The following is a 106,949-nucleotide window of genomic DNA, read 5'->3' as shown; positions in this document are numbered from 1 at the left end:
TTTTAATTTTAACTTTTATATCTTAGAATTAAAATTCTTGAATACTCATCAAAACCATCTTTGCATTTCTTAGGTAATAATATTATCATATACATTAATCGTTATAAAAGGATCATACATGAACTAATCATCCATTTTATAGTTAATATTAAAGTTTTTATTTTTTACTTAATCATTACTTGTTTTTTAGAGCATTCTCATCCTACCCCTATCTCCAAACAAAAAATTACACTAAAACTTACTTTATTTTCTCTCTTTATTTCAATTAAATAATACTTTTTATACCTTTTATCTACCTTTTATCTTTTCTTCACTCACAACCACTTTCAAAATATATTAAAAAATTATAGATGATGAACAGTAACTTTTCAAATATATAAAAAAATCACTACTTTTTATAAAATATAAAAACTCTTCACCCACAACACCCTGAATCACTCTCTAAATTATAAAATCACCCCTCACATAATATGAAGGGTTGGATGAGAATGTTCTTACACCGCATATTTTTCACTCAAGCCATATATTGCTCCCTGGGAATTTTTTCTGGGCTCAATTTCATCATCTTATTAGTTATTGGGCCCATTTTTGTTACTTGTATAGGGTATGGTATTCAAAATCTCATAAACAAGCCATGAGGTCAAGGGAGGACCGGAGGAGCATGGCGGACGAGTTCACAAATTATAAGATATAGCTTTGCTTTTTAAGTTTTAACTAAAATAAGTTTAACCTGCTTGTATAACCCAAAGTCCAAACATATTGCACACATGTCTACTATTAAAAGAAAATGAATGTGAACATTTTGCAATTAAAAAAAAAACAGAGAATATTTTGTTTACGGAAACATGAAAGTACTTTGCTTTCCGAACTTAACTCGTTTGTGATGACATAAACTTAATTCAATTACATGTCTTGCAACTATATGACAACATAAATATATTAAACAATGAACAACGATATATATTTTGCATCATTGAATGATGCTATAATTGGAACTCAAGAATGTTGATGTTGATTCCCCGTCAGTTAGCGTAGATAGTTCCTCCCCATACACCACAGAGGTATTCGTTTGAACCTATGTAGCCCGGGAACGGGTACGGGACCGGGATACGGGGACGTTACGGGTATGGGAAATGGCAAAAATCATAAATCCAAGATACGAGTACAGCAAACAAAAAAATATAAAAAATTACAAATATATTAAAAAAAAGTCCAAAGGTGGTTCATCTACCGAAACAGTAGTAGATGGTGTTCCTTGTGTTGTGTTTTGAGAAGCCATAAATTAATAATCGATTATGATGTTTGAAGAATGAAGGTTGAAGAATAATATTATATTATTATAAACACACTGTGAGTGAATGACTTGTAACGTGAACACTGAAGAATAAAGATGATATAATTATAATATTCTTTAGGAAGCCAAAGGGTTTTAACTTTTAAGTTTTCTGCCGTGAGTGCCGTCAAACTATAATACATATAATATTATCTATGGAAGTTCAACAGTTTAATAAAAAAAACCCAGATCTAATAACGAAACGTTTCGGAAACTCTGAACATGCCGTCCCCAAATCCCGGAATCGTATCACCTCCCGTCCCCTTTTTACGGAAACGGCCGGGAAACGTTTCGGCGGCGTTTCCGTCCCCGGCGTGTCCTCGGGACGGGGACTCAACTTCCATCGGCGTTTCCGTGCATCGGAGGTTTGAACTATAGAGGGAATGTGCGACCTTCGTATGGTTTCCAACTCTATAGCAACTTCTTTCATTGTTGGTCTATACCTTCCGTTCATATTTAAGCACCGCATTGCTAGGTTAGCTACAATCATAAGCTCATCCCTAGTACCCTCTTTAATCACTGTTGCAACAAAAATTGACATAGCACGCCCTTCTTCCATAGTCGACATAAAGTGTGTAGCCAAACTTCTAGTCTCACCAAATCTAGTTAGAGAAATCGGCCTTTCTCCAGTTAGGAGTTCTACTAAAACAACTCCAAAACTATAAACATCGCTCTTTTCAGTAAATTGGCTTGACTGAAAATACTCAGAATCAAAGTAGCCAAATGTACCTTTAACTAAGGTAGTCAAATGAGTTTGATCTATGGAGACGAGCCTTGAAGTTCCAAAGTCAAAAACTTTGGCCCTATATCTGTCGTCCAAAAGTATGTTGGTGGTTTTAATATCTCTATGGTATATTGGAATAGAAGTTGCTGAATGTAGGTAAGCAGGTGCTCCTGCAACCTCCGTAGCTATTTGTAATCGCATGTCTAAAGAAATTGGGAGCTCACTGGTCTCATTGTGAAGCTGATCATACAAAGTGCCATTTGGAATAAACTCATAAACAAGAAGAGGGACCTCGGTCTCTAAGCAACATCCCAATAATTTAACCACATTCCTGTGATTGATTTGGGAAAGAATGACCACCTCTCATTAATAAATTGTTCTAACTGGCTTTCATCAATTATTTTTGATTTCTTGACTGCCACAATCCTTCCATCCACCAACATTCCTTTATAGACTGTACCTTGACCTCCTCTACCAAGAATTCTGTTTTCATTGAAGTTATCAGTGGCCTTCTGCAACTCACTTGACATGAAATGTATGGTTTTATCAACTAAAGATGGGTCAGTTTCTTCCTGTTGTTTAAGAAGTAATCCACCGTTACGTTTAAAGAACCTCTTTCTTCGCCTCCTTTCTTTTGTTCTTTTAATCACCTTGTACAAAAAGTAACCAATTGCAACAATAAAAAGTACACCCGTGCTTATGCTAACACCTGCATGAAGGTTGATACAAAGTCAGTAGTAAGTAGATTAAACTGTCCCTCCCTAATTATGTCTTAAATCTGTTTGGAAGTTTAAAGAGAGTGCAATTTTGTTACAAGTAACCATAATTAAAGTAGTCACCGACTGGTTTCACATTCTTCTTGTGTTAACAATTTAATCTACTAATAAATTTATTAAGTTCAAAATTTTATGTTGCCAACAGACGCAATTGGTTACAGCTTATGTATAAATCTCAAATCAAATTGCCATTTTCAATTGTTTTAGTGATCTAATGGTTTAAATGTCAAGCACGGGGTTCCACGTTTGTAGCCAAAACCAAATCAATATTGTATTTTGATTTTTTGAGAACACAAATTCACATTCACTCGATCGTTTGTTAATATTGGATTGGTAACTTGAATTATCTAAGAGTCGTATATCAGAATCACAGGATGTTGATAAAAATTTAAACAAAAATGTGTATTCAGATTAACTGCCGGCTATGAGGCAAGGCTGGGTGGTCAACTGAACCCGGCCCAATACCCCGATATGCTCGATTTTTTTAAATCATATATATATTTTTTTTGAAAAAAAAATATGTATTCTTAATTTTTAAACTCAATTACTCAACTCATTAAGACACAAATTTTTCTTTTCGCCTTCAGGTAAAATTTTTTTAACGATTTTCAGAAACAGCCTTGTTCAGATTTAAAATATATAAACACACCAAACTAGCAAAAGTTATTAGAGAAAAATCTGACTAAATGCTAAATAAATATTATTAAGAAATAAAATATAAAATCACAAAGGTGTCACGCACTGTTTTGTGTATGGAGAGATTAATCCGTACTTGACCCGAGAAAACCCGTACCCGAACTAACCCAACCTGACAAACCCGAACTCGAGAAAAGACCAACATGAACCTGAACATATATAAGTAATTTGGGTTAGTTCTTGGGTCCGAATTCTGGGTTTCGGGTCAACCAGAATCAACTTTTAGTTTTAAAACCAAATATATTTTTAAGTATAATATGCTAAACCTTAGTCACTAAGGTTATCAGAATTTGGTTTACATCGATTATTTTGTTCCTATTCCACCTCTCTTGATAGATTGTTTATTGTTTATTAATGTTTTCAATTTATGACTAAAAACAACTATAATCAAACACCTTAATCATGACAAATTGAAGACGATTTATGCTGGTTTATGGTTGGATCGAACTTGTTATATTTTTGCTCTTTTTTGGATTGTTTTATGGTTGCTGCGTTACAAGTGAAAAAGAACATGTTAGCAATAATTTTAGCGTTGTAGCTTTTCATTTTTGTTTGTTTTCAAGTATACTTGAAAGTTGATTAACCCAACCCCAAAAACCAGAACCTGAAAAAACCGTGTGAGATTTGGGTTGGGTTTCAGGTCTACATTTAAAACTTTAAAACCCGAAAAACACGACTCGAAAACCCAAAACCCGAATAGCACCCTGATCACAATCCAAGAATGGTTTATGGTGTGATGGCTTGTGTGCCTCACAAGCCATCACACCATGACCGACCCACAATGCCACATGAGATGTGTAGTATATGCCGAGGGAATGGAACCAAGGAAGTTCAAATATGTAACTTGAAAATAATTTCATATAAGTTTCAAGTAATTTATTGAATAATTTATAAAGTTTAATATTTAATTACCTAAAATAAAAATCTCACAGATGACACCAATTTGAAAACGTCATACTTGTATTTTATAAAGCTCTACAAATATCGTGTTGTAAGTTAAATTACTATTTTTTGAAATTTCTATATCATGAGTTCATGATAATATCAAAGGTTTATTTAAAAATGCCTGTTTTTTTTATTAAAATGAGAGAGAGAGAGAGATTTTCAAAATTAGCAATGGGCTTGGCTAGGAAAATAATTAGTCAGCAAGTCTAGGATAATATAAAACAAATAGTCGAGCCACTGACATTTATTTTTATCTATTGGGAGCAGTATGTTAGGTGAAGGTTCTTTTTAAGAGAAGTTTGATGTAAAAATTGTTGATTGAATAATCAAATGAACAACTCAAATGCTTTAATAGTCAGAATCGAGGGTTACAGTACTGAATCAATCAAAAAACAAAATAGAGTACAATGAATCTAGTTATCACAGATTGAAAAAAAGGAAGAGTAACACAAAAGTGATTCTGGAAACAAAGTCTCAATTGAATTGAAAACTGAAGAAAATAGTGTTGTTGTTGACTGCCTCTCCTTTCGGTGGGTGAAATATATTAAAGTTAAGGGAATATTGTCCAGCTCATGTTTAGCATCCTAATTCCCAAAGAAAATGCAACGGCCCAAAAGATTCCATATGCAGTCAAAGTTTCCATGTAAAGGCAATAATAATTCAACCTTCTTTATTTGAAGAATTACCTCATACAAAACAAATAATAATATTAATAATATTAATAATAATAACAATAATAATAATAATAAAAAAAAGGAATTGAAAATGACATGTATAATTTTAACATTTGATATAAAAGGTCTTTTGAAAGAAGTTTGTTTAGAAAATATTTTTGCAAAGTTAGAAAAATTGATTTTTTTTTCTCTTTATTATTTCAAAATTTTGGGAAGCCATATGCCAACTTCTCTTTTGAATATCGGCTCACCAGTTTCATGTTATGTCTGAACTTTTAGGCTTGAATATATACAACCATTGGAGTAAAAAATAATCGCCAATCGTTAAGAAAGATTAGGGTTGAAGAAACACTAAGTGACCCGGTACAGATTATAGATAATCTGGGGGTTAAGTAATGTTTCCCACGGATGAGATCTAGCTGAGAAGGCTGTTCTTCAGGAGACCTGCAAAACAAACACCGTAAGCTCGTCACTGAGAAGGGGGGGGGGGGTTCCTCCTTGTGACCACCCTCCGGCGTGAGAATCAGACTAGGTTGCTCTGAATATAAGTGTATATTAAGAGATTGCTAGATAACTGGATAGCAGATGATCTTACCATTCCGAGATGTTGGAGTATTTATAGCCGAAGGTAGGTTTCCTAGAAGGTACAGCCGGCTGAATAGTATTCCTGTTCTACTAACAGTGGACTATGCACAGGCCATACTGGTTGGTGGGTAGGTTACGGCCAACAGTAACAAAGTCGGCTGCACTATTCCACCAACTGTAGACTATGCACGTCCCACCTACTGTGGATTGTACGCAGGCCATGCTGGTTGGTGAATAGGTTACGGCCAACAGTAACACTATTCCACCAACTGTAGGCTGCGCATGCCCCACAGTAAGGGTTGGTGAGTAGGCAGCGGCTAATAGTGACAAACAGTACTAGAGGGTGCTCCTCCTCGCACTGTTGTCGGTGAGCTGTCACCCTGTGATTGGCTCATGGGCTGTTCTGGTCAGATCGTCTGTCCTATCCATACCTTGGTAGGTATAGTACAAAAGATCTTTCAGAATCATAGACTGGCTCATTTAGGCGGGATTGTTCCCTCCTTGCTCATTCCTTCATGTGACTACTGAAGTATCTAGTGTCTTGTGCGTGTAGCCCTGCTGTCTGCGGGTAGCCTTCCCTGATGGCTTGTATCCGCAACTGCGGGAACAGGCGGGGTACTTTACCATTGGGAGGCTTTCCCTGCGTGTACAGCTTGCGTACTGCGCGTAAGGTTCTCTGAGCATGGTGGGTCCTGCGGGAGCAGATGGCCTTTGCGCAGACGTCCCTGTTCAAGGTTAGTCTTGCGGGACCAACTGGGCTCTGCTGGGACCTACCTCTTCAAGTCCCCCCAGTCCAATGTTCTTCTCATGAATGTTCAATAAAGTGAGGTGAACTTTTGGACTTTAAGCAAGGGGTTTTGAAAAGGTTTTTAGTTTAAAGGTTCTCCGTGGGGATTCTTCCCGCGGATTTCCTAATGTCACTTGCAAAAATTCCCGATTTTTTTGCTTGATCTTTGGGTATGATGCGGGTAGGTATGTAACCTTCTCGCAAGTCAGGAGCGTTGAGTCTCACTTGTGTGGATTCTCCTTGAGGTTTTAGTGGTTTTGAACATAGTGATCAATTATGTTTAAACCACCAATTCCATCCTGGAGCCTCAAACAATGTAGTTCTCGACGTTCCCGCTATGCGGGGATGTTATTTCCGTTTCCACAAGCATTGCCCAAAAGATCCTTCTTGGTTTCAATTCCCTGCGGAGCGCTAAGTATGTGAAGGGTTTTGCCTTAACACTGTACCCGCGCTCGTCTTATGGTTACTTTACTTTCAAGGTACCCCTGGCGTCAATTCCCTGCGGGTGCTAGGTATGTGAAGGGTTTTGCGTTAACACTGTACCCGCACCCGCCTTATAGTTACTTTGTTGCCGGGGTTTTCTTGGCTTCAATTCCCTGCGGGTGCTAGGTATGTGAAGGGTTTTGCCTTAACACTGTACCCGCATCCGTCTTATGGTTACTTGGTTGCCAAGGTAAGGGGTATTTTCCCGCTTACTTTTGAATCTTTTTGAATTTTGAATTTTGAAATTCGAAAGGTTGGTAAGGATAAGAACAGTCCAAACATCTGAAACGTCGTGCGACGGTTTCTTCTGACTGTGTCAGGACGTGCAGGAAGTTATGGTGACGTGACAGTACATGGTCATTCCAGACGCTTTTTCAGGCGCGTGGGCTCGATTTTTCGGGCGCGTGGCCGCGAAATTACTGGCACGCGTCATTTTGACAGCTGTTGCCAGGTTGCTTTTTGCCACGCGTCATAGTTTCATTGCACCTTCAATTTCTCTCTCCTCCGCATTAAATTCACCGCATTAATTGCGATTAGTATATAAAGGGGGTGGAGGATCCTTTCCAATTCATACTTTCACATTTTCTCTTCATCTTTACAGCGATTTCCGGTGAATACTCTAATTAGTCGAGCATTCCCCTGAAATCGTTTTCTTCTTCCTTTTGCAAGATGTCTTCACATGATTTCGAGCCTACGACCGATGATAGGAGTACTGCTGGCGAGTGCCAGTGTGCTCTGCCCGGCGATCAGTACCGGTATGTTGTTAGGAAGTTCATGCTCGATCCTCTCGAGCCTGAGTTTCCTGAATCCCACCAGACCGTGTACGATGCCCCCAGAGACAAGATCGGGGTTTATGCAGCATTCTTTGTCTATGGGAATCTTAGGTTCCCATTGACAAAGTTTGTTTACCGTGTCCTTGAGAGGCACGGTGTTCATTTGACCGAGCTGCACCCTATGACGGTCGCCAAGATTCGCCACTTCGAGTGGGTGTGCCGGATTCTGGGCATCGAGCCCCATGTGGACCGCCTGATGACCTTCTATACTTGGAGGTGCATCCAGGGGTGGTACACCCTGACAACCCGTATCAAGGGTTTAAAGATTTGTGCGACCGAGCGCAGTCTCCGATCGTGGAAGTGGGAGTTCTTCTACATATCCGCCCGCGCCGTCCCCCTTGCCATGAAGTTTAAAAATGGCCAAGCAATTCCGAGCCTTCACGCCCCCAACTACCAGGAGGCGGAATGGTTCTCGAAGATATCCCTGGTCCAATCTCCGGTTTACCGGTTTGCGGAGTCCGGGATGGTGATGCTGGGGATGAGCCGGGTGTGGAAGGAGGCGTCTCAGGTTCCCATCCTTCTCGAATACGGTTTGAACTCTACTCCTTATGGTATGTCCTGTCTTTCTTGCTGATATGAGTTTGTCTTCTAACTGTTTCTTTTCTTTCAGAGGGGAACAATTTGGAGTCTCTCCTTTACCCGCGGGAAGCTGACGATCCTGTGCGGATGGGTACTCGTGCTCTTGATGAGAACGAGTTGCCCATCCTGGAGCAAACAGCGGATCGGTTTGTGGAGGTTTATCCGCTGGGCCACGAGATCCTGAGCCACCGGCGGCCAGGTAAGGCGTTATTCTCTCCTCCACCCCTCAGTGCTGTACCCGCTGCTGGAATTCCTTACACCCTGTCTTCTTCTGAGGAATCCGCAGATGGTCCTTCGTTAGTGCGGAAGAAGCGGGCTGCCGGCGGGAAAGGGAAGGAGAAGGCGGCCTCCACAGCCGATCCAGTGCTCCTATCCGACACTGAGTCAGATAGTGAAGGGGCGGGGGGGAAGCCTGATGGTGAGAAGACCACTGTTCCGGAGGCTACGACTGTTACCTCTGGAGAACCAATGACGACGACGGTGACCGGCATCAAGAGACCGGCTCCATCGGGTTCGTCCCCGCCCGTCCGTACGTTCAAGCTGAAGAAACCCTGTAAGTACAACTCTCTTAGCTTTTATCTTCGTAGTTTGATCTTCAAGTCTTTTTAACACTTTCTTCTTTACGCAGGTGTGGATGTTGGCGCATTCCAGGGTGAGGGGCCGAGTACTACCTCTCCGCCAATGACGGTAGGCTTGGTCAGCCTACCTGAGGCGTCGACCCAGGCGCCTGCGCCTGCTTCCGCTGGTTCAGTTGCTCATTCTGAGCCGACTGTTCCAGCCGAGATAACGTCACCGCCGGCTGTGAGTGCGATTTTTACAGCATCCTTCACACAGCCGGCGGTTACTTTTGCCGCGGATTCTGCGGCAGCGACCGCGGCGGCGATTACGGCGGCTGCTACCATGCCCCCGTCATCGGCAACGACGGCCGGTCCTTCAGGTACGCGTGGGGCTTCTCGCATCTTTCCGCCACCTTCCCATCTGCCTGACCTCTTGGATGGATTTCCATTGGGTTCAGGTGATGGGTTTGGCGGCTATCGGCCTGTAATTGACCCTACAGGTGCGTAGGGTTCCTTTGGCCCTTTTTTACTTATATATTTTATCATCTTTTCCTAACTGCTTTTTGTTTTCTGCAGTTTCGGATTCCAATGAAGTGTATGTTCCTCGATGGAACATACGCCGAGGAACAACCCTTCGTACCCCTGTGGAGTGCGTGGAATGGGCTCGCCACGCTGCTCCCCATGGTGCGTTGGGGGAAGCCATGGCTAGCTACCAGGAGGGTAGGCTAACCAACGAGCTTCGAGTTCTCCAGGCCCGGATGCAGCCGCGCGTCGAGCTGCTTTGTCGTGAAAATGACAAGTTGAAAGCAGCTCATGCCAAAGAAGTATCCCAAGCGCGGGCTCTTCGGGAGGAGAACCAAAAGCTGTCCGCAGCTGCTGCGGAGAAGGAGAAGGCCTTCAAGGCCCTCGAGGTTGAGGTTCAAGCGCGACTCGAGGCCCGCTCCAAGGCTGCCCAAGCTGTTAACGAACAGCTTCGGCTAGCTAAGGAGACTGCGAGGAACGCGACCGAGAGGGCCACCAAGGCTGAAGCCGTTGCTGAGCCTTTACGCGTGGAGAACGAGGAGCTCAAGGCCAAATCAGAGGCTCTCCAACGCGCTCATGATGCCTTGGCAATGGAAGATGCCAAGAAGCTCCAGGAGATCCTGGACCAGAGGGGCGTGCTTGACCATACAGAGCGGAAGCTTAAGGGCGTCGAAGAGGCTGCCGCAAAGGAAGTGCTACTTGCCAACCTTAACAAAAGCGAAGCCGAACGCGCCTGTACCCAAGCTCAAGCCGCCCTTAAAGAAGCTCTGGTTGCCAAGGAATGGCTTCTTCGAGAAGCGTTGTCTCAGGTAAGTCTATCTTCATGTCTTCACGCTTTTCTTTGTAGATAGGGTGTTGACACTTGTATATTTTCTTATGCAGGTTGTGCATCGGGTCTTTTCAGAGACATCTTACGACGATGCAATGAGCGCAGCCCTCAACGCTTCTCACGAGGATGGGGAACGGGTCGGCTTCCTGCTTGGTCTAGGGTTTGTTGAGAAAGGCGTCCCGCCATCCAACTTCCCTTTGTACAATGTAAATACTGAAGCCATATATGACCAAGCAGTAAATCAATACGCCGCATTCCCGCATCCGGTGGTGGAGAAGGTGAATGAAATTGCTGCTGCTGATGACGGGCTACCTATCCTTAAGGCTTATCTTGAACAGCCACGCTCTACTGACGGCGCTGGTCCAAGTGGAAGTGGCCCTGAAGCCTGATCCTGAAGATCCCTTCCCGCTACTAGGATAGATTTAGTTTGTATAGATTTACTTTCTTGTAGGCGGGTAGTTACCCGGCCATTCTTGTAACGAATATTTATGAAATGTAAATCTTTGCGCGGCTAAGACCGCTTGATTCATTGGATTCCTTGCTTTATAAACGTTATATGATTTACATACTTAAGTTTAAATTAGCAATTTTCCAAGTGTTTAGAATAAGTTAACCTTTGAACGTGGTAGATATAGGTGTGAAGTTTTGCTTCCTCTTCCGTGATTGTGCGGGTAGGACCGTCACTTGCACGTAGTAGGATGGCTAAACTTTACCATTTGACCTGCGTGTAGGTTTACCTTATTTGAGGATAAGTTAACCTTTGAACGTGGTAGATAATAGGTGTGAAGTTTTGCTTCCTCTTTCGTGATTGTGCGGGTATGACCGTCACTTGCACTTAGTAGGATGGCTAAACTTTACCCATATCTGACCTGCGTGTAAGTTTTCCTTATCCCTTTTTTTTTTTTTTTTTTTTAGGATAACCTTTGAACGTGGTAGATGATAGGTTGAAGTTTTGCTTCTTTGTTCGTGATTGTGCGGGTAGGACCGTCACTTGCACTTACAAGGATGGCTAAACTTTACTTACATCATACCTGCGTGTAGGTTTCCCTTATTAACGCTGTGTTTACGCGGGTTTTCTCCGCCTTCCACACGTAATGACTTACTTCTTCCCGTTTATGCGGTGAATACCGGTATCAGTGGGAAGTTCATAAGTATAAAGGTAAACACATTATGAAAGGAGAATCATTTCCATTAGAAGTGGCTCTAGGCCTTTTCTTTACAAGTCTTGGAATTGATCTACATATAACATTTGCGTAATTGAGCTCCATTCCATGTTCTTGGTATGGGAGTGCCATCGAGCCTTTCGTGCCGGTATGCGCCCTTTCCCAGGACTTCTTTGATAATGTATGGCCCTTCCCAAACCGGGGCCAGCTTTCCCGGGCGCTCTTGGTTTGAAGCCTCGTTGTTACGCAGTATGTAGTCTCCTTCCTTGAAGTTGCAGAGTTTTACCCGCGTGTTGTAGTACTTTTGCATTTGTCGTTTGTAATTCTCTTCACGCACTGCGGCTAAGTCTCTGCGTTCCTCGGCTAGCATAAGGTCTAACCGTCTTTCCGCATCATTGTCTTCTGGCTGGATTAAGACCCTTGGTGAGGGTAAACCAATTTCGACTGGGACCATGGCTTCAGTGCCATAAGTGAGACTGAACGGGGTTTCTCCCGTACTGGCCTTCTTCAGCGTTCTGTTTGCCCAAAGGACGTGCGGAAGCTCGTCCACCCAGCCGGATCTGTGTTTCAAGAGTCTTTTCTTTATGCCATCGACGATGCTCTTGTTTGCTCTTTCCACCTCACCATTACCTTGCGGGTGTGCCACTGAGGTAAAGGTGTGGGTGATTTGAAGTTCTTTTAGCCACTGTTGTAGCTTCTTGTCAGCAAAGTTGGTGCCGTTATCGCTCACCAAATTCTGTGGAAGTCCAAAACGACAAATAATAAATTCCCAAATAAATTTTTTGATATGTTTTGCGGTTGTTTGGGCTAAAGGTTTTGCTTCTATCCACTTGGTGAAGTAGTCGATGGCTACCACTAGGAACTGAACATTTCCTGCTGCCGTGGGAAATGGGCCTGTCACATCGATGGCCCATTTCTGAAATGGCCATGAAGAAGTGACTGGAACAAGTTCATTCTTCGGGCGGTGTGTGTTGGGTGCGTAAAGCTGGCAAGACCTGCATTTTCTGATGTATGCCAGTGCATCCGTATGCATCCCCGGCCAAAAGTATCCCGCGTTGTTTAGCTTGGCTACAACAGCGCGGGGACCTGCGTGTACCCCACAGATGCCTTCGTGTACTTCCCTTAGGAGGTAATCAGCATCTTGGTTGTCCACGCATCTTAAGAGTGGGCCAAGAAAGTTACGTCTGTAAAGGATGTCATTGATAAGTTGATAATTTAGTGCTTTACAGCATAGTTTTCTTGCCTGTGTTTTTGACTCTGGTAGTGTTCCTGCTGCAAGGTAATTTATTATCGGTGTCATCCACGTTTCTGTACCGGTTTGGATGACACAAATTTCCTTGTGCGGGACTGATGGTGCTTCGAGGAGTTCAATGCGGATGTCCTTTCCCAAATGGGTGAAGGCTAGTGACGCAAGCTTGCTTAACGCATCCGCAGATTTGTTTTCGCTGCGCTTGACGTGTATGACTTTACAATCATTAAAATCACGCATGAGGGTTTTTGCCTGGGCGAGGTACAGGGCCATTGTGTCGTTCACAGCCGTGTACGTCCCATTTATTTGGTTGGCCACCAGCATGGAATCCACGTGGGCTTCCAAGTTTTTCACTCCCATCTTACGCGCAATTCTCAAACCGGCCAAGAATGCTTCGTATTCGGCTTCGTTATTCGTACTTGGAAAATCCAACCGAATAGCGTAAGTATATTCTTGGCCTGCTGGGTTGGTTAATTTTAACCCTGCGCCTGAACCCTCGTTACTGGCTGCTCCATCAGTGTAGAGTCGCCAGACATCATTGATGTCCTGTGCTGGGGAGGGTTGAGCCTCCTCCTGGCACTCTTTCTCCCGCGAAGCGGGGACTTCTGCAATAAAATCGGCCAGGACCTGGCCTTTTATGGCTGGTCTTGGCTTGTACTTAATTGCATATTCTCCCAATTCAATTGCCCATTTGGCTAGACGTCCCGATAATTCGGGTTTGCCTAGAACGTTTGAGAGTTTGAAGTTGGTGAGAATGGTAATTGGGTGACCCTGGAAATATCGTCTTAACCTGCGTGAAGCGTGTATAAGTGCTAAGACTAATTTTTCGAGGGTAGAGTACCGGGTTTCTACGTCTGTTAGTACACGGCTAACATAATAGATTGGCATCTGGATGCCCTTTCGTTCTACCAGCAGGACTGCCCCGGTTGCTCTATCTGTTGCGGAAAGGTATAGGATTAACTCCTCTCCTGCTTGTGGTGCTGTAAGTGTTGGAAGTTCGATCAAGCGTGACCGAATCTCCTGAAAAGCTGCTTCCGCTTCTGGTGTCCAGCGGAAGTGCGTTTTCTTCAAGCAGTTTCTCAATGTTGACACGAAAGGAAACGACTTATCCGCATGGTTTGCCAAGTAGCGATTGAGTGCGACTAGTCGCCCATTCAGTGTCTGAGCCTGTTTGATGGTGGTAGGTGATTCCATTTTAACAATGGCTTCGACCTTTTCAGGGTTCGCTCTGAAGCCATCTTTAGTAACAATGACTCCCAAGAACTTCCCTTCTTCCATCCCAAATGAACACTTGCTCGGGTTGAGCTTCATGTTTATTTTTCGGAGCGTGTTGAAAGTTTCTTCAATGTCTTTCAACATCGCTTCTGGCTCGAGGCTTTTGATGACCAAATCATCCATATAGACTTCCAAGTTTCTCCCGATTTGGGCATGAAACTCTTTGTCCATTAGTCGTTGGTACGTGGACCCTGCATTCTTAAGTCCGAATGGCATCATTTTATAACAAAATGTACCATCGGGCGTTCGAAATGCGGTTTTGTCCTGGTCATCTATGGCCATGTGGATTTGGTGGTACCCCTTATACGCATCCAAGAAGCATTTAAGGCGAAATGGTGCCAACGAATCCACCTTGAGATCAATTTCTGGTAACGGATAACAATCTTTGGGGCATGCTTTGTTCAAATCTTTGAAATCTATGCACATGCGCCATTGTTTGTCATTCTTCGGTACCATTACGGGATTTGCAACCCATGTTTGATATCTACTAACGCGTACGATGCCTGCGTCAAGGAGTTCCTTGACTTGGGTTCTATACGCGTTAGTTTGTTCAGGCCCCATTACTCTGCGCTTTTGTACGACTGGCGTAACAGCCGGATCGCACTTGAGCTTATGCTCCGCCTTACTTCGGGGTACACCAGTCATGTCAGCTGGTGCCCACGCAAAGATGTCAGCGTTTTTCTGCAGTAAGCGTTTGAGTAATGTGCGGGTGGGATCAACGATTGTTGGTCCAATGGTAACGGCCTGGTCGGGGTATTTGCCATTGAAGGCCCATTTTTCCGGTTCAGTGATGGTTGGTTTAGCCTTTTTCGGTTTGGGTTTAGATGAGACAGATGCAATGCATACCTGGGGAATGCCAGAGATCATCGCTACACCCTCAGCTGTTGGCCATCCCATCATGCCGTGGACTGAAGATACCACGGCATTGAATCTTGCCATCCCGTCTCTTCCGAATAGGATGTCGTACGTGTGGTGCGGCTTTTTCATCACGACAAAATCCACGTCTTCTGTGCGTGAATGATTCCCATCAGTAAGAGTAACGGGGAAAGATAGGATACCCAGGGGGGTTTCGGTACTGCCGTCAAACCCTTCCAATGAAGCGTAGACCGTTTCCAAGCGTTCTTTATCTTCATCATCTAGCTTATCAAAGAACTGCCTGTACATCACTGTCGACGAAGCGCCGTTGTCAGCAAGAGTGCGGGAAGTGATGTAATGCCCCAGCTGGCTTCTGATGACGATGGGGCCTTCCTTGCTGGGGCCTCCTGGCACTCGCGGGAAGCGCACCTCAGCTTCCTTCCACTCGCATGGTTCTGTCACTCGCCTTTTTCTTCCTCTGACCTTAACATGAACCATGTTGATGCTGATGTCGACGGGCTTCCGTCCGTTACCTCTGTACCGGTTGTCATTCCTTCCCCCCTTCCTGATTGATGCCACGAGATGTGCAAGTCTTCCATCCTTGACAAATGTCTCAATAATATCCTTCAAGGATGTGCACTCTTCAGTACCATGACCCTTTGTCCCGTGGAAATCACAGGATTTGCTTTGATCCGCATTAGGTTTCTGCCGGATCAATGGGGCTTTTGGCCATGGCAATTTTTCCGTGGCAAATATCTCTGTGACGCTCTTCGTGAGTGGCGTCCACCGGTGTTTTCGGCTTGAAGGGTGTGTGTTATCCCTTCCGCCAACAAGAGGGCGAGAGCTGGATGAGGTGTCAAAGTTTACCCTTGACTGCCAAATACCTAGCCTCCTCTTTTTGTTCTGCCGCGCGATCCGGACATTGTTCTCTCTTGTCCTCTGCGTGTAGAGGTGTGTACTCTGGGGAAGATCCCTTCCCAGTTGCTTTTCCGTCTCGGCAAAGCGCTTTGCCGCCGTCATGATGGCATCCCAAGTTGATGGCATGCCATCCTTACCCGTCAATGTGCGGATAAGTTCTGGGTATTCGGCGCCTTGGATGAAGGCGGCGCGAACCAGATCCTCACTTATGTTGCCGAGACTAAGCTTTTTGGAGTTGAAGCGAGTGATGAAGTCCAGTAAAGATTCATCATCCTCTCTCACGCAGTTGAGGATCGTCCACTGCTCTTCAGTGTACTTCCTCTGTTGGCTGAAGTGCTGGCTGAACTTGTTCTGAAAGTCCGCCCAGTCATATATGTGGTGGATCGGTAAACGATCGAACCATGCCCTGGCCGCTCCGACCAGAGTCATTTGGAACATGTAGCACCACGTGGGTTCCGTCCAGTTGCTGACGGTAGCCCCCGCAATGAACCTGTTCAAATGGTCGTCTGGGTCGGATAGACCATCATAGGTGCCAATGTTGGACATTTGTTTGGCACTTCTCGGGGCGATTGCTTCCGCAATGTCCCTTGAGAATTTTGACTTTCCTGCATTTGTAGCAGTTGGTCTAAAGGTCTTGGAGAAGTCACGCGGGTTTCTCTCCGCGATTGGTTTAAAAGCTTCCCCAAAATTCCTTTTTGGTTGGACGTCCGTTTCCTTACGCTTCCCTTTCGCCTTATGGCGAGGGTTCGCGTCGGTATCGGACTCCAACTCGTCGTCTGAGTACTCGCAGTCACTGCTCATATTGAGGTGTTGGCGAGTACTGCCGAATTCGTCGGCCTGTTGAGCTGAACGCAAGCGTTCATCCAATTCGGCTTGGAATTCTCTTTGCCTTGCTTCGGCCCACGCCTTCACTTGATCTAGTGTTTGGCGAGGGACCCTCGTTCGTTTTTCCAGCTGGGTATCGGTGAACCCCAGTGGAATATTTACTGCACTTGCCCCGGCTTGGGTAGTCGGGGTAGTGTTCGTAAGGATTGTATAACCGCCGGTGTTCCCCCCAGTTGCTGGGGTTGTTATCGGGGTTTCTTGGTCGGTTACAGGCCTTTGGACCGGAGTAACGTTAACCATTTCTTCAGAAATTGTGAAAAAACTAAAATAGTTCTAGCTTTTATGCACGGATGGCGCCAATGAAGAAACACTAAGTGACCCGGTACAGATTATAGATAATCTGGGGGTTAAGTAATGTTTCCCACGGATGAGATCTAGCTGAGAAGGCTGTTCTTCAGGAGACCTGCAAAACAAACACCGTAAGCTCGTCACTGAGAAGGGGGGGTTCCTCCTTGTGACCACCCTCCGGCGTGAGAATCAGACTAGGTTGCTCTGAATATAAGTGTATATTAAGAGATTGCTAGATAACTGGATAGCAGATGATCTTACCATTCCAAGATGTTGGAGTATTTATAGCCGAAGGTAGGTTTCCTAGAAGGTACAGCCGGCTGAATAGTATTCCTGTTCTACCAACAGTGGACTATGCACAGGCCATACTGGTTGGTGGGTAGGTTACGGCCAACAGTAACAAAGTCGGCTGCACTATTCCACCAACTGTAGACTATGCACGTCCCACCTACTGTGGATTGTACGCAGGCCATGCTGGTTGGTGAATAGGTTACGGCCAACAGTAACACTATTCCACCAACTGTAGGCTGCGCATGCCCCACAGTAAGGGTTGGTGAGTAGGCAGCGGCTAATAGTGATAAACAGTACTAGAGGGTGCTCCTCCTCGCACTGTTGTCGGTGAGCTGTCACCCTGTGATTGGCTCATGGGCTGTTCTGGTCAGATCGTCTGTCCTATCCATACCTTGGTAGGTATAGTACAAAAGATATTTCAGAATCATAGACTGGCTCATTTAAGCGGGATTGTTCCCTCCTTGCTCATTCCTTCATGTGACTACTGAAGTATCTAGTGTCTTGTGCGTGTAGCCCTGCTGTCTGCGGGTAGCCTTCCCTGATGGCTTGTATCCGCAACTGCGGGAACAGGCGGGGTACTTTACCATTGGGAGGCTTTCCCTGCGTGTACAGCTTGCGTACTGCGCGTAAGGTTCTCTGAGCATGGTGGGTCCTGCGGGAGCAGATGGCCTTTGCGCAGACGTCCCTGTTCAAGGTTAGTCTTGCGGGACCAACTGGGCTCTGCTGGGACCTACCTCTTCAAGGGTCAATGTATACATGAAAAGAAAAGAAAAAAACTACTCGTGCCAGTTGACCCTGACGGTTAAAAGCATGAAGAAAAGACATTACCTAAAATTACACCCAGGGAAGCTCTTTTATCACCATAACAAGTGAATTTCTCATCGACTACTCTATCATCAACGTCAAATATTTGTTGCATTCCACAGAAGCCTCCCCTGGCTTCACACCTTCCACACTCTCCTTCTCCGTCTATAAAAGGAAGTTCCATGTCAGGAAAAAAAAACAAATAAAGACGAAATATAAAATTACATACCATTGCCTTGCTTGCATCCATCCCTTAAATAAGGGTTTCCTGTTCCACCTGAATACATATTGTAGCATTCCCAAATATCCACTGTAGTACCATCAAATATATACATGGGGTATTTCGACATGTGTGCGCCAAAACAGCAAGTTACTTGATCAAGGTCTGCTAGAGTCCACATAAGCGATACGGGAATAAAAGAGGTGTTCCTAAAACTAAGTGGATCATATGATGATCCATCCACCAAGAAGGCAGACCCACAAGCTACATCTTTATCTTCCAAGAGGAGTAAATGGGATGCTGGAAACATTTATTGTATTAAAAAACTATCTCATAAATTAATTACAATAATGAAACCCTTCGCGGTTCATATAAACATTAAACCAAACACAAACACGTTTGTATCTAACTACGAGTTATAAACAATAGGTAAATTAATTAAAATAATTAAATAAACCTAGCATTCTAAACCAAAATGTATTAGGTCAAGTCCCAGATCGATAATCAAACACCAAGTAAACGAATAACTCTCGTTTATATTAATCAAAAAATATAACTCAAAAAACTGATTACTAACCTCTCAAACCCTAACTCAGTTTGACTCTTGATGAACCCTAACTCGGTTGCACCAACTTCTTATTCTAATGTCTAACCATAACTCGGCTTATATAGACTAACCAAACTTGCTAGCCAAGACATTACCAAATATATAAAACTCTAATAACTTTTGGGCCAAACAACAATTGAGCCAACATTAGGAAGTATTTGCATATTTATCTTCTTTTAATTTGTGTGTTGCATGCCTAGTTAACTTGCCTTGTACTCCAAGGCATTTCATTCGAAATTGCCAACAAACCTATGTTTACACTTGTGTGGGAAAGATTTGATAAACAAGAACAAGAAATCTAACACATAAATTTTAGAGACAAATATTGTGTGATTCTTTATGTTAAACTTCAACTCAACAAACAAACTCAATTACCTAGCCCTATAGTTATACAGAACATACAGTGATCCTAACCCAGCTCAAACTCAAATAAATAAACCTAAACAAGTTCAAATAATAAACTAACACAATTTAATCTAATCTATATCTAATCTCTTCATCTTAATCGTTTCTTTTTTACTTATCAATTTATCCTTTTCTACTTTGCTCCTGTTCAAATTATTCAAAACAATTGTGTTAAGCATAAATAAAAAGAGCTTTTAATGTGCGAGGTATGAGAAACATTAAAGTAATAATGTTAACAATAAAGTAATTATTATGTTGTTTCAACACTGTTGGGTAATAACAATAATTACTTTATTTGATTTAAAATACGTATTATTACATATGTATTTGATTTATTATTCAAATTCATAAATCTTTAACAAGAAAGATGAGAAAAAAATACTATATTTTGAAGTACATACCATTGGGCGTGCATCCATCCGTTAAATAAGGGCTGCTTTCTACTGACGGTGTATAGCCGACGCATTTCAACGTATCCATTGGAGTATCACTAAACGTATCAATTACTCGTCTTCGTGGGGGTTCCTTATCGCAACAAGTTACTTGATCAGAGTCGGTTAGCGTCCACACAAGTGATATTGGAATAACAGATGCATTCATGAAAATAAACGGGTCAGAAAGCCTTTGTTTGTCATATGAACTTTCATCCACGAAGAAGGCAGAACCACAACCTCCATCCTCTCCTTGCCCTTCCAAGGTGGCGAGGTTAATGCTATATGACTTGAGATGATGAGGAATTATAGTTTGGCAACAACCGTTTCCGAAACAGTTGTTTCTATCACTAAGTGTAACATTGAGACAAGTAGTTGAACACCCTGTGACCACACTTTCGTTGTATATCATAGAAGCAATACCGCACCCCTCAAAAACAAACTTATTGTGTGACTTGGAAAACAAGAAAGGGCTCTTGTCAAGATCCACACTCATCGTCTGATTGCAGTATGAGATAGTTGGTGTATTAACAGTGACTATATGATCTTCGAAGTCTACACCCAAGATTTCCAGGTGGTTGAGTGCAGATAGATATGGCGTGGAGTCGTTGCAAATTAACGATGTACCATTGATTGATAGAGCATTCCAAACCGATTCCAAAAGGGTATGGAATTGTCACGTTCCCGCACTTATCACTACAACCAGTTTTGGCGTACTTTGCAATTGCGGATGGTGTTGCTGTTAATAAAAAGAAAATGAGTAAATTACAAGCTTGAAAAAACTTCATATTTGTAAAGAAGAATATGATTTTAGGAGAAAATGCAAAGGGGTGCTTGTGTTTATGTAGGCGAGTATGTATGATTGGTGGGAAATAAACTAAATCATTAGTCAACGCCTCGTAGAAAAAACCGAAACTTGTAAATAATTGTTGGTGCTAGAAGCCTAGAACTACTTATTTTGTTCATTTTATAAAATAAAGTTAAATAGGTTATAACTGTATATTCTAAGTAACGTTCATTTATTGTTTAACTTATAAATTAGAACTATGATTATCTCAATAATAATCAACTTTTTATTCTAAGTTTATAACTGCAAAATGTGACTCGCTTTAACATTTAAACTATTTAATTATTTTCGTTATTGTTATTCGTTGTGTAACCTTAAATGATCAACTTTCACTAGTAGTTGTGAGTCACAACGACCGTAGAGTGTAGACAACAGATTTTTTATTTATAAGGTCATCCTCTTTGAAGCGGGCAACAAAGCTCCTTTCGAGGTAGCCCCTTTATAGTTTGCCCGGAGGGGCTTTAAGTTCTTTTTTTATAATAAAATTAAAGAACATACAATACTTAAACTAAAATAAAGATAAAAAGCATACAACCCAATTAAAAACAAAATAACCTACTTAATTAGCTAAAATTAAAACTAATACTCGTCGCCGTTCTCGTCCTTGTCATCTTCTTCGTCCTCGTTCTCATCCTCGACACATTGTCTAATAAAAGGTTAATATTAGTTGCCAAATAAATAAAATATGTAACATATATAAATATCTTTTTTATAATTTACCTTCACTCGAGTCTTCAGACGAGTAAATCCACGCACACGCCAACGCAGTCTCCTCATCCGTTTGCCGCTTCATTCGATCGCCTTTAGCCTTGGTTGTTTCACCTTGAGGTTTTTTTTATGACGTCATTTTGCTTATGACGTGGTAGGAGCTTCAGGTACTTGCGAAGACATATATAGCATTACCGGTCGTAATAACATATCGGAGAACGTTTGCGGGGTTGCATTATGGGTCGATAAAGACCTTGCTGGTTGGCAAATAAAGGGCTAGTAGGGTTGTTTTTGTTTGCAAGCAAACTACTCCACCAGATTTGAGTCAGATCCCATAGGTTCGGGTTTGGGATCGGGTTTGTATTGGGGTTCATTATTGTAAGATGTTAAGAAATTTTTGGAAGAGAAGGTTTGTTTTGGATGAGAAAATGTGTGATGAAGATGGTGGATTTTTGGGGTTAAATAGATTGATTTAATTTATTTTTTTCTTTAATTTAACGGTCATATGTCCGTTGTCAAACTCAGCATGGCCCACATCCCCATCCAAATCACCCGGTATTCCGCGGACCACCCACCTAAATTACCCCTCGGCGGTGTTCCCAACCCACATCACCCCTAAATTGCCCCAATGTGCTCCATAGAGGATGTTCTAAGGAATGCCCCACCGAGATATAATTAACGTGTGTTTATACTTAATGATTGTTGATAAGAAGATAAAATCCAGTTTCACAATTAAACGTGTTTAGATAGAAGTAACACCCCTCAATAACTTTGAATTTTTTTCTCTTCAATTTATATCTTTACTTTTTTTTATCCTCTCCCAACATGGATGTGGTACTTTTGTAGTCTTTTTTTCATTGAAATTTCAGTCAAACGACTATTTGATTAAAAAAAAAGTAGTTAGAAAGTCTTTTTCTTGAAAATTTCAAAAACCCATATCAATATCAATACGCATTAATAAATTAGGAGATCTCGTTAAACTTTCTTGTTTCAAAATAAATAAATAATAGTAAGGCTGTGTTACCTGGTCTTTGAATTCAACCAGGATCCAAAGATTATGTAGTAATAGAAATTTTATTAAAAAAAATAAAAGGTTTTATTATAAACCAGAGAGAAACCATTCATTCATTATAGATTATAATAAATGTGTCATATACATAACATATATATACAATACAAAAGCCCATAAAATGTTGGGTCGGGTCATAAATGTATGTGTATATAACACTCCCCCTCATACATTTATATTATACACTATTAACATTATACTACTGGATAATGTTGGCTCGGTTCTTGTGGACCGATATTAACTAATACTGCTGGATTAGTTATCTTGCATCGTTAAAACCTTACTAAGAAAAATCCAGGTGGACAAAACTTAGTCAAGGAAAAAGAGTACAGCGTGTGTGTTTCTATCCCTCAACTGAACAGAGCATCTAACTCTTTAGAAGCCAATCTTCTACCGTTGTTGCTTGACTTGATTTTGATGTGGTCGTCTCCAATCGGAATTATGCATTTTATATTGTCTTCATATATAGTCTTTGGGTTCTTCATGATTTGGTCTAAACCACATGCCTCTTATAAGTGTTGGATCATTGACCTTTATAAGTGAAAGCGTATTGGAATTATAGCCGAGCTCAGTGCAAGTCTGATGGATATCCTTCATAAACATAACATGGGACTCTGTATTTTCTTTATGGAAACAAATCCATGTCTCGAGTCCTTCAAGGATATTAACTTATCATTTAATAAGCTTAATGATGTTGTCTCGCTAAAAACCTTGCTAGGAAAACCCAGTGGAACAAAACCGTAGCTAAGGAAAAAAAATTGTGCATCGCGTATTTTATATAATAAACAGCATGCTTTATGATGATGTTAAATCGGTACTTCAGGACCTATAAGATAAACTGATGCTACTGGATCAATTATGTTGCCTTATTAAAAACTTTATTAAGAAAACCTCTTAGGACAAAACTTAGTGAAGGGAAAAAGAGTGCAACGTGGTATAATAGAATCAAATTTCACTAGCACATATATTAATAATGTAATATTCAATCTCGTATTATTTACAAGATAGATTGAGGCATTGATCTTGAAGAGGTATGTACCCGCCTCAACACCGAGCAAGGCGGGTCAACCCACAAGATATAGACAAGAGGCTTGAAATCAAGACATTATGAAGGCACAAAGCCAAAACCTACGCACATGGCGCATATCACATATGCTCACGCATATCACATATGCTCATGCATCACATGCTCAGGCATCATATGCCCAGGCACCACACATGCTCAGGCATCATATGCCCAGGCACCACAGATGCCCAGGCATCACATATGCTCACGCATCACATATGCTCACGCATATCACATATGCGCGTGGCGCATCAGCGCGCGGCGCATATCACATGCTCGTGCATATCACATCTGCGCATGAAACATCTGCGCGTGAGAATAAAGAGAAGACCTCGCGCATCCTCAGGATTGGCGCATATCACACATGCACATAATCAACCTCGTCCTTATCCAAATCAGGATTAGGGCAACCTTGATTGTGCACGTCAGACAACCTTCTAGAAGGTATCTTTTTAAGGAATAAGAATATGCTGATGTTGACAGCCACCAATGAAAGGTGGACAACTCAGCAAAACCTATGTGCCACCACGTGGTTATAACCAATGAAAAAGCACCAGGTGTCCCAAAGGACACGTGGCGCAAAGCTACTGGAAGAGGCCAACAAAGCCCTAATTGGGTCTGAGCCCAATCATTGGAAACCCTAGCACTATAAATACAGCATCAACTCCACAAGGAGAGGGGACAGGATATCACATCCAACATCATATCACATCCAATATCATCTGATAACATACAATCACAGAGTATTCAGCTATTAAGCAATACACTCCAAATTCCTTACTCTCATATATTATTATCTTCTCCGACAAATACTTATTCTCACACCGGAGGGTTACCCCAAAGAGGACCCCTCTGTCCCTTTCTGAGGGGTAAGTTTACGGTTCTGTTCATTTTGTAGGTGGAAGAACACAGATCCATCAGATCCAAGAGAAACCATCGGTGAAATAGCATAATCACACCCGAGGAAAGTAGATCGTCTACCAGTGAGTCGATCCACGTTTCTTCATTGGCGGCAACAAGATCTCATCAGATCTCTAAACAAAAAACCAAATTTTCACCATGGTTTCTGGCGTTCGTAACGTTGATCAAGTTCTGGAGGATATTGAACGTGACGATGTTAATGAGGGACAACAGTTTCTGAGGGCGCCGCGTGATTCTACGCGCGCCACCAGTAACCGTCCTTTCATCACAACTCCTCATGGCCAGACTGAAACTCCTCCAGACGATCTTACGTTACAAAGTCTTGCCGGCGCGAAACAAAAAGGACCAATGGGTCCAGAAGATGAAACTAATGACCCCAAAGAATGGCTCATAAACGAGCAACGGCGCCTAATGGACAAGTACAATGAGCTGGTCAAACACAAAGCACAAAAGCAAGCGTTTGATAAGCAAACTGTTCATGGAACAAAAAGGGCGCGCGCGCCGGAAGAAGGACATTCTGTTCACACTGCACACACTGAGTTCAGTGATGAAGAAGTGCACAGCATGAGGAAGACGCGAGATACTCATGCAGGAGGCTCACAGCTCCGCGCGCACGTGAACATGGCGCCTGGAGCCAGAGCCGATCTGGATCTGCAAATACCGTACAGCCCACCAGTTAGAGGGCAAGTGGACGTAACCACACCGTACAGACCAGCCATCTTGGTGAAACATTCAAAGTTCACTGAGCGCATCGCGAAGGCTCCCATCCAGCACAAAACCAAGATGCCAAGTGGTTTGGGCAAATATGACGGCACAACAGATCCAGACGATTTCTTGCAAGGTTTTTACAACACGGGAAACCTAGAGAGCTGGACGATGCCAACATGGTGTCACATGTTTGCTCGCTGCCTCACGGGCGCGGCGCGTGTCTGGTTCGAGAGCTTGCCGACTGGGCAAATCGATGGGTTCGAGGAACTATTGGAAAAGTTCCAAGCCCACTTCGTACAGCAGCGCAGACACACGCGCGACCCTGATGACATCATGCACTGCGTGCGCAGGAATGATGAAACGATTGAAGACTACATCACACGTTTCAATCAGGAGTCCCTGGCAATCGGAGGTATAACTGAGCAACTCCTGCGCGTGGCCTTTATACAAGGCGCGCGCAGTGATCAACTCCGCCGAGCTCTCGTAAGCAGAGATGGCATGCCCACCACTTGGGCCAAACTAATGGAAGCATCGCGAGTCTTCGCGAGAAATGAAAAACAAATTGCCCAGGATAGGGCAAGAGAAAGAGCGCATCAAGCTGAGTCACCGCGCAGCAACGAAAAAAGGGGCAAACAGAACTCTGTATGGTCCAGGTTGCAATCAACCAGTTTTTCTTCCGCAGAAAAGCAGGCGCAACCAAGCTCACCCCAGCCCCAAAAAGACGTTCGTAATCGCGGGGAGGGTGACAAGAGGGAGGGCGGCAGAGATCCTAGCAGACCTCTGCCAAGAATATGGACTCCCCTCACTAAAACGCCTTCACAGGTGTTAAGCACTGAGAATGTCCAATTCAAAAGCCCCAAGCCACTACACTACAAGGGACCATCAGACAGTGGCAAGTACTGTGAATTTCACAAGTCCACAGGGCACAACACTGATGCATGCCACCACTTGAAGGATGCAATTGAAAAGGACGTGAAATCAGGCAAGCTGGCTCACCTGGTAAAAAACTCAAGACCAGAAAATGAGCAATCAGGAGCCTCAGCCAGCAAAAAGTATAAAAGAATCTGTGTAGCCGAGGGAAGAAGGCAAGGGCAAACATCAAGAAAGAGAAGCGCGCAAATCCAAGGAGATTGGCGCGAACAACAAGTCATCTTCCCAAGAATCAGGGGAGGCCCTTCCATCAGCAGCCCTCTTGTCATCACTACACACATTGCTCATTATGAAGTGTCAAAAGTCCTGGTGGACACTGGCAGCGAATCAGACATCATGTATGAGCAATGTTTCAGGAAACTGGATCCGGCAGACCAAGCAAGGCTTGAGATTGTGAATGCACCGATCTCTGGTGTCTCGAATGAAATCATTCATCCCCTAGGTCAAATACAATTCGAACTAACCATGGGGGATGAAAAACACAAGCGAGCCGAAGTTGTCAACTTCTTGGTCTTGCCCACCACTTCATGCCACAATATGATCTTGGGTAGGGAAACGATTGCCCAATTCAACGCCATACCGTCGCCAGCGCACGGCGCATTGGGGTTCCCAACACCAACAGGTGTAACTTTTGTATATCGAGATCATTTGTGCGCAGTGACAAGTACTCCGCGGGAAGGGAGGATGAAACTTCCAATGGCAGACAACGCGCCAGAGGAATGGATTCTCAACCCAAAATTCCCGGAGCAGACAATCACAATTGGCGCTACGATATCAGACGGCGCGAGGTTGAGAATGAAAAGATTGCTCACAGCATATATGTCGGTCTTCGCGTGGCAACACTCTGATATGACTGGGGTTCCGCTAGACCTGGCGCAACATTCTCTCAACACCTTCAAGTCTGTAGAGCCAATTGCTCAAAAGAAGAGAGTCATGGGGGATGAGAAGGCGAGGGCCATGAATGAGCAGGTTGAGGATCTATTGCGCGCAAACATCATCCGCCCGATACGATACCAGACATGGGTAGCCAATCCTGTGATGGTAAAGAAAAGTAACGGGTCATGGAGGATGTGCATTGACTTCAAGGACCTCAACAAAGCGTGCCCAAAAGATTGTTACCCCCTACCAAACATCGACGCAAAGGTGGACTCCGTGGCGCCATTCAAGCTCAAATGTTTTCTGGATGCCTACAAGGGCTATCACCAGATTCAAATGGCACCACAAGACGAGGACAAGACCGCCTTCAGAACCGACAAGGGTGTTTTTTGTTACACAAAAATGCCCTTTGGTTTGAAGAATGCGGGAGCCACCTACCAAAGACTTATGGATGCTGTTTTCAGCGAGCAGATTGGAAGAAACCTAGAAGTCTATGTAGATGATTTGGTGATCAAAAGTAGGGAGGAAAAGCAAATGCTCAAAGACATCGAAGAAACCCTTGGGCGCCTAAAGGAAGTTAACATGAAGCTCAATCCGAGCAAATGCACTTTCGGCGTACTAGAGGGAAAATTTCTAGGTGTAATGGTCACCAAGGATGGTTTCAAGGTGAACCCTGAGAAGGTGGAGGCCATCCTTGACATGCCCTCGCCATCCACCATGAAAGAAGTCCAGAAGCTGAATGGTAGATTGGTCTCAATCAACAGGTTCCTAGCGAACCATGCAAGCAAATCTACCCCATTTGTCAACACATTGAGGAACTGCTTAAAGAAAAGCCAGTTCAAATGGACTCCTGAGGCCGAGCAAGCTTTCAGTGAGATAAAAGAATGTTTGATAAATTTGCCCGCGCTCACAGCTCCACTTCCTGGTGAAACTTTGACATTGTACCTATCAGCAGGAGAGCGCGCCATCGGCGCAGTATTATTGGTGGATCGCAAGGGAATCCAAACGCCAATATACTATGTGAGTCGGGTGCTGACAGATCCTGAGACGCGCTACTCCATCATGGAAAAGTTAGTTTTGTCACTAACACACGCGTCGCGCAAGCTTCATAGATATTTCAATGGTCATCCCATTGAAGTTCTGACTGGTTACAACATCCAGCAAGTCTTGCGGCGCCCCGCGCTCTCGGGAAGGCTGACAAAGTGGGCGCTGGAATTAGGTGAGCACACGATCACCTATAAGCCCCGTCCAGCAATCAAGGGACAAGTCTTGGCTGATTTCATTGCAGAAGTCCCTGAAGAAAAAATTGAAGAGGCTCAGCGCGAGGTAGACCCTCCGCGAGCCAATGATGAAGAAAATGTTTGGAGTTTGTTCACTGACGGAGCTTCAAACAACGAAGGGTCTGGCGCAGGCCTCAAGCTGGTGGATCCAGAGAATCATGAATATACTTACGCCATCAGGTTGGACTTCAAGAGCACCAACAATGAAGCTGAGTATGAAGCCTTGCTGGCTGGCCTCCGCATCGCGCACAAATTCGGAGTGAAAAAGCTAGAGGCACATGTTGATTCATACTTGGTAGCAGCACAGGTCAATGGCCTTTATGATGCCAAGGAGAACACCATGCCTCTGTATCTAGAGCAGGCGAAAAAGCTCATCGAGCAATTTGACTGCTTCAGAATCATTCATATTCCGCGCAGTGAAAACAAATCTGCTGACGCGCTGAGCAAGATGGCATCAACCAGCTTCGATCACTTTGGCAAAGATGTCAGGGTGGAAGTATTGAGCAACCCGTCGGTGGGAGCGAAGTCTGTCCTTGTAACTCATACAACCCCTTCATCATGGATAACTCCAGTAATGGATTTCTTGAAGGAGGGAAAAGTACCAGACGATCGCGCCCAGGCGAGGAAGATAAGACACAAGTCGCAGAACTATGAACTGCTTGATGGTACATTATATCGACGCTCTTATCTGGGACCGCTCATGAAATGCCTAGATGCTGAGGAAGCAAGCTATGTGATCAGAGAGATACACGAGGGAATCTGTGGAATACATGCTGGCCCGCGCATGGTGGTTACCAAGGCAATGAGCGCAGGTTACTATTGGCCAGGCATGTACTTGGACGCTTTAAAAGAGATCCAAAAATGCAAAGCATGTCAGAGCTATGCGCCAAACACCATGCGGCCAAAGAACAACTTGATTCCGGTGACCTCCGCATGGCCTTTCCACAAATGGGCAATCGATATTGTGGGTCCACTACCGCAAGCGCAAGGGCGAGTAAAATTTTTGGTAGTGGCAGTAGACTATTTTACAAAATGGGTTGAAGCCAAGCCACTAGCAAAAATCACAGCCGAAGCGATGAAGCAGTTTATTTGGAGCCACATCATATGCCGTTTTGGCTTGCCCATGGAAATTGTGAGCGATAATGGCAAACAATTCACTGACAAGAAGTTATCAAACTGGCTCAAGGAATTGCGCATCAACCAAATCTTCACTTCGGTATACCACCCTCAGGGGAATGGCCAAGTGGAGCGCGCGAATCAAAGCTTGTTAAATGGGCTGAAGAAAAGGTTGGAGGGAGAATCCCATTCTTGGGTCGAAGAGCTACCTAATGTCCTGTGGGCACACAGGACATTAAGCAAAACCAGCAATGGCGAATCCCCGTTCAGCCTAACCTATGGAACGGAGGCAATGATTCCAGCAGAAATTGGATGCCCATCCCATAGAGTGCTCATGATGAGCAAAATTGATAACGAGCGCGAAAGAAGGTTGGATCTCAACTTACTTGAAGGGCGCAGAGAGGCGGCTATCATCAGTGAAGCCAAGTACAAGAAAAAACTGGAAAAATATTACAACCAGCGTGTGAAAGAATGCCACTTCAAGAAAAATGATTTTGTCCTTCGAAACAATGAAGCTAGCCGCGCGATAGCCCCGGGAAAAATGTCCCCCAATTGGGAGGGACCTTATCAAGTCTCGGAAGAATTGGGAAAAGGCGCATACGCTTTAAAAGATTTGAATGGAAAGAAGATCCCGCGCGCATGGAACGCGGCACAGCTTAGAAAATGTTTCATGTAAAAATGTCAAGTTTGTAATCAAGGCTTTTTAAGCCATTATGAATAATGATACGCGCTATCTTCTCTTAATGTGGATTCTATTACCTTTTGCATACATGTTTCACACTTCCCTTTATTAGTTTTGAGCAATATGACAACATTGTATTGACATCAAAATGAAATAAAACGAAGTAAAACATACATGCGCGAGCTTCAAGCTCAAACGCGTTAACGAGTCTTAACTCTAAAACGTCAGGGCCTTAGCCCAATAATGTGAGCCTTAGCTCAAATCACTCACAACATCCATCCTACATACTGCGCACCCTGACCATAAAAATACCTAAACACAACTAAGGCAAAGCAAATGCCAAAACATAGTTGTTAAGGTCTCAGGTCGAGGTCGCGCATGAAACTGTAATGGATATCTGAGTAACACATATTGACACGTAAAGGCTAAAAAACTCATAATTCCATGCGCGATAACGTCGCGCAAAAGATGAATAATGAAAACGCAAAGGCGCGTGTCAACATAATCAAGATATGGAAAAATCACTTACAATATGACAAGGATTAAGTATAATAATTTCCTTACAACCTTGTTCTTATTTCAACGTGCAAGCATATCTTATATTAAACAAGCAAACATGCAATATAAAGAGATGAATGGAGAATGCGCAAGATGCGAAGAAGGGAAAAACAAAATTTCATTCAAAGGCATTGAAATTTACAAGTTTACAAGATGATGAAATACAAACTACAAATAAAAATACAAAAAACATGAAGGGCTTCTCAAGTCTCCACGTCGACGTCAGCCTCTTCATAGTCATCATCACCGCCCTCAGCATCTGGCGCAGCCTGCTCCTCGTCATCTCCAAACTGACCATAGTCAAGTTCTTCGTCCTGAATGGAGTGTTCTATCACGACAGTGTCAGGAGCAGATCCTTTGGCCACGCCAGAGCCGCTAGCAACGCCAGCATTCCCCGCGCTATCATCGCCGCCGCCAGCCCCCTCGCACTCGTCAAGTAATTTCTTTAGCGCGGCGAGATCGGGCTGGTCAGCAAGCGCGGATATCTGCAAATCATAAGGAAAAATATGAGTATAAAAGGACTTGGAAAATAAGTCAAGGTTATTTCATTAAAGTTAAAATACCTGTGCAAGGATGGGAATGGGAGTATTCAAATACTTCTCCCCCATCGCGGCCATGTCCGCGCAGGCAGCGTCGCTCTGATAAGGGTACTCGGATGGGTTCTTCTTCAACATGCCATATTCATAGCCATCCGTAAACCCTTCAGCTCGACCAACCAACCGCGCGGCAGCGTTGCAATCCATCACAAGGGCCTGAAACTCGTCTGAGTATTTCATCGCGTAAGCGCAACGAGTCATGCCCTGTGAGATTAGCCATTGGCGATCCTGCGCAAGGCCAGCAACAGACGTCTCGAGGGCAGGAACCTGAGAGTTTAATAACTCAACAGTTTCCTTAGTCTTTTTCAGCTCCTCTTTGTCGGACGCTGCTGCCGCCAAGGTTTCTTCTTTTTCCGCCCGCGCAGAATCAAATGCTTCCTGGCTAGACGCTGCCATCGCCAAGGCTTCATCCTTCTCGGCCTGCGCGGCCGCCAGCTCCTTCTTCAGGCGCGCAACCTCACTCTCCAGTGATGATTTTTCAGTTATAGACTGGACAAGAGCTTGGTCACGCGCCTCCGCCTCCAGCTCCAAGTCGCGCGCTCTGCGCGCGTACTTGGCCGCCTCCGCCTCCGCCGCTTGTAGCTTCTCCCGCGCAGCCTGAAGCTCATGCCCGCGCTTCACGAAGGCGCTGTTGGCACTTGCTCTGTTCTCACTGAGCTCTGCTTGGAGCTTCTCAGCTCTCTCTCGAGCATCAGAAAGATGCCAAGCAGACACCTTAGCCTCTTGCTTGGCTTCCGCAAGAGCATCACGTACTTTTACGTAATCATAGCGAAGCTCTTGGGAGGCAGCAAAGAAGGCTGACCCAGCAAACATATGATCGTTGAGCTAGTCGTCGCGAGCGCGGTCCTCCTGGAACCTCCTTTCAGATGGAGGCACAGCATGAGCCCAGAATTCCGCACACACACCCATGGACTGAAATGTGCTGTCTTCAGTAATATTCCATCTCGGGCGGTAAATGTGATCGGCTTCCTGCAAAAACAAAGTAATTATCTAAGTCATCAAAACATTAAGATGGAAGTCCGCGTAGCGGAGCAAAAAATAACATATACCTGCGGGGATGAAGCAGAAAAGTCAGCGCCAGCCCCACGAGAAGGCTCAGCCGCGAAGCCTCGTGGCGCTGCAGGACTGGCGCGACCGCGGTCGGAGTCTTCAACTTCAAACTCCTCTTCCTCCTCGGAAACAGGCCTTTTCTCCTGCGACCTAGAGCCAAAATCGGTCTCGCGAGGAAGGCTGTGCGCAGGAGGAGGTGAGGGAGGTCTCGACGCCGCCAGGTCGGCGCGCAAAACGGCCTCTTGCTCCTTAGAGCCAACGGCGCTGGCACCGGCGCCAGGAGTGCCGCCAGCAGCTTGTACGCCAGCTACGGCTTCTATGAAAAAATCAACAACAAGAAATGGTTCATGACTTGATCTAAAAGAAAGTCAGAAAAAAAGAGAGCGCAATACGTACCTTGGCGCAACTCCGTTCGCGAAGCAAACATCGCCATGAAGTCCATTCTACCCTTCTTTGAGGGTAAAACAGGGGACTTCGAAGCGACCTCCGGCGCAGCCTCGGCATCTTGTTGCGCTGTCGCCGGCTCTACAAACATTTGAGTGAGCAAAGATTCATTAGTAATTCTATCATAATCGCGCTCATAGAACCATAAAAGATAAGCAAAGGATAAGCAAAGTATACCTGTCGAAGGCGCAACACCGCTTCCCTTTTCCGCCACGCGAAGGAAGGAGGTAGTGGCACCATACCTCAGGTGGACAGGAGGTCTGCCCACTTTTTGAGGCAGGGAAGACAAGGAAACCTTGGTGGTAAACTCCTGGGTTTTCCCAAATCCCCCCGCCTGAGTAGGAGGATCCTGAACAACAGGGGCAACATCTTTCTTCTGTTTCTTACTGGCCCCCGCGCCAGTTTTCCCCTTAGCTTTACGCTTTAGTTGGGGCGCCTCCTCCTCCTCCTCCTCTTCCGCGAGCTCCAGCTCGTAGTTTTCGAGCGCATCTACAATACACGCAACAGAAGTGTTAGCAAAATTTGATATTATAAAGGAAAATGCATAAGTACAAAGGCTTACCAGGCGCATCGCTGTCGAAGACAAATCCCAGATCAACAGGGATGAACATATCATCGAAGCGATCGGGGAAACCAACCTCCCCAGCGCCGAGCGCGACGGAGCCACCCTCCATATGCTCATCATATGCGGCGTGGATATACTCCTTGGTGACTGCACAAAACAAGTCAAATGATATCAGCAAAAAGAATTATATTCGCGCTGAAGTAAAGCAATGAGATAAACTTACACAAGCCGTCGACTTGGATAACGGGCTCAGTCGCGCTGTCAGCCCACCTACTGCTCATACCCACCCCCACCAGCGCCTCCTCACAAATTTTCTTGGCGGGGGATGGTTCAGCAGTCAACTTTTTCACCCAGGCGCCAGTTGGGTTCTTGACGACACCCACATCCGCAGGCGCAGAAGAGATCGCGCGCATGGTCATACGGATGGGGATCACACCAGCCCTGATGTAAAAAAACCTCTCAGACCAGTCATGAAGGCTCTTGAATGAAACAGTGGAGCACTTCACCTTCTGACTGCGAGGAATAAAAGAGAACCAAGAGTCTTGGATCTTGGGCTTGTAAAAAAACTGAAAGCGCCGAGGGGTGGGCTCCTCGCGCTGAGATTTGCACATGAACTCAAAGTGAGTCATGCGCACGAGTCCAAACGGATGGACTTGGGATATATGAATCCCATAAAACTTAAGCAGCGCACCCACAAACCTTGTCATCGGGAGACGAAGGTTGCAGTGGCTGAAAAAACAGCAGTAAAGGGATATATAGCCGGTAGGCGGGTCCGCCGCCGTTTGCCCGGCCCCAGGCAACATGCAGCCAAACAGAGGGGGAAAACCATGAGAGGCGATGAGGCTGTCAAGATCGGCCTGCCTCAATTTGCAGGGGATTTCATTCCACCTCTTCACGGCCTTGGTCCTCCCTACCTCCTCCGATGAGACCTCAGCAGCCTTCTTCCCCTTGCCGGTCTTCTTCAATGTAGACATCACTAACGATTTCACACGGCAATGGATAGGGGAGGTTGTGTTGTCTGAGCTATCAGACATACAACTGTAAAACGGACAAAGGATGATCTGAAGAACAGAGACCTGGAAGCAGAAGACACGTAATCGGAATAGAAAGAAAGAAAGAAAATAACTCAGAAGAATAAACAAGAAGATGAAGGATAAAAAAACTCTAAGGGCTGGCTTTTATAGGCCCAGGAGAGAGAAAAATTGGTGCTGATCGGACTTCACGCGCCCCCACTCGCAACTGTAAGCCAACGCGAGCGCGACACGTGTCCCTGACACTGTGTGAGGGGACACGATAATAAACTTTACAGCTGCTGCCAGAGTTCACGCGCCACCACTCGCAGGAACGGGCCAACGCGAGCGCGACACGTGTCCCTGACAGCATGTGAGGGGACACGAAAGGCAACTGTAGCACCTCGAGCACACGAAAGGTCTGACACGTCTCCATCACTGACCCACGTCAGCAACAACCAACCACGTACAGAGACGATTCGTTTGCAACAAAAAGGATAGAATTTCGCGCAACGATGAATAATATGAAGAAAAAGACAAACCCCTACTAAAAGAGCAAACTGTTAAGTCTAATATCTATCTTGCCTCGCTCGCGCGAGACAAGACACACATTAGACTGGGGGGGCTTGAAGAGGTATGTACCCGCCTCAACACCGAGCAAGGCGGGTCAACCCACAAGATATAGACAAGAGGCTTGAAATCAAGACAATATGAAGGCACAAAGCCAAAACCTACGCGCATGGCGCATATCACATATGCTCACGCATATCACATATGCTCATGCATCACATGCTCAGGCATCATATGCCCAGGCACCACACATGCTCAGGCATCATATGCCCAGGCACCACAGATGCCCAGGCATCACATATGCTCACGCATCACATATGCTCACGCATATCACATATGCGCGTGGCGCATCAGCGCGCGGCGCATATCACATGCTCGTGCATATCACATCTGCGCATGAAACATCTGCGCGTGAGAATAAAGAGAAGACCTCGCGCATCCTCAGGATTGGCGCATATCACACATGCACATAATCAACCTCGTCCTTATCCAAATCAGGATTAGGGCAACCTTGATTGTGCACGTCAGACAACCTTCCAGAAGGTATCTTTTTAAGGAATAAGAATATGCTGATGTTGACAGCCACCAATGAAAGGTGGACAACTCAGCAAAACCTATGTGCCACCACGTGGTTATAACCAATGAAAAAGCACCAGGTGTCCCAAAGGACACGTGGCGCAAAGCTACTGGAAGAGGCCAACAAAGCCCTAATTGGGTCTGAGCCCAATCATTGGAAACTCTAGCACTATAAATACAGCATCAACTCCACAAGGAGAGGGGACAGGATATCACATCCAACATCATATCACATCCAATATCATCTGATAACATACAATCACAGAGTATTCAGCTATTAAGCAATACACTCCAAATTCCTTACTCTCATATATTATTATCTTCTCCGACAAATACTTATTCTCACACCGGAGGGTTACCCCAAAGAGGACCCCTCTGTCCCTTTCTGAGGGGTAAGTTTACGGTGCTGTTCATTTTGTAGGTGGAAGAACACAGATCCATCAGATCCAAGAGAAACCATCGGTGAAATAGCATAATCACACCCGAGGAAAGTAGATCGTCTACCAGTGAGTCGATCCACGTTTCTTCAATCTCATTTAACTATGGTACTTCTGGACCAAGTACATCTTCGCCCTCTTCTTGGGGACAGTAAATATTTATATGTTCATCTAGAGATCAAACAATCTTAAGTGTGCTTAGTGAACCAACTTTATCCGTTATTAAAATATGTTAACATCTTTTGGATGTAATTTGATTTACAAATAAATATGCAATTACGCATATACTTGAGCTACAGGTCGATGATTAATTTAGGTTGTGTCAAGTTATTCTGCATCAAATTTTTCTCTTAAATAGTTCAATAGAGTCACTCGATGATATAGGAAATCGCCACTGTAAACTGCGATTATATGAACTTTTAAGAGCGAAATTCTGATAAATGCATATGACTCATTTGACCAAACTCATACCCTTTATTAAGATGTCTATAGAGTCGTTTGCATCACATACGATTAGTTTTATCGAGACCATATAAAAATCTTAGATTCATATCTCGGGGTATTGTTTTTAATGCTTCATGCATTTTTATCCATACATGGATATTCATGTATATGTAATGTTCAATTGCCATGCACAAATATACAGTGATAATATACATAACTTTTATCTGAAGTCCTTCTAAAATTGCGGGGCTAATTAAAACATCTAATGGTTATCGCATCCACTACAAGGGAATACGTTTCCTCATAATCAACTACCGGGATTTGGGAAAACAACCATTGTGTTACAACTCGTGCCATACATTGCAAATCTCATTCTTTTCGTTCCTTTTTATTTTAAGGACATTCATTTATAACCTACTGGTTTGACGTCTATTGATGTTCGAACTACAGGTTCGAAAACGTTTTGCTTGTTATACAATTCTTGTTTAGCCTTAAGGGGATTTTGCCATTTTGGCAGTCATCTCTGTGTATACTCTTACATAGTTTTAGATTCGTAATCTTTCTCGTCGATTACATCTGTTGCTATAGCATATGCAAATATTTCATTAGTGCGCATTACATGTGTAAGGCCCCGTTCCCGATAACCCTACTCTGGTGTTGGATTTACTCATAAACACAGTTATAAGATCAGAGTTAATTAAATTTTTTGCGGAATAATTAAAACTTCATGCATTACATTACAAAACATCGAATCTTATCTTAACAAAAGTTAACTTGTCTTAAAACATAATATAAATATCACGTAAATCTTATTTCTTCGATGCCAATCTTCACTTCATTGCCACGTGCCTCCCCTCAAGCAATCTGCCGCATTTTATTTACCTGCGTGCATACTAAAAGTTAGCTATGCTGAGTGAGTTCTAGTTTAACAATTACAGGATTATTCTTACACAGCATACAATTTATTCTTACATTCTTGCACATATATTATAAGGGTCTGCCACCCGAATTCTTGCACAGATATTATAAGGGTCTGCCACCCGAATTCTTGCACAGATATTATAAGGGTCTGCCACCCTACTTCTTGCACCGATATCATAGAGTCGGCCACCCTATTCTTGCCCAGGTATTAGAAGGGCCTGCCACCCTGTCTGTTACATTATATTCATATTTGATTCTTACAATCATATTTAGTTATTAAACTAATACATACAAATTCTTACCACATTCTTTCATTCATGCCTTAGGTATTCGCCTTCATCATATATGTATATATAAGTGTGTGTGTGTGTGTGTATATATATATATATATATTTCTAGTCTTATCAGTATGCACACAGCCTCGAAATCATTTCAAAGAGAAATGGGGCTAGAACTCACATGAAGACGATTCCTCTCCGAGTTTATCGTAATTCCTTTCTTTAACTAAGCCGGCTAACTGTGTAACAAGTTACGAATATCAATTTTCTGTCACTACTACTTCTTACATTTAAGTTAATGATACCCTCAACTAACGGGGGTCCGGGGGCAGCGCCTCTGGTAACGGGGGTCTAGGGGCAGAGGCCCTGGCTGGGGTTGAGCTGCCAGGTCAGCCTGGAAAAATTTTATTTTCATTAATAGGTCCTTTATAAAAAATGCATCAGAAAATGAATCGGGTCACGTTTTACAACAATTTGAAAGAATTCGCATGGCCATTCGCTTTGCCTGAGAATTCGCTTCGCATGGCTGTGCGATGCGAATTCTTTTCTTTTCTTCTTTTTTACCATTTCAAAGCTATTTTCCTCCATGACTCTTCCTTATGACCCGATTTTAACCTTTTTATGGGTTTTGGGTTGTACCAACTTTGTATACCCGTGTTTTCCATGGTCCGAACACCACCTTTTGTCCTATAACACCCCCGTGAGGTTATAACTCACCAAGTTTATGTTTTCCTTACGTTCTACAACCCGATCTATCGTTCTATCGGTTTGCATGTTGAAACCAACCATAAAAACATAGCCTAGTTCGTCCTTCCTTTGGCTCTGATTTGGATCCGTGTTTAGAGAGAGAAAGGGTGTGTGTGTTCTTGAGTGTGTGTTTAGAAAGAAAGAGAGAGAGTGTGTGTGTGTGTGTGTGAAAAAATGATGTTAGTGGTCAAGGTTGGGTTTTAAATACCCCACCCTATGGGCTTTGGGCCCGCAAGCATTCTCTCAAGCCCAATCATAAGTCCCCCGCCCAACGCTCAGTCTCTTATACTTAACGAAATTAAATAACGACACATACAATACGTAAGTAAATTCTCTTCTATTTATCGATCTAAAAAATACGGATGTTACAACATGTAGGTTCCATATTGTACCTTTGTACATAATTTGCAGAGATCTCGTAGCGATTTAATACTGATGTTTCTTCTGAAACTGTATAGATTATATTAGTCTCTTTTAGGACATTTACCTCTTCCAAGGTTTTATTATTTTCTTCTAGAAATATATTAGTCTCTTATGAGACATTTACCCTAACATGGTATTATATCAATAACCACTTACATGGTTTTACAAGTTTCCTCTTCTAGGGTTGCACCAACTGCATTATTTTGCTCATTTGATTTTCGTGGGTTTTATCTTTGGAACCAATTTGTCTTCCACGTGATCTTTGTATGGAAATCTTATTTTGATTACTTTAATTCGAGAAAATGAATTTGATATTGGTATACGTGACATTGTCACTCTATATGTGTTTTATGAATGCATCTAGTAACTCTTTAGTTACTCTTTATAAATGTATGACATATTTGACTTTAGATTTATATTGATCTCTTCCGGAATCTACATTTAATATTTGTGATGTATTTCATATTATTTCATGTATTACCAAACTTTTCATTCTTATCTTATCTCCCCCTAAGACTAAGAATACTGCCATATATAACTAACATCCACAATACTTCAAAATTCTTCCATAGCGTGTCTAGATCTTAAACACATAAACATGCACGTCGGTTTTGGGCATACTCATTTGAATGCTTTTGGTTTCGACTATACTTGTCGGGCTAGGTTTTTTCTTCCTTACAATATATAAGCTCATGCAACATTTTATTTACAAAATCTAAAAGTTAACAAAAGGTAGTAACTACTAACCAGTAACCCCAAGTAGGCAAGTATCCAACCATCCCTTGAAAATAAAGACAGTATAGAAAAGAGAAGGGGCGTTATATGTAATTTGACGATGATAACGAAGGAAAGAGGTGGAAACCAGTGACTTTGTTTGGAGTCAGTAGTAGCAGGCAGCCACTGAGACTCACTGGCCGACACCGTGTTTCCTCCACGGAATCACACCGCTAACTAACTACCTTCCACTACCACCGCACAAACCCTAACCACCACCACCACCTCCGGTACCAGCCGCGGCACCGGAGAACAACGAACTGAGCTCCGGCTAATAATGAGATACTGTGCGATTCACTCATCCACGTCATCCGCATTCAAACAGTATGGGTAATTGCGGCACTCGCCAAGAATCCTCCGTCGTTTTAGACGCTCATCAAGGTTTCATCTCACCTTTTTACTTTATTATTTACTTTCAGCTTAACTTCCAGATCTAGCTCACCTTTTGTATTAATATGCTGTTACGAACGATTATCCAACAGTGAATCAGCTGCAATCGGTGTCTGGTAAAAATCAGGGTTTGGAGAAGAAGCACAGTCGGTCAATTTCGGATCTGAGTGATCCGTCAACACCGCGTAATAATTTAAACGTTATTGAGGATTTGAGGAATAACTCGTTGTTGTATACTCATGTGATTGCCTTCACTTTGTTTGAGCTTGAAACTATTACAAAGAGCTTTAGGTCTGATTATATTCTAGGGGAAGGGGGTTTTGGGACTGTTTATAAAGGCTATATTGATGAGAATGTTAGGGTTGGTCTCAAATCGCTGCCGGTTGCGGTTAAGGTTCTCAATAAGGAGGGTCTTCAAGGCCACAGAGAATGGCTTGTAAGTTCCTCCATCTTTGGTTCTGTATATCCAAGAATATATACGTGCAGTTTTAATTAATACGGGTAATGATGTTTTGTGTGCAGACCGAAGTTAATTTCCTTGGTCAGCTAAGGCATCCTAATTTGGTGAAGTTGATTGGATATTGCTGTGAAGATGATCACAGATTGCTTGTTTACGAGTTTATGTTTCGTGGAAGCCTTGAAAACCACCTCTTTCGAAGTATGAATCTTCCTTTTATGAACTATAGTTTACTTGCTATTGTATGCTAGCGGTAGTTTACTACTATCATTATTAGTACTTTTGTATAGTTGTTACTCTGATTCTCTTAGCTGCTACATATTATGTTATATGGAATACTATGATGTACACGCTGAAAAAAGGTTTTCTGGAGTTGAGGGTTTCAGTGGTAGCACCCTCTGTATCCATTAGGACAGATGAAAGGTTTTTCCCCTACCAACGGTCCCCGGATCTCACCAATAGCTTTTGTTATGAATGGGATTTCTACTGGGTATTCTTGTTATACTGGATAACATTGTTTCTTTTTTCCTTTTAGCTTTGGTATTGCATGTTTAGTATTTAGCATCATTAGCCATGCTAGTTGTTACCTTGGGTTCGGGCTCAAGCTCGTTCAAGCTCACCTGCATTCAACCTTTTAGTGAGCCGATCTCTAGTATCTCACGAGTGGCTTGACCAGTTTACTCCCCTAGCTTTAATGTATGTCTTCTAGACTATGATTTTGTCATTTATGTAGTCCATCCGCAATTAGGCCGCAATAGCCTTGATTTTTGCTTAGTTGAAAGCTTTGTTTTTATAGAATTAAGGCTCTTGATGGTTTGGTGAGTGGGGATAGTGTGTACTTTGTAGATATACAAAGAATATTAGTAAAGGCATCAAAGAACCACATTATGAATTCCATTCAAACTTCAAACGCTTTAAATGTTGTTTCTTGCGTAGATTTTGTGTTTTCTTAACTTAATTGGAGTGCTTTATTGAGGTACTCAGAAACAAGTGCACCGCTATCATGGTCAACAAGAATGATGATTGCTTTAGGGGCAGCAAAAGGCCTTGCCTTTCTTCACAATGCTGAACGACCTGTAATATATAGGGACTTCAAGACTTCCAACATTTTGTTGGACTTGGTAAGTGGTTTTACTCTTTCTTCTGTATTTTAATTGTTCGGAATAGTTGGTTGATAACGGGAACTATGTATTTGCAGGATTATACAGCTAAGCTATCTGATTTTGGTCTTGCAAAAGCGGGCCCACAGGGGGACGAGACCCATGTATCGACAAGAGTTATGGGCACCTATGGTTATGCTGCTCCGGAATATGTTATGACTGGTATAAATTTCTATATTTTCTGATAGCTTCAGCTCATCAGTTAACTAAAAGTTGTTTTTATGTCAATAGAAAAGTTAACTAAATACATACATTAAAAGCAGATTTATAATAAAACTCTAGCAACTGGTGTAGATATATCTTGAATATGAATGTTATAATTGTGCATTTGATAACATTCAGTCATTCACTTCAGACCTTCAATTCATTTATTTTGCATATAGATATAAGTTTATCTAAATTCCATATTTTATATATAATTATTTTTTTGGTAGCTGGTAACTTGTAAGTTTAAATATTAGTTACTCTGGTGACGATATATTTAAAAAGTTACTTAGTAATCTACACCATAAAAAAATTTAGCATCCAAATGCCATCGGGGTTCAATCCTTGTTTTAATAGATAACTTAGTCTTTGGTTTTAAAATAATTAAAAACCTCGGTTAAATGTTTATGGTCTCTGGTTGTGTTTTATAAACTTTTATGGGTCAAATGTAGAAAATCAGTTAAGCATGATATCGGTAGAAAGAAAATGGTTCGAGCCGGTTAATTTGTTTAAATACCACGTATGATGCATTCAAATGCTTATAGTGTCCTGAATCATGTTTATTAAATTTATGCAGTTTTTTAATCATATTACTAATATTTAATACAATGCAGGGCATCTTACTGCGAGGAGTGACGTATACAGCTTTGGAGTCGTTCTTCTAGAATTATTAACAGGAAAGAAATCTGTAGACAAAACAAGGCCCAACAAAGAACAAAGCTTGGTGGACTGGGCCCGACCCAAACTAAACGACAAAAGAAAACTACTCCAAATCATTGATCCAAGACTAGAAAACGAGTATTCGGTCCGAGGAGCCCAAAAAGCCTGCAGCTTAGCATATTATTGTTTAAGCCAGAACCCAAAAGCGAGACCGCTAATGAGTGATGTGGTGGAGACATTAGAGCCGTTACAAAGCAGCACCAGTTGTTCAAATGAAGTGTCATTAGCCTCGTCTTTAATTGGTGTGGGCCGGCCCATGACTATGGGTAATCACCTGGCTTATCAGATGCATCATAAGTTTGTTCAGACTGTTGGGGCGGGGGCTGGTTGTAGGTCCACTAACCCGAGTTGTTCTCCTGGACCGGCTGCTGCTTGTCGGGTCAGATGAGGAAATATGTGAAGTGTTATAACGTGTTAGTTTGTAAATTTTTGTTTTAAGTGTGTGTTTGTTTGTTTGGTTACTGATTGGGACTTGAAGTGATGATTGTACATGTTGATGTAGGTTGTGTTTTGAGATCTGTTGTTTTAAATGGCTTTCTGGTTGTTGTGTGAAAGTGTGAAACTGTCACTTGTTTTTATTGCTTTAGTGCATCTTTTGTCAAATTTATTTGGAGGAAGGTAAAATTACCAAAATAAACATTTTGACACAAAATTTACCAAAATGAACATAGACCAAGTTAATTATCTTTTTAAACATTTGACATGAAACAATATGTTGACGGCTCTTTCTCTCCACGACGACTATGAGTGGCCTCGGGTTGAAGTGAGGCGTGTTGGTAGTTGTGTGTAAGGGGGGAGTGTGCCTTGAATCTAAATCCTAAATTCAGTTTATGGTTTTAATATAAATTAACTAAAAATGTTTTTATAGTTAGAATTCAAATCAATATCTTTAAAAAAGATAATGAGTTGGTGGCCAGTAGACAAAGTAAAACCTTTAAACACCTTGGTTTAGAGGGATTGGGAGGTCCAGATTCAAGTCCCATACGACAAAAGTTAAAAAGATATCATTAAACTAGGTTATAAATCGAGCTTACAAAAATAATATTTATAAATATGCTAAATTTGTTTCTTTTCAAAGAATTATTTAAATAACATTTTCCACGTATATTACATTTAAGTAACTATCAACATCCATATATAATCTCGTAATAGAATTGATTGACTATAACATATATATTAGACTGAGAACCGAAGCACCAAACTGATTTCATGTATTTCGTGTTTTACCTGGTCGGGTCATTATTTTGTCTTGGTTTCCTAGCTTCTTGATAGATGCTCACATATTTATATTAAAGCATTTCGATCCATTTCTCTTTTTACTATTGCTATTTGCGAGATTTACTTGGGTATGATTGTTGTTATTAGGGCTGAGCACGGTTCGGTTCAGTTATTAGGCGGAATCCAAACCGAAACTGAAGCAATCGGTTATTTGAATATGCAAACCGTTCGGTTTTCGATTTTCCGGTTTTTGGTTTTTCAGTTTCGGTTAGGTTATTTTCGATTTTTTTTCAATTATGTGTTGACATTGCAAAAAAAAAAAAAAAAAAAATGAAAAATGCATATTTTTAGCTTGTATAAAAACGGGTTAGAGTACCATAGTCCACATATATATTGAATTTAAAAAACAAAAATATGCACATGTTACGGGGAACTATACGAATACAAAGTTGCTAAATAGAGTTTAAAAATTAAAAAGTATTAAAAGTTTAGTCCCGATCTTCATTCATCATTTTATTTATTTATCTTAAAAGTTTAGTCAATCATCATCTTGATAATCTTTATCACCATCAATCGTTGGGTTTTTTTTTTTTTTTTGGTTTTTTAAAAATGGATAACCGAATCGAAACCGAAATTTTGGTTTTTCATAAAACAAAAAATTAACCGTCACCAAATGCTTCGGTTCGGTTTTTTTGGTTAATTCGGTTTTCTACTCACCGCTAGTTGTTATTTCTCTTTTACTGTTTTAGAAACACATTAATGGAAAGTGTTGTCGGTTAGAAAAAATTAATTACTAATGGTCGCAATTAATTATATATTTAACGACCTCATAAATTAAAAAAAAAAACTGAAAATTAATATTTAACAAAATTAACGTAAAATCTAATTTAGGTTATATTGAGTCATTTAGTGCCATCTTCCAAAGAATTTGTATATATTAATTCATCGCCTCTCTTAATTAATTGTGATAATTTTTAGCATGGCAGCCATGAAATACATTTCAACCAAAAATCTCTTTTTGCTGTTGCTCATCCTTAACATCATCAAACTAAGTTCAGGCAAGTCATCTTTGTTAATCTTGCTTTTTACACTTTAGTTATATCGTATGGAATTATTTTAGGTTGAAATGGATTATCAAAGTGTATCTAGGTGGAGTGGTTTGCATAGCTTTCTAGGTACTTCGCTGGTTGAGGAAGTGAACTATTAAAATCTGGTTTTATGTTTTTTCAAAACGATTAAGAAACACATACCATAATTTTACTTCGAAATCTACACTAATTTTCGGGACTTGAACCCTTAACCTCAAGAGTCTAAGGGAGAGACACCATTTTACACACTTTAAAACCGCCAAGCAAACTTAATGGTATTAATTTACAATTTAATTTCTTTGCTAACAATTCAATTGTCATATATTTTAATTTTTTTTACTGGCAACCTTTAATTTCATATTTTATAAATCTAAATACATATAGTTTTTTTTTAAATATTTTGAAATAAATTAACAACCGAGCCTTTTGAATTATTTTTTACATATTTACAAGATGAAAAATACGTTATCATTTTTTAGAAAAATCGTTTTTAACACATTCACATCGGAATCAAAGTACGTGCATCTTTGATTTAAAAAGATAGTTATTTAAATCTTAAAAGATTTTAGAGAAAAAATCAAATGGGGGCTGACTTCTTTATTTTTAATCACAAATGGTGCATTCTCACTAATTATTGACGATTAAGTTTAAATTATAGGTGTGTAATAGATATGTAAAGGTATGCAAGAGTATTTTGTTGGTGAAAACCCTTAATCTCATGTAGTGGTTAATAAGATTGAGTTGGATTGAGCTCCCTGTAGTTTTTGCATTTGCTATAAGTTATTAACTTATACCTCATTTTCCTGTCTTATTCGCAACAACCAAACGAGGTTTAACATCTAGGGGCATGCCAGTGATAGTGAGGTTAATTTATGTTAATTGCCAGTAGAAATTAAGTGCGAAAAAATACATGGTCACACGAGCCCATCCAACCCACATTTATTCGCACTTAGGAGGATTAAGGATTTTCACTCACAAGTATAGTTTAAACTTAGTCGCTGTTAGCAAGTGTTGCTGTATTTATAATTTAGAAAAAAAAAAGAAAAGAAAAACAGCTCCCCGATGTGATTCAAGACCTAAAGAATGCAATACCTTTAAAATAAATTTCAATTATATGTCAAAACAATTATTGTAAAACAAGCAGACTTTGAGAACACTTCATCAACTAGCAAAGTACCTAGAAACACCTCCTCCATAATGCTAAACCACCATAACACCAAACAATCTTCATGCACAATTTAAGGTGTATTTCTAAATTCTAACCTGTTCAACATACATGAAATCCATAGAAGAAAGCACGGCTGAAGATGCAGCGCCATTGCCCGTGCCTGTGCCAGTGGGGGGGATCGAATACAGGACGTTGGCAGGTAATGGGTGGCTGGAAACGAAGTATAGTCCATTCAAGACATGCTCTCAATGCAGGTGCTGTCTCAACGCTTCCGATCCAAAAACCTGTTCAAATATGCCTTGCTGTTATTCCATAAACTGCGCGCTTCCGAACAAACCCATTGGCACTTGTGCTTTTGTCCCCACGGCTTGCAATTGTAACAACTGTGCTTGACACTGCTTAGATTCAGTTTAGATAATAAGATGTGCATGTGACAGATACAATATATATGCTCAAGTTTGTCATTTGAAGTTTTGAATAAATATTATTTGTTGACTGGATATTTGCAAAACTGTCTTTATTTAATTTTTTGGATTTATGCTATGTGGCGGTATAATTGTTTATTGATATTTTACTGCATAGATATATTTAACAAAAAATATTTATAATAAAACTCTAAATTTACTGCTTGGTTGTTTCTTCTCATTAACCCTCTATAAATATACATATTACAATATCCTATTATATCATATGGATTTTTATTAGGGTTAGCAAAGTGGAGTTTTGGTTTGCATAGCTTTCTAGATACTCCGTTGGTTGGAGGAAGTTAACTCAAAATTTGGTTTATATTTTTTTTAAATGGTTAACAAACATTATAATCTTACTTCTGAATCTATACTATTTATCATTACGGGATTCGAATTCTCAATCTTAGGGGCTAGACACTTTGTTATAAACCAAAGCTTTTTCGATTTTATACACATGCACACAAAATTTCCGCAAGTTTTTTTTTTTAATTTACAAAAACGTTTCTTTTGATTTAGAAAATGGTTAAATGTTAGAATTAGAGAAATCATATGGAGGCTGGTTTCTCTTAATCACAAATGGGGAGAATTGGTGATTATAATCAATTATTAAGTTTAAATTATAGGCGTTTAAGAGACGCGTAAGGAATGTAACTTAGTTGTAAGTGAAAATCCTTATCTCATCTATTGGCAAATAAGGGTGAGTTGGATTACGCTCTTGCGACCATGTCGTTTTAGCGCTCACTACTTGCGATGAACCTAAACCTCACTCTCCCTAGCCTGCCATCTAGTTGCGTATCCGGGATAAACAGGTTTGGTAAGTGGCATATAAGAGAGGATGGGATTCTCTCTTTTATAGCTCTATCGATCTACCTAGAATACTTTATTAAAGAAATAACCTAAATCATTAGCTCTTATTTGCCACTACCAATCAAGGTTTGAAAGCTAGGTGAGAGACCAGCTAGGGAGAGTGAGGTTTGGGTTGATCGCCTATAGCAAGTGCGAAAACAACAAGGCATGCACACCCAATCCAACTCACTCTTATTCGTCATCAGTAGATGAGATTGATTATTTTTTCTAAAAGTAGTCTTATAACTCCCTTACACACCTATAATTTAAACTTAATCACCAATAGTATCCTAAAAACGCACTACTTCTAAAAAAAATCAATTACATGTTAACGAAATTATTATAAAAAAAAAAAAAGAAGAAGCAGACATTGAGCCCACTTCATCTACCGCAAAGTACCTAAAAACTTACACAAATCCAAAAATCACCTAGAAACAACTTCTCCATATAATGCTAAACCTTAACAAATTCTATATAATATTATATTAATATCCTCATGCACTAATTAAGTTCTATATTCTAACCCGTTCAACATGCATGCATGCACCTCCCACAAAAGAAAACACGACTGAAGGTGCAGTGCCGTTGCCGTTGCCCATCCCGTGCCAACTGGGAGGACCGAGTAGGTGACTTTCGCGAGTACTCCATTCAAGATATGCAATGAGAGCACGTGTTGTCATGTGCATTCCGATCCAAAAATTGCTCAAACATGCCTTGTTATATCATAGAATGCACGCTCCTGAACAGACCCTTCGGCAAATGTTCTTTCGTCCCCGTGACCTGCAATTATGACAACTGTGGTTCTTCCTAACATTGTTAAGATTTAGTTTAGAAAATAAGATATATTATTGTGTGCATGCATGTGACAGGTATCATATGCTCAAGTTTCCTAGAGTTGCCATATGAACAATTGAACAAATATTATATGTTGACTATGGATATTTAGAAAATTTAGCTTTATTAATTTAATTTTTGGATTTTCTGCTATGTAACGGTTGTCATCTGACGTATTTGTTTATTGATATTTTACTGTATAAATACGAATGTGCTGCTAAATGGAAAATAATCTTAATTTTTAAGAAAAATATCAAAAACTCCAAAGGATGGAAATTTAGTTCCATTTTGATTTTCTTGGAATAAGCTAATATTTTATTTGAGTTTTCTAGAGAGGGGTATGACAAGAAGTAAGGAACTAAGGTATGTTAAAATGTATGCAAACTTTATAATTATGACATTTAATTAATTTTTATTAAAAAAGTTAAATAAAAGAGAGAAAGTAACATTGAAAGTTGAAATAAAACTATAAAAGAGAGTTATTGATTTTGAAAGTTAAAAGAAAAGAGGTAATTTTTTTTTGAAAGGTGGCATTTTATTAAACAAAACGAACTAGCAAGATGTTAGGACAACCAAAAAATCAAGGCCGGACAAGGCGATTACAATAAATCAAAATTACACCAAACGAGTTCATCAAATTATTCGAGTTTCGCTCGACTCTTGATCAAAAGAAATCCCAGCGTCTTTATCTCTTGTAGGACACAAGAGAGCTAAAACTTCTAATCCATAAAGTAAACTTTCAAAACAAGTCTAAATTGTGAAAGAAAAGAAAGTCATAAAGATAATTTCTCTCTTTAAAGAAACTAGACGTCATAATTAAAAATTACTTCTCACGCTAATAGTATAAACTAACGACGGTATTGCAAAAAAACTAAAGGGATCACGTGAGGTCCTTGCAAACATACATAAATACTCATCGAAATTGTCTGGATAGTCACAGGTAGCGAGTTGTTTAACGACCAAAGTGCATTTTTGTAAGGACATAAAACTCTTTTTGTTCCTCGCGCCCATACTCTCTTGAAACTATTCGGATTTTTCTTCTACATCGACCACAATTTTTGAAAATAAACGTTTCGACATACGAAACCTATCTCGAAACATTTCTTCGGAGACTTTTTCGCAATCACGATCCACGTATCATCTTCTAGATATGCCGGCGTCTTCTTCTTCGGCTTGTTGGGCAAGATCATATAGAAATGGGATACTACTATCGTTGGAGGATTATTCGACATCAAGTGGAAGATTTACAGGAAGAAAATTCAAAATCATTTTTATGGTTGAAGTAGTGTGGTTATGAATTTTACAAGAGTGGGCATAAAATTGGTTGGAGTAGAGTGAGTATAAGATTGGTTATTTTTAAATAATAAATAAATAAATAAATATAGACGATGTTAATGGTTAGTCAAGCTAGCCGTTGGCTTGTCAACGCGAGTTTCATAAAAAAATACCCAGATAAAACGACCCCTCAAAATCTACCACGACAAGAATCAGGGATGTGATGACAACTATCGGTGAGTCACTATCCGACCATGACTCCCTCCGCCCTAATTATAATAAACTTTTATAAAATAATAAAACTAGCTTCCTTCCAACAATAATGGAAAAAAGCAGAAGACTAAAGGATAAAAGTAAATCTATATATATATATATATATATATATATATAATACATAAGTAAAAGGCAAATTAAAATTTGTTTTAAAGGATTTACAAATTCCAATACACAAGGTATATGTGTATAGAGGGACAAAATGATTTTTTAAACACAATCCACCTACCCTTATTTGATTTCAACAAATATAATTACAATTACGGTACCTCAACTTTACTCAAATTTTGTTAATTTAATAAATAGTTACAACTTTGATCCTTCATGTTTACCCACTTTTAACTCAACTTTTATCCTTTTTCATCTTAATCTTATATGTTTTACAAAAATATGATTAAAAAAAATCCAAGCATACCCATTTAAAACGGACTTATTTTTGTCTGCGTTTCGATATAAATTTTTTTCAAATCAGATGGACGGTTTGAAATATACAAGTTATTACTGCATGAATGTACAAGTTTTTTAAATGATAAATGTTCACAATTTGATGTTCCCATTAGTTACATATCTAACCCCTTATCTATTTGATAAAAAAACATACATAAATTTGTTACAATTAAAAAAGTTTATACGATGTCATATAATTACATACTTATTATACTATTTAATGTAAAACTTTGAGCCCTGGTGTATATCCAAATATCACTCAGCTTTATTCGTTTTTTTTTTCATTTTATATGTTTTACAAAATATGATTAATAGTATTCAAATTATATAAATATCAAAATAATCAAGAAGAAGCTTTAATTTGGAGCTGAGCTAAGTCGGCTTGGTGTAAAGTTCGAGTCGAGCTAGCCTTGGCTCGCTAAAAACCTTAAGATGTTATCACCCGCTACATCGTGCCGGCACTCGACTAGTAAATAAATATAAATATAAATATAAATAAATAAAGTGTTAGTTAACTAAAATTTGAAGCAACCAATAACTGGATGGATATGGCTGATGTTAACGGTATTAACTTCTCGTTCCCCCAGCACCTCCAGTCCAGCAACCCGAATCTTCTTCTTCTTCGAAAATCAGCATATTCTCTTCCTTTGATTACTTTATTATTTATAACCCACACACGTACTATCAATCAACTGAATGCTCGGGTCTCCAAGTCCGGTATGGTTCCAATAACCAGAGCCTTCCATTGTTGTTATTATGATAAACACCCTTTTCCACCGATTTCAGACGACGTCTCTCGCCTTACCCAACAACTCCGCCAATTGTCTGCTGGTCTGCAAAACACTACTCGTCCGCTCCCTGAAGGTTCGCTACTTTAGTTATCAACTTAACTTAACTACTTATCATCAATTTCAGTAGCGTGTGTGTTGGTGGGTGGTGTTAGTAACTTAGTATGGTTTGGCGCCAATCTATCGCTATTTGGTCAAAATTAGGTAGTTAAAATTGAAATTATGTATAGATAAATGATTCAATACAATAATCCTTTCTCGTACATTACGTACGCGACACTTCTGACCGTTGATTTTCAGAAACCCAAAGTCACAATTACACTAATCTGTCCGTCCCTCTCCCTCAATCCGTCTCCACCACCCCTCACCGACATCAGCACACCTTCTTCACCTCCGCTCACCGGCACCATCAACACTCTTCGTCACCATCATCGCCGACGACAACGAACTCATCGGAAAAACGCAAAACTCGTCACAGGTTTGTTTAGTTGAATTGAAATTGAAATTGAAACCAATTGATTGGTTAATCTTTGAAATCGATTCAATTAATCATCAATTTGAAGCTTGATCAATTTTGAGTTCTGAATGATGGGTTTTGACATTGAACGTTTAAGATTTGGCTTGAACGTATAAAGTTTTTGCCTGAATGTTTAAGGTTTGAACGTTTTAGCCGAACGTTTTAGTTGAACGTTTAAGTTTTTGCTTGAACTTTTAAAGGTTTGAAAGTTTTAGCTGAATGTATTAGCTGAATGCATTAGCTTAATGTATTTAGCTGAATGTATTAGCTGAACGTTTTAGTTGAACGTTTTAGTTTTTGCTTGAACTTTTAAAGGTTTGAACGTTTTAGCTAAACGTATGTCGCGTACGTAATGTACGTTGAGCGATTATTGTACGTTAATCTTCCCCATTATATATATATATATATATACATGTATATTTGGAAAGTTACTTATAAATTCCAATATGGTTAATCGCTACTTCACTAGTCCCTACCCCATTGCCCAAATAGCATCTATCGAGTTCTACAACACTGAGACTTGTATTTTTGGATCAATTAGACAAAAGAAAGTGGCCTAAGAAAGTAGAGATGCTCAAAACCGGATCAGATCGAGTCAAGCTAGCCAAAACCGGTTTGTAAAAGAAAATAATCAATTGGTTGGGCTCAACTTAAAAACTTTTGCTCTGTTTTGAGTTACGGGGCTCATAGTCAGTGTGCCCAACTCAGGGGGTTGAGATTTCATATGGAGCTCCGATTTTGAATTTAAGATTTTCCCACAAAGTTTTGTGATTTGATTTGATTTGGTTTCCTATGATTGTAAAAACACGTGAATCATGGGTCTCATGAAGTTACATTATTTGGTTATTTGATTACGAGTTCAGTATTCCATATGTTGACATTTTATAAGTTTCAGGAGAACGATATTTGGTACAAGAAGTGGATTCGCAGCCACCACGTATAATCGATGAGAATATATGGAAAAACCGAGAGCAGATTGAAGAAATTATTTTTTTGCTAGAAACCTCTCATTGGCCACAACTGGTAAGAAGCAAAGGCATCTAAATTATAATTAGCATTAGGCTTTCAAGATGTTTATTGTTTATAAATGTTAGTATTCATCATTTATTATATTATTTAACTGTGAGCAGCTTCAACAACAATCTACACCTGAAGACATTGAACTCGCTCGCCTTCTTAAACAACTACGGGAAAAATGTGGACTCATATTGAATATTGTGGTGTCATTTCAGTCCAAGAATTCAGAAAATGTGTTTAACACAGGTTTTTTATGATCACTAATAAGAAGAAATGATTCTTGATGGTTTTTGTTTTTATAAAAAAACGATGATAACTGTGATCGATGCATATGCAGTTATGACCTATATGCCTCAAGACTTTAGAGGTGCATTGATTAGAAAGCAAAGAGAACGGTCGGAGAAGAGTAAGAAGGCTCAGGTGGATGCTTTAATAAAATCTGGTGGAAGTATACGTGATCGTTATGCTCTGTTATGGCAACAACAAATGGAACGGTAAGACACTTGGGTTGAATATGGAACATATGTTAGACGAATATTTTACGGGCCTGTAACTCCAAACGGATCAACAGTTATGCATGTCAATTCTTGTATTAAGTAGCTATGTAAAAGGTGTTTTTTTCTAATTAAATGTATAATGTATGTTCCCAGGAGACGACAGTTAGCTCAGTTGGGTTCGGCTGGAGGTGTCTATAAGACTGTTGTGAAATACTTAGTAGGTGTCCCGCAGGCTCTATTGGATTTTGTTCGCCAAATAAATGATGATGAAGGGTATTTTTTTCTCTTCAAAAAATGCATACACAAATCCAATTTGGATGAGTTGGTACTCTTATTTTGAAGCCGAAATACTTTATATATATTTAGGCCGATGGAGGAACAAAGGTATCGCTACGGACCATCTATGTATGCTCGTACAAAATTGGTGCTTAATATTCACCTTTTTGTCTCTTTGTCATGGTGGCGCTTTGAAGATGTTAAATTGTGAGTAAAATGTTTGTATACGTCAGTCTGTCTAACAATTTACGTTCGTATATATACATACAATTGTTAAATACTTACATTTCCATATTTACTCACTATATAACGATTTTTTGTTGGGTAAATATGATATCTTAGCATGTTTTGAGGGGATATATGAAAATGATCCAATATTTAGAAGTCATAAGAGTGATCTAACTTTATTTCTATTTTGTGGTTGGTTTTGATGGCTTCAACTAAGCAGGCAGAAGCATCAGTTGTCTATCTTAGAAGAAGCGGTTAATGTCTACATATCTGAATTGGAAAGGTTCCTCAAATTCACTGGGTACTGATTCCAATTCCCACAACTAATGGTTATATTTTTGGCATAATAACTGTTGTTAAAATTTAACATTACTCATATATATGAAATTTGTGTCATCTGAATGACATCTAGCATATTGGTAGATGATGAAACTGTTTTATATTTGATTGATGGGGAAGTGTTTGCAAATTCTCCTTTCTTTGTGACAGCAGAGGAAGCCGGTGCAATAGAAGCAAAGTAAGTGCATAACTTCACTCACAAATAGAGGTGCACAAGCTAACCGGTTAACCAATTTCTAACCAGAAACCTAACCGGTTAGTAATTGGTCCACCACTAACCGGTTTATACCTAGTTCTAACCGCCGGTTAAAACCAGTTTATATTATTGATCTCTGAAACCGGTTACAAATTCTCACGGCTTCCGATCCAAAAACCTTCTCAAACATGCCTTGCTGTTATAACATAGACCGTGCGCTTCCGAACAAACCCTTTGGCATTTGTTCTTTCGTCCCCATGGGCTGCAATTGTGTCAACTGTGCTTCTTAACACTATTTATATTCAGTTTATGAGATGTGCTCATGTGCATGTGACGGATACAATATGCTCAAGTTCGTCATTTGAACAAATATTATATGTTGACTGGATATTTGCAAAGCTGTCTTTATTAAATTTTTGGGATTATGTGGCGGCGTAATTGTTTATTGATATTTTACTTGATATTTTACTCCATAATAAATTAATATTTAACAAAAAATGTTTATCATTCAAAAGATTGTTTCTTCTCATCAACCCTTTATAAATATACATATTACAATCTCCTATTATGAGATAAAAATATTAAGAATCAATGCTAGATACATACATGGAAAGCAATATGATCCAAATATAAGTCGATCTATTATAGAATTACCAATCCAAACTAACATAGTTTTACTTTCCCACAACAAAGTAGGGTCTAGAATGGGTTGAGAAGAAAGCCAAGTCTCTCCTCTATCCCGTAAGATAAAAAGACTGCTCCAACGAAACATTGTTAAAAATATATAATTTTATCTTTCCATTTGATAATCCTATACTTATATGTTTATTTCTTGGACTTGTGTTTTGTATATGGGCTACTGGACATCTTTTGGGCCTCTCCGAGTCTTGGCCCACCTCTCCTTGCTTCCTTAAATTCAGAAGCATTGCTGGCACAAATCTGGCATCATTCGTGCATCAATCGCTTATCTTCTATGGAAGCTCCGTAGTCTCTTTTGGAAAGTCCGACAGGTACAACGGCTGCCCCGTTTCCCCCTCGGCTATTTATTCACTCCAAGATATACAAGAAAGCAAAATCAGTTATCAACACAATGTAGTCTCAAAATTTTCTTCGTTGATATAGGGTTCATCCATGTAAATTTTATCTTCTTCGAATATTTTGTAAGAGCCATTCAGTTCTAAATCTGTTGTTCAATAATGATCTTACCATTCAATTTCTGACAAACATTCAGCTTCAAATATCTCATATATGATTAAATTTATAGAATATAAGACATGTTAAATTAAGGACTTGGGTTTTATCGGTCGTGTCATAATTTTATCTTGTTTTTTGGGCTTGAACCGAAAGATATGCTCACAGATTTATATTAAAGCATTTACTTTTCATTTAGGAAACTAAACTATTAATCTTTTAACAAAATTCAGGTACTATATATATTTCTTCGTCTCTCTTTACCTGTGACGATTTTAGCATGCATGGCAGCCATGTAACACCTTTCAACCGAACATCCCTTTTTGCTGTTGCTTATCCTTAACATCACCAAACTAAGTTCAGGCAAGTCATCTTAACTTGTTGATCTTGCTTTTTACACTTTAATTATATGATATGGATTTTTTTAGGTTTAGCAAATTGGAGTTTGGGTTTGCATAGCTTTCTAGGTACTCCGCTGGTTGAGGAAGTTAACTCAAAATCCGTTTTTATGTTTTTTTAAACGGTTAACAATTTTCAATTTTTTTAATTTAAAAAATTGTGTTTTTTTAACACATGCACACAAAATGTCCACAATTGTTTTTAACAAAAACGTTTCTTTCGATTTAGGAAATAGTTAAATGCTACAAGAATTAGAGAAAATCACACGGAGGCTGGTTTCTTTTAAACATAAATGGGGCTTTCCCACCTATAATTGGTGATTAAGTTTAAACTATAGGCATGCAAGAGATGTATAAGGGAATGTAAGAGTACTAGTTGTAAGTGAAACTCCTTTATCTCATCTCTTAGGGGCAAATAAAGGTGAGTCGATTAGGCTCTTGTGGCCATGTTGTTTTAGCACTCGCTACCTGTGATTAACCTAAACTTCCCTCTTGCCTGCCATGCATCTAGCTATTAAACCCTGTTTGGCAGTGACGAATTCGGGATAAAAAACATGTTTAGTAGTGGCAATTAAGAGAGGATGAGAGCCTCTCTTTTGTAGCTCCATCGATCTACCAAGAATACTTTATTAAAGAAATTGCCTTGCATTGTTATAAATTAAGGATGGATCATTCTCTCTTATTCGCCACTACCAAACAAGGTATAAAACCTAGGAGGCAGACTACGTAGAGAGAGTGAGGTTTGGGTTAATCGCCTATAGCAAGTGCGAAAACGACATGGCACGTGCGCCCTATCCAACTACTCAAATTCGCCACTAGAAGATGAGATTAGTTACGTTCACTAACTAGGAGTTTTATTCCCCTACACACCTATAATTTATACTTAATCACCAATGGTAACCTAAATATACTACCTCTAAAAAAATCAATTACATGTTAACAGAATTATTAAAAAACAAAAGGACATTGATCCACTTCATCAACCATCAAAGTAAAATATTGCCTAGAAACAACTTCTCCATATATAATACTAAACCTCAAACAAATTCTATATAATATTCTAACCCGTTCAGCATGCATGCACATCCCACAGAAGAAAACACGACTGAAGGTGCGGTGTCAGTGCAGTTGCCCGACCCTGTGCCAATGGGGAGGATCGAATGCATGACTTTGGCGAATACCCCATTCAAGATATGCAATGAGTGCAGGTGTTGTCACGTGCCTTCCGATCCAAAAACCTGCTCAAACATGCCTTGCTGTTACAACATAGACTGCATGCTCCCGAACATATTCTTCTGCAAATGTTCTTTCATCCCCATAACCTGCAATTGTGACAACTGTGCTTCTTCCTAACATTTCAGTTTAATAAATAAGATATATTATTGTGTGCATGTTACAGGTAACGTACCATATGCACAAGTTTCCTAGAGTTGTCATATGAACAAATATTATATGTTGATTGGATATTTAAAAAATTTATCTTTATTTAATTTTTGGATTTTATGCTTTGTGACAGTTGATATATATCTGACGATCTTGACCTGAAATTTCTAGTAGTGCTATGACCACCATCATTTAACATTAATATACAAAGTCATTAAATGAATACTTTTCATATGATGCGGGTATTTGTTTATTGATATTTTACTGGATACTTACGAATGTGTTGCTAAACGGAAAATATCTTAATTTTTAAGAAAAATAACAAAAACTTTTAATGGATGGAAATTTTGTTCCATTTTGATATTCTTGGAATCTTATCTTACTCTTCTAATAAACAAAAATAATAATGCTTAGGTATCCTAACCATATTTAATCCTAGCCTAAATTTCTTTCCTAATTTTCTAATCTCTAACCTCATTCATCCGATCTATCCATAGATCATGTGTAAAACCATTTACCAAAAGGGTTATAACTTAGAGAATTAGGAGAAAAATTAGGCTATGAATGTAAACCCAAATAAATTTATTTTATCATTTGTTTATTTCATCTAGCTCTAGAACTTGTGTCTTACACGAGATTTGTCAATGTTTAAATTAATAAAATTAATTATTTGAAACAAACAAAAAAAAGATACAAAGAAAAAACATAAACTAAAAAATGTTGATTATGTTTATAGTCCTAATGATTTTCTCTGATTTGTAAAATTAAGATTCTAGACTTCTTATTGTTTGTACTATATATTTCATTATTTTTTTTCATTTAATTTTGTGTCTTTATTTCAAATAACGAACTTTATTAATTTTTATCATTTGACAAATCTCGTGTAATACACGGGTTCAAAAGCTAGTATGCTAATATTTTATAACAACGATATGGAATCTAGCCTAACCCGAATTAAAATGCATGTAATTTTTATAATTATGATATTTAATTAATTTTAAAAAAAATAGAAAGTAACATTGGAAGTTGAAATAAAAGAGGGTTGTTGATTTTGAAACTTTAAAAAAGATAGTAATTTTTTTGAAAGAAAACATTTTATTAAATAAAACAAGCTAGCAAGATGTTAGACAACCAAACAAAATCAAGGCCGGACAAGGCCATTACAATAAATCAAAATTACACCAAACTAGTTCATCAATATATTCGAGTTTCGCTCGACTCTTGATAAAAAAAGCGTCTTTTATCTCTTGTAGGATACAAGAGAGGTAAAACTTCTAATCCATAAAGATAACTTACAAAACAAGTCTAAATTGTGAAAGAAAATATTAACAGATAACTAAGATGTGTTCATATATTAAAAAACAAAAATTTCCAGTTTTATTAATTTTTTTTTTGGCAAAATTTGAAATTTTGGTTTGCAGCTTTTTAAAATTCGTTTAAATTTTTTATATTAATTTTTTTTTTCCTTTTTGCTTTTATATTTTGCAAGTTCATATTAATAAAGAAACAAACTAAATAAAATAACATATAGAATGGATGACCTATTGTTCAGGTAAAAAACCTATGATTGAAACATAAAATAAAACTTAGTGACCTAAATAGAACAAACAATTACACCAATGACCTAGTTAGGACACTTCCAAAAGTTGGTTACTATTCTATGAAATAACCCCATTTATAAATTAATAACTTACGACTTTGTAACCTATTAATTTATCGTATCACAATAACATACAATACCAAACACTTTTTAACTTTTTTAAAAGTTAATAAATTATAAGTTGCTTAAAATAAATAATCCCAAACACCCACACCCTATAAAGATTGATCAAATACAATACGCGTCAAAAACATGTACAAATTGTGCGAACAAGTAATAACATGATGGCAAATTTGAAATTAATCGGTCTTGTTGGCGTGCTTCTTTTAGCTAACCTAATCAATCAAATCGCATGAACTGATATTTTTGATTAAAGAACTACAACCTGCAAATCATATTCGATTATTCAATTGACCTGGGCAAATCGGATTTAACAATAAATTTGTAGTTACGAAGTGACTTTTGAAGAAGAATATTACAAGCCTAATCATTATTTAGACTAACTGAAGCTTGCAAATTGAACTAATGGATCAATTGAAGCTAGTGATTTAAGCTAATCGATTGATAGATGTAACATTCATTACTTTTCAAACCCGACCCGTTTCGAATTTTCGGAATTTTGTTTTTCAAGTATCTATATATACATGTATATATAGAATGAATTATTATATTCCCAAGATTCATTTGACGTTCGTCAATGTTTTTCTGACTCGGTTTATCGTTCGTTCGTTTTTCTATTCGTTTTATTCAATTAACGAAACTACGAGATTTAAAGTGTTTATTAAAACGAGTTGCAAATTGTTCGAATATAATATGATAAAGATTCTTGAATTATAACTTTTGTTTCATTCTTAATGCATCTCAAAGTACAAGGTTTATTTAGTAATTATACTTTAGTTTATGTTTTAATATTATAAGAAACATGAGGGGCCATAAGTGTAAAATCTATTTAAATTATATTATTATATTAAAATCCAAGCCACCAGCCCCTCTAATACCCCGTTTTCCCGACCACCGGAAACGCGGCTCCGGCCGTCCAACAAACCCGTAAAACGCACGATTTAATTCAATTAAATACTCAGTATCAATTATAGCCCTTAATGGAATCCCATAATCAACCATAATAACACGTGATAACGTCCAAAATTATGTATTTTGATTCCATAACCGTCGGATAATCGGCCAAGTCATTTAACACCAAATAACGATTTCGCTCCAATTGACATTATAAATAGGACCTAACACACCAACTAAACTGATCCCAATCTTCTTTTTCATCTAAAATACTCTTTATATCTTATAATCAATCCGTCCAAGTTCGTTACTCCAGCAACCGTGGTTCACTGGCAAATCTTAACATGTACAGTTCTTGAAGTTCGGTTGCTTCGGTTTCGTATTGTGCTTTCGAATTTTATTACAAGTTGTCTTCGATTTCGAGGTGAGTTTCTCACAACCCCTTTTTAAACGTTTTCATATTTTAGGGTAGCATATGTATCTTACAAAACTTCAAGTATTTACATGAAGATTTAAATGAAATAATGTTATTATGGTCACCTAATAGTGTCACGTGTGTTTGAGCAATCTGTACGTCACACTCAGGCGTTTCCGCTTTAGTCGGGGTGTTACAGATTGGTATCAGAGTCGTGGCTATACGATAGGACATTAGACGTAGTGTTCTAGGTAGCTATAGCTTATTTGTTTATTTGTTAGGGTTGCATGATAGAATTATGTGAGCCTTTACTTGATTGTTTAAACGCGCTTACTATTACTGGATTACGCTACTGCTGATTTCATTAACGCCTCATGAACACAAGTACACACACACACACAAGTCCAAGGCTTAGGCCTAAAACAAGTTTTTTCAAAATCAATTTCAAGCAATTTTCAAATTCGGTGTTCCGATATTTCATCTTCTTAAAGACCATGTCCCCTTTGTGATAAGCATATGGTTGTACTCCCTAGGATGTCACACAAGTCATAGTGGTTCATGCGACGTGTGACTCCGACTCTCAATGTTTACAATGTGTTTTTAACTAAAAGTCTGACAAGTCGTGGTGATACACGAATACCCAGCTTTTGGTTCAATTTGATTTCGCATTTTGATTTATGTGTTTTAACTAAAAGTCTGACAAGTCGTGGTGATACATGAATAACCAGCTTTTGGTTCAATTTGATTAAGTATATTTTTACAAGATATGATAATTCATACTCAATTGTATATATTGCGGTTTCAAAAAGTCAATGGGTTATGTGAATAGTCGAGTATTAAAGTCGTTTTTCTATGTTTATGTATTCATAGAAATTTCTAAAATTTGTGCTATTACACGAATTGTTAAGTTTTAACTTGTTTTCTTTATTTATAAATTCTGTTATTATAATTTAAAAATTCGAAAGGTCATGGTGATACACGAATAGTCGATTTTCAATTTGTTTTTTTTAAATAATTCGTTTATTATCAAGGTTTTAATTGAAAATTCTAAAACTTAAGAACACCCGATTTTCAATTTGATTTCACTACATATATCATGTTTACGTTAAATTCATATTTTATTTCAAAAGCTGACATATTTTACATATGTTATTAAAAAAAAGAATATTGGCCTCATATAATCCCAACTATGGCCCATTGGCAAATATAAGGACCAACTATCGAAATGGCAAAATATAATCCCAACTACGCATGTGGGTGGAAAATTAACAAGAAGTTAACCTCCCGTTAATTTTTGTGACATCGCGGCTGAGTTGTCTCATAACCTGCTGACGGGGCTATTAATTAAAAAAAATTTCTTAAAACACCTAGATAATGACATGGACTTTGAAGATTAAAACATGTTGAACTTATAATGGTTAATTAGTTTCTATTAATTAACATTTCAACTTATTAACTCATTACCAAACCCTAGGTCCACCTTACATGAAATTCACCAGACACCTTCGACTACATCATCATCGGCGGCGGCACCGCTGGTTGTCCCTTAGTCGCCACCTTATCCTCATTCTCCCGCCAAATCTTTCACCTCCGACGAAAACATCCCCAGCGCCGGTCTCGGCAAATGGTGCCGTGGTGTTGGGCCGCCAGGAATTTGAAGTCACATGTCGCTTGTCTCGGATCTCCGTTCAATGGCACTTAAACCCAAATCTAGTTGCCCTAACATTGAACCACCACCTCCATACAACCCTAGATCTTGGAACAGAACATCGGGGGTGTTCGATTCGATAACTATGGTGGTTATTTGGTCACTGGAAACCTGCAACTCCGGTGCTCTTTGACACACATAGCTCAAAGTTGCTATATATATTGGCCTCGTATAATCCCAACTATGGCCTATTGGCAAATATAAGGACCAACTATCGAAATGGCAAATTATAATCCCAACTACGCATGTGGGTGGAAAATTAACGGGAAGTTAACTTTCCGTTAGTTTTTGTGACGTGGCGGCTGAGTTTTCTCATAACCTGCTGACGGGGCTGCTGGCGGGGATGCTGACGAGGCTATTAATTAAAAAAAAATCAAATCAACCATCCCTCACACCCTTTCCAGTACACACTCCAAAACCAAATCTTTATCTTCTCATTTGATAACTTTCCCCAAATTACAAAACCCTATGAACACAACACCAATAATCAATCAATCAATTACTGAAATTAACAACTTTGAGCTATGTGTGTCAAAGAGCACCGGAGTTGCAGGTTTCCGGTGACAAAATAACCACCATAGTTATCGAATCGAACACCCCCGATGTTCTGTTCCAAGATCTAGGGTTGTATGGAGGTGGTGGTTCAATGCTGGGGCAACTAGATTTGGGTTTAAGTGCCATTGAACGGAGATCCGAGACCGGCGACAGGCAACTTCAAATTCCCGGCGGCCCAACACCACGGCACCATTTGCCGAGACCGGCGCTAGTGACGTTTTCGTCGGAGGTGAAAGATTTGGCGGGAGAATGAGGATAAGGTGGCGACTAAGGGACAGCCGGCAGTGCCGCCGCTGATGATGATGTAGTCGAGGGTGTCTGGTGAATTTCATGTAAGGTGGACCTAGGGTTTGGTAATGAGTTAATAAGTTGAAATGTTAATTAATAGAAACTAATTAACCATTATAAGTTCAACATGTTTTAATCTTCAAAGTCCATGTCATTATCTAGGTGTTTTAAGAAATTTTTTTTAATTAATAGCCCCGTCAGCAGGTTATGAGACAACTCAGCCGCCATGTCACAAAAATTAACGGAAGGTTAACTTCCCGTTAATTTTCCACCCACATGCGTAGTTGGGATTATATTTTGCCATTTCGATAGTTGGTCCTTATATTTGCCAATGGGCCATAGTTGGGATTATATGAGGACAATATTCCTTAAAAAAATTACGAGATTATTATTGAAACACGAAAACTCATGCTAGCTCATGAGCATTTCAATTTCGATTTCGAATGTTGTTTCTTGTGATTACTTCTTTATTTATTTTCATAACTTATATAGATGGCCGATTTTAGGAATCTTTCATGAAATACTTCTTTTGGATTATTAAACAAATTTCATATTTATGACTCATGTCATATGAAACCTTCACGCTTCGCGACATGTCTTCTCGTTTTCTCGAAACTCAACTCCCAAAACGACAACCCAAATCATCAAGCAATTAGCCGCCGTAATTCTGACCATGATCATCAGTAACCACAACAATGCATTCAAACCCCAAACCATGCCTAAGTCAATCCAAACCCAACATAACATTTGGATACTCAAACCTAACCCAACGAAAATACTTACACTGGAACCCACCCTATTGTGTACGCAAAATTTCATCATTCCGCTACCGTGATGTCGAAATGCTTCAAATTGTGATAATTTCGACCACCTCATCAACTTTTGACACGAAATTATACATACTCAACACTACACGTTTATTCTCACGATCTGTTACCCAACCATTCATACAAAACCTTCTACCTCAAGCCTACTACTAATGTAGAAACTCGAACACACCCGCAAGACGCTGAATAAAAAAAAACCGAACCCGTTTCCGTTATGCGATACCTCACCCTGCGTACCTCGTCCTGTTAAAAGCTTGTTCGTTTTTCAGCATCAACGCTTAATCTTTTCAAAGTCATCAACCATGCTAATTTTTTTTAATAAATAATTTTCCATGCATATTCGTTTTTCGGCCACAATACTTAGCCTTTTTCAAACATGTCTATATATTGCATACTTTCCACACTTATTTCATTTATAAACACCTTTTACTCGAAATTTCAAATCCATATTGTTTTAAAATAGCCACTGAATAAATATATATTCATATAATCACAAAATATTTTGTTATACGAAGTATAATCAAGTTGATTTTCGTCAAAAGAATTTTACAACAATCCAAATGATTCATTTTTTTATCACTACTATTATTACTAATATTATTATTACTATCAATACATTATTATTATTATTATTATTATTATTATTATTATTATTATTACTACTATTATTATTATTACCATTAATATTAGTATTATTAGTACCATTATTACTACTACTATCATTATTATTACTATTAGTATTATTAATACCATTATTATTATTCCAATAAAACTATTCAAATAAAATAACATATTTCGCTTTAAACAATTCGGGAGGATATTATATTACCGTTAACGAGTTATTTTATCCAATGGCTTCCATCTTCTTAAAACGTCACCCAACCGGGAAATCCTCTACATCGAAAGTTTTTCAAAGTTTTCTAACTAGCTAAGTATATATATGCAAAATTATTATCATAATTTCCCTTTGAGTTTTAATCATCGCGTCCCTACAAAAGACCTTCACAAACAATGTCATCAATCATTTCTTTTCACTTCTTTGTCAATACCAACAAGTTTCGGATTTGTAAACCATACCACCGCACCATAATAACCTTCATACCGCAAAACCCATTTTCGAGAAGACGAGCATCGCAAGTTACTTTTTTTATTTTCCTTTCTTTCATATGTTATAGATATTTTTTCTGTTTTGCGCATTTTCACGAAGTTCTATGTATCAAGTTCTTTTCAAAAAGGTTGTCTACGAAGTTAATATTGAGCTTATTATTTGTTAATTTGTGAACTATTTTCATTCATAGTTACATTCAGAATCGGTTTAATTTGTTATTTCAACCTCGTGGTCTATAATCGACTTCCCATAAACATAATTGCTTAGTGGAAGCTGGAGACTATGAGCATTTTTACACATATGTTGAGTTTATTTTGGTTACATGAATTGTTTGGTCATTTTCGTTCAATGTTTTGTTTGAATCATTTGATTTTTTTTTATAATCCCAATTTTTGCCAAAATTGAGACCATTATCATAATTCGATCTTGAAGTTTCGATTATTTTGTCCTCAATGTTTTATCAATTTGAATCAATGTTTTACTCTGATCTTGAAGTTGCAACTATTTATTTCTATTAATCTCAAATATTGCGTTGATATTTTCTTTATCGAAAATTTTCATTTGTTTATCGAGTCATTATTGACTCGAAAAAACTTACATGTTTATTTTATTAAAAGTTCGTTACTACTCCCGGATCCAATACTTTACGACTTACACGTTTATATTTTGTTGGCCCATTGCCACATGTGTTTATTTGATTATTCTCAGCTTCAATGTTTTGTTTAATTATGTTGATATTCGTGACTTTAACGTTTCCATTTGTTATTATTATTCTAGGTTACCCTAGAATCTCGTTTATTTCATTAGAACTTCAATCACATTGTTATTTCATTTAAACTTTAACAATTTCATTTATTTGAACCTAATATTTTCACTTATCATTAACCTCAAAGATTTGTTTATATATTTTGTTAATTTTGATTTCTATAGTTCATCATTCTTGATATTCAAGTTTTCACATAAGAACTTATTGATTTTATTTATATATGTTTTAAAACCCTCACAATGGGACGGATTATGTGGACCATCCGACGATAAAGGTAATCATGGGTCCACACGTAATTATCCAAGTCCTTGCATGGACGACATAATAAGTACGTTGTGTGCAATAACTTGAAACCTGGAATGATTTTGAAAGACGGGACAAATGAAATATAATAAGGGCATGGTAGATACACCGCTGGTACATCTTATATATAAGGGTCCTTACCATATTCTCATTTGTGTCGTCTTTCGGGTCATTCAAAGAACGACGTTATTGTTTTGATTTAAATATGTATATAAAAATCGTTAAAACTTTTAAACAACTCCTCATATTAGTTGTTTCCTTATAAAATTTATTTTTATTTTAATTTCGGGACGAAATTCTCAAAGGTTGTGAATCCTGTAACATTCGTTACTTTTCAAACCCGAAAACCCGACCCGTTTCAAATTTTAGGAATTTTGTTTTTCAAGTATTTATATATACATGTATATATAGAATGTATTATTATATTCCCAAGATTCATTTGACGTTCGTCAATGTTTTTCTGACTCGGTTTATCGTTCGTTCGTTTTTCTATTCGTTTTATTCAATTAACGAAACTACGAGATTTAAAGTGTTTATTAAAACGAGTTGCAAATTGTTCGGATATAATATGATAAATATTCTTGAATTATAACTTTTGTTTCATTCTTAATGCATCTCAAAGTACAATGTTTATTTAGTAATTATACTTTAGTTTATGTTTTAATATTATAAGAAACATGAGGGGCCATAAGTGTAAAATCTATTTAAATTATATTATTATATTAAAATCCAACCCACCAGCCCCCCTATTACCCCATTTTCCCGGCCACTTTTTCCGGCCACCGGAAACGCGGCTCCGACAGTCCAACAAACCCGTAAAACGCACGATTTAATTCAATTAAATACTCGTATCAATTATAGCCCTTAACGGAATCCCGTAATCAACCACAATAACCCGTGATAACGTCCGAAATTATGTATTTTGATCCCGTAACAACCGCTGGATAATCGGCCAAGTCATTTAACACCAAATAACGATTGTTCGCTCCAATTGACATTATAAATAGGACCTAACACACCAACTAAACTGATCCCAATCTTCTTTTTCATCTAAAATACTCTTTATATCTTATAATCAATCTGTCCAAGTTCGTTACTCCGGAAACCGTGGTTCACCGGCAAATCTTAACATGTACAGTTCTTAAAGTTCGGTTGCTTCGGTTTCGTATTGTGCTTTCTACTTTTATTACAAGTTGTCTTCGATTTCGAGGTGAGTTTCTCACAACCCCTTTTTAAACGTTTTCATATTTTGGGGTAGCATATGTATCTTACAAAACTTCAAGTATTTACGATATTGCTTACAAACTACAATTCATATCATGGACTTGTGTGCTTACTTGCTTATTTGTTATATACGTGGATTTCAAGTGGTTGCCTCAATAAGTATGATCATACGCCCCCCTTTGCACTCAGGTCCATTTGTATCGAGTGGAAAAGGGACTTCATTATCCGAGTACGTTGGTAGCCCCAACTGAAAAGGACCTTCGTTTGTTCTTTACACTCAGGTCCATTGCATCGAGTGTAAAGAACCCTTATGTGCTCATTTCACAAGTTTCATAGGATTGTATGATTTTTACGTATTATATCAAACTGTGGGATTCTCACCAGCTATGTTCATAACTGACTTTATTTTATACATATGTTATAGGTGTAAAGATACGAGGATTAAAGTTTGAAGACACATAGCATGCCTATAGGATATTCAAAGAACAACTTATCATTTGCTTATTTATTTGTTACAACTTGTATTATTTTATAAACTTGTGTTACATGAAGATTTAAATGAAATAATGTTATTATGGTCACCAAAGTAATTATGATAATACAAACTATCGCACTGTAATACATAATCAAAGAGTAGTTGTTATTTACATAAATGCAAACGCCAAAATTTTCACCTTGTGATTCGCAATGTTTGTGCGAACATTTAGGTGCTGTTTGTTTTTGAAGACAAAAACTGTCTGCAATCTTATTTCATCTGATTTCATGTTTGCAACTGAAGATGTGGTCTGAAGGTCTGCAATCTGAAAACATAATACTGTTTGTTTTATAAACTGGATATTGTCTGCAACGCTGAAAATTAGTTACCTATAAACTGGATATCATCTGTATAAGCCGAACAGTGGTGGTGGACGGTGGGTGGTGGTGATGGACGGTTGTGGTGGGTGTGGACGGTGGTGGTGGCCGACGGTGGGTGGTGGGTGGGTGGACCGTGGTGGTGGTGGTAGTGGATGATGGTTGTGGTCGACGGTGGGTGGTGATGGTGATGGACGGTGGTGGTAGCGGACGGTGGGTGGTGGTGGTGGACGGTGGTTGTGGCCAACGGTGGGGTGGTGGTGGTGATGGTGATGGACGGTGATGGTGGTGGTGGGTGGTGGACCGTGGTGGTGGGTGGTGGTGGCGGCAGACGGTGGTGGATCGTGGTGGTGGTGGACGGCGGGTGGTGGTGGCGGACGGTGGGTGGTGGTGGCTCACGATGGGTGGTGGTGGTGTTGGACATAGGGTGTTGATAGGATGTGGAGAAGTGTAAAGAAATTGAACAATAACTTATTTTTTAAGACCATAAAAGCAGTTTTCAGATTTTTTTTTCTAAAAAAAACAAACAGTCTTCAGAAGCTTATGTCTGTGAACCTACAGAAGTAAGCCCTTGTAAATCTTTTAAGCAAAAACAAACATAACCTTAGTTGTACGTTAATACCCCGTTGCATATTAAAATAAATCTTATGCCAATGAAGATTTTTTGAAATAACAAATCTACACACTTTGTAATAGTACTTCTAAATCCACATTTAATGTTGACCACATGAATAGAACTCTTAACATTTGAGAATAAATAACCCTACTTAACACTTTGATACAACTAAATCAAAGATCCATAATTATAAAATTTATTGATTTATCTTAACCCTTGATTTATGTTGATCAAGAGATCCAATAAAACAAAGTGTGATGGAGGGAAGTTACTCAATTAAAACTATTATCACGTCACTGCCACATAAGCATGCGGCATTCACTAACTTTCACTTAAAACGCCTAATGGTTTAACTGAAAATATAATAATTATTTAATCTTTGAAAAAGAAAATAAAAATTGGAGGCCTCTCTAGAAGCAATATCTCTATTCTTTATGATAGATATATAATCTGTATACATCTCACTTTCCATAAACCTTGTTACTAGCCAATGAAATTTTACTAGGTATGATTGTTGTTGTAATTTTTTTAGGGATTTTTACATATTTCCCCTTCCTAACCCTTTGAAATTACATATTTCCTCAAAATACAAATTTTTAATGCAAAATGTACAATGCTCTTTAAGCATGATTTAAAAAAATATGTAATTTCAAAGTTTAGAAAGAGGAAATATGTAAATGCCCATTTTTTTTAAATGGGGAATTGTGAATTTAATTGGTTGGAAAGTGAGTGGCCCCACCTCTTTTGCCGTTGGCGTCATTAGTGGACTAGCGCTCAAAGGGGCTCATCACCCTTTGGTGGCCACTTTTTTGAATGGTGTAAGACCAAGTGTTGTGAAAGATCATGGAGGCGTCATTCACGACCAGTGTTAGCACCTTCCTAGACGCCAAAGAGGGTCAAACACCAACGACGAGATGCTGGTCCTTTGGCCGGTTTTAAAAAGAATGAAAGATGTCAGCCAAGTCATATGGTCATGGGGTGCCACCAATGACCTTTCGTAACGGTCAGTCTAATGATTTTAGATGTTAAAATAGATGAGATAGCAAGGAGTACACCCCAAACTCTTCAATGCATTTGATCATGGCCGGCTGGAGGGTGGCGCCGGTCGGACCGTCGGACGAGGCACGCAATTTTTAGGGGTCAAAACTTTTTGTATCTATATTTTTTATATATGCATTTAAAAATACAAAACTTAGATAATATAAATTGGTCTTTACCATCTTAAAATTATTAGGCCCAAAATTTTTTTTTATCCATAATCTATTTAAGCAAGTTTAAATTATTGGGCCCAAACTATAACTAAAAACTACAAAAATTAAATAAAAACCCGATGCAAAATAAAAGAAAAGACGGTCGATTGAAATTTCTCTTTTGTTCCTTCCTTCTTTACGAATGCTGAACAACGACCAACCTAGACGACCACCACTGTTGGTTCATTGTTAACCACCAGACTCCTCCACGGTTGACCAAGCTTGCCACCAAGGACCAAGCTATTTTTTTTTCCAATGTTAGGAGAGTTTCACAAATCATTGGTTAATCGTTATTTATTACGGTATTTTTTTTAATAATATATTTTTCAATTTTTATTGTTATAACATTAAGCCTCGCTTAAAAAAATTAGCTTATATATTTTTCTTTACTCGTTAAGGCTATGGGTCTTTTTATTTCGGCTCAGCCGAGGTATTCAAATCCTTGGAGACGGCCCTGCATTTGATCTAACTACACTTCCCTTGAGAAAAAAGCTTACTGCTTGAAAATATTATAAATATTTTATATTTTATCAAACGTTTTCCAAAATACAAACCAACCCACGAAGTACAGTCAAAAGCACATTTTTTGCATTGATGGTCGTTTTCGTGAAGAGTCATGCTGCATGCATGCTTTACAAATAAGACGACAATGTATTTAATTTTTCTTTTTTACCATCAAAATTTTTACGAATCCTACAAGATTGATCATGATGTTTCAATTCAAGTCAGATTGTGGGCCAGATTTTGATACATCAAAAAGATGATCCCACAAATCACAAAAGAAAAAGATATGCAAATCGTGAATTTTGAATTCATATTTATGAACGTTTCATTATATTTGTAACGTTAATATAAGATGGTCTTAGCCTCTAAGGAATGCATGTTGAACTATTGATCAAATTTTTTATAATCTCGACGTCTTGTTAATAGTCAAAAAAAAAAATCCCACCTATTACCCACAATTCCACAAACCATTATAAATAAATAGTCAGGAATACTCCATTTCAAGAAAAAAAGGATCTTTATAATCTTGCTAAATTTTAATGGGGTGGAGTAACAGTAGAAAATTAAAGATAAAAAATAAAAATTGGAAAGATGTCAGAGGCCAAAAAAGTGGTGCACAAAAATTTTAGATTTTAGTGTGCAGAAATGTTTTGGAGAGGGGGGGGGGCTGGCGTGGTAAAGTTAAACGTCTTTTTGTTTTTGTGCCTGCATCACTTGTCACACTTCTTACCTTTTATATTATTTTCTAAAGTTTGTAAATGGTGTAAAAATGGATTACTAAGTAATATAAAATGTTTTTAACTTACATAAAGTAATGCCAAGTATTTCAAAAAGTTTTGTATTTAAGTTTAGATGTCAGATGTGTTATAAAATCATGTTAAGTTCTAATAATATCATAATTCATAAAGGTGGTTCATTGGTGTTTTTATTAGTTTTTTTATATATCATAAAATGTTATAGTTGAATGAATTCATTTGTGAATCTCAGTTTACGTCTGTAGTCTAAGATCAGGAATAAGGCGATATACCAACTTAACTTATTAAACATTTTTGTGATACGTTTGAATGGTGATGAAACTTGGACGAAAACGGAGAGGGGGTCAATGTTTTCAGATGAAAATGGGTAAATTTACACTATGTATGAAGTATGAAAATGTTTGAATGAAAACGAATAAATTTATACCACTCAGCAGTTAAAAAGGGGGCATTAATAAGCCGCGCCCATGCTTTTGAATAAGGCTGAACAAAGTTTTGTATATAGAACCTAACATAAATAGAACATTTTTTTATGTCCAAAATTCTATGGATAAATGAATAGGACACTATAGTTTGTTGTACATACAGAATTACAATCAAAACTGAGTGAAGAATGATTACATATAACACATCTAATTGGCAAACTAATATCCTTTCAATGTTTAAATTACTAATAACCACTAATTGTTTGACGTGTCGGGTTCTTTGTTGATTGGTATCTTTTGAGTTCAGGATTATTGTAGTTGTTGCTACAGATAGAACAATTTCTTCATTGAAGGTGACGTTTCGATCTCGTTTCTAATAATCTGATTGTTTGTATATATTAGGGACCATTAATTAGTTTTCTTCACCAATAATTTCTTGTGGTTTGTTTTTGTTGCAGAAGTACTGTTGGGGACCATTAATTTTCTTCTTGATACATCTATTCAAGAATTGTTGAAGATGATGGAATAAAAGATATATATTATACGGAAGATTAGATTTTTCTTTGTTTTTTTTTTTTTTTTTTGGATCCCAAACTTTCCAATGATTTTTTTTTTAAATTCCTTAGTTGGCCAATTAGTCAAGTTTTTCTTTTGTGGCAGTAATTTCAATTCCCATGAAATTCACAAAGACCTAAGTAAAACTTTAAACATGTCAGTAAACTTTTGATTAGGCCAATGCATGCTAGACTGTTAGTAAGTCCTTTTAGTAAGTAAAACCTTAAAACAGCCCGGGTAAGTCAGCCAATTAGGAGTTGGCTTATCAAATTTTATGTTTCATATTCAGATCCATTTTTGTTTCAAATCATGTAAGTATTTATGAACCTTTCTTTTTCAGAATTCATAAACCCCTACTCTAAAATAACTTAAGTGGACTTCTTGTATTAAGAACACTTCTATCATATGACTTTTGTTATAAAATTGCAATGGAAATCGGATCATTCTTTATTACCTCCGTGAATACAGGGATTATTCTTTATTATCTCCATGATTATAGGAATCCTTAATTATCACAGTTTTCTTATTCTTTGCCTAATTTCTTGTCAAGATTGATGTGCATGATCCATGCCTTATTTTTGTATCTTCTTGTATTTAACATCAATGTATAACTTTGTTCTCTGTATTGCAATGTACCATAATAAATCTTTTATGGCATCAGAGCACCAATAACAAAGATCCATAAACCAAAATTTAACAAAACCCAAACACAAACAGAACCCTTATACTCAAAAGGATCATGGCCAGCAGCAATGCCAAGGAGGTGAAAGGTAATGAAGGAATCGTTAATCATGATTCCCCATACTATCTTCATCCCTCCGACTATCCAAGACAATTGCATGTGAACGACGTGTTGACCGACGGGAACTACAACGATTGGAAGGAAGAGATGCAAAACTTCTCGTTTGCCAAAAACAAGATTGGTTTTGTGAACGGTTAGATTAAGAAACCAAACGAAGACGCGCCCGACTACATAGCGTGGACGAGATGTGATGCAATGATCAAGGGATGGCTAAATGCAGCCATGGAGAAAGAGATCATAACAAGTGTGAGGTATGCTCCCACCGCCCAAGATATATGGGCTGACTTGAAGGAGCGATTCGACAAGGAAAGTGCTCCTCGAGCATACAAACTGAAACAGTCCCTAATGAGCACTAGACAAAATAGGGATTATGTTTCAACATATTTCACCAAACTTCGTGTTATATGGGATGAAATCCAGTCGATGCTACCTGCTCCAAAATGTAACTGTGACTGTTGTGTTTGTGGGATAGGTAAGAAACTTGTTGACATAAAAGACAAGGAATATTACTTCCTAAAGAAGGCGGAATCAAACTCACAGCATATTGTGATTCAGATTGGTTAGGTTGTCCTTTCACCCGAAGGTCTAGAACCGGGTATTTGTTACTTTAGGGGGGGCATATCATGGGGATCTAAGAAGCAGTCCGTTGTCTCACGGTCATCTGCCAAAGTCGAATATCGGGCAATGGCACATGCGGTTAGTGAAATCTTATGGATGAGATGGTTACTAGACATACCTGGAGTACCACCAATCGGACCAACTTCCTTATTTTGTGATAATCAAGCGGCACTTCACATAGCTAACAATCCCGTTTTTCACGAGTGAACGAAACACGTTGAGATGGATTGTCATTTCATTAGAGAACGAGTTGAGTCCAAATAAATTCATCCTGTGAAGATTGACACTAAAACTCAAGTTGCTTATATTTTAACTAAGCCGTTGGGAGCGCATCAATTCCGTATAATGCTCGGCAAATTGGGCATTCAAGATCTCCAGCTTCAATTTGAGAGGGAGTAATGGAAATCGGATCGTTCTTTATTACCTCCGTGATTACAGGGACTATTCTTTATTATCTCCATGATTATAGGAATCCTTAATTATCACAGTTTCCTTATTATCTGCCTTGTTGGGTTTCATAGGCCTTGTTTGGGTCGGTTTATTATATGAAGTCAAAGAGAAAGAGGAGACGGGTGCGAGCGGCCGGACCCAAGCCTAGCCCAGTTTAGATTTCTTACTTAATAATTTACTAACCCTAGTTCATTATCTATATAAACCACATCATGTACTTGTAATCGTTGTCACTTAATAAATAAATACCTAGTTGCCACCCGTGGATGTAGGTCAGTTTAGACCGAACCATGTTAAATCCTCGCGTTCGTTTATTGCTTTCGCGTGCGTGCGTTTAATCCTAACAAGTGGTATCTAGAACTTAGGTTCGGATCACACGAAGAACACGGGAACCAGTCAAGTCGTCGCCAGACCTTTCGCCGCCGCCACCCTATTGCGCTAGGGTTCAGTCGCCATTGCACCAGAATCGGAGCTAGGGTTCCGCCGCATTACCGCTAACTGTTGCTAGGGTTTTGCCGCCACCACCAGTGCTACCGTCCGTTTCTTTGCGCCGCCGCAGAAGGGTAATTGCCGGCTGTCACGTTCGTTGTCGACGTTGTAGTGGTTAGTTTCAGGTTCTGTTTTTTTTTTCTGAAAGCAATTAGCCATAGCATCACCACTGTGTATCCAAGCTGAAGAGGTATGTACCCGCCTCAACACCAATCAAGGCGGGTCAACCCACAAGATAAAGACATTATGAAGGCACAAAGCCAAAACCTAGGCGCATGGCGCATACAAAACATGCTCAGGCATCATATGCTTGCGCATCACATATGCGCGCGGCGCATCAACGCGCGGCGCATATCACATGCTCTTGCACATCACATATGCTCGCGCGTCGCATATGCGCGCGGCGCACCATAGCGCGGCGCATATCACACGCTCGTGCATATCACACCTGCGCATGAAATATCTGCGCGTGAGAATAAAAAGAAGACTTCGCGCATCCTCAGGATGGGCGCATATCACACGTGCATATAATCAACCTCGTCCTTATCCAAATCAGGGTTAGGGCAACCTTGATTGTGCACGTCAGACAATCTTCTAGAAGGCATCTTTTTAAGGAGTAAGAATATGCTGATGTTGACAGCTGCCAAATGAAAGGTCGACAACTCAGCATGACACATGGGCTACCACATAATTACAACCAACGAGAAAGCGCCAGGTGTCCCAGAGGACACATGGCGCAGTGCGGTTGGAGGAGGCCAACGAGGCTGAGCCCAACCAGTGGAAACCCTAGCACTATAAATACAGCATCAACTCCACTTTGATGGACATTCATTCACACTCAATCATTGACAGTTACAAGCAGTGATATCACATTCAATCATATTGAATTATATTCACTCACAGTCAGTTACAGAAAAAACACACAGTCACACAAATCAAGAGTATTCAGCGATCAGCAATACTCTTGAGATTCACTTACATACAACATTATTATCTTCTCCAAAAGATACTGATTCTCACGCCGGAGGGTTACCCCAAAGAGGACCCCTCTGTCCCTTTCTGAGGGGTAAGTAACGGCGCTGTTCATTTTGTAGGTGGAAGAACTCGGATCCAGAAGAACCATCGGTGAAATAGTTTAATCACACCCGAGGAAAGTAGATCTGCTACCAGTGAGTAGATCCACGTTTCTTCATTGGCGCCATCCGATCTCATCCAGATCTAAAAAATTCAATCACCATGGTTTCTGGAGTTCGTAACGTTGATCAAGCTCTGGAGGATATTGAACGTGAGGGTGTTAACGACGGACAGCAGGTTCTGAGGGTTCCGCGTGATTCTACGCGTACCACCAGCAACCGTCCCTTCGTCACAACCCCTCACGGCCAGACTGAAACTCTTCCAGACGATCGCACGTTACAAAATATGGCCGGCGCGAAGCTGAAGGGACCAATGGGTCCAGAAGATGAAGCAGACGATCCGAATGAATGGCTCATAAATGAGCAGCGGCGTCTGATGGAAAAGTACACTGAAATGATCAAACAGAAGAAGCTAGCCGACCAAACACAAAGGCAAGCGATGGAGAAGCAGCCCACAAAAAGGCCGCGCGCGCCGGAAGAAGGGCATTCTGTTCACACTGCACACACAGAGTTCAGTGATGAAGAGGTGCATAGCATGAGAAAGACAAGGGATACTCATGCAGGAGGCTCGCAGCTCCGCGCGCCTGTGAACATGGCGCCAGGAGCCAGAGCAGATCCGGATCTGCACATGCCATACAGCCCACCGGTCAGAGGGCAAGTGGACGTAACCACACCCTACAGACCAGCCATCCTGGTAAAACACTCAAAGTTTACTGCGCGCATCGCGCAGGCTCCCATCCAGCACAAGACCAAGATGCCAAGTGGTCTGGGGAAATATGATGGCACGACAGATCCAGATGACTTTTTGCAAGGTTTCTATAACACGGGAAACCTAGAGAGCTGGACGATGCCAACATGGTGTCATATGTTTGCCCGCTGCCTCACAGGCGCAGCGCGAGTATGGTTCGAGAGCTTGCCGACAGGGCAAATTGATGGCTTCGAGGAACTATTAGAAAAGTTCCAGGCCCACTTCGTACAGCAGCGCAGGCACACGCGCGATCCTGATGACATCATGCACTGCATCCGCAGGAATGATGAAACGATTGAAGATTACATCACTCGTTTCAATCAGGAGTCCCTGGCAATCGGGGGCATAACCGAGCAGCTACTGCGCGTGGCCTTTATACAAGGCGCGCGCAGTGATCAGTTACGACGAGCTCTCGTAAGCAAAGATGGTATGCCCACCACGTGGGCCAAGTTAATGGAGGCATCGCGAGTTTTCGCGAGAAATGAGAAACAGATTGCCCAAGATAGGGCAAGAGAAAGAGCGCACCAGGCTGAATCACCGCGCAGCAAAGAGAAGAGGGCCAAACAGAACTCTGTATGGTCCAGGTTGCAGCCAACAAGTTTTTCTTCCGCGGAAAAACAAGCGCAACCAAACTCACCCCAGCCCCAAAAGGATGCTCGTAAACACGGGGAGGGTGACAAGAGGGAGGGCGGCAGAGATCCTAGCAGACCTCTGCCAAGAATATGGACTCCCCTCACTAAAACACCTTCACAGGTGTTAAGTACTGAGAATGTCCAATTCAAGCCTCCCAAGCAACTACACTACAAGGGGCCGCAAAATAGTGGTAAATATTGTGAATTTCACAGGTCCCCGGGCCACAACACTGACGCATGCCATCATTTAAAGGATGCGATCGAGAAGGATGTAAAGTCTGGCAGGCTGGCTCACTTGGTAAAAAACCAAAGAATAGAAGATGAGCAACCGGAGGGAGCCTCTGCCAGCAAGAAGTACAAAAGAATCTGTGTGGCTGAGGGGGGACGACAAGGGCAGACGTCAAGAAAGAGAAGCGCGCAAATTCACGGAGATTGGCGCGAGCAGCAAGTCATCTTCCCAAGAATCAGGGGAGGCCCTTCAATAAGCAGTCCTCTCGTCATTACCACACACATTGCTCATTACGAAGTGTCAAAGGTCCTGGTGGACACTGGAAGCGAATCTGACATTATGTATGAGCAGTGTTTCAGAAAGTTAGACCCGGCAGACCAAGCTCGGCTCGAAATTGTGAACGCACCAATCTGTGGTGTCTCAAATGAAATCATACATCCCCTAGGCCAGATTCAGTTTGAACTAACTATGGGGGATGATGAGCACAAGCGAGCCGAAGTGGTCAACTTCTTGGTCTTGCCCACCACGTCATGCCACAATATGATCCTGGGTAGGGGAACAATTGCCCAATTTAATGCTGTACCATCGCCAGCGCACGGCGCATTGGGGATCCCTACACCAACAGGCGTAGCATTTGTTTACCGCGATCATTTGTGCGCAGTGACAACCACGCCGCGGGAAGGGAGAATGAAACTTCCAACGGCGGACAATGCGCCAGAGAAGTGGATTTTAAACCCAAAATTCCCCGACCAAACGGTCACAATTGGCGCTACCATTTCAGACGACACCAGATTGAGAGTGAAAAGGTTGCTCACAAAATACATGACGGTCTTCGCGTGGCAACACTCCGATATGACTGGGGTCCCGCGAGACTTGGCGCAACACTCTCTTAACACGTTCAAGTCGGTGGAGCCAATTGCTCAGAAGAAGAGAATCATGGGGGATGAAAAGGCGAAGGCCATGAATGAGCAAGTTGAGGACTTGTTGCGCGCAAACATTATCCGCCCGATCCGATACCAGACGTGGGTAGCCAATCCTGTGATGGTAAAGAAAAGCAACGGGTCATGGAGGATGTGTATTGACTTCAAGGACCTCAACAAAGCATGTCCGAAAGACTGTTACCCACTACCAAACATCGACGCAAAGGTGGACTCCGTGGCGCCATTCAAGCTCAAATGTTTCCTGGATGCCTACAAAGGCTATCACCAGATTCAAATGGCACCACAGGATGAAGACAAGACGGCCTTCAGAACCGACAAGGGTGTTTTTTGTTACACAAAAATGCCCTTTGGTTTAAAGAATGCGGGCGCCACCTATCAGAGACTTATGGATTCTGTTTTCAATGAACAAATCGGAAGGAATCTAGAAGTCTACGTTGATGATTTGGTGATAAAGAGCAGGGAGGAGAGACAAATGCTCAACGACATCGAGGAAACTCTTCAGCGCCTAACGGAAGTTAACATGAAGCTCAACCCGAGCAAATGTACTTTCGGCGCGGAAGAGGGGAAATTTCTTGGTGTAATGGTCACTAAGGATGGTTTCAAGGTGAATCCTGAGAAGGTGGAAGCCATCCTTGACATGCCTTCACCAGCCACCATGAAAGAGGTTCAGAAGCTGAATGGTAGATTGGTGTCAATCAACAGGTTCCTAGCGAACCACGCCAGCAAATCTACTCCATTCGTTAACACCTTGAGGAATTGTTTGAAGAAGAGCCAATTCAAGTGGACGCCTGAGGCTGAGCAAGCTTTCAATGAGATAAAAGAATGTCTCATAAAGCTGCCCGCGCTCACAGCTCCACTTCCTGGCGAAACCCTTACATTGTACTTGTCAGCTGGAGATCGCGCCATTGGCGCAGTATTATTGGTGGATCGCAAGGGGATCCAAACGCCAATATACTATGTGAGTCGAGTGCTCACAGACCCTGAGACGCGCTATTCCATCATGGAAAAGTTAGTTTTGTCGCTAACACACGCGTCGCGCAAGCTCCATAGATACTTCAATGGTCATCCTATTGAAGTACTGACTGGTTACAACATCCAGCAAGTCTTGCGACGTCCCGCGCTCTCCGGAAGGCTGACAAAGTGGGCACTGGAATTAGGTGAACACACGATCACTTATAAGCCCCGTCCAGCAATAAAGGGTCAAGTTTTGGCGGATTTCATCACGGAAATCCCAGAGGGACAGATTGAAGAAGCTCAGCGCGAGGTAGACCCTCCGCGAGCAAATGATGAAGAAGATGTTTGGAGGCTATTCACTGATGGAGCCTCCAACAGCGAAGGGTCTGGCGCAGGTCTCAAACTGGTAGACCCTGATAATCATGAATATACTTATGCTATCAGGTTGGACTTCAAGAGTACCAACAATGAGGCTGAGTATGAAGCCCTGCTGGCTGGTCTGCGCATCGCGCGCAAGTTTGGGGTTAAAAGACTAGAGGCGCATGTTGATTCTTACTTGGTAGCTGCTCAGGTCAACGGCCTATATGACGCCAAGGAGAACACAATGCCTCTGTATCTAGAGCAGGCAAAAAAGCTCGTTGAGCAGTTTGACTTCTTCAGAATCATACACATCTCGCGAAGCGAAAACAAGTCCGCAGACGCGTTGAGTAAAATGGCATCAACTAATTTTGATCACTTTGGCAAAGATGTCAGGGTGGAAATAATGAGCAGCCCGTCAGTGCAAACGCAATCGGTCCTGGTAATTCATACAACTCCTTCATCCTGGATAACTCCAATAATGGAATTCCTGAAAGAGGGGAAGTTACCGGATGATCGCGCACAGGCGAGAAAGATAAGACACAAGGCGCAGAACTATGAACTGCTTGATGGTACAGTGTACCGGCGCTCTTATCTTGGACCGCTCATGAAATGCCTGGATGCGGAGGAAGCAAGCTATGTGATTAGGGAGATTCATGAGGGAATCTGTGGAATTCACGCTGGTCCGCGCATGGTGGTTGCCAAGGCGATGAGCTCAGGCTACTATTGGCCAGGCATGTACTTGGATGCGCTAAAAGAAATCCAAAAATGCAAGGCATGTCAGAGCTACGCGCCAAACACCATGCGTCCAAAAAACAACTTGATTCCAGTCACCTCAGCATGGCCTTTTCACAAATGGGCCATTGATATTGTGGGGCCCCTGCCGCAAGCGCAAGGCCGAGTGAAATTTTTGGTAGTGGCGATAGACTATTTCACAAAATGGGTTGAAGCTAAGCCACTAGCAAAAATCACAGCTGAGGCGATGAAGCAATTTATCTGGAGCCACATCATTTGCCGTTTTGGCCTTCCTATGGAAATTGTGAGCGACAATGGCAAACAATTCACTGACAGGAAGATGTCAAGCTGGCTCAAAGAATTGCACATCAACCAAATCTTCACGTCCGTTTACCATCCTCAAGGGAATGGCCAAGTGGAGCGCGCGAATCAAAGTTTACTAAATGGGCTGAAGAAAAGATTGGAGGGAGAATCCCATTCTTGGGTCGAAGAGTTACCTAATGTCTTGTGGGCGCACAGGACATTAAGCAAAACTAGCAATGGCGAATCCCCGTTCAGCCTAACCTATGGAACAGAGGCTATGATCCCAGCGGAAGTTGGATGCCCATCCCATAGGGTACTCATGATGAGCAAAACTGATAACGACCGCGAAAGAAGATTAGATCTTAACTTGCTTGAAGGGCGCAGAGAAGCGGCTATCATTAATGAAGCCAGATACAAGAAAAAGCTGGAAAAATATTATAATCAGCGCGTTAAAGAGTGCCACTTCAAGATAAATGATTTTGTCCTTCGAAACAATGAAGCTAGTCGCGCAATACCCCCAGGAAAAATGTCCCCCAATTGGGAGGGACCTTATCAAATTTCAGAAGACCTGGGGAAAGGCGCGTATGCTTTAAAAGATTTGAACGGAAAAAAGATACCGCGCGCGTGGAACGCGGCACAGCTTAGAAAATACTTCATGTAAAAAGTTCAAATTTGTAATCAAGGCTTTTAAGCCATCATTAATGATGATTCGCGCTATCTTTCAATATTTGTCGCGCTATCTTTCAATATTGGTTCTATTACCTTTGCATACATGTTTCACACTTCCTTTATTAAATTGGAACAATATGACAACATTATATTGACTTCAAGACAAAATAAAGCGAAGTAAAACATACATGCGCGAGCCTTAGCTCAAACGCGTTAACGAGTCTTAACTCTAAAACGTCAGGGCCTTAGCCCAAAATTACGAGCCTTAGCTCAAGCACGTTAATGAGTCTTAACTCTAAAATCGTCAGGGCCTTAGCCCAAAACAAAGAGCCTTAGCTCAAAACACTCACATACATCCATCTTACACCCCGCGCAGCTTGATCATAAAAATCCTTAAACAAAACTAAAGCAAAGTACATGCCATATCATGTTAAGGTCTCAGGTCGAGGCCGCGCGCGGAACCATAGTGGATATCTGAGTAACACAAGCTGACATGTAATGGCTAAACTCATACTTCCATACCGCGTGACACCAGCGCGTGAAAAAGAAATAACGAAAAATTAGCGCGCATGTCAGCATGAGCAAGATACTGCGAGAGCCACAAACAAAATAGAACTGAGGTTAAAAGTGAATAATTTCCTTACAACCTTGTTCTTATTTTAACGTTCAAGCATATCTTATATCTATACAACCAAACATGAAGAGATGAATGGAATTGCGCAAGATACGAAAAGGAGATAACAAGTTTCATTTCATTGGATCGAAATCTACAAGTATGATGAGTTACAAACTACAAGTATAAAAGATAAATATACAAAATTTGATGAAGGGCTTCTCAAGTCTCCACGTCGACGTCAGCCGCTTCATCATCCTCATCATCTCGCGCAGCATCTGGCGCGGTCTGCTCTTCATCTCCGAACTGACCATAGTCAAGTTCTTCCTCCTCATTGGAGTCTTCGATCACAACGGTGTCGCGAGCAGATTCTTTCGCCGCGCCAGAGCCGCTGGCAGGGGCAACATCCCCCGCGCCACCATCATCGCCACCAGCCCTCTCGCAATCATCAAGCAACTTCTTTAGTGCGCCGAGGTCGGGCTGGTCAGCAAGCGCAGTTATCTGTAAATCATTAGAAAAGTAATGAGTACAAACACTTAGAAAGGTTAGTAAAGTAAAACTCATTAAGATCAAGGTACCTGCATAAGGATGGGGATGGGAGTATTCATATACTTTTCCCCCACCGCGGCCATGTCCGCGCAGGCCGCATCGAACTTGTAAGGGTACTCGGATGGGTTCTTCCTCAGCATGCCATACTCATATCCATCCGTAAACCCTTCAGCTCGGCCCACCAAACGCGCGGCGGCATTACAGTCCATCACAAGGGCTTGAAACTCGGCGGAATATTTCATCGCCAAAGCGCAGCGAGCCATGCCCTGTGACACCAGCCATTGGCGATCCTGCGCGAGGCCAGCAACAGACGTCTCGAGGGCAGGAACCTGAGAGTTTAATAACTCAACAGTCTCCTTAGCCTTTTTTAGTTCCTCCTTGTCAGACGCTGCTGCCGCCAAAACAGCACCAAGTGCTTCCTGGCTGGACGCCGCCGTGGCCAAGGCCTCATCTCTATCGGCCTGCGCGGCCGCCAAATCCCTTTTCAGGCGCGCAACCTCGCTCTCCAATGATGATTTCTCAGTAATACTCTTGATGATAGCTTGGTCACGCGCCTCGGCCTGCTGTTCCAAGACACGCACTCTGCGCGCGTACTTGGCAACTTCGGCCTCCGCCAATTGCTGCTTCTCCCGCGCAGCCTGGAGCTCATGCCCGCGCTTGATGTATGCGGTGTTGGCACTTGCTCGATTTTCACTGAGCTCCGCCTGGAGTTTCTCAGCTCGCGCACGAGCATCAGACAGGTTCCAGGCGGCCACCTTAGCCTCTCGCTGGGCTTCCACAAGAGCGTCGCGTACTTTAATATAATCACGACGCAGCTCTTGGGAAGCAGCGAAAAAAGCCGACCCAGCGAAAACATGTTCGTTCAGCAAGTCCGCGCGAGTGCGCTCCTCTTGATACCTCCTTTCAGTAGGAGGCACGGCATGAGCCCAGAAATCCTCGCATACGCCCATGGATTGAAAGGAACTTTCTTCATTAATATTCCATCTCGGGCGGTAAACGTGGTCACCTTCCTGCAAAAATGTAAGAAAAATCCTAAGTCATAAAACATACTTATAGGGAGATACGCGCAGCGGACCAACAAATCAATACATACCTGCGGGGATGAAGCAGGAATGTCTGCGCCAGCCCCACCAGAGGTCTGCGCTGCAAACACTTGCGGCATCGCAGGGCTGGCGCGATCTCCTAAGGAGTCTTCACCTTGAACCCCCTCGTCCTCCTCGTCTTCTTCAACAGGCCTCTTCTGCTGCGACCTGGAAGGCTCCAAACCAGCCTCGCGGGGAGGGCTACGTGCAGGAGGAGGCGAAGGAGGTCTAGACGCCGCCAGTTCGGCGCGCAACACCGTCTCCTGCTCCTTGGTAATCCCAATAAGGGGAGACTCAGCACTAGCAGGAGCAGGACCAGAACCAGCGGCGCCGGCAGCCGCGCCAGGGGTATCATCAGCAACTGTTGTACCAGCTACAACTCCTATGAACAAATAAACAAGGAATGGTTTATGACTAAGTCCAAAAGGAAAAATTCAGAAAACAAATGTGCAACACTTACCTTGGCGCAACTCTGTTCGCGCATCGAACATCGCCATAAAATTCATTCTACCCTTTTCAGAGGGTAGAACAGGGGACTTCGATGGAGTCCCCGGCGCAGCCGTAGCACCTTGTGGCGCCTGCGGCTGATCTGTTACCGTCGCCGGCTCTGCAAACATTCAAATAACCAACGGTTTAACAATTACTCAATCAGACGAAGATAGGCAAAGTATACCTGTTGCAGGCGCGGCGCGGCTCATCTCTTCAGCAGCGCGAACGGAGGAGGCGACGGCACCATACCTCAAGTGGACAGGAGGTCTGCCCACTCTCACAGGCAGAGAACTTAAAGAAACCTTTGTGGTTTCCTTAGGTCTCTTCGTTTGAGCATGGGGATGAGCGACAGGGGTGTCCTCTTTCTTCTGTTTCTTACTGGCCCCTGCGCCAGATTTCCCCTTAGCTTTGCGCTTTAGTAGAGGTGCCTCCTCTTCCTCCTCCTCCTCCTCTTCCGCGAGCTCTAGCTCGTAGTTTTCAAGCGCATCTACAAAAACAAGCGACAGAACTGTTAATAAGCTTGGGTCTTCTAAAGGAATGAACAAGAGTGCGAAGGCTTACCAGGCGCGTCACCGTCAAAGTCAAAATCCAGATCCACTGGGATGAACATGTCATCGAAGCGATCCGGGAAACCAACCTCCCCAATGCCAAGTTCGACGGAGCCGCCCTCCACATGTTCATCATAAGCGGCAAGGATGTAATCCTTGGTGACTGCGCAAAGACGAGTTAAATGATATCAGCAAAAGAAGGATGTTGGCGCAATAAAAAAAAAAAAAAAAAAAAAAAAAAAAAAATAACTTACACAACCCGTCGACTTGGATAACGGGCTCAAGCGCGCTGTCGGCCCAGAGCCTGCTCATGCCGACCCCAACCAGCGCCTCCTCGCAAATTTTCTTCGCGGGGGATGGTTCGGCGGTCAGTTTCTTAACCCATGCGCCAGTTGGGTTCTTGAGGACATCCTCATCCGCAGGCGCAGAAGTGATAGAGCGCATGGTCATACGGATGGGGATCACACCGGCCTTAATGTAAAAAAACCTCTCTGACCAGTCATGAAGGCTCTTGAATGAAACAGTGGAGCACTTCACCTTCTGACTGCGAGGAATAAAAGATATCCAATTGTCTTGGATCTTGGCCTTATAAAAATATTGAAAGCGCCGAGGAGTGGGTTCCTCGCGCTGGGATTTGCACATGAACTCAAAGTGAGTCACGCGCACGAGTCCAAACGGATGGACTTGGGATATGTGAATCCCATAGAACTTCAACAGTGCACCCACAAACCTTGTCATCGGGAGACGAAGGTTGCAGTGGCTGAAAAAGTGGCTATATAGGGATATATAGCCGGCAGGCGGGTTCGCCGCCGTTTGCCCGGACCTAGGCAACATGCAGCCAAACAGGGTGGGAAACCCCTGAGAGGTGATGAGGTTGTCGAGATCCGCCTGCTTCAATTTGCAGGGGATTTCATTCCACCTTTTGGTCGCCTTGGTCCTCCCTACTTCCTCCGATGTGGTTTCAACAACCTTCTTCCCCTTTCCTTTTTGCTTCAATGTCGACATCACCACAGACTTCACACGGCGTCTTCGAGAGGCAACGGAGGTGATTGAAGGGCTAGACGAGTATGAACTATCAGACATACAACTGTAATAACAGATAATCGAGGATTCGAATCGATGTAAACACTCAAATCAGAATGTGAAAGCAGGAATTCGAATTTGAATAACAATAAAGATGAGGATAAAAATTACCTAAGGGCCTGCTTTTATAGGACCAGGAGAGAGAAAAGTGGCAGCTGATCGGATTCCACGCGCCCCCACTCGCAGGGGCAACCCAACGAAGGCGCGACACGTGTCCCTAACAGCTGTGTGAGGTGACAAACCGACCTGCCACGGAACAGACACGCGCCCCCACTCGCAGGTACTAACCAATGCGAGCGCGACACGTGTTCAAGACAGCTGTGAGAGGACGTGAAAGGCAACTGTAGCACCTCGAGCACACGAAACGTCTGACACGTTTACGGCGCACGTCACCACCAACCAACCACGTGTTTGGACCTTTGGTTTTCAACAAAGTGGATAGAACTTCGCGCGATGATGGAAACAACCAAGAAAACGACAAAACCCCCTATAAATGGACAATTCAGTGAGTCTAATATCTATCTTACCACGCTCGCGCGAGATAAGACACACATTAGACTGGGGGGGCTTGAAGAGGTATGTACCCGCCTCAACACCAATCAAGGCGGGTCAACCCACAAGATAAAGACATTATGAAGGCACAAAGCCAAAACCTAGGCGCATGGCGCATACAAAACATGCTCAGGCATCATATGCTTGCGCATCACATATGCGCGCGGCGCATCAACGCGCGGCGCATATCACATGCTCTTGCACATCACATATGCTCGCGCGTCGCATATGCGCGCGGCGCACCATAGCGCGGCGCATATCACACGCTCGTGCATATCACACCTGCGCATGAAATATCTGCGCGTGAGAATAAAAAGAAGACTTCGCGCATCCTCAGGATGGGCGCATATCACACGTGCATATAATCAACCTCGTCCTTATCCAAATCAGGGTTAGGGCAACCTTGATTGTGCACGTCAGACAATCTTCTAGAAGGCATCTTTTTAAGGAGTAAGAATATGCTGATGTTGACAGCTGCCAAATGAAAGGTCGACAACTCAGCATGACACATGGGCTACCACATAATTACAACCAACGAGAAAGCGCCAGGTGTCCCAGAGGACACATGGCGCAGTGCGGTTGGAGGAGGCCAACGAGGCTGAGCCCAACCAGTGGAAACCCTAGCACTATAAATACAGCATCAACTCCACTTTGATGGACATTCATTCACACTCAATCATTGACAGTTACAAGCAGTGATATCACATTCAATCATATTGAATTATATTCACTCACAGTCAGTTACAGAAAAAACACACAGTCACACAAATCAAGAGTATTCAGCGATCAGCAATACTCTTGAGATTCACTTACATACAACATTATTATCTTCTCCAAAAGATACTGATTCTCACGCCGGAGGGTTACCCCAAAGAGGACCCCTCTGTCCCTTTCTGAGGGGTAAGTAACGGCGCTGTTCATTTTGTAGGTGGAAGAACTCGGATCCAGAAGAACCATCGGTGAAATAGTTTAATCACACCCGAGGAAAGTAGATCTGCTACCAGTGAGTAGATCCACGTTTCTTCACAAGCCGTTGCCGCCTGTGAGTTTTTTGTTACGATATCACCACCGTTTGACAGGGAAGGAACGTGACCATTGTTTCCTTTTTAATTGGCTCGTGAATCGTGATCCTGGGCAGCAAGCCAAGGTTGACAAAATAAAGTTTTTTGTTTATTAGTGGTCCGTAATACAAAGAAAAGTTGGTGGTAGGCTTTGTTCAAAACCAAGAATTAATTTTGGCAAAATAATGAAGAAATTAATTTTTTATTTTGGTTGAGATCCTATTTTGCAAAGTGCGTGTCAGGAACAGTTTAATCAAGATCCTATTATTTTGAATAATCATTATTAATCAGAAGAAGCGTTAAAGAAATAGAGAACCGGTGTCAACCGCGTTTGTTAGGTTGATTTTTTACAGAGTTCAGTAGAACAGCCGTTAAGTTCAGGTCAGTGCCATTGCTGTGTCTGTCTCTGTTTTTATACAGGTTTTTCGTTTTAGTCATTGTAATGGCAGAAGACGAAAAGGTTTTGATATAGAAGTTTGATAGACAGAAATTTGGTTGGTGGAAGATGCAGATTGAAGCGCTGCTTTGTCAGAAACACTTAGATGTAGTGCTTGAGGATGAAAAACCAGAAAAGATGTCAGAAGCAGATTGTAAGAAGTTAGACAAGAAGGCTAGGGCTTGTATTACTTTGTCGTTGTTGGAAGATGTAGCGTTTAACATCATGAAAGAAGCCACAACACGTGGTATGATGGAGGCACTATCCAACATGTATGAGAAGCCTTTGGCAGCAAATAAGGTCTATCTTATCCGAGAGCTAGTGACAACAAGAATGAAAGAGGGTGGGTCAGTTACAACGCATGTTAATAATCTTAATTCAATCCTGTCCCGCTTGGTTTCAGTCGACATTAAGTTTGATGATGAAGTTCAAGGCCTGTTGTTATTATCCTCTTTGCCCGACAGTTGGTCACAAACAGTGACTGTGGTTTGTAGTTCGTCTACAAAAATTACGATTCGGGACCTGATTCTGGGAGGAGATTCAAGACACAGAAGTTCAGGTGAATCATCAGGAAATATGTTAGTCACAGAAGGTAGAGGTAGGGGAAAACAGCGAGGCAGTGGGAGCAGGAAGAGGAGTCAGTCTAAGACTCGTAAAGATATTGAATGCTGAAGTTGTAAAGAGAAATGACACTTCAGGAATCAGTGTCTGAATGGTAAGAAAGAGGTAAACGTTACAGAAGACGACACATATGACGGGGTCAGCAGTGATGAGGCTTTGGTTTGTAGTGTTGAGAGTAACGTTGATGCTTGGGTGATGGATTCTGGTGTATCGTTTCATGCCACTCACTGTAGTGAAATGATGAAGAATCTAAAGTTTGGGGATTTTGGAAAGGTTCGACTAGCTAACGATGATATTCTAGAGGTTACGGGTATGGGAGATGTTGATTTGATAACTTCAGCTGGTAGTTCTTGGACTTTGAAAGATGTTAGGGTTATTCCAGTTTTGAAGAAACGTTTGAATTCAGTTGGGACAGTTGGATGACCAGGGGCACGATGTTAAGTTCGGGAATGGGCAGTGGAAGGTAATCAAAGGGAATCTCGTGGTTGCTCATGGCAAGAAAATGGGTTCGTTGTATATGGTCGATATGTCACCGAAAGGAGTGGATCCAGTTTTGGTAAAAGACAAAATCCGGTTCACAGAATCTCGTCGGCAGAAGAAGGTTCGTTTTGCAAGTATCAAACCCAAAGCCAAAGTGAAGATTCAGGATGAACGAGCTAGGAAGGTTAAATCAGTTGGGGGACATCGTGACAATGGGAGCACAGGTCGTGTTTCAGTTACAGTTCCAGGTCGACAGTGGATTAAGAAAACCAGTATTCCAGCTGTAAAAGTCTCTCCAGTGAATTACTTGCAAAATATAGAGAGTGTTTGTTCTCAAGTTATCTCAGACGTGACTGACCTGTTGGAGCTCCGGGGAGCTTCAACGGGCCTTCAGGTTAATTGATGAGAAGGCGGTGGCAACTAGAACATGTTTAATGCTAGGATTATAGAAGTACGATCAGGAGTGCAGATGAGATTGCTCAAGACCTCCGAGTGGGAGATTGTTAGGTTACGTAGGCCTTGTTTGGGTCGGTTTATTATATGAAGTCAAAGAGAAAGAGGAGACGGGTGCGGGCGGCCGGGCCCAATCCCAGCCCAGTTTTAGATTTCTTACTTAATAATTTACAAACCCTAGTTCATTATCTATATAAACCACATCATGTACTTGTAAGCGTTGTCACTTAATAAAGAAATACCTAGTTGCCACCCGTGGACGTAAGTCAGTTTAGACCAAACCATGTTAAATCCTCGCGTTCGTTTATTGCTTTCGCGTGTATGTTTAGTTCTTGTGTGCGTTTAATCCTAACATGCCTAATTTCTTGTCAAGATTGATGTGCATGATCCATGCCTTATTTTTGTATCTTCTTGTAGTTAACATCGTTGTATATGTTGATCTAGTACATAACTTTGTTCTCTGTATTGCAATGTACCATAATAAATCTTTTAATACGTGCTTATAAATCAAATTGGAAAAATATTTAATGTTTTAATTTACAGCTTGCTTGAGTTAAAAATGAAATTATTGAGGATAATAAAGTCGTTAAAAATTAATAGATTAAAGATGAACGTTATAAATAAAGAGGTTAAAAAGAAGAAGAAAAAAAAACTAAAACATGAGATACACATTGTGCTTACTTTCGTTTTTTACGTGTAAACTCTACTTTTTGTGTTCTCAATTTTCACCGATAAAGGGGCCAAACAACCAAAGTTAGAAACTTAAAATATTTTATATACCATACTATATGTTGAGATGCATTTTTGAATATGTGCTCCGAATGGCTTCTTATTTTTTTAATAGCAAGTGAATTATATTATAGATATCCGAAATTGATTAGAAAAGACCTAACCAAACACTCGATTCCGCTAACATTAACCTTACTATTCTTATTGCGGATTCAAAGATAAAAATAATGAATAATCGTCTCTAAAGTAAGGTCTTCGCATAGATCATTAGCTCGAAATGCAACTTCATTCCCAAATGTTTCCTAATTCATACCAGCTTATGACTTTCTAGCCTAATCCTAAATTATATTCTAAAAATATAATAATCACATATAAAATATTAACTTTATATTGAAGAGATTTTCAATAACCAATACCTTCACTTTGCCAGTAAACCTTATAGGCTGTGGATGAAATAAATGAAACGTTTAGACTAGAAACGCAAACTTAACAATAGCTTAAGGACAACACTTGTAATTATCCTTTTGTAAATAATATGTCGATTGAGGACCAATTCAGTAAGTTGTTAGAATCCTTATATTTTGAAGCCCTAAATAGAAGCAGCTGAACAAGGCATCTGGTTAGTTTCATCAGCATCCTCTCAATACCCTAGGGTTTTATGAAAACGCACTTATGTTATCGTCTTATATATGTATATTATATATACCTTAGTTAAAATTAGGGTTCGTGTTAACAAATTAAGTATGATTATTATATCCTTTTCTCATTGAAGTTTGATACAGGTTACTATTAGGGATAAGATGGTAAATTGTGTTACAGTATAAGTAGGGCTGTATAAATATCCGTATCGACTCGCTAAAACCAAGATTAGTAGCTTCCGTTCGAGCTCTTTTAATAAAGGGATACTTACATAGAAATGTAACAAAGTTTCTGTATTGTGTCAATTAAGTCACTCAAATTTTGTTTGACTCGATTAGGTCACTCTACTAATCGTAGGTTTTTTACCTATTTAATAGGTTACCATGCTGACGTGGCAGTTTTTTCTTTTTAGAAAATTTGTGGACTGGTGATGTGGAATTTATAATTATATTCCTTAATATTAGGGGGCGTGTAAAGCACCATAGGTGTCGTGTCGCCTGTCGTCGAAGATCGATTACACATGAAACTCTTTCGTTTCCGTGCTTCGTGTGGTATTCGCTTATTCTCCACTCTTTCAAAACCCACATGGAATTCTTCACAAACCACTCTCGTCATCACGAACCCGACTCTATTAGCTGTAGAATCGTGCGATTCCATGGCGATGCTGAAGGAAATCCAAGCACAAATGACAAGAACAGGCCTCATTTTCCATGTTTTTCCGTTAAGTAGAGTCTTAACCTTTTGTGCATTATCGGAAGCAGGAGATCTACCTTATGCTCAGCGCCTTTTCAATCAGTTTCCTAATCCCAACGTTTATATGTGGAATATCATGATCAGAGGGTATCTGAAACTACATTCGTATGCAAAAGGTCTGTCTTTGTTTCGTTCAATGGTTCGGGAGTGCGTTGAAATGGACCGTAGGAGCTTTGTATTTGGATTGAAAGCGTGCGAGAGTTTATCAGCTGGCGAATCAGTACACTCGTTGGTTCAGAAAGTGGGATTTTCTTGTGATGTCATTGTGCAAAACGGGTTGGTTCACTTTTATGGTGAGAGAGGGCGGTTGGGCTGTGCACAGAAGGTGTTCGATGAAAATCCTGAGAGAGATGTTGTTTCTTGGACTAGTTTGATTAATGGGTATGTTAAGCATGGCATGCCAGATGAGGCGTTTAGAGTTTTTGAGCTGATGAAAGCTAGTGGGGTTGAACCAAACGAGGTCACGATGATAGCAGTGTTTTCAGCTTGTTCTCAGAACGGAGATTTGGAATTGGGGAAATCTGTTCATGATTATGTCAAAAGAAGGAATTTGAACATGGGTCTTAATTTGATGAATTCGGTATTGGATATGTATGTAAAATGCGGGTCTCTGGTTACTGCCAGAGAGATATTTGAGAGTATGAGAACACGCGATGTTTTCTCATGGACAAGTATGATTAACGGGTATGCTAAAAACGGGGACTTGATTATGGCAAGGAAGGTGTTCGATGAAATGCCTGAGAGAAATGTTGTATCGTGGAATGCTATGATTGCAGGCTATTCTCAAAACAGTAAGCCAAAGGAAGCACTCGAAGTCTTTTACGAAATGGAAAATGCAGGTTTGGTTCCTGTAGAGACCACTTTAGTGTGTGTACTCTCTGCTTGTGCTCAATCGGGCTGCTTAGATTTAGGTCAATGGTTGTACTCAAATTACATTACAAGAATGCATGTTCATCTTACTGTGACACTAGGAAATGCGTTCATAGACATGTATGCCAAGTGTGGGAACATTGATACAGCCTTCAAGCTCTTTAACAAAATGCAAGATAAAGATTTAGTATCTTGGAACTCTATGATTGTTGGTCTTGCTTCACATGGGCATGCAGTGAAAGCCCTAAATCTTTTTGAACAAATGTGTGAAATGGGATACAAACCCGATGAGATCACATTTGTTGGTGTGCTGTCAGCCTGTAGTCACAGAGGTTTACTCACCCGAGGAAGACATTACTTCAAAGAGATGGAGAACTATGGGTTAAAACCAACGGTTGAACATTATGCATGCATGATTGATTTTACTTGGAAGAATTGGGCTTTTGGATGAAGCTTATGGAATGATAAAAGAAATGCCAATGGAGCCTGATAAAGCTGTTTGGGGCGCGATTCTTAACGCGTGTAGGATGCATAACAATCTTGATCTAGGTAAACTTGCTAGTGAAAAGCTCATAGATTTGGATCTAAATGATAGTGGTGTTTATGTGCTTTTGGAAGGTTTATGTGCTACTAGATGTGAATGGGACGATGTGAAAAGAGTTAGGAGTATGATGAGAGGGAACAATGTTAAGAAAACTCCGGGTCGGAGTTCTATAGAAGTGAAGGGCGAGTTTCATGAGTTCTTGGTTGCTGATAAATCACACCCGGAATCTGAAAATATATACAAAGTGTTGGGTGAAATAATATTGTTGTCGAGGTTGGATGATGCATCGAATTCTAACCTTTCACACATTTGCTCTGTCAAATAATAACCGGTTTTTTTAATTAGCCCTCCATGACTGCAAGCCAGTAGAACCGACAAAAATGTAATTTCGTTTGGGGATAACGCGCTACACTACACGCTACATGATGTTTTGTCTGATAAAACATCATCTGTCCACATCATCATTAACAAATATTTTAACAAGGTAAAATGTCATGCCAGCATGGTCACCTATTAAATAGGTAAAAAAAAACCTGTGATTCGCACATTATATGAGTGACTTAATTGATACAAACATAGTTTGAGTGACCTAATCGGTACAATACAAGTAACTTTGTTACATTTCTATGAAGTCTTCCCATTAATTGAGCCTAAGCTTCACTTATCGAGCTCGATTAGGCTCGTGAGCCTAGTTGAGCCTGCAGTTTATATAATTTTGTTAATATATCAAGTATATTAACATAAAAGTATCATTATACATATAAGTTTGATAAATTTAATAATGAAGTAATGTATATTATGTTATAAAAAAATTACAATTATAATATAAGTATATAAACTTTAGTGTTCAGTTGTTGATCAGGCTTGTTAACTGTGGAAAGATTATGCAGGTTTTGTGGTGAAATTACAATGGAAATTCAGGTTCCTGCTGTTAGAGTAACACTTCGTCTCGGATCCGAGACGCATTCTATAGAAGCTTGCAAAGGGATTGTTTCGGAACAACTGGCTTACGTGAAAGGAGAAAGTATGAACATATTGAAGGAGTTTATTACCGCTCATTACGTTCCAATCGATGTCCCTGATGAAGTAGAGTCTGAAGATGATGATGATGATGATGATGAGACGCCGGTTGTGAAGTCAAAGAAGGTTAAGACATAGAAAAGAAGTAATTGATTTATCCATTTTTTGGATATAGTTACTTTAAATATATTCTAAGAACTTTGGTTGTAAAAGATTATGGTCTACTATGTGGTCGTTCCAGGTTAATTAACAACATTTTAAGTCTGTCTATGCTACTGACATTCTCAGAAAATCTAGCACAATATTATTGGGACAGTTAAAATGCATGTATAATTCAGGCTGTGTGCTGAAGATGTTGAATGTCTTTCTGCACACATGAAATGTACGAGGAGAGGATGTAGCATCTACTTACAAAGCTGAGATATTTTTGGACTATTTTTCATAAATGGTGTGTCGTAAATAACCTAACCTGACATTGTCGAACGTGCCAGATGTCCAAGGTATTATCATTTGACGATTTATGTCAGACGTGCCAGATGCCCTAGGGCTGTCGGACAATGTTCGGTGTCTTAAAACTAATTCCATAGCTAAGGTATTGACCGATAAAAGAGTAAATCAGATGCAATAAAATTTTGTAGTGAGGAAGCTAACCAAATATGAACTCAACTTTCAGTTCAAATTGGAGATTATGATCCCAAAGAGCATTTAGTCAAATGGTATTGTAATGTGTGAAATGATGGTTTCCTTTTGATGTCAAGGGTTTGAAGATTGTTGTGAACGATGGAGTAGAAGTTGGAGTAGATTAAATGTGTTATTCTAGAAAAATGTGCCATTAACTCGCATTCAACTCTGAATTGATGCTAGCTTACCGCAACTTGCTCGGTAGACAGACAAGCTTAAATAACGACAGGTGTTGATGCCATGGTAACATGGAGGCATCAACTATACACGTGCTTATGTACATAGGGATTAACATAAATGTCTAATCACTAGAGGTAGGGTAAATTGTATACACGTAGACTAAACTAGAGTGAGGTCGTTTCCATGTATCCATCCACCTAATAACAACCACCACATACCCAAACCCAACCCAACCCGAGCCGAACTGAAGAGCACACAACCATTTAAGTAACTAAAAATGCGCACAAACAAATAATGCTTGTGTCACAACAGTTGATAACGTTTGAAATGATCATGAGACGGAACACGTCATTACTGTCTAAGTGGAACATTTTTCTCTCAACTCTGCTAAATGTCAATTTGGCATTTTACCTAGGTCGAAAACACTTTCAAAATTCCATGACGGGTGCTTACAAGAAAAAGTACAAGGACTAGTATTGCCAAATAAAGAAAGATCTATAAGAACCTTGTGATTTTACAACTGAATGTATTAATTATACTGGCACTGCAACTTCTAACCAAGAATGGCTTTGATCTTAGTCTTCTGATCATCTGTTAATGATGTAGGGAAAAGAACTTCAAATGTCACATACAAATCACCCTTCTTATTGCTAAAATGCAATGGCATCCCTTCACCTTTGAACTTCTTAACCTCCTTCGGTTTCGTAATCCCCTGAATTATTCATTTTTCAACCAATCAACAATAATGCTTATTATTTTATACATTTAGTATTATCTGAGGTTAACTTTGTCATTTATTATATATATATATATATATATATATATATATATATATATATAATTTATGCAATTACAAGTTTACATACAAGTAATAGCAAATTTACACGTGTAGGTAAATGTTTAAAAGTGAAAAAAACATAATAAAACATGTGTATAACATAAGCATTTTTATGCAAGAAGTAAAAGTTTTAAAGTTAGTAAAAATAAGAACTATTGATAGAAAAACTAAACGATTTAGTTTTGTTCTTTGTTCTCGCAATAATTAGTGTTCGGTAATGAACCTCTCTCTATACACACGGGCGCGCACACAGACACCTATATAGTGTGAGCTTGTGTGTGTGTGTGAAAGAGAGAGAATGCTAACTACTTTTATAAATTATTTTGGAGACAAAATTATTACCTTTGTGCCAATATTCACTAGATGATCATCAAGGTGTGTAATGGTCTTCTCGAAACCAACAAGCGCTTGAGCCTAAAAAAGCAAAATAGTTCACACAAACCAATATTATGTCACCGATTATATGCTACTGAGTAATAACTAAATAAAAATAAATGATTACCAAAGTAATTGTGGCAGTTGCATGAAGGTTATTGCCTTCTCTCCTAAACCTGTCATGTGGTGCTGTACGAATGCGAAACTGTAGAAAAAATTTTAGATTAACAATCACCATTGAGTTAACAGATTATTATAAAATTAATAAATTAATATATATAAAAGCAAAAACAAGCAAATGAACAAACCTTCAAATCTCCAGGTTCACCATCTATAATTGGTTCGCCTTCTTCATAAAAGACGACTTCCTGGAAGTGTTTAGAGCCGTTTTCAACATCATATTTATAAATTGTAACCATAAAATGTTTAATTAAAATGCTGATATTATTTTAACAACTTACTTGTCCGTCTTGCATTCCCTTTTCAATATCCACAGTGATAAAGTTTCCTTCCCTTTCATATTTTACATTTGGACATTGCTCACAGACCTGAAGTAACATAATAAAAGCATATGTATAACTAATTGTATAAATGAAAACATATTAATATTTGATGATTGATTTTTATAAGACAGTTACCTCCTCTGTCATCTGTTGGAACATCCCAGGACCAATTTGTCTGTGGTAAACCTCGTTCCGACAGTTGCAGCGTCTTTTACCAGGAGCAGGTTTTAGAATGTTTTTCTCTCTCCAAACCTGATTAATTAAATCATAATTTAGAAAAAAAAAGGAAAACTATGTTTTATATGGCTTTTAGTAATCTAGTTAATGAGGTTTTCATACCTTCAATGTTCCTCCCATGTATAAATCCTCCAAAGTTGCATCCAAGTCAACAATTACATCATCGCCTTTGACCACCCTCTCCTCCTCTTCTTGGTCTCCACCACCACCAAAAAACCTGCAAAATGCAAAATCAGAAACAATATTAATTTTTTAATACTAATGCAAAAGCAGCATTATGTCCTAAATGAACAATGTAGAATGATGTCAGCAAAAAGATCATGCCAAAAAACAGCCCTAAATTTAAATTTTTGCTCTTCTATATTTCCTTTGTCACATAGTAATGTAATATATTGCAATATCTGGATTGCTTACTAAAACTGTTTCTATGATTATTATGTTTTAATTATTTGTGGGTGAAATAAGCAGCTTGGGAGTTGCTTATTTTAATTTGCTTCTCTGGTTATTAAAGAATTATGCAATAGCAATTCGCAAGCATCCCCTAACTGAGCACAAGGGTTATTAAAATGAACGCTTACGTGCCTAAATTACTCTTCAATGATGACAGAACTGGAGAAATTTATGGACCAATATCAATGCAGTAACTATTATGTAACGATGACTATGGGCAAAATAAAATACTTTATTGAAATTCTGTCAAAAAGAGGAAACACTGTAACTAATATGCGATATTCCAAGTTTGAAATGCAGGGGAAAACTATTATCAGGAAAAAGTATTCTGCTAATCGACTGCCAGGCAATTTTACCATACAGAGAAACTGAAATATGATAAACTCAAGAAAACATGCTATAATAAATGTTAGAAAAAAGGTGTTTTGCTAACCATATCCCTTGAGTGCAACTTCCAACCACCAGATTATCATGCTTGTATCATAACTTATAATCACTAAAGAGGGATATCATAACTAGCAGATGACTATATTAGATAAAGCCATCTCTTACAACTAACCACCTCATAATGGTAATGAAAAGTTACTTCTTAATCAAGTCCTAAGGGCTATAGCTAGCAAAACCATACAAAGAAAATAGAATAAAACAATTACAATATCAATTACAATATCCTACTTTCTCAACCAGTTAGGCAGATATCCCTTGACAACAAAGTTACACCATGGAAATAACCAAGAGTTATTCTTTTATTCTAAACACAGAAGGACACTCAAGGTGGAAGAAAATTATTTGAATAAAGGGGGACTACATCAAGAAAAACAATCCCTCAGTTCATAACAGAGTCCTATGGACTAGCTTTGAATATAACAAACTTCTACTGAGTACTCATATATCTTAAAAATACATCTTTTAAGCTTCTAGCTTACATCAAGGGAGTTGTTTGCTATTTGCATTCTAGACAATCAATGTGTATCAAATAATGAATATCTACACTACCAAGAACCAGCATACACAACTAATGTAAACATATATATATGCCTGAACGCCAAATCTTACGATTTAAATATATCTTGAATATCCATTCCACCACCGCCTCCGCCACCAGCAGCATGCTGTTTAAGACCTTCTTCACCATACCGATCGTAAATTTTCCTCTTCTCACTGTTTGATAACACCTCATAAGCTGAAAATAACAAACTCACAAAACATTAAGTTCCACATCCACTGGAAACACGACACAACGCTCAATGTATAAATAAACAAACCAGTTACCATTATTAATCTCGGCAAACTTTTTGTTAGCTTCTTCATTTCCTTGATTCTTATCAGGATGATATTTCAAGGCCAGCTTTCTATACGACCGTTTAATCTGATCGTCTGAAGCTCCTTTCTGAACTTGAAGTATATCATAATAACTTTTACTGTATCAATCAATCAATCAAACAGAAGATTCAGATTCAACCTCATGCGTATATAATACACTAAAATTAAGATGAAATAGGAAGTAGAAATTAGGACTTACGCCGCATTAGCAATCAGTAAGATCGATAAATAGATAACGAACAACAATTTCGACCTCCAATGCGCCATTGTTAAAATTAGGGCAAATTAAACCCGATCCGAATGAAATCTACGATCCGGATTCAGAAATAAGAACTAGTGATGTGTGTAATGTGAAATTGAGGGATTGTGGAATCACAAGCACCGTGAAGACGATCACACTGCGAGTGAAAAGACCGCGGAATCGAAATCTCCGACGGAGTTTATAGTAAATGTTCGAAAAGAAAGCTTGGCTATGTGTGACGTGGACCGGACAAATTTTAGCCAATGAGAGCGAGCTTACACTTGTCTGAACCAATTAGATTACGCCACGTGTGGACACGTCAAACGCGGCTACAAAGTTAGAGAGACAAGGAGATCTATTGTTTATGTTTTTTTGAGTTTTTCTCTGCAAAGTCACAAAATAAGCAATTCTAAAAACAAATTTCAAGTTTTTACCATTTTAAATATGATTTGTAAATAATTTCAGAAATAGGTATTATAAATTAGTTTTAACGAGTAGAATATGTTAACAAACGAGCAGTTTGTAGAGTTAATTAAAACATGTCACGTGGCAACAAATTAACCGTGAGAAACACGTTAACTAATCATTTAGTCGTCACGAGTAAATAAATTCCGTGTCTCGTAATCAACGCCCAAGACTGCTGCATAAATCTTTTAATTGCGACAGGTAGATCTTACATCTTTTCGAGATACGAGTAGAGTTTACCAAACTATGACGAGGTGCTTTGTTTACTAAATACATCGAACCGGTTAGTTTTACAAAAGACTAACTAAAACGGTTAGTTTGAAAGCTCAATTAGTAATTACGAGTAGATCTTGGTCAATGACTAGTTCTTCCAGTATGCATTTTCAATACGAGTAGTTTATTACCAGTTAACTCGTCGCTGCTAGTTTAACCTTATAATATACTTGTGGCTACTTGTTTTAGCGGTAATTCGATGTATCTGAAAAATATTTAAATATATATAAAAATATTATGTAATACCTTATTTTTATGTCATTTAAAAAAAATATGTCATGCCCTTATTTTATGTGATTTCTTATTTTTATGTCATCTTTTATAAAAATTATGATGTCATATATCCTATTTTTTGTGATCCTTTATTTTTATATCAACTTTTATAAAATTTAGTATATCATGTCTCCTATTTTTTATGATCCCTTATTTTTTGTGTTACTGTTTATAAAAATTATTATGTCATGACCCCTATACTTTTCCAGGTACCCCTAATGAGGATCTTACCAGAATGCATAGATGGACAAACAAACGTATTGTTTTAACCCGTAAGGATGACTTATGGTTTCTAAATAACAATTACTCTATATTACTATGTAGTTTTCTAATTTATTTTAATGAATGTTTTTAAAATTTTGAAATTAATTGTATTGAATAAATAGAAAACTCTCTAATGTGTATCAGAGTTTGTGTGTGGTGTGATTACAGAGCGCGTCATTATGGTAGTTGCATAATAAATTGGTAATTGATGAAACTCATAAATAGAAATTATTTTGAAAAGACATCAACATTACATGAAGATTGTGGATCTTAATACATACACATACACTCTATTTATTTTTGGAAAAAGTAAAGACATCAACATTGATTTCGTAGCTAGAGTATGGCCTCAAGAAGTTTGAGAGTTTGAAGACCATTTGGATCATTGACAGTAGTGTACGTAATAATACGATACTCGGCCTCTATTCTTAATCGAGCAACACTATGTATAGTGTTCTAGAAAATCCAAGTGATTGATAAGGTCATAAACTAACAAATCAAACAAAATATTTTAAAATTAAAAATTAAAGTTATATTAAGGATATATGCAACAATTGAGTTTATTCATTATTTATTATTTTTTCTATTAGAACAACAATGTTCTTTTTCTGTTTAGGTTACGATTCTCTCCAATTTGAAGATCCTCGTTGTCTCACTCTGTACAGACTATGTTGTCTTAACTTAGCTCACGCTAACTCAGAGTTTGGTTTGAATATTCTTCAGAAAACCATACCGTCAGCTACCACTTGACAGTCGTTGTGTCGTCACAATAGCATAACTCTATGAAGTAACATAGCATGACGCGAATAAATGACCAAAAACATAATAATATACCAAAAAAACTTTGTCTAAGACTAAACATTAATAGCAAAAAAAGCGAGAGGAAAGATGAACGTGGGAAATGAGACGCCTTGAAGAGCACTCGACGGAGAAGAAGCCACGACAAGATCCTAATTTCTAGTGCTCACGTGGCAAACCAGTATACCACACATAATTTCGGCCCCGTCATAATCTCTCGTTTATAAATGCATCCAGTACTCCAGTTGTACGTCCACTACAGATAAACACACTCTAGCTAGCTAGCTAATCTTTATGAATTATACATGAAAATTTATATGCATGCAAGTTTTATAAAGAAAAATATATAGGGTTTTAAACATGGGAAGAGCTCCATGCTGCCAGAAAGTCGGGTTGCGAAGAGGTCGATGGACTGCCGAAGAAGACGAGATGCTGTCGAACTACATTAAAGAACACGATGAAGGTTCTTGGAGATCCTTGCCTAAAAATGCTGGTAATTACAATAATATATAAATAACTAGTTAATTTATTTATTGATTTATGTTATAGGTTATTGTTTGAATGTTAATCATTTGATAATGGTATTTGATTACTTTATGTTTTAGACTTTAATATTGATTATTCAATATTACTTTAAATGAATTTGGTATATATTTTATATCTTTTTATGTTGTAGGGTTGCTGAGGTGTGGAAAGAGTTGCAGGTTAAGATGGATAAATTACTTGCGGTCCGATGTGAAGAGAGGAAACATATCAGCTGAGGAAGAAGATATCATTATCAAGCTGCAAGCTTCGCTCGGTAACAGGTGACTATTATATGTTTATTAGTAATAAATAAATTTGATTTTTAGTTATATTTTTTGTAAGCCACACATATATAAGAATTAAGGTGTGCCGGCCAGATGAGCATAATAAATGGATTTAACTTTATGTTGCAGGTGGTCTTTGATAGCGGGCCACTTAGCGGGACGAACAGACAACGAAATAAAAAACTATTGGAACTCACATTTGAGCCGCAAAGTCTCACCCTCCTCCCCTACCGTTCCCTCGGCCGGGAAGGCCAAGAAACCTCGTAAGAAAACTGCCAGAATGTCGTCCGAGACAGAGAGTAACATGAATCCTTCTGCAGCTGGCGGTGGAGATACAGAGATTGAAGGTTTGTTAATGGAGCCAATTACGGAGTTGCCAGTAGATAAACAGGAAGAGATGTTTAATAATTTGAATTCTGCAAGCTCATCAACGAATGAGGTTGAGTGGGACTGGGAGTGGGATTTTGAAGGTGGTATTGATAGAATGTTAGGGTTAGGGGGTGAGGAAAAAGATGATGGTATTATGTCAATAACATGGCCATGGGAGAGTGATATTACGGAACAAGTAGGGGTGGATGTTGAGAAGCAAGATGCAATGATTGCATGGCTTCTTTCATAGTTGTTGGTTGACTATATTTCTTTTAAGATTTGTAATTTGTTGTTCACTGCTTATATTTGTTCCATTGATTCCCGATAGTAAGTTTTAATATTGATGGGTTGAAACAAAACAACAAAGTCAATTTGTCTATTGTTACTAGGTTGATCTAGTTGGGAGTGTTACGAATTATTTAATCTTATATCTATACTATCGATTAAATAAGGATAATTGTGTGTCACGTGTCCCATTTCTGATTATAAATTTGAAAGGAAACATTTATAGGTCTCTTACCCACCTAAATCCCTACCCATTTAATCTATAAACCCAAATTCAAACTCGCCTACTTGTTTAAGGAAAATTCTCAAAATAAACATTTATGACAGCAAACTTCTAGTTTTGGATATCATTTACAAGAAATTTCAAAAATATGTATTATAAACTAGTCGTGACGAGTAGTTTATAGAACCAATTAGAACTTGCCACGTGTCCTTAAACTAACCGTAACGAGCACATTCACTAATCATTTACTTGTCACGACTAAAAAGTTTCATGTCTTGTAATCAACGCCCACGAGTAATTCATAAGTCCTTTAGTCGCAACGAGTAGATTATAAGGTTAAACTAGTCGCGACGAGTTAACTACTAATAAACTATTCGTGTAGAGAATGCAAACCAGGTAACCTACTCGTCGTGACTAAATGACTTATGAGTTACTCGTGGGTGTTGACTACGAGGCATAGAACTTATTTAGTCGTGACGAGTAAATGATTAGTGAGCGTGCTCGTTACGGTTAGTTTAAGGACACATGGCAAATTCTAATTGGTTTTACAAACTACTCGTCAAAACTAGTTTATAATACCTATTTCTGAAATTTCTTGCAAATGATACCTAAAACTAGAAATTTATTTTCATAAATACTTATTTTGGGAATTTTCCCTTTGTTTAAACCCTAAGTATTACGGGGTCGTTTTATATTATTCGTCGTCAATATATATATATATATATATATATATATATATATATATATATAATTTTTTTAGATTTTAATTTTATTTATGGTAAATAAGTTAATAATATACTTAGAGCATTCCCGACCATTCTCTATCATATATCAATGTATATCATATAATTATACTAAAGATCACTGTATTTTCTCTCCCATATTCAAAATAATTAGGAACACTCCATTAACATATCACATTTTTGATATGTAAAAACCCACCCCTGACCCCCTCCCCCCCCCCCCCCCCAAACACACAAAACAATCCCCGTCTTTCAAAATTTTAATCTACACTAAGACTTTACCGGCCATCGATCTATCGTCTTCCTCCAATCATGTGAAACGGGGTTTTTTTTATAACTGCGCGCCAAGTGTTCGATGAAATGTCTTTCTAAGTTTTAGTATCGTTTTGTCATATTTTATGACAACTTATTCTTCTACGTTGAACGGCTCATGGCCGTGCCCGTTCCGTGCGTTTCATTGTTGTTCGAATGGTGGAGCGGGAAATAAGGGGATTTCTCGTTTGATCTCTCATCTCAAGAGTGTGCACCTTACTAAAGAAGAACGTAAAAGTGTGTTGCGGGAGGCGATCTCTACAGACCATGGCTTGTTTTTGAAAGTGGATGAAACATTGAAGGTGTTGGATCAATGGTTGTGTGGGGATTGCATGAACCTTCAGAGCTTGAAACATGCTTGTCATCACCCTGATGGCATTGTGAAGTTTAATGATCGTGCAATTGACTCGGATACACACATTATTGGGATTTCGAAACCTTTTATCAAGGGCCCCGAGACAACTGTTCATGAGTCCTTCGTGTTGGATGTCTCCCTCCTTGATCGTGTACTTAAGGCACCTATCGTTACCGTCAAGAGTATCCCTCATAGTTGTCGGATGGCCTTTTCGCAAGCTTTGAAAACAACACTCTATAAAGTGGTTGCTCAACCAGATTCTGTTGATGCGTGGGTTAGGCTGTTACTTCTTCCTCGTTGCACTTTACAGGTGTTCAGACCCAAAAATAGGCACGAAAGCAGGTCCGGGAATAGGAAAGCCATGCAACATCATTCAATAATGAGTTCTTTAGCCACATGGGGGAAAGTTGACGGTATTACCATGTTAAATTAAAAATCTGTTAAATGGTTCTGGTTTGAGGTCCTTAGGCCAAGGTGACATGGATATACAAAAGGAAGGGGATCTTGTCAACAATAACGTTAAACAGTGTCTTCGAAAAGTTGCGGATGGTCACTTTATTGCTGCAGTGAAGGTGTTATGCTCATCTGGTGTTGCATCTTACAATTCTGATACCACAAAGGCTTTAGAAGTTAAACACCCGTACAAGAAGCCGCCGGCTATGCCGAACATGACTTATTCCGAGCCTCCTATTGTGGCGGAGGTTGATAGTGTCCTTGGTTGCATTAAATCGTTTCCCAAAGGAACTTCGTGTGGGAGGGACGGTTTGAGAGCGCAACATATTTTGGATGCTCTTTGTGGAGAAGGGTCGGCTATTGCCACTGACCTCATATGTGCTATCACTGCAGTGGTTAATTTATGGTTAGGAGGGAGATGTCCGTCTACTTTGGCAGAGTTTGTCGCGTCTGCTCCTCTTACACCGCTTTAAAACTCGACAACGGGATTCGACCTATTGCAGTGGGTACTATATGGAGGCGTTTAGTTTCTAAGGTGGCTATGAAAGGGGTTGGCAAATAAATGACCAAATACCTTAATGATTTTCAGTTTGGGGTTGGTGTGTCGGGTGGTGTGGAGGCCATATTACATAGCGCCAACAGGGTATTGAGTGAGCGCCACACTGATGGGTCTCTTGCAATGCTTACAGTTGATTTTTCTAATGCATTTAATATGATGGATAGATCAGCTTTACTTCATGAGGTAAGGATCAGATGCCCTTCTATTTCCTTGTGGGTGGAATTTTTATATGGGCAGCCATCAAGACTATATCTTAGAGATGATAATATTTGGTCCACCACAGAGGTTCAACAAGGAGACCCATTGGATCACTCCTTTTTTCCCTAGTTTTACACCCCCTTGTGCATCAGATTTGAGACAATTGCAAGCTTCTTCTTCATGCCTGGTATCTTGATTATGGGACAGTCATTGGAGATTCAATGGAGGTTGCTAAAGTGCTGGATATCATTAAGGTGACGGGTCCAACTTTGGGTCTTGTACTGAATATTAAGAAAACTGAGCTATTTTGGCCTTCTTGTGATGGTACGAAGTCTTGTGACGGTTTATTCCCTGCTGACATCGGGAGACCATTATTAGGGGTGAAGCTTCTTGGGGGAGCTGTTAGTAAAGACACCGGGTTTATTAAGGGTTTGGCAAAGAAGAGAGCTACTAATGCTGTTGATTTGACACGTCTTCTCCCAAAACTTGGTGACCCGCAGAGTGAGTTACTTTTGCTTCGATCATGTATGGGTATTGCTAAACTTTTCTTCGGTTTGAGAACATACCAACCTGTACACATGATGGAGGCAGCGGTGTTTTTGACAAGGGATTGCGTGAGGCGATCGAGGACATTGTAGTTTGTGGAGGTCTTTTCTTTGGAGACCTCCAATGGCGACTTGCTTCCTTACCCATTAAGAATGGGGGTTTGGGGTAGTATTCGGCAGTAGAGGCTTCCTCTTATGCGTTTGTGGCCTCGAGAGCCCAATCGTGGGTGCTTCGGGATCACATTTTGCGAGACAGTGGTATATGTGGGATGGATTTTGATTATTCTTGTGCTCTGGCTTGTCTTCGTGATATGATTCAAAGAGTCGATTTTAGCAGTTTCTCTAACAAAGAGACCGCCCCCTCTAAAGCCCAGCATGCATTGGCGAGCACTCTTTTTAGTAAAATTGTTCACGACATGGAGTCACACTTTAACATGACAAGCAGACAAAAAGACATTTTTGAGTGTCTACAAGCACCACATGCTCAAGATTTTCTTCTTGCTATCCTTGTACAGGGTTAGGCCAGCATATGTCTCCAATTGAGTATCGTAGTATCCTTAAGTATCGCCTTATGATTCCTCTATTTCCGGTTGATGAGATATGTCCTGTTTGTCGTAAGGCGTGTTTAGACTCATATGGGGAGCACGCGGTGCACTGTAAAGAGCTCCCGGGGTTCAAGTACCGACACGATCTGGTTAGGGATATGCTCTTTGATATATTCAGGCGAGCTGGAATTTCTGTTAAGAAAGAAGCACCTGTGAATTTCTTGACTGACCCGTCGGAGGGAAGATCATCTCTTCGACCGGCTGACATTTTGGTGTTTGGATGGATAGGAGGAAAACATGTGTGTGTGGATTTAACAGGGGTTTTTCCTTTGGTGTGCTTAGGGAGTAGTGGTTTCGCGGTCGGTCAAGCCGCATTAAAAGCTGCTTCAGGTAAGGTGGCAAAACATGAATGTCACACCCCGACCAATGAAGGCGGAAACATCGAGGCGCGACATGATTGCTCATTGCACAATGACACTATAAAGTTACAATATTTAAACAACTCATTTAAATCCATATCATCATAAATAACACAACAATTGTTCATACAAAATGCCAAATAGATAGATAAACAAATAACTTGTTCTTTTATTTTCTAATATCCTAAAGCAAAGATAATAAGTTTCTTCAAGTAATCCAATCAAGCTAACATCAAACCTGTAACATTGCATAAAATAGAGTTTGTCAACACGAAGGTTGGTGAGCAATTTTCAAAGTTTTGGACAATAAGTATATAGTATGAAATCCACAACTAGTATATGAAAACAATAAATAATAGCAACAATTTAGATAATAAAACCGTCAATAAGAATACATTGACGACAATAATGAAATTGTCAATAAGAATACATTGACGACACCTTTTTATATGGGGATACCATATATACTCGGAATTAACGTATGATCATACTTTGATGAGGCTACCCGCCTTAGCATTCAAGAGGCTACCCGCCTTAGCATTCAAGAATTTGCACATAATCATGTAAAGCATATAACACCAAATCGAGCATTTATTTAAGTAAACATATACAATACGTGTTGTGGTTTAAGACTCAAGTATAAATCATTTGAATTTGAATAAGTATGCAATGACACCCCCAAAATGAAAGATGGAAAACGGGGGATGAAAAAGTACTCACATTAACAAGTAACTTGAAAGATAGTGTTGTGAATAATCGGAGAGATCGGTTTAACGAGCAAGACCTATATTAAACGGGTCTTGTGTTAGTAGGTAGTCTTGGAAGGGTTTAAAATAAAATACATGACAAATAAAGTAAATAAATAAAGTTTAGGATTTAAAATGTAAATATTTGATAAATTAAAGAAACGAGTTTTGTAAAATAAGTTTACTCGAAACCGGGTCTCGGTGTTCTATTCATTAGTTTTTTTCTTTTTTTACTCAACCTATGTTAAGTAATAATGTGGGTTAAAATGCGATATTGCAAAACCCTTGGTTATAAGAATACCCAAAACGAGATTTAAACGAGTGTTCGGGTTTGTCGGTTCGAGACTTGATAATTGACCAAGCTCACAGTTAACTTCCCAAAATAATAAATGTTATGAGATGACTCAATAAAATCAAAATAGACTTAACCAAGTATGTAGTTCAATTGTGAAG

The 106,949-nt window shown here is 39.9% G+C and overlaps 5 protein-coding genes and 2 pseudogenes across 6 annotated transcripts; 5 read left to right on the top strand and 2 right to left on the bottom strand.

The window, feature by feature from the left end:
* Nucleotides 1–940: 940 nt before the first annotated feature.
* LOC143625916 (wall-associated receptor kinase-like 1) lies at nucleotides 941–20,510 on the bottom strand (annotated as a pseudogene). The gene is made up of 5 exons (XR_013152344.1): nucleotides 19,952–20,510; nucleotides 18,281–18,541; nucleotides 18,076–18,216; nucleotides 1,707–2,766; nucleotides 941–1,075 (listed from the first exon to the last, which is right to left on the bottom strand). The product of XR_013152344.1 is annotated as a wall-associated receptor kinase-like 1 (transcript).
* An 18,983-nt stretch (nucleotides 20,511–39,493) lies between these two features.
* LOC143625918 (putative serine/threonine-protein kinase PBL8) lies at nucleotides 39,494–42,718 on the top strand. Its single transcript, XM_077096136.1, has 6 exons — nucleotides 39,494–39,691; nucleotides 39,793–40,136; nucleotides 40,223–40,358; nucleotides 41,142–41,278; nucleotides 41,356–41,479; nucleotides 42,136–42,718. Exons 1-6 carry the CDS (start codon nucleotides 39,637–39,639, stop codon nucleotides 42,627–42,629), a joined length of 1,290 nt encoding a protein of 429 aa, XP_076952251.1. The 5' UTR covers nucleotides 39,494–39,636; the 3' UTR covers nucleotides 42,630–42,718.
* A 7,848-nt stretch (nucleotides 42,719–50,566) lies between these two features.
* On the top strand, nucleotides 50,567–53,716 carry LOC143625920 (uncharacterized). The gene is made up of 8 exons (XM_077096139.1): nucleotides 50,567–50,721; nucleotides 52,058–52,185; nucleotides 52,293–52,425; nucleotides 52,517–52,673; nucleotides 52,830–52,949; nucleotides 53,043–53,159; nucleotides 53,401–53,482; nucleotides 53,636–53,716. Exons 1-8 carry the CDS (start codon nucleotides 50,577–50,579, stop codon nucleotides 53,699–53,701), a joined length of 948 nt encoding a protein of 315 aa, XP_076952254.1. The 5' UTR covers nucleotides 50,567–50,576; the 3' UTR covers nucleotides 53,702–53,716.
* An 18,475-nt stretch (nucleotides 53,717–72,191) lies between these two features.
* LOC143625882 (uncharacterized) lies at nucleotides 72,192–72,818 on the top strand. Its single transcript, XM_077096103.1, has 2 exons — nucleotides 72,192–72,387; nucleotides 72,475–72,818. Exons 1-2 carry the CDS (start codon nucleotides 72,192–72,194, stop codon nucleotides 72,816–72,818), a joined length of 540 nt encoding a protein of 179 aa, XP_076952218.1.
* Nucleotides 72,819–90,367: 17,549 nt separating this feature from the next.
* Nucleotides 90,368–92,339, top strand: LOC143625881 (pentatricopeptide repeat-containing protein At2g22410, mitochondrial pseudogene; annotated as a pseudogene).
* Nucleotides 92,340–94,290: 1,951 nt separating this feature from the next.
* Nucleotides 94,291–98,019, bottom strand: LOC143625919 (dnaJ protein ERDJ3B-like). Its single transcript, XM_077096137.1, has 10 exons — nucleotides 97,821–98,019; nucleotides 97,571–97,719; nucleotides 97,355–97,481; nucleotides 95,951–96,065; nucleotides 95,747–95,863; nucleotides 95,570–95,656; nucleotides 95,417–95,476; nucleotides 95,236–95,313; nucleotides 95,076–95,147; nucleotides 94,291–94,607 (listed from the first exon to the last, which is right to left on the bottom strand). Exons 1-10 carry the CDS (start codon nucleotides 97,886–97,888, stop codon nucleotides 94,449–94,451), a joined length of 1,032 nt encoding a protein of 343 aa, XP_076952252.1. The 5' UTR covers nucleotides 97,889–98,019; the 3' UTR covers nucleotides 94,291–94,448.
* A 2,276-nt stretch (nucleotides 98,020–100,295) lies between these two features.
* On the top strand, nucleotides 100,296–101,363 carry LOC143625921 (transcription factor MYB30-like). The gene is made up of 3 exons (XM_077096140.1): nucleotides 100,296–100,428; nucleotides 100,612–100,741; nucleotides 100,874–101,363. The coding sequence occupies exons 1-3, from the start codon at nucleotides 100,296–100,298 to the stop codon at nucleotides 101,361–101,363; spliced, it is 753 nt and encodes a 250-aa protein (XP_076952255.1).
* Nucleotides 101,364–106,949: the final 5,586 nt, after the last annotated feature.

The sequence above is a fragment of the Bidens hawaiensis genome, unplaced genomic scaffold (assembly GCF_021521415.1).
Source record: "Bidens hawaiensis isolate Kalapana, Puna unplaced genomic scaffold, B.hawaiensis_p1.1 tig00004242_1, whole genome shotgun sequence".
In the NCBI taxonomy this organism is placed as follows: domain Eukaryota; kingdom Viridiplantae; phylum Streptophyta; class Magnoliopsida; order Asterales; family Asteraceae; genus Bidens; species Bidens hawaiensis.
Note: the sequence above shows the minus strand (reverse complement) of the source record. Positions and strands in the feature narration are given on the sequence as shown.

Excerpts from the sequence above, each read along its gene's own strand:
- LOC143625919 (XM_077096137.1), bottom strand. The coding sequence starts at position 97,888 with ATGGCGCATTGGAGGTCGAAATTGTTGTTCGTTATCTATTTATCGATC. Across the intron at positions 97,482-97,570 it reads GTTTGCCGAGATTAATAATG|CTTATGAGGTGTTATCAAAC; the intron begins GTAACTGGTTTG and ends TGTTATTTTCAG. Across the intron at positions 95,864-95,950 it reads ACATGGGAGGAACATTGAAG|GTTTGGAGAGAGAAAAACAT; the intron begins GTATGAAAACCT and ends TTAATTAATCAG.
- LOC143625920 (XM_077096139.1), top strand. The coding sequence starts at position 50,577 with ATGGTTCCAATAACCAGAGCCTTCCATTGTTGTTATTATGATAAACAC. Across the intron at positions 52,186-52,292 it reads CCTCTCATTGGCCACAACTG|CTTCAACAACAATCTACACC; the intron begins GTAAGAAGCAAA and ends AACTGTGAGCAG. Across the intron at positions 52,426-52,516 it reads AGAAAATGTGTTTAACACAG|TTATGACCTATATGCCTCAA; the intron begins GTTTTTTATGAT and ends ATGCATATGCAG.
- LOC143625918 (XM_077096136.1), top strand. The coding sequence starts at position 39,637 with ATGGGTAATTGCGGCACTCGCCAAGAATCCTCCGTCGTTTTAGACGCT. Across the intron at positions 39,692-39,792 it reads CGTTTTAGACGCTCATCAAG|TGAATCAGCTGCAATCGGTG; the intron begins GTTTCATCTCAC and ends ATTATCCAACAG. Across the intron at positions 41,480-42,135 it reads TCCGGAATATGTTATGACTG|GGCATCTTACTGCGAGGAGT; the intron begins GTATAAATTTCT and ends AATACAATGCAG.
- LOC143625921 (XM_077096140.1), top strand. The coding sequence starts at position 100,296 with ATGGGAAGAGCTCCATGCTGCCAGAAAGTCGGGTTGCGAAGAGGTCGA. Across the intron at positions 100,429-100,611 it reads ATCCTTGCCTAAAAATGCTG|GGTTGCTGAGGTGTGGAAAG; the intron begins GTAATTACAATA and ends TTTATGTTGTAG. Across the intron at positions 100,742-100,873 it reads CAAGCTTCGCTCGGTAACAG|GTGGTCTTTGATAGCGGGCC; the intron begins GTGACTATTATA and ends TTTATGTTGCAG.
- LOC143625882 (XM_077096103.1), top strand. The coding sequence starts at position 72,192 with ATGGCCAGCAGCAATGCCAAGGAGGTGAAAGGTAATGAAGGAATCGTT. Across the intron at positions 72,388-72,474 it reads CAAGATTGGTTTTGTGAACG|CCATGGAGAAAGAGATCATA; the intron begins GTTAGATTAAGA and ends GGCTAAATGCAG.